The sequence below is a fragment of the Molothrus ater genome, chromosome 14, assembly GCF_012460135.2.
Source record: "Molothrus ater isolate BHLD 08-10-18 breed brown headed cowbird chromosome 14, BPBGC_Mater_1.1, whole genome shotgun sequence".
Classification (NCBI taxonomy): Eukaryota; Metazoa; Chordata; class Aves; order Passeriformes; family Icteridae; genus Molothrus; species Molothrus ater.
Genome location: NC_050491.2, coordinates 11,863,860 through 12,008,038, shown reverse-complemented (window position 1 = coordinate 12,008,038; position 144,179 = coordinate 11,863,860). Strand labels below are relative to the sequence as shown.

The 144,179-nt window shown below is 41.9% G+C and overlaps 1 protein-coding gene across 4 annotated transcripts; it reads right to left on the bottom strand.

Moving 5' to 3' along the window:
- Nucleotides 1-60,493: 60,493 nt before the first annotated feature.
- KLHL13 (kelch like family member 13) lies at nucleotides 60,494-141,159 on the bottom strand. 4 transcript variants are annotated; one of them, XM_036401890.2, is made up of 9 exons: nucleotides 141,124-141,159; nucleotides 130,959-131,023; nucleotides 123,261-123,319; nucleotides 84,312-84,453; nucleotides 82,978-83,110; nucleotides 82,493-82,689; nucleotides 75,702-76,497; nucleotides 68,460-68,573; nucleotides 60,494-66,902 (listed from the first exon to the last, which is right to left on the bottom strand). In XM_036401890.2, exons 3-9 carry the CDS (start codon nucleotides 123,278-123,280, stop codon nucleotides 66,415-66,417), a joined length of 1,890 nt encoding a protein of 629 aa, XP_036257783.1. In that variant the 5' UTR covers nucleotides 123,281-123,319; nucleotides 130,959-131,023; nucleotides 141,124-141,159; the 3' UTR covers nucleotides 60,494-66,414. The 4 variants fall into 4 exon arrangements, with proteins under 4 accessions (XP_036257783.1, XP_036257781.1, XP_036257784.1 ...); XM_036401888.2 differs by lacking the exons at nucleotides 123,261-123,319; nucleotides 130,959-131,023; nucleotides 141,124-141,159 and adding exons at nucleotides 97,804-97,916; nucleotides 98,398-98,839; XM_036401891.2 differs by lacking the exons at nucleotides 123,261-123,319; nucleotides 130,959-131,023; nucleotides 141,124-141,159 and adding an exon at nucleotides 98,398-98,840.
- Nucleotides 141,160-144,179: the final 3,020 nt, after the last annotated feature.

Here is a 144,179-nt window from a genome sequence, read left to right as displayed (position 1 = left end):
TCAACCTTGGGAAATACAAATGTGTTTGTGCAGAATGGACCTATTAGCTAAACCTCTGCTGCAGGGCACAGCTCAGGTGATCCACTGAATTTTATCTGCATCCCCTCAAAAGCCTCTGGGAAGCCTCAGGAAGCTTAAATAATGTAAGGGCACCAAGAACTGAACCCAGTCCCTTGATGCTTTGAGTTCAACCACTTTGCTTTTAGCCCCATCACTGGTGAAGAGGAGGGAAGTGGTGCTGGAAAAGTTGCCTTGCAGTGGGGTGAGAGCACAGAAGGGTAGGGGAGGGGGTGCAGGGGAACACTCCAGTGCCTGAACACTCCTCAGCAACATCCCTGTTGTTCTTGTGGCTCCTCAGGAGCCCTGCCAGGTCTGGGAGTGAGGTGAGGTTTGTACAGAGCCCTGCAGAGAGCAAGAGCTCTGTCAGGGCAAACCCCAGGAGAGAGCCAGGGAGGAGGGGATTTGGGGCATCCAGGGGATCTGGGATGTAGCTTTGCTTCCCTACCCTTGCTGGAATAAAGATACAGTAAAGATGGAGTAACTGTGAGTATCAGTGGAGAAGAAAACCATGGCAACAGAAACTTAGCTCCTGTGTTAATTTATTGCCATCGAGATATTTGCCAAGTGCCAGCTCCCTGGGAAAAATGCATTTTTCATCAGTACTGCACAGAAATTAGCATCAGAAGAATTAATGCACTTAATAACTGACAAAGAGCACTGAAAAATGTGCATGAGATATGAAGACAACTGTATTTATGTGTCCCTTCAACCTATAGCAAACACCAGCTAACTGGATAAATTTCACTGCAAGTTTGAATCATGGTGTCATTTTAAATTCAAGTGAAGCAAGGATTTTCTTTATTTAGCTAACACTGGAAGTGACATAATGAATAAAGGGCACAAGCTTCTTGTTTGTGTTGCAAATCTTTCAGCCTTTAACCTAGAAAAAGGTGAAGGCATTTCCAAAACAGGTCAGGTCATAGGCTAATCTGCTGGTTTGTACCCAGAGGAGATGTGCAGCAGACATGGGACCTCTCAGACCCTTTAGGCCATGGGGGCTTGGGCCATCTCCTCCTCCTCACTGTTCCTGCCCCAGGAGGAAAACCAGGAGAGTCTGCAGCCCCTGGCCTTGCTGTGCAAGAGCCCCCTGGAGCACATTCAGCCAGAGCTCTGCTGTTCCACAGAGCAGCAGCACAGAAAATCTGTGCCTGCCTGTTGGAAATCCAGGGGTTTGTGTGCTGGGCTGAGTGCCTCCAAGCCCACTCCAACACTCTGGTCCTCTGCTTATCTCCAAGGTTATCTCCTGCTACCCCACACTCCCAACAGCACAACTTCTCCACAAGGCTTTGGTTCTTCCCCTCCTTCCATATCACAGCCTGCTGATCTGAATGCTAGGCAACAAGCAGCCAGCTTGCCAGAGCATCTCTGGGTTTTCATCAAGAGAGTCCACTTCTTTGTTTTGGCCCAAAAAAAAGAGAAGAACCTTTTTTCCCAGCTCTAATTCATGAAATACACAACACACAGGCCACAATTAAGATGACTGCAAATAGCATCATTACATTTCTATGAATATTTTTGAAGTAATATCAACCTCTGCAGTGGTTTTTTTTTTAAATATACTGGTCACTGACAGACAGGACTGTCTACTCTCAGATATGCACTGCAGAACTAAGTCCTGCGTTTGCTTTCAGGACCTCCAGAGACTTCAGGAAACTTGAGGGGTGATGGGCTTGTTTTTCTCTCTGAAGCAACAGCTCGTTCATATGTTTCTAGAAGATGGTTTTTCCAGACCTGCCCCCAGACTTTCCCCTCCAAATGATGAAGCACTGTTTGCTTACACTGAAGGCAGTAGAGCTGATATGCACTCTCTCTCAGCCTGTAACCTTGTAACAAGCTGACCACTTTATTCAGCCTCTCGATTTTAACAGGGAACATTATTTAGTACCACATGCAAATTGGCATCTTAACTGTGAGAAAAATAGAGACTGATTCATTGTTCAGCTGATGGGAGGAATTACCTCCATCACTGTGTGATTCATCTTGATTCATCCCACACCAGGAATCATGAAGGAATAATTTAAAGCCAACTCAATATATTGTAAGCTCTAAGTGGGAAAGCCTGTGCTTAGCACACATTGCTGATGGACAAAAGCAAAGTGTGGGGCTATCCTGTTGCAGGGCAGAAATTCTGCAAAGATGGAAGCGCAGTTACAGAAATAGATGATTTTTCCCCCACCCCTGGTTCACTGTGGAAAGCTGACTCTCACAGGACAAGGTGGAAAAAGAAACAAGGTAGAGAAAAGGCATAAAAAATTTATTGTAGGCAAAGCAAGATCTGTGCAGGGAAAGAGTGACAAAAATTGAACTGCTACATGTTCTGATGAGACAAATAGGACAGGACATGGCAGAGCATCCTAAACCAGTGCAAAGCCTGGTGCTTGCCTGCTTGCACATGAGACAAACAGAGGACAGATGAAAATGAGGGAAAGCACACAAACTGGAAGAAAATGTGGGGGAAGAGGAGTTAGGAAAGCAGCAACACAAAGCAGATAGTCTAGGACTCAGTAACACTGAAAGAGAGGGATAATGAGAAACACAGCCAGGAAAATAACCCAAAGATCAGAAGGATTCAGGTTCCCTGATGGGGTGGGGTAGTAGGGGTGACCTTGTAGACAAATTGCAGAGTATTTACCTGCCACAAAACACTGTTTCTTTCAGGATCCTGCTAAGGCACAAACAAAGGGCTGCATGAGACAAAAAGACAGTGGATATTGTTCCCATGGCACAGCTTTAGCATGTCCAGAAGCAGGATGGTTTGTAACCCTGACCTAGCACAGATTAGAAAGCCCTGCTGTGGCGTTGGGGGAACACAGGCAGGGCAGCCCTGCAGAGCAGGACCAGGTTATGGATTTACTAAATGAACACTCTGAAACACTGTAATTGCCATCTGGGCTCCATTAGTGCAATATGGGGGTTTTAATGGAGAGTTAAGAGCAGTGCTGACCTTTAAATACCTTAAGTATTTTAAAGCTGTACTAGAAGATTTTGCACCAATTATTTATTAGCATTATAAGTAAATGAGTTATTATCATTCATGAATTCTGTAACAGTCAATTTGTTTCTCTGCCCAGAGCCTTGAAGTGCCTATTTCACAATTTCTTAGAGATGTAACCATAGGAACTAAGTGGTTGCCAACATAAACCCTCACAATTAATGACAATAAGCTTTCACCCTATTGAGTGATAGTGAAATGTATACAGAGCTGATGAAATGCACCTCAAGGGCCATGGGACCCTGAAGGCAGAGGCACATCCACTGGCTGTGCAGCACTCTCATGCTGCCTCAGTGAGTGCATTGGCTCAGCTGTGCCTTTTTGAAACTTTCACACAGAGAATTCTGCTGTGAAATGGAAGACCAAGAAGGCAGATTTTCTGCCCTGGAAAGCAGAAATCCCTCTGAGCTGTAATAGAGAGCAAGGACAGTGCCCTTGACCCACTCCCTGAGCATCACAAAGGGATGGGAAATGGCAATGGAGAGGAGCCACAGCACCCCAGGGACACCAGGAGAGCTGCAGCACTGGGGGGCTCTGCTCCTGCAGTGCAGCACCCACCTGGCATCAGGGGTTCAGCTGTGATGCTTCCTGCAGTTAAACTTCTTCTGTGGAGATCCTTCCTGTCCCTTTCACATTGGGATGAATATTTTGCCTCTGTTCCCCTCTGAAGACGTGGGTTTGTTTTGTTCCCTAGCATCTATTGCTGGAGGACAGACAGCTCCACTGCAGATGATCATCCTGACGTGGGTGTGTGATTTCCAAGCAATAACATGGCTTTTCCCAAGAAAGATTCACAAATACTCCATCTCTGGAGGTGATAATTTCATATGCTTAAATACCATGCCAAGGACAAATGCTTTTGCAGTTGCTTGCCTGTGACCAGAAAGGCACAAGACCTTCTTGCAGGGGAAAATGTTCAGTAACACCTGAAAGCAAACTGCTTTCTTGCCAGGGAGGGGAAATTCATCAGGAGTTTGTGACATTTATGGTAACAGGCTCAGAGGACATCTTGAAAGACATCTCCATTTACTGCTTCAAGAGAAATATCCAGATGACTTTTCCCACAGCATGTTATGGTAGAAATTAGAATATGGAAATTAGAGGCATCCTTGCAAATGGTTTTGAGCTTCATGAGGTGGCTCTATCAGAAAGAAATACAAGACTTCCCTGTTTCTGAGTTTCTTCCCAGAGTGATGCTGTGGAGGAAGATTGTGAGTGGGCTCCAGCTCCAGAGAAGGAAACAGTTCTTTGCCCACAAGGTGGTGGAGAACACAAGAAGAGTCACCTGGGGCCTGAGCAGAAGGGAACAGAGCCCTTTGGCTGCCAGGAGATGTTTAAGGAGAAGGGAAATGTGAGCAGCACGCGAGGGGCTGCAAGTACATCTCCAATCTGGCAGCATAGAGGGACTGAGGAGCTGCCAGAGCCAGTGGGATCAACCCTGAAAAGGATCAGAACTCAGAGTTTGCCATTTAAACCTTTGTGAATGAAAACAGCTGAAAAGGGGCACAGAAATAGCTTCCTTTTTTCTTTGGGCAGCGCTGCTAGAGAAAAGTGAAGTGCTTCAAGAAGGGTAGCACAGGCAGGGCACAGTTCTGAACACACACATCCATTTCTATCTGAGCTTTCTGCATGCAAATCCTTGCATTAAGTGATGCCATACTGATTTTTGCCTTTTTTCTTTTTATATATTCTCTGTATTCTTTACACAAATATTTGTAGCTCTGTAGCCTATTATTGCATTCAGAGCTAGTTTTCCCAGTACTTTTCCCCACCCTGATAGGCAGAAAGACGAAACACATTCCAAAGCCCCATCCTATCTTGGTTCTCCCTGGGACCCAAGACCAAAAAACAGCTCTTAGAGACACATTTTCATCAACAGCTTCAGTTTCCATCTGAGGGGGGAAGCCTTAGCAGGAGCTTGAACTGGAGGGGAATTGCATCACCACCTGTGCTCCCAGTTGGTGATTTTTGTCAATTAAGATAATTTAATAAACTTACAAGACTGTATGCACCCCTGTGGTGGGTGGGCTTTTGTGTATCTGTCCCTGGAGGCCTCCAATAAAGACCAGGCTTTATATTACCACCTGTACTAATATTACATTGAAAGTGTGTGTTGTTTCATTTCTAGGTTTCTTAAGGCATCATAAGAAGCCCCATTTGGCTTCTGCAGTGCAATAATCCTACCAATAAAGAAGCCCATTTGAATATTTGATGCCATTAAGTAAACTGTACTGAACACTTAGGTTTTTGGTTATCTCAGCCATCAGAAGCACTCAGAATTCTCTGTGTTTAAATGTATCTGTCTTCAGCTCAGTACAGATACACAGTTCCTGGCAGATAACACTGTCACACCAGATAATAAGCTCCTGCTGCTAGATAAAGCACTTGGAGGAAGATGCACATTTGAATTTCTATTCCCTTGGCTTTAATGAGATGCCATCAGCTCAAGTTTGGCCCCATATTTAAATGTCATTAAGAGAAGTTCTATGCAATCATAACAACAATTTAAAAAAAATAATTTTAGCATGATTTCTACTGGAAATGGGATTTCCTTGCAAACCCCCATTTCTTTGCAGTCTTCATGCAGAATTATGTTGGCAGATAAGAAATCACACCCAGCAAGGATGGGACTGAGAGCTCTCACAGGGTGACCCAGGACTTGGTCACCCCAGAGGGGCCAGGTGTCCACCCAGGCAGGGATGTGACACGTGGCAGCAGTGTCCCCACCCAAAGGACTGCTGCCAGCATGGCACAGCACTGAGCAGGTTTGTCTGACACTGACACACTGGTGTGGCCACCAAGCCACACAGGCAGAGGAGCTTTGGAGACTCAGAGGTTCCATTTCCAGAGGTTTGAGCTCCTCCATGCCCAGCACACGGCCACCACCCATTGCCCCCAACAGCAGCTTCTCCCACAGAGGCAAAAGGCTCAGACCAATCAGATTTGGTGTTTTTTCCTCTCTTTCTCTGCTTCATATGCTGCTGACTTCCAGTGTGCCACATCCTAATCTTGATGAAAATCTTGGTGACCTCTGGGGGTTTTAAGATCTCAAAAACTCATTTTCTCCTTCATATTCCAGCAGGAATAGCTTGGAAAATAATAATTTGGCCATATATATATATATTTCTATCCGATCATATTATATTCCAAATAACTGCCTTGGGGTAGGAGAAACCACATTAAAATGCATGCAAACTGAGTTAACAAATGTCAGCCAGAGGTCCCAAATACAAAGTGTGCTTCTCAGACCCCAGGCTAAAAGTCTGAATAAACAGATGTTCTTTGCACTGTGCCCTGAAGGTTAAACTTAACCTTTGTTAGACAAACAAGGGACACTGATACTCTTTGTTAAATAAGAAAGGTCGATGGCATGTATAATCAATAATATTAGACCATTTGACATATTTTAGGTTAGGGGTTTTAGCAGAAGAAGAGAAGTTATAATATTTCTAGGAGAGGAGAAGCAGACAGACTGTGCACAATAAATCACAAGATTAAGAGTTCAGAGGCACCCACAGAGAAGCAGCAGCTCTCTCCCTGTTTCCACACCTACTTTATTTGCAGTTTGGGCTCCACCCCAGATGGAGGGATGGTCTCCAAGCCACACCAAGGAACGGCTCCTCTCTGACACCCTGGTCCTGGTAGGTTTGCAGGTCCACTCACAACAAGACCCAGGTTTTACTCCTTCTTATCAGTGAGTTAGGACTTGAGATCTGGATGTGAGTAATTCTACCAGAGATAAATTTTGTCAGAAGCACTCTTATCCATAACTCCATATCCATGCTCACAAAGAGACTTAAACAAAAAGTCCAGAAAAACCTAGAAGAAAAACTGTGAAACAATTTCCTGTCATCATAAAAACAGAAGAGAAAGTTAGGGTAAATCCTAGTCACTGTGTTGTTTTTTCCCTGGAAATAGAAAAACTAAATATACCAAAAGACTCTTTGTTTCCTCGTGGGTTGGTCAGCAGGGTTTTTACTTTTTCTTGTGCTCTTTTTGGGCTTTGCACTATGAAATCAAGGCACGTGTTCATCTTTGCTTTTTTTGCAATCTCCATTGATTTATATTCCTCTAGGCTGCTTTTTCCTGCCTGTGCTTCTATTCTGCTCTAACCTACCCTGCATGCCTTAATCTGTAGAATTTTTCATTATCTCCTAACTCATGTAGATATCCATCTTTCTAGCTCAGCAAAAACCAACTTGAATATGAATGGTCTGTGTTCTACTATATGGTGCTGTGTGTGGCAGGAGCTGCCTCCCACATCTGATTGCTCTGATTTACCCATTTGATTTCTCTTCATATAACAAAGTGAATCCTTTCTCTACCCAGGCCATGCTTGCTGACCATGGAGATTATTTTTAATGTGGTTCCATCCCACAGGAGCAAGGACTGCCAGGGTTATGTTCCTTCCTGCTCTGCTGAGTTACACATCACTAACTAATCTAGAATGACTCTCAAGGACCCCTGTTACTCAACAGAGCACAATCAACAGAATTGCTTCATGTTTGGCCATGTTGTTTCAGGAATAATGGGTTCAGATGAGGTGACAATGCTTTGTAAACTGTCTGCAATGAGATATGTTTTATTAGGAAAGTACAGAACTACAACTGTTGATCATCTAATTAAATTTCAGGCTAAGTTTGCTGCAATTTGATTTACTCATGTGCTCTGAGTGAGTCACAAGCATTTTGAAATAAGGGGCTGGTATGACAACTGTGCACAATGATACAGAAAATAAAGGCCTTTTCCATGCCAATTGGAAATAAATCCACATTTATTTAAATAAAGATATGAATTATTTATGGCACTTCTGTAACACAAAGATGCTGATGAAGATACTATCATAACAGAGAATATAAAAGCAGAAACTAAACATGTGTCTTTACCTGCCAATAATCCTGCAAGTCTTCTAAAGAAATAGAACCTTGTTTACTGTAGTGGGCTGCTCCTCCCAACACACAGTGGATGTGAGTTTTCCCATGTTTCATCTCTAAGACAACTAGAATACCTTCATGCTAAATACTTACACTCCAAAGCTGAATCTTTATTATTGTTATTATAGAGAAAATATCTGTTGATTACATCCAGACAGATATGCCCATTTCCATCATAAGCTGTGCAACAGTTTTATTGCCTCTCACTGAAAAGTCAGCATTTTGCAAGATTTAAAGAAAAAAAAGATAAAAAAAAGAAGAAGTTGAAAACAATTAAACAACACAAGTTTCATAGCCATTTTCCATGGGAACAAAATCTTCTGTAGTCAGGGCAATTATTCCTTTTAAAGTATAGCTTCCAATGTTCTGTTGTGAGTTGCATTTAAATAGGGAACAAACTCATCATCTCACTGTTTAACCATCTGTAAATAGTCTAAACACAGGGCATTAGATCTGGATAAGAAATCTCTGCAAAAATGTTCATTGGTATTTAGTGCAAATTAGAGCAAACTCCATTTTGTAGAGGACACCAGAACTCTTTTTTCCTCACAAACTGTCTGGAAGAGTTGATATTTCTGCCAAATATGGCATTTTGGCTGCCTTGAGTGAAAGTTGAGGGAGCACGGCTGAGGCAAAGAGTACTTAAATTCTGGCTAAATCAGCATCCAGGCCATCTAGGCCATGGCAGAGTCACACCAGAATCCATGGGAAAGGCTGTGAACCTCCCAGCCCAGCCTCAGAGACCCACTGCTAGGGTTGTATCATCTCAATTATAACCTGCCCAGCAGCCATTAATAAAATAAATAAAATTATATCCTAGAGATGTAGCACTTGCTGCATTTCTAGCATTAATGATGATTTCATCCCATCTTATCCCATCTGTAGCAGGGCATAATTTCACTAAAACCCTTTTAAAACACAACTAGACTCTACTCCCAAGGGAGGGACTCAGGCAACTGGTGCCCACATGAAGACAGAGCTGTTGTTCAGGAGCACAGCTGCCAAACATCATTTCCAGAGGAGCCCTTAATTGACTGCACTTGTGAAAGATGCATCAAAATGTCCCAAAATGAGCACATTGTCGCTTTCATAATTTGCTGACAGTTTGCCCCCAGGTAAACCTCCAGCACACTAATAGTTTTTCTTGGCCAGCACAACCAATATAGACTTAATATCTTTCTTTGCTAAATAAGAGGAACATTTACAATAGCTGCTGGGTAGAAAATTAACCAAGTGAACTCTTCAATTTGTCTGTCCCTGTCTGTCTCTCTCATTAATTTTTTATGGAAATCAAAGACTAATTCTGTCTCTCTGCTTGTAATCACATTCAAAACATGCTCATGACTCAGTAATCTGCTTATGAACGTTGCTGTTCTCTGCAGCAACTCTGCAGACACCCACATTTGGGGCGGTCTGAATGTTCACACAGCTTGCAGTTGCCAACACAATTTCTATTCCTTGCTGTTTTTGTCATTTTAGAATCTCCCTTCCATTTTGAAAGCTATCAGGGTGAACAGAAACTCATCAAGCCAAAGTCAGAAGTCACAAGAAGCTATTCACCACACTGCAAAACCCTGGTAAGCAATTTCTGTTGGCTTTAGTAAAAAAAAAAAAAAAAAAAATTACTGATGATGCTTTTTTTTTAAAACACGCCCAGCCTGAAAGGCCAGATGTGAAATCCCACACTTATTATCCCAATACAAGGGAAGTCTGATCCAAATTTGTTATTTTGGCTCGAGCCAACGCTATTTGCTCAGTTCCTCTGCATACAGAACGTAATGAGAGTGAGGTTTTATTTCAAATTTCAACTAGTTGCCAAGATGTTAACTTTCCTAGCTGTGTTCAGCATCATAATTACCTGCTTCAACCAGTAATTGGTCGCCTTCATACAGCAGCAACAATCCAGTTATTATTCCTCATTCTGCCCCAGTCAAAAAGGCCCTGGGGAGGCTCAGTGAGCAGGTATCCATGTCACCTTCCCAGCAGCTCCTGGAATAAAAAGTGGCCAAAGAGAATTTCCACGGAATGGCAATACCATAATTGATGTGCTCCTCGATGAGGAGAGACAAAAGGCAGTGATGAAGGAAGGAGCAGGAGCAGCTCTGTGGGAGCACGAGGGGCACAGCTGGCCTCATCATTGTTTTCCTCTCAGCTGCATTTTGATGGCTTAGCAACACAGCTAATTTTACCTAAGAGGGAAATGGTGAAGCAAAGTGATAATACTTCTTTATTAAGCAAATGCACTCTTATTTATAGCCAGATTTTAGATCACAAAAATAAAAGAGATGAACACAGAGCTTCCTTACTATTTTTTTTTGTGTGCATGCATAATTAGTACAAATGTTTTTCCACATTCAAATCATGTAGCAAAATCAACTATCTTCCAGCATATAAATGTTTTTCTGACTGTATGGACAGCACAAACATAATGTCAGGAGAGTTTGTAGCAAAATGGTTTGAACACTTCTATTTAAAACTCTGTTCTATACATGAAAAACACATGTATGTATTGCAGAGATCTGGTGATGTATTCAAATATTCTCTCGTGTTTCCTGTGATCAGTCCCCAGAGCATAATATTTTGGAAGAAGCTAATTTGTTACATAATCTAAAGCAAACAGTCACAGGCTTCCCAGCTCTGCTCACACAACAAATATAAAACCAAAAAGGATTTCTTTATTCTTAAAGAATGAGCCATGAGTTGCCTAAAATAAGCTTTCATAAGCACATAAAAATAAACACCACAAATAAGAGTGAGAGAGAATTCTAAATGAGACATTTATTAGGCTTGGGATGGCAAAAGAATAATGAAGTAATGTGTGAAAACGAATTCTCTTTGATTTGACATGTTGATTTTTGTATGTTTACAGCTAGGCAGGGATTTGCTGAAGAGAGGTGTCCATGAGGATGTGCAAGTGGGTCAGAATGACAAGTTTCTTCAAGCTGAATTGCACCATTTTTTAAAAATTACCTTCTGGACAAAAACACACCTCTGCTAGCTAAGCAAAAGTCTCCTAAAAGTTCTTGTGCAGAATGTACTCTACTTCTGATTATTTACCACTTCTTTGTTTTATGTTGCCAACTACAGTATTTCCATATCAATCTAGAGCATGCTCATTTTAGGCCTTAAAACTGGGTCAACACACCCTGGAAATTCACACCAAACTGCAGTTCCTGAGCACAGATAGGCAGAGTTGTCAAAATATTCTCATCACTGAGTAAATTTGTGCTTAGAGCAAAACCAACAGCCTGGAAAACACAAGTGCCCTGCAAGCTATCAATTAAGCCTTACATCAGGATAAACTTGTGTCAAGAGGAAATTATTTCCATTTTACCTGGAGAGATCCAGCTCTGCTCTGACATACAGACAAGGACAGCTCAGGGAAGAGTCCACTTGCCTAAAGAAAGGGCAAATCCTTGCTGTGCTGTTTGATAAGGTGCTACAGGGAGCTCCTGTACCCTCAGTGGGGTATGATTTAACCTGAGCATTTTCTGAGATTTCAAAGCATTCCCATTCCTCATCAAAATGAAAGAAAAATGCTTTCAGGATGTGCTTTTGCTAAAGCCACAAAGTGTCCCCAGAGGAACCCAACACTTCATGACTGGGGCAGAAATTTGGTGGCTGGACTCTGCACACAAAGCCCTGGTGTCAGGGAGGTGCAGAGGGGAGATAAAGCAGCTCTCCACAACAACCAGCCAAATGAGGCAGGAGAAATCAAGATCCACCTCCTTTTTCCCATCCAAGCACCTTGTGAGTGTTTTGGTCCTAAGAGGAGTCTGAACTAACAGACATGAAATTTGCTAAAATGTATTTTTCCCAGACTGGTCCTAATTAAGTGTTATTGTACATGGCCTCCACTCCCCAAACAGCCCTGGCACACATTTCAAGTTGAAACTCACACTGCTCTGTCTTGGACTCCAGTGGGATTTAATGAACAGGGAAATGCTCCTTTTGAAACACCCCATGGCTCTCAGGCTACTGAATGGCGTAAATGTAAATTGGATCTGAAGATTATATGATTTTTAAAAAAACACAATAGATGAACCTAATTTCCAGCCAGATTTTCTAATAAGACACATCTTTCCCTTCCAGTTCTGGTACTGCCAATATTGTGCTGCATCTCACAGTATGGCAGCACACAGGGTGGATGGGTCAGAAGAGTTCAGTCTTGAATTTGTAGGAAAAATGATGCTGTACATATTTTCCATCTCTTGTCAGTGCTAAACTCTCCATCTTGAGACATGCAACATTTACCAGCTTACACATTTTACATTTCCCTCTTTGAATGCCCATTCACCTTCTGCTTTGAACTGTTTCAGGGTCTGTTAATAAGGGAAGATAGAGCTGCTCAGAAAAATAAATTACTTTTTAAAAAAATATCACAGTAGTGCAGGAACGTTTCTGAGTAACTGGGTTGAGAAAGGGGACAACAACTGCAAACCATGTCCTTAAAAGTACCTGGACAAATTGACTTTGCATTACAAATTGGGCCTATGCTATTCAAAGGCATCAATTTGTATTGTGTTAGTAGTCAATTCAAGTAGTAGTTAATAATATTCCATTACAGTTAGTAATTAATTCAATAACAAAATGAAATAAATATTAAATATTATACATCAATATTATTTTAAATTATTATTTAATACAAATATTAAATAATCAAATTCAATAATAGTTAATGGTTAATTCAAATCACTTATTTAATGCCTAAAGGACCTATGTAAAGAGAACTTACTTTCAAGACTACAGTATCAATGAGCTATTGTAGCATCATTTTTTAGCTGCCCAAAGAGTGATTTCAAAAGTTAAAACTAAATTTTTGACCTTACACTGTTACCCAGAGGCAACCTTCTGTTGCCCACTAATCTGATTTCCAGGAAACATTCAGCTTTAATTCCTCTTGTCATCAGTAAAGGAAATGAGCTGGCCCATGCTCTGCCTTTACAGCTGTTAGTGATGAGGCTGGCAGGATAATTCAGGCTGAGTCCTCTCTCCCCAAACCTCAGAGCAGCCTGGTGTGTCTGTGCTCCAGAAATCCCTGCCCCAACCTGCCCTGGGGTGGGGCAGGGCTGTCTCAGGTGATGGGTGACCCTTCCCCACCTCCTCTCCAAATCCCTGTCAGGTGAAACCCACCTGCACAGACTCTCTCCCTGCCCCAAGTGCTCATCAGGCTCCTGTCTCTTGTACATGGTTCTGCAACAAACAAACAGAGAGACAGAAGCTGCCTCCTGCCAAAGGAAAAAATTGCAAGAAGGAGGAGATTAATGTGGAACAGCTGTGCTGTGGATTTTTTGAATGATTTGCTGAAAATAAACTTTAATGGCAAATTAAGAACAGAGATTAGCTCTGCAGTTCTGTGTTCTCAGAGGGTAACTTGCTTGCACAAAAGCAAAGCCAGAGCTTGGCACCAGGAGCAGCTCAGCTGGCAGTGCCTCCCCAGGGCCAGGCAGGGATGGGAGCAGGGCTGGCAGGGAGCGCTCCCCTCACCCTGCCCAGATCTGAGCTGCTCCCCTCACCCTGCCCAGATCTGAGCTGCTCCCCACACCCTGCTCATCTTTGGGCTGCTCCCCTCACCCTGCCCAGATCTGAGCTGCTCCCCTCACCCTGCCCAGATCTGAGCTGCTCCCCACACCCTGCTCAGCCCTGGGCAGGCTCCTGCTTTTGGGAGCTCACTCAGGAGGAAGAGGAGGGGACAGCCCAGTGGATCAGCCTGGCTGCTCCTGTCCCCTGTGCCTGGCTCTGAGAGGTGACCCAAGAGGTTCTGGGCAGGGTTGAACACCACTGCCCATGGCAGGGAAGTCACCGCCTCTGCCAGCTCAGGTTCTCTCTCCTGGATGTGTCTGTTTTTCAGCAGTTCAGAGGCCCAGATGAACCAAAACCAGACCTTTCAGGTCTCTCCACAGGAGCTGACAACAAGCAGGCAGCCTGGACCCCCCTGGCCTATTGGAATGTGTTTTCTGGGCTCACCAAGAACTCAGGTCCTTCAGTCTGCATCTCCCAAATTCTCAGCCACTCTCCCCTCTGCTCCCCACTCCTAGAGCAGCTCTCATCCCCTCTCCCAGCAGCAGGAAGGGGAGCTCAGAGGTTTGACAGCCCCTTCCAAGCAGTGATGGGATACAAGGCAAGGGACACTCTCATGGAATGTCTGCTGCCTCCAGCAGGGTCTATTTCTAGGACCATTCCTGGTTCAGCTTGCCCAAAAACACCTTCCTTGTGGAGCCCCCAATCCTGAGCACAGATCTGTCAATGCAGAGTGTGTGAGCTCCCCTCCTGCTCCCCCTGAGTGCTGCAGTGGTGCCTCTGCAGGGACTGCTTGGGTTCCTGGCTGGGAGGCACAGGGAGGCTCCTCCTGAGGGAGATGGGGGGGAGCTTTCCCTGCTGCATCCTGTGATCTGTGAATTAAACACCCTGGCTCCATCATCAGTTTCTCCTGTAATGACTGGGCACTGACAGAGAGGGATGAAAACACCAAGTCATTCCTCCTCCTCTGAAAGGATAAAGGCCAATAAAAGATGGATGTTGGCAGGCTGGCATGAATTACCATGCAGGCTGATGTTCTGAAAAGTCCCAGCTCTGCCAGCCTGCCTGACTGCTCCATGGACATTGAGTTACATGACCCCAAACATGACAGAAACTACTCGTGTCTGCAGAAATGATGTCAATTCATTTTGAAGTTAATTCATCCAGCTCTGATCACTGCTTTTGCTTCAGCTGAGAAAAGACATTAATCTGTTTAATTTCTCCCTCTGTTTCAGATCAGACAATCCATTTACTGAATGTGATTGATAAATGAATTAACTGTGCAACATTCATTCCTTTCACTAGTTCAGAACACACAAACTGAAAATAAGTCACTACAAACCTCTATATATGAAAGATAAACTGCAGATCTTTCAGGATATTGTAGAGTTCAGTACCAGAGGAGGATTGAAAGATTGTTTAACCTTGTCCAGTCCAATTCTTCCTCACCTTGCACCCTCAGCAGCCATAAGAGATCACCAGCATTGCATGGTCAAACACAAAGGTCTGTTGGGATGGATATATTGCATCTGGCAGGAGAATTTTCCCTACATGCTTTTCTGATTTGTTCTCTTACTCCAACAAGCACAATTCCTTTTTTTTTAACTATCTTTGACACACAACTATATCCTACCAGAATGTAAAATAAAGCATTTTCAGTAATAAATATTTGCCAGTTTAATGTTTGCTTGCTTGCTGTAAGAGAAAATTTGAAGAATTGCATGGTTTGTGAGAGAAGAGACCATGGCTTGAAGGGGGCAGTGGTGGAAAGTTCCCAGCAGCAGATCCAGGCTCACAAAAAGTGGCACTTGCTCCTTTTCCTACCCACACAGACATGTGGGGCAGGTTGCAGCTGAGACACCCTGATTAATGGAAAATTGTTTCTTAACACTGATGAACCACCCATCAGGAAACACAAAGCACATCCAGTTCCTTCCAAACGTGAAGACATTTACTATCTGCTCTATAAGCTTTATTACAGTATTTCCTACAAGTTTTATGTATGCAATCAAAGCATCTACATCAAGTTCTGCACATTTTAAACACCTCCATAAAGCAGAGTAATGACCTTCCCCCCCCAAAAAAAAAGGTTAATAAACCAATAATATTCAAGTTTTACATCAGTGAGGCACAAATAATAAGTGTATGCAAATTGCACTGATAAATCTGGAATGAGCATGTAGCATCCAGCACTTTGCATAGTCACTGGAGACTCTGGAGCATCAGGAGATTCTGATGGCCAGTCCTGCCAGACAAGACCTCTCGAGTGAGGAAACCAATGCAAACATGTTCATAGTCTTTGGAAATGAAAGGGGTGAAGCAGTAATTCAAATGCCACCTAATCTTTACTAGTTCAACAGCAAAACAAAAGCCCTTTCCCAGGGTTGGTTAAAACCCCTCTAATATCACATGATTGGGAGAGGCACTTAATCAGTGCCACCCCTGCCTGCCTTGGGCTGGCTGGCACCTCTGTGCAGGCCCCTGCCAGCTGAGAGCCACGAGCAGCCAGGGGATACAGAAGGGACACCAGGGAGAGGAGAGCATGGTACATCCAGCAGAGCTGCCTCTGGCCCTCTGCATGCTCCCACTGCCAGCCCAAGCCATCTGCCAAGGGTGGGAAAGCCACCAAAGTGTTCCTTTTTTTAACTGAGTGATCATATAAAGATGTACAGGTAATCCCACAGCTCCCCCCCAACAGAAAGGGTTGATATGTGACTGTATTTGCTGTCTGCCTGCCACTGCCCAGCAAAGGACCTGCATGCTCATGTCTCCATGGATTTAATGCACTGTGCATCTCACAGCAAATGTTGGCTGCTTTTCTTTGCATTGCACTGCAAGCTCATCAACAGAGCAACAAGGTCAGCTTCTTTGTAAGTACAGAGAAAGCAAAATGGAAAAAACAGTCATTGCATTATTATCCCCTTGTTCATCCCTGCTCCTGCTCCCTTCTCCAAGGACACAGAACCTCAGGGGTTACCCATGCTGCCAGTCTGGCCCAATAATTACATTTCAAAATAAAGTTACCTGCCAAGATGAAGTCTGCTTTCCTGATGATGATGATCTCTTCTTTTTGTACTGCAAAATAATACAAACAGAATGAGAGCATGTTTGGTGGGGGTTTTTTTCCCATATTTTTTTCCCTTTTAGGCTGTATAATTTTAACCTCCAAACTAGGCCAGCTCAGAGAAGGAGCATTTAATCTGTTACAGTGATTAACAAAGCAGTTATATTGTTAAAGATTACATGTGAAGTGTTTACCAAATACCATCCACTTTGTGCAAATGCTTCCTAGAGGGTGCTAAGGAAAAGCATGCAGAATGCAGAGAAAGACCAAAGAAAAGAGCCTGACTGAAACCCACCAGTCTGAAGCTCTGACATTTTGGGCAGCCCCACTTCCTGGGATATGAAATGATGTTACCCATCCATTAAGTCAGCACATTCCACAGCACACATAAATCTGTGATGAGTCAGGGGTGAGGAAAGCCTTGTAGACTCCAAGATTAAATACAGCATGTCTCATACCTTCTGTTGCTAACTTACATCTTTTCAAAATTAATCAGGAAATGGAGCATACAGCCCTTTAGCATAAATAAAATGGGGAGCAAACCTCTCTTCTCCCTCCATCTCCTCCTGGCATTTGTGCCGCCTGAAAACACAACCTCCATGGTGAGTTTTGAGGGTGTTTGTGAACAAGTCCTGGCATCTTTATTTTGCCTATAGCCTCAAGCCTTCTCCTCTGGTTGGAGGCATTTAAACAGGCTTGGAATCCTGGCCAGGGCAGGAGGTTTCCCACCAGGAGAGCCCCACCCACCGCTGTAATTTCACTTTGGTATCCCTTCATTTTGATTTGACAGCCCTTGCTCTATGGGCTTTCAGACCTTTTTTTTTTTTTTTTTTTTAGGACACTCCCTATCCCACCTGTGGTCCTGAAGGGCCAGGCACAGACCCAGCTATTGGATGTGACCCCTTCCTGCAGCCCAGGGAGCTGCCCTGGACCGGGGCACGCTCCTGTGGGCTGCCTCCTTGATGGAGCTATGATGATGGAGAAACATTGAATTTCTGCTTTATTACCTTTGTTAGGAGTCTCAGCAAGGCAGGTGAACATTCCTATGAAAACTCTGCTATTGTGCCCAAGTCAGGCAAACACTTGGTTGAGTAGAACCCCACCTGCCCATGCTGCAGTATTTGCTGTCTTGTCTCATTTGCTCTTCTGGCTCTCCTCTTTGCTTCAGCACAGCTGATAGGCTGGAATAAAAAATAAAAGCATGCTGGGGAAAGCCTGGAGCCCAGCCTGGCTTCCTGTGAAACACACAAGGCCATGGGAAAAGGAGCTGACCTTTAAATCTTGTGTTGCATTGGGCTTGGAATAACTCAGAGCTCTTTCTCTATGAAGATTTTCAAGAATATTGGTAATATACAACAATTTATGGAGGCTCTGTGTTAGTTCACTGCTTTCTTACTTCCCCAACTCCCCAGCAAATGACCTCTGCCACATCTGGTGGTGTCTGGAGCACAGGTGCTCTTCAGGTGCTGTGCTCATTTCTTGCCAGGGAGTGGGGGATATTTTACACCTCTCAGTGAGGGATTTTGTTACCTTTGTGGAGATGTTCTGCAAAAGCTTCAGCTCCTTTTAGAACTAAAATTAAGCCTCTCTCACTGTGTGTTTAATTAACTTTTATTTGCTTGACATTTCATTTTTTATTATTTTTAAGCAGCCTGAGGTTCTTGGCATTAACATCACATGTAAACTAATTCAACTGATAGATTATCTTCACAAAAGACATTTTTTTTCTATTATCACACCACTAGGAATATTTTTCTGAGGAAAGAAAGTGGCTGCAAAAATTCCCCTTGATTACCTCAGTACAATGGATGCTTTGCAAGGCAATAACAAGGGGAGAAAGTATCTGCAGAGAACATGTTAACACTAAATCAGGCACTTTATGCTTCTGGTTGAGCTCCTCCAGGTACCAGTAAGGGAGAGGAGGGGCTACAGAATATTTATTTTATTGGGAAAAAAAACCCCATTTATTTCCTCAGTGGTTTAAAGCCTGATTTTAACCAGACTGAAGAAGAAAATAACCCCTGCACTCCTCCACCTGGTTACTGCCAGGCTTCTCCTCCCTTCCCTTCTGTTTTGGGCATATTTTGGAAAGGCTCTGGTGTCTCTGAGATGTGAAGCCTCTTCTGCCTGAGTGGCCATCAGAGGCCACAGAGGAGCAGGAACAGGAGCAATGTAATCAACATGAAGAGTGAAACTAAGGGGAGCACAAAATCCTCTGCTTTGGACAATAATTTTATGTATACACACACACACACAAACATACCTAAAAGCAGATGAAGATTTTAGGAGAAATGTTGCCTATCCCTCCCCCCCAAAAATTGAATCAATTAATATACTGAGCATTACCAAGACACCAGCTTGATGAAGTGCCCTCAGGAGAGGCAAGAAAAAAAATTCTATTTTTGCATTTACAGAACATCTCTACCCACAATGTTCCACCTATCCTTTTCAAAGCATTCATAATTCACCAAAGAGAGAAAACCTGGCACTTACTGCATATGAAATATGTTTACAGTGGCACAGTTGGTATATTGATTACATTACTTCATTTTAAATATTTTAACACAGTCTTTGGCTAATGGAGTATTTAATTAAAGAGAAATAAACATTAGTTTTCAATTTATGGGAAAGGAATGCCCTTACAGTATGGACTGCAGGATATGATCCTCCCTGTCTTTGCAGATTTATCACTTTCTCCAGACACCGAGGATATAAATAACATCAGCCTTAGACTGGTGGCTCTCAGTAACTCTTCAACACTTCATAATATTCTGCTGAAAAATCAGCGTTCTCTGAAATTCTAGTCCTGAATTGCCAGCAATGTCTTCTCAGCTGCAATCAAAAACTGTTAGGAGATATGCAGTGGGGGTACAGTAGTCAATATTAGGTTTACAGACACCATAATCTGTTTGGCTGATAATAAAGTCAACATGCTGGTTTTGAGAATAGAAAATAATGTTAAATAAGCATCATGTTTGCAAACACCCATTCTATTCCCTTTTTAAAATTAATTTTTCCTTCCATTTCCTACAATCTGATTGATTCAAAGACAAAAATTTAATTTTGCTAATTCTACCCCCTTACTGAAAAAAACAGTATTTCAATCTGTGTGGATGTGGAAAAGAACAATTCAAAGAGTTTCCTGCAGAAAAATGGGCTCTCTGGAGTATTTTTTGCCATCATCTCCCTAATTTGTTCCTAATATCTGATCTAAACCAACCATCCTTGAGCTTGAAAGCATTGCCCCCTGTCCTGTCACTGCATGCCCTGGTGACAACCCCTGTGGTCATTCACCAAATGGCAGCAGCAGATTTATCTCCCCAAGGCACCCTTAAACTTTGGGCCTCCTGTTTAGCAGTGCCACTGTAACATTTTGAGGGCTGTCACCTGTCCCATGATTTGCAATGTGATATTTCTACTTCTGCATTTTGTGACATGGCTTTTACCCAGTCTGCAAATGCCCTGGAGCTCTGTGCCTGCTGCTCTCCTCCTCGTGCAGCACCTTCAATGGTCACCACTGATTTTCAAAGCTTCCAGGGCAGCATTAACCAGGAGCTGCTCTTTCTAAGGGTTTTCTGCTGGCTGTTTTTCTTCTCCTTCCCTTTATTTTTCTCCCCTCAGACAAGTCTCTGGAGGAGAGTGCCTCAGCACAGAATTACTTTGTTTGGGTGCCAAATCCTCCTCGCAGTGGGGTGTAGTCAGGAGGCTTGCATCCCCCTGCCAGAAAAACTCTGCTTTTCAGTAGCTCTCAACCTCCAGCATCCCTCTGGCAGCCAAGGCAGAAAAGAACAACCTTATTCCCAACCCAAAGCATTTATTTTTTTTCTCTCTCCTCTGCAGTCTTCATCTCCACCAGTCACAGCTGTGCTCTGGTCCAGGTCTCTCCCCACACTGTCTTCACACAACTGGCCTCCAATTTGCTGCTCTGGCTCCAAATGGAGCTTTCAAAATCGAAAGGAAAGCCAAGCATGGAGGGAGAAGGAGCAAGCCAGCTCTCAATACGAGCTAGCCCAGCCAGCCTGCCCAGTCCTGGGCTCCAAATCCACAGACAGGGCTCCCCCCACCCTGCTGGCTCACACCCTGCTTCAGAGCAGAGCAGGAATCCAAAAACAGAAGAGACTTTTTATTTGCTGCTTCTCTGGAGACCTCTTGAGCTGCTCTCTGAGCAGTTATCATTTAAGAGCTGGCATGGCAGCCCATTTGATTTCTTTTTAAGCACTTGGTGGTGGAAGCAATTTTAGAAAAGGAGTGTAATTCTTGTAAGAGCAACTTCTGCCCGGGCAAATGCTGCTGTCAGCAGTGGCACAAATGAAAATGGGAAAAGAAAATTCTGCCTCTTAAGTGGGATGGGAAGAGCAAAGGCTGCAGCACTGCTCCAGGGCTTTGATGTCCCAGGGACCACAGCACTGCTCTCAGGGCCAGTGAGCTCCCCTGAGCCATGGAGGTGGCATCTCACCCAACAAACCCCACTGAATGCCCCACAAGTCTTTCCTGTCTCATAAAGCAAATAGATTATTTGCCTTTCTTTTCAGCCTGCCTTTCTTGACATTTCTTCCCCGATTCTTTTCCTTCCTCAGATCCATCCCTATCCCATCACCTCTTGACAGCTTCTAGTTATTACTGATTTCAGCAGGTAAAAGGGGGCAGACATCTCCCTCCCCAGTCCAAGAGCCTGACTTTTAAAAATATGTGCAATGAGATGAATAAACCTCAATACATCACATACCTGATCTGGGCTGTGGTGGAAGAGACCTCTGCCAATTGTAGTTTCTCCTAATAAACTTTTGTAATGGTGCATTTTCAGGAAAAATATATCAAACCCCAGGAAAGCACTAAAACTGCTTAAGTGGCTGAGTCTCAAACACCCACATTTACAAGGTTAATAGCTGTGAAGAACAGAGCATGCTGCACCATAGAGCAGAAAAAAATGCCCCACTCATGAAGCCAACAACAAAAACCAGTAAGCAATTTCCCTTTCCAAAGGGATTTGGAGATCACACTCTGCAGAAAGCTAGGAAAAAAAAAACATTTAAGAGCCTTTCTTTCCCTTGAAATGCATGCCTTAGGGAATCTGATGGCACCTGGGCCCATCCACCAACAGCAGCCATGTGAACCCAACAGAGACATGAGCATGCAGTGGTGGCTCTGGACACTTGTTTGGCATGTTTTGCTTGTGGAGATCTTCCCCTCGTCCCCAGGCCCCTGAATTTAGCAGATATACTCCTAAAACCACACTGGAGAATTGGAGTTTGCATTATATTTCCTCTCCCAGATGCCTCTGGGAACAAGGAGTCCTTTGGCAGGAGTTTGGGAGAGGTTTTGCCTCTGCTTAGTGCCCACATTCAGCTTATCAATGAGTCCAGGAAAGATCTGGTGTTTGCTTCAATCCCTCCCTCAATGCCTGGAGCCATGGGGTTGGCAACTCACACCAGGTTTGCACCAGGCTCTGCCAAGCTCTACTACTGGTGGAATTTAAAAAAAAATACACTTGCTTCTATCTGCCACATTTCTCTGCTGGCAAAATACAATAGCAGAGACACACAGTGCCAGCATGAATTCCATTTGCTAACTGAGCCTATTCTGCTCACTAAAACAGCTTTGGAACTGTGTTTGTGTTGTGCTACAGTGGCCAAATTTCTCAGCACAGACCAAGCTGAATTCCCAGCTCCCAGTACTGCCAGGGATGGGCTCTGCCTCTGCAGCCCCTGGAGCAGCCCGGGAGCCTCTCCCTCTCCTGTCTCTGGCATGATTCCTTTGTTCCCTGGCTTTCCAGAGGGGAGAACTGACCTCAGATGGGTCAATTCAAGAGAAGACTTTTCACACCAAAGGCTTCATCTCGCACTTCGTGTCAGCGAAGTGTTGCCTTTCTTCCAATTTTACTAATTAAAATATTACCTAGCAAACCCCAAACATGACTCTCTGTTTAATACAACCTAGATGCAGTATCTTTTTAAGGAAGGCTCCAAAGTAAAGGTGTATTTTATTTAGAGCAGCAAGGACAGGTTTAATCAGTGTTGAACAATTGAGTTTCTCCCCTAGCCCTTGATTAATGAGCATGAAATACAATCTACCTTATAACTGCTCCCAAACACTCAAGTATGTTAAACAGACTTTTGATTGTCTCCAGCTTCTTGAGTGTGTAGGGAGCTGCAGCTGAATCCAATTTGTACCATCAGCAACAGGAGTTATTCTGCATTTGTCACTGGCACTACATTTGGCATTACACTTCTCCAGCCACAGTGAGGTGGCACTGAATGATAGAACTCTTTATACTGCATTAACACTGTGATCACCCAGCTGTTTGGAATCTGTTAGGGACCTTGAGCCACATGTCTGCCAGGACAGAAAGGTAGGAGTGTTTCCAAGGAATTTTGACTGGGCAAATTGAATCACAATTGAAGTCAGAAGTGGCTCTCCTGCACCTCCCCTGCAGTGTGTCCTTTGAGGGACTTGCTAAAACATCTCAATTAAATCTCATCTATCATGGAAAAACAACAGCTTTCGTCCAGAGGCACCCAGGCCTAGTAAAGCCCTGCACTCTGGGGGTGGCTGAAGACACCTCCCTGTCAAACTGAGGATCCTGGGGCTTCCTGAAGGTGTGGGGTGAATCCTTGCTAAACCCCACAGATGGATGCCCTGACCAAAACAGCACCTGCAGGACAGAGGCAGAATGAAACAGTGAACAGAGATGAACATCTGCATGAACCTCTGGCCACCAGCACAGCACATGATGCCTATCAAAGGTGGAAGGGGCCATTTTTAAAATTTCTGCCACAAAGGGAATCTGTGCTGTCCTCCTACTGAGAGGAGAATATTCATGATAAAGCCTGAACTGAAAGAACTACTAAATATTTTAACCAACTCAGTCCTCCTATGGAAAAGAAGTAATTTTTCCCTCTCAGGGCTGCATGGATGGGTGCACACTTGCTGCCTGATGGAGCAGTGATCATTTATTTAGGCTGCTTTAGCTTAACAGCTAAAATTCAGCTCTTTGACTTCCTGTGCTTAGGAAAGAAATGGATATACATTTTTTAAACCTTGAAATAGACAGAAGCCAGTAAAACCCAAAAAGAGGGGAGGAAAAAGGGAGCATTCAGAACAAATCAGCCTAGGGTAATCCAGAACAGGTTTAAGCATGTTTTCCCTCATATTGCCTACTTCCTTCTGGACAGTTTTTACTGTCTTGTTGTGCACCTTTCACCCTGTGGACTTTTCATATTCCTACAGGGTCAAATGCAACCTCTTCCACAGTCCTTAACTCACAGCAACTCAGGGAATGCTGCTCCTTGCCACCCCAGGTATTTTCCCCTATAAATAAAAACATTAGAACTGCTTCCCTTGTTTTTTACAACTCTTATCCAGCTTTCTAGCTTTCTTTAATCTGTACATATATTTTCTAATAATTCCAATGTGCACACAGTGTCAGCTCCCCTTAAAAAGCTTTAATCTTTCTGTTAATCTAACTTGAGGTTTTTGGTTGTCATCTGCCTCTCTATTCCCCATCCATTGCCAAGCAGGAACCTGCCACCCATTAATTAATCTGGACAGCAGAGCACCTGAAAACAGTCAGTCCAAATGCAAACTCCAGAACACATCATTGTCATCATCTTTCAGGAAAACCACATTTGATTCTTAATGATAAATCTTTAATATTAAATCTATAAAACTAGTTCAGCAATAAATGAATGAGGGAAAGCAGAGGTAAGAGGGGGAAAGATATAATTTCAGATTATAAACATAAAGAGACATAAAATATTCCCAACTTTGGGCTGCTCTCAGAGCTTATATGTGTGGTGAAGCCATTTCAGTCCAGCTACTGCCCTGCTGCCCCACTAACTCCAGTGACACCCCATCACACTGCAGAAACAGCTGGCACCAGTATTCCCCAGTTCAAGGAACTGATTAAATGACTGTTCACTACTGGAAACAGCACCATGGAAAATTAGCTGTTTGTCTCAGGAGAGGGTCTCCCTTTCATCTTAAAGACCCACATCAGACTTTACATTGTACTTGGAAGGTCCCTGTGCTGGCTCTGGGGGGCTCCATGGGGCCGAGGTTGGCTCAGGGTCCCTGTGCTGGCTCTGAGGGGTTCAGCCAGCAGTCCATGAGAGGCTGCTCAGTCTGTGGGGCTGAGCAAACTGAGCAAAAAGCTTAAGGGCTGTGTCTATAACTGGAGGTTTCCCTGGCAACATGGAGAACGTGGCACATCTCATGATTTGCTGTGTGCACAGACTTTCTCACCAGAGCTGCAGCCCAGGGAGTGCAGGGCTGGAAGCAGGAAAGCCTCCAGCTGCCCAAGCATCCAACCTCCTCCATCCCAGCACAGGCCAAGGCTCATTGCTGTGCACTGAACAGCTTTTGGGGGGCACAGCCTCCTGTGATGCCTTGTGATGACCACACAAAACCCATTGGACTTGTAATGTCCTTCATCCCAGCACACAGCAATGCCATAAAATGAAGAAAACATAGCTTGAAGCATTACTTAAATTAATTTCTTTTTAAAAAAAATTGTATGTAGCTTTACTTCAAGGGTTCTGAAACCACCTAGCAACTTGTAATTTAGTAGAGCAAAGCCTGTGAGAAACCCAGATCCCAAATCCTAAAACTATATAAATAGAAAACTCAGGCATATCATCACTAGGAAATTAGTCCCAATTCCCATAGCACAGCTGGAAGTGAAACAACAACTCCTGATCCAAGGCAAATTACACAGAGGCCTTGACCTCTGATAATGAGTCCTGGCTCCCCAAGCTGTTGTGTCAGTGGTGGTAAATGTGTGTTTGGAGTCAGTGTTTGTAGAGGAAAAATCACATCATGCAACCCAAGTAATCAGAAAACACAGGAACTGACACCATGATAGGCAAGAAATGAACAAGAAGGAATCCAAACTCATCTCCTGTGCTGCTTCCCACTGAAGGTGTTTTAGCATATTGTTCTCCAATACAATTCAAACTATCAGCTGATAGAACAATTATCTAACTAAAAGATTTAACTGTGATTAAAGTCTAAACAAGCTGCTGAACAAACACCTACTCAGCCTCACTTGAGCTTCATTTCAATTCCCTGCACGTTGAGTGCTTCAGTTACTGATTTTTCATTTACTGATGATCAGGCTGGCAGGGTTCTAGGCAGCATCTCTTACCTGCTCACCCACCATTTATAGTCCAACCCTCCTACCAAGGCAGGGTCAACTGGAGGGGGTGACACAGAAACGCTTCCAGGTGGGTTTGGAAGGTCTCCATGGAGGGAGACTGCATGACCTTCTTGTTCCAGGGCTCTGCCACCTTCAATATAAAGTTCTTTGTTGTGTTGAGGTGAAATTTCTTGTGTTTTAGTTTATGGGCATTGCTCCTTGTCCAGTCACTGGACATCACTGTAAAGAGTCTGTCACCAACCTCTGGTACCCACCTTTGAGACGTTTATGTGCATTAATGAGATCCTCAATCAATCTTCTCTTCTCCAGATTAAATCCTGTGCTAAGGGGCTGTCAGAATGGTATTTCCAGCAGTCTGAGGGAAATCTGGAAAACTTCTTGAAGCTCCCATTGTAAACCACACACCTGAGCTAGATCCAGGTAGTCACTGGTACGTGGGCACCAGCAGGTCCCACAGAGCCCATGTGCAGGTGTCCCCATGTGCCATTTCCAGTGCAGTATCTGACCTTAGGCATCCCATTCCTATTTTCAGTTTAAAATCTCTGGAATTATAAAGGAGAACAGGACACAGGTAAGTGCAGGGACTTCCCCAGGCACTTCCAGGGCCAGTTGCAGCTGGGAAGAATCCCTGCATTCAGGTGAGTGCAGCACAGGAGGTTAAGGCAAGACTGGCCATGCAACAAGTCTTTCAAATGCCTTTCCACACCATGAGAATGAGAATGACAATTCTGTTCAGACAGCAACAGAACTGGAATGTGACAGTGCCAGAGCAGCTGCACTCCCCAGCAAAGCCACAAGGCTGGAGCCAGAGCTGCCAGTGGCACACAGGGCACCCAGCTTGGTCATCACAGCTGAAATGATGCACAGATGTCCCCAGATGTCACAGCCAGGGTGACAATGTTCTACCCATAGAGAGCCTGCAATGTCCCCTCTGTCCCAGTTAAAGACCCTGTGGCAGACCCTGTTCCCCAGGACCCTTTTCCAGGAGTCCTGCAGAGCTCTGTGGATCCCTTTGGGAAGGACAGATGCCTTTAACAGACAATTCTGCAGAAAGGACCAGTCTGCCCAGGCCTGAAGCACAAGATCATTTCATACCCTTGTGCAATGAACAGCACTCCAGGGAGTGCTGGCAGGAGGAGGAGAGCCAGCACTCCCCTCACCACACCCCAGCGAGGCAGCCACGTCTCCCTGATCTTTCCATGGACAATGCAATTGATCTGTGACAAATGGCAGAATGCATCAAATGAAGAGTTTTACAGCAGGGAAATGGCAAAATGCCAGCGGGCACTGGTGGGTTTCTGTGTCACCAAACAGCATGTCCACATCCAGGGAATGTCACTGTCCTGTGGCAAGAGCCACAGGGGGCTATTTAGGGACCAGAGCCACTCTCATCATTTCCTGCCACCGCACACAGCTCAGCCAGGAAACACCAGCAAGGAGCAGGGTCATCCATTCCTGAGGCCAGCAAGAAATACAAACACAGCCTGGGCTTGCTCCACCTCCTGGGCTAACTCTGGAGCATTTGAGAAGATGCTCAAGTGCTCATATCAACACAGTATTGTGCCATGGGTGCATCAGCTGAGAACAGAGGAGATTAAAGTGACAGTCTGTATCCTGATTTATGACATAAATATGGCAGGATCTTTACTCATTGGGCTTGAAAAATAGTTATGCTGCTTGACTTTTTAATTAAATTGTGAAGACTACTTATTATATGACCATAAATTGTTTGTATAAATACTTATGATTTTGAGGGATCTCAGTGCAAAGGACAAATAAAATAAAAACTAATAAAAATGTATTTTTTACCATTAAATCAATAGTAATTTAGGCATGCCAAGGGTCACAATTCTATTTGAGAAAGATTGATCATCCCACAGGAAGAATTTTTAACTATTTGGCTGGTTCCTTGCACTTTCCTTGAATCAGTTTCTCTTGGGAAACCAACAGCAAAATGTTAAAACCCGTTGATTTTAAATGGCTGAGCTTTTGAAAATCACCCACATTTCATTTGCACTTCTCTGGCAAGTGATGAATAATAGATATCTAAACAAAACTGCCCACAAGCTTGCTAAGAAGAGTGGAACACACCACAGTGGCAATAAAAGTAATCTGTAATACCTATTTCCCCATATATGAATTCCTTAACAGGTATTAAAAATTAATGCATCATAGAAGAGGATCTACAGGCACAATTATAGATCTGAATTTGTACCACTGGTATAAAAAAAAAAATCTGTTAACCTACAATAATGTTAAGGTACTTTCAATCCCATTTGGATGACAGAAAACTGTAAGGAAAAACTACAGCTGAAAGAAGCTAATTATGGAAAATTCTGTACAAAATATGGCTGAACACAGAAGTGAGTACAGCTCCCACTCTTTTGTGCATTGCAGATGTACAGATTGGCTTAGGTAAATATCCCTGAACAGTAAAGAGAAATTTGAGCATAAAAATAATAAATTTTGGTAGAGAGAATAAGAAACAGCAAGCTAACACTGGCTGGGAATTCCTCCCTTTCCTTCAGTGCATCTTCACACACACACAGGGGGATCTTCCCCACAAGGACCATGTCTTGGCAGATACTACAGGTTCAATATAATTCCTTATTTAAGTGCACCAGTAAATAGAAAGGGCTTGAGAAAACTTCACATCTTACCAAATATTAGATATGCAAGTCTAGGGAGTGGAGCTTGCAGGGTGTCAGCTCATTTAGTCCCTAGCAGGAGCACAGGAATCATTACCACACATCATGCCCTGGAAGCTGTTATTTATGGGCACTGTGTTTGAAAGCAAACCAGCCCAGGCCCTCACCTTTCCCTGGAGCCCATTTCTGGGCTTTGTCTAATACTTCCTATTAGAAATTATGCCTGTCACCTATTTTTGAGAAGGTCTCACACCTCTGCCACTTGCTGCCAGACACTGAAATTTAGTGGGGAGAGAAGCCCCCAGCGAAACAAGCTCTTTTTCTTCAGCTCATTCTGTTTGGGGCTGCTCATGTTCCTTCTGCTCCTGGTGCCAGCAGCAATATTTTTTTGCAGCCTGTCAAAACTGTGATTAAATCCAAGGCTGCAATCTAAAGCAGCCCCAGCAGCCCCAGAGAGCTGCAGCAGAGGCAGATCCTCCTGTGCCAAAGGTTCCACTGGCACCTTGCACAGGCAGGGATGGGAGGGATGAGGGGATGGAGACCAGAGGCACATCCCAGCCTTGGGTGGATTATCCTGCAGCAGTAACAAAGCCACCTGAGGATCTCACTGCTGCATAAACACTGAACCAGCAACCCTTTGCACCTGAGCCTCACCTCTGCTGCACACCCCTGTAGGGATTCCTGCCTGATCCAGACTGCAGCAGAGGAGCCCCAGCCATGCACAGGCAGATTTCCCAGCCATGCACAGGCAGATTTCCCAGCCATGCACAGGCAGATTTCATAGCCATGCACAGGCAGATTTCCCAGCCCTACACAGGCAGATTTCCCAGGCATGCACAAGCAGATTTCCCAGCCATACACAGGCAGATTTCCCAGCCATGCACAGGCAGATTTCCCAGCCATACACAGGCAGATTTCCCAGCCATGCACAGGCAGATTTCCCAGCCCTACACAGGCAGATTTCCCAGCCATACACAGGCAGATTTCCCAGCCATGCACAGGCAGATTTCCCAGCCATGCACAGGCAGATTTCCCAGCTATGCACAGGCAGATTTCCCAGGCATACACAGGCAGATTTTCCAGCCATGCACAGGCAGATTTCCCAGCCATGCACAGGCAGATTTCCCAGCTCACCCTCTGCAGGAGGGTGTCTGAGATGTGAAGAGGGGTGGCAGCAAATGCAGCATCCCCAGGGGGATGAGGGAAGGAATACATCTGCCAGATAAACCTTTTTCAGAGAGAGATAGAAGATGCTGGAATGGTCTGCCTGGGGAGGTGGTGGAGTCCCCATCCCTGGGTGTGTTTAACAAAGCCTGGATGTGGCACTGGGTGCCAGGGTTTACTTGAGGTGTCAGGGAATGGGTTGGACTCGATGATCTTGAAAGTCTCTTCCAACCTTGTGATTGTTTGATGCTGTTGGTAGCTTGTGGGGGCCTGAACAACAAGGCAGTGCAGGGGGAGAAGCACTCAGAGAAATGTTGATTTACCAAGAGGCAGTGGCAAAACCTGCTACTACAGAGCAATGATTACCTCTGGATGAACAGGAGGGTCTGGAGCTTGTAAATCCCAGAGTACACCTCAGCAGCCTCTCAGGACATGCCATTCATGGCAGATTATTTGCCAAGAGTCCCAGTGCCTGTTGCAGCCCATCCCTGGGTGCTGAGCACCCCCTGATTCCTTTTGGCTTGTGCATGAGCTCTGCACTGCTGCTCTTGTGCCAAGATGCATTTGAAAACAAATCATCTGAAGCAGGCTCCTTTCTAGGCTGCAACACTCAAAAACCCAGGTGCACTCACTGTCTCTCCGAGGTGCCATCACATAAAAAAAACTAAGCATTAGTATAGAAAATATTAATAAAAATATAATTACGTTAATACAAATAGAAAGATAATATATAGTAAACTATGTTAAAACATTGGAAAACATGGACTTCTACAAAGTTGAAAAAACAGAAAGGGGCGCTCTGACTTCCTGAACTTTGCTAATGTTTGTGATTCCTCCTGCAGTACTTGGTGAGAAAGCAAAGATTTTGCACTATGCAAGTCACATTCTTTCACTAATATTTCTATTCAGAGGCAAATTGATGCTCTTCTAAATATCATGAAGCTATCTCTATATTCACACTTGTTTTATGGTGTATCCTTCTCCTCCTTTAAAAACTTAATAATGCCAATTAAATTTAAAAAGCTGTGTAGGCTGGATTGGTGAGGCTTAAAAATGTTTTGGCTGATTAAGTTTGGAAAGATGCCTTGATTTGAAAACATTTTCTTCGTCCCTGTGCCTAGAGCCAAAGGTGACTCCACTTTGCAGCATATTCCAGCTAAACTCCAGAGAAGTGGTTGACAGCACAACAGGAGCCCCTGGAGAAGATACACATCCAGCCATCCTTTATCTCTCCTCCCTTGCAGCCCCCACTTTGCATTCCTTACACTGGCTAAGTCATATTTGTCTATGCACAAAGGCCCACAGGGGGAATTTTCAGCACCAGGTTTACAGAATTTGCCCTTTACCACCTCCTACAGATATCTAAAAGGATACATGCAAGCCAGGGCTCCAAGGGAAGTGGGTGTAGAAACCCAGGACTCTCAGCATCATGACAACTGGAATAGCAATAAGGAAGTCACATGTCTTGGCCAAAGTTCTGTGAAACCTTTCATTTTCAATGAATTGCCATTTTTCAAAGGGGAAAATGCATCATTGCAGTATTTTTCTTCAGAACTCATACAAAGATACACCACAATAATTTGCTTTGCAACAAATCCCTCCATAAAAAGTGCTGAGCTTGCAGAGCTGTCTGCCTGAGAGTTATATGGAAGATTTGTAGGAGTACAATCAAAGATGAAATGACATGTTAACTTCTGGATTATAAATAATCCCTCTGGAAATAATCATTTATTCAATCAACAAAATAAAATCAGTTACATTAACCTTGAAAGATCTACTAACAGCTACTCTCCAAGCTTCACATACACAGATTATGATGTTTAGCACTGACAGTTCCCACTATCTGATTTTTCACTCTGTTTTTGTCATAAAACAGTGAAAGATATCCTCAGGACTTTTCACTGTTGCACTTACAGAGAATGAAATTATATGGAAGGTAATTTTCTTCTCACATGCCCCAGCCTCTCTAACTGGGCCAGCAGCATTTCCATCTCCAGAGCCATCAGAGATGGGCTCTGTTGGACATCATGGAAGCTTCCAGCAGCTTCTCACAGACACCACCTCTGTGACTTCCCCCCCACTACCAAAAACCAGGCTGTGCTGAACCAGCCCACCCTGTCATGCATGATTTCATTGCACCATCCAGCCTGGTGTGTTTTTGTCTCAAATCCGGTTCTGGCTGGAGACAACTTCCTGTGGCAAATGTCACTCTGTGGTGTCCTCTGATTCCTGGTGTGTTGCTGCTCAGTGCAGGTGATGCTGTGCCTTCCACACTGCACCAAACACCTGCAAAATGAGAGGATTTACAGCAATCCCCAGCTCAGCATGGCCATTGCTGGAGTGCAGCCATCCCCAGCACTGGAGCACTCCATGAGGCCTGAAAGGATGAGCTCTGAGACCTTGGATCCAGCCCATCTTCACAGGAGCAGCACACACAGCTCTGGGAGCCAGGCAGAGGAAAAGGCAGGAGCATTCCCCCAGGCATCTCCTGTTTCTGGATTTTTTTTCCTCAGGAGGGAAATTCAGAACAAATGAAATGGAAAAGGTGATTCAGATGCACTGGCAGGCAAACAAACTACAGGAGCACCTTAGCTTTTTGCAAAGTCAGGTCTGTCACTGCTAAAGCTTCAGGAGTCCTCCAGAGGAAAAGACTGACAACAGAAAGTGCTGAGAAAAGGATGGTTCTGGAAGAATCAAGAGCCAGCTGGAAGGCAGCACGAGGCTGGGTGTACTGCAGTCAGCCTTGAGCCACACTCACAAACTGCAGCACTGCTCCGTTTACACTGCTCAGCACTGCTGTAAAGCTGTAAATTCAGAGGTCCCAGGATGGCAGTTTCCTGGAATTACCTGAGGAATGGTCACCAAAGTCCAGACCCACAGCAGGATTTGGGTGCTGACTGCAACACAAGCTGACACCTGGGGAGAGCAGGGGGCCACAGGATGGTTTCTACAACAGATGGTGGTTACACACAGGAGCTGCCTGCAAGAACCTGAAAGAAAAGCAGACACCTCCTGTTAGCCAAGACTTGGCCACAGCATTCACATGTCCAGGTGCAAGCTGTAAAAATTGAAAAATGTTGTATCTCCAGCCCCTGGAGACACACAGCAGCCTGAGCAGGAGCTGGATGTCAGCACTGAAGTCCAAGCCCAAAGGCTCAGCTCCTGGATGCTCAATCCTGCTCTGACTGAAGCCAAAAGGAAATCTGCAATGCACTAAAAAAAAGCCAAGTTTACTGGTGTTTATGTTTATAAATATATAATTAATGTTTGTGAAAAATTCATTCTGGGAGCCATGGAGAGCAGCAACATCAGAGGAAAGCAGACTTGAAAAGAGAAGGGAGAGGTTGAGTCAACAACAGAGCATCTTTATGATCCATATATTTAACAACTGCACCTTTCTGTGCTGTTTTTAAAAATCACTCTTATTTGTTATCTGTGCATTTGTGCAACACCTTTACCCTGCAATCCTTCAGGAAAATTATTAAATTTAATAGAATCCACCCACGTTTTAAAGCTGAGATGGAAAGTACTCATATTTAATAAAAAGTACATTTTCTAAATGGTTATGGTATTTAATTTGCATTCTCTTAGCTATTTTAACTGCAGCTTTATTAGAACAGCATTGTTGGCTGCAGTGTTTATTTTTCACCACCATTGTCATGATAAGAAAAACATGGAAAGCAGATGAAAAACAGGGAAAATATAAAAAAACACAGCATGAGCAGAGTAGGCTGAAATGTGTGTTTTGGGGAAAAATATCTCAGATCTCTGCAAAGCTCAAATCCCCAGTCACCCTCCCTATGAGCTTCCAGGAAGAGAAAAGAAGATGTAGGATGTTGCTGGCTTATTTCCATACCAATTAAACATACTTTTGCTTTGGCAGAGAGGCACAGACAGTCAGCAGGTGAAAACTCAGCCCTCCAGCCAGCTGTGCCCATTGGCACTGGTGGAGGAGACCTCTCCCAGCCTCTGATTCCTCCATCCTTAGATGGTGGGCACAGAAACTCCCTTTCCTTCCTGTGCTGTCTCCATCTCAGGATGCAGTGAGCTCTGTGGGGTGGATCTGGTGCCAGATGTCTGAGTGTGCCCAGGTCAAATCCCCAAGCAGAAGATTAGACACGTCTGCACCAAGAGGATCATCCCCAGTCTCTGTTAATGAAATCACAGAGATCAGGAGGAGAGGCTGTAATGATGGCCCTGGAGAGGTGGAACATGAACTGGCAGCAAGGGAGAGCCAGGGAATGGGGTGGGTGAGCCAGGGAATGGGGTGGGTAAGGCAGGGAATGGGGTGAGTGAGACAGGGAATGGGGTGGGTGACACAGGGAATGGGAATGGGTGACACAAGGAATGGGATGGGTGAGGCAGGGAATGGGATGGGTGAGCCAGGGAATGGGGTGAGAGACACAAGGAATGGGGTGAGTGACACAAGGAATGGGGTGGGTGACACAGGGAATGGGGTGGGTGACACAGGGAATGGGGTGAGTGACACAAGGAATGGGGTGGATAAGGCAGGGAATGGGGTGAGAGACACAAGGAATGGGGTGAGTGACACAAGGAATGGGGTGGGTGACACAGGGAATGGGGTGGGTGACACAAGGAATGGGGTGGGTGACACAGGGAATGGGATGGGTGAGCCAGCTCTGCGTGGGTGCCCAAAGCCCTCCTGTGTGGTGGCATTCACAGGGGTCCCAGGACGAGGGAAGAGATGAGAATCTTGACTCCATGTTTCAGAAAGGTGATTTATTATTTTATGATATAGATTATGTTAAAAGAAAATTATATATTAAAACTATACTAAAAGAATAGAAGAAATGATTTCATCAGAAAGCTAGCAAGGAATGGAAAGGATTGATAATAAAATCTTGTGACTGCTCACAGCCTCGACACAGGTGGCTGTCATTGGTCATCAAGTAAAAACAATTTCACATGCTGGGTAAATAATTCTCCAAATCACATTCCAAAGCAGCAAAACATGGAGAAGCTGAAGCTTCTCAGCTTCTCAGGAGAAAAGATCCTGGCAAAAGGATTTTTCATAAAATATGTCTGTGACACTCCTGAATCCACAGCCCTGCTCCAGCCCCTCCAGCCTCAGGCACAGGGATTATCAAGAGTCAGAGGGCAAATTGCAGAGGGAGAAAGGTGAGTAGAAACAGCAGCTTGATCACAGGCCCCAGTAATCACTTTCTGAGCTGGAATCAATAGGATTTCACCACTGGGGAGGTAAACAATCATATGGGTGAAAATGATGCAGTGGAAGAGTGCTGCAGGCTCAGCACCTACATTCCCCACTGTCACCAGCTCAGTACCACCCCACAGACCCCATTTAGAGAGCCCTGTCTGCTCCCCTGTCTGCTCCCCAGCCTGTTTTCCTCCCCAGTTGCAGATGCAGCTCTGCCTGCTCCTGGCAGCACAGCCCCAGCCCTGGGCAATGCCTGTGGAGCTGCCAGGGGAGGAACATGGATCAGTGACCTTCCCAGAAACCAGCACAACTCAGTGCTGAGGGAAGGGCCATCACTGCTCAGCATCCTCCCAGCCTGAACCAGGCAGAGAGCAAGGAATGGCCTCAAAGAGGGGAGGTGGAAAGGCTCCAGAACACCACAGCACAAGGCACTGGGAACTCTGAGCCAGAGCTCCCCAAGGGCATTGACAGCTCAGCCATGCAGGATCATCCATGTGCAGGCAGCCAAAAAAATGGTCCCTGTCCCAAACCCCAGTAAAAGAACCTAGGTAAAAAAGGAGGGAGACGAGAGGAAGCATTCTGGAATTACTCAGCTCTTGGAGTCTGAAGGAAATGTGATACCCCACAGTGAAAAAACTCATATAGGAGACTATATCTCTGCTAATTCTGAAAATTCTGTATCTCTGCTGATTCTGAAAAATTAGGCATTAAATTTTCCTTTGACTTTGTCCATTATAGGGATTTGCTTGGATTCATCATCTTTGTTGCTTGCTGGATGGAACAAGGAGCAGCAACTCACCTTTCTACAGATGTCACTGAGTTTATGGCCCCATGTGCTAAGAAGGCAAGGCACACAAAGGAAATATTATGCCTCCATTTGCTAAGAAGTCAGATTCACACTAAAATGAAATAAAAGTATTATGATTTGTTTACTGCTTCTCTTTTTAATAGAAAAAAAAAGTTACTTTAGTGAACTATTTAAGCTGGTTTTGATGTATAACAGACTTTTTGGGAGAATTGTGTGTCCACTGATTAGATTTTGAGAGAAAGGACATGGGTTTTTATGTTAACGGGTCCTTTTGCTCACTGCTGTCATGAGTTTAGACAGATCCCCACCAAAAATCAAACTTTGATCTAAAATAACACTCACCAAACGTGGAGCAGAGCCAAGAATGCCTGCAATTACAGGGCAGCACTATTCATCTGTCCTGGGGTTCCTGTGCTGCAATACACACAAAACACTTCAGATGGAGTAATTCAGATAATATTTCAGATAGAATAGCTAATAACAATTGTTTTAATTAGCCCTTGTCAAACATTACAGAACAAAGCCCTGTAACACCAAGACTGGTGCAGATGTTTTAAGATTTTCTTAAACAGGTTCAATAAACAGCTTTGTCCTGGCAGGAAATTCAAAGAGGAGAGGATAACTAGAACATTTATGCAGAGACACGTGAGCTTGCAGCTATTAAATACAAACCTACCAAAGAGCTTACTCAAAGGGGCACCACAGATTCATACCAGAATTATTGCCAACTGAAAACAGCTCCTCAATAGTTTCTCTGTGCCTACTGAATGTCTGCCTTTAGCCCTTCTCTAAATATATTCCATGTCATCCTGGGAGAAATACTAGAAAGGCAAAAAGATCTTCAGTACTTGTACTCTTTCTTGTGAAAGGGCTGCTACCACCTCCAGCCTCCCTTTTAGATCTGCCACACAAAGTGGCCCTGCTGAGGGGCTTTGCATAGCAAAACTTCTTAAGATGATGATGCCAGAGCATGAGTGCAGTGGGCTCACCCCTGGCCTTTGCTTGGCAGCAAGAGAAAACAAGGTGCCTTCAGCTTTTGAAGTCTCCTTTTAAGCAGGTTGGTTCATCTGATCAGAGGCTGGCTGGCTACTCAGAAGTAGATTTTACAGGCAATTAAAATGGCAGAGAAATAAAATGCAAATATCACATTTAAGTTTAATTAATGGTTTTGCAATTATGCAGGGTGTTTCATGCACAGGATGGCACAGAGGGTGCCTTGGCAGACCAGGGACAGACATGTGTGACCTCAGCAGTGCCCACACCAACCCAGTCAGCCCCAGGGACTCAGCTGGGATCCAGTCCTGAAGAACACAAATCTCAGAATGCAGAAGGCTTCAAATCCTCAGTGTGGCTCCTTCCCATCTCACAGTCTGACCACAGGCTGCTCACAAGGGCTGTGCTGGGCAGGTCAGCTCCTGCAGTCAGCTCTGGCTTCACGCAATGCACAAAATCCCTGGCCTGGCACGGATGGCTGGGTCAGCTCAGGGGTGCCACCTGTGAAGGTGATGCCTGGAAGGTACCTTGGATCCACCAGAGGTGCTACAGTGCAAAAAGGCCCCATTCCATGGCACACCACTGCCCCAGCCCTGGGGATCAGGGCTGCACCCACCTGGCTCCTTTGCTCTTCCCCTTTGTGCTCCCTTCAAGGTGAGCTCTTCCCCCAGGTTTAATTGGATGTGTCAGTGTGTTTCTGTGCTCATGTTAAAGTGGAGCTAATTTTACATGGCAATATGCCAGTTCAGGAAACCAATACGCAAATTCATAATTATTCATGCATAATTCAGGGATAATTTGCATACAGTAAACAGGCCATCATCCTGATGAAGTGTCAAATGACATAAAGTGCTAATGAAAGAAAAGAGAATAGACAAGAAGAGATCATGAGATCAAGAGGGAGAGAAGTAGGCGTGGAATATATCCTCTAATGAACTTTCAGAAGTCTCCCTAAACTGTTGTGCATGACAAGAGGCACTAAAACACCTTTAAACACAGCCCCAAGAGCCATCTTCTCTCCCACATTTCACTCCAAAATTTTCCATCAAGCAAAGCCACATTTTCCATCAAGCAAAGTCACATTTACACCCAGATAAACCCAGGGTTTATCTGGGTGTAAATCAGATCATTCCAATCAAAGCAGGAATCAGTTCTCCCAGTAATCCAAAATTGGCCCATCATTGTCAGAGGTGCAATGTTTCATTATTAAAGGGCTCCTATTCCAGGAGGGTACCTACACTTTCATTATGTATTATGTATGGTGAGATTATTTTAATCATTTCAACACAAGAACAAACATTTCCCAGCCTCATTCAAGTCTCTCTCTCACTCTTATCCTGGGGTCTATGAGGGTGACAGAGTCCTCACCTCCAGCAACTGCAAAAATATTCTACATTACTGAGAGTGCTTGTCAGCAACATGATATTCACTGAGGAAGAAAGGGAGAAATGGATTCACATGCTGATACTCCAGCACTGGATTCATTCCATCATTTCACAGTGAGGGTTGCATCCACTGGAGAGACACAACTCTTACTGAAAGCATTCTCTTTGCAAGGAAAAACAATCAAAGGTTTGCTGAGAGTAAATTCTTTATTTTTAAATATGCAGGCTTCAATTACTATTACTTTGAGCTTTAAAATGTAAATATTTCAGAAAAGGGTTTCTAGCTTTCAAGATTCACAAAAAATGTGGTTTTTAATGTGTTATATGTAAATAATATTTCTACCAAACCACAGGTGTTGGTAGTTACTATATACATATTAAAAAAACCTCTGAGAAAAACTACAAAAGCTCTTGTAAAAATATGCATTTAAAAGTTTTTTCAACATTTGATTTTAAAAACTTGACTTAGCTGCTAATGAAAAACTTGAGCATGGAATAGTGCAAACACAAATGACAAAGGATAGTTCCTATCCTGATTTACAGTGTATTACCCTGTTGCTTTGTGCACATTACAATTGGCATAGAAGGAAATAAAGTGATGATGGTACACTCCTGGTAGTAACTCCTGCTAGAGTGAAGCCCAGCCAGGCTGGTCTAGGGGGCTACTGGAGTTTCTAGTCCTTTTTGCACACATGTTATTGTGTGGTTTGCCATTGATTTGGTCATAAAAGCCCTGACTTTGCCATCTGCTTCCACTGAAGTGGAAATCAGTGGGATCTCCCCAGACTTGCTGTGGATTTATTATACTTTCACTGAACTGCAACCACACCTATTGCTCGTGGAGGGGCAGTCACATTCTCACAAAATACAAGCACCAAAACATTCATTATTTTGATTATTCTGTGGTTTGCTCCTTTCTGCTGTCACACCAAGAGCAGCAAGGTGGCTTTCAGAGGACAAAAGGAGAGACAGGCTTTCTTTGTGTACATTCCTGTTTGTTTGCTTGCTTCTTCAGCAGATAATATTGCCTCTCCACAAAATCTATTTATAATCAAGGCCTCAGTCTTGCTTTCCTCTTGGGTTTATTTGGGGAGGGTGGGGGTTGCTGGGTTTTTTCCCCATGAATGGACTGCCAGGGGGAGCTGAGCCTGGGAGATAAATATATCAGCTGCAGTAACTCTTGAGCAGAGCTGAGGCTTGGCACAGTGCTCTCTTTCACACTGCTCTATGCATGATAAAAAGGATTTTTTTTTTTTCTGGTGAAGATGCTTTAGGAGAAAATGTTCTAAGCATGGTGTACAGTGGAGAGAAAGGGAGGGAGACAAAGTCTGGGAAAGAAGGCAGGAGCACTTTGCGCCATAAGAAAAGATTTAAGCTTGTCAGAATGAAAGACAAGCATTTTCAAAGTGCATAATATCCTGAGAATTACATGGGATGTGGGTGGCTTCAAGGCTACAGCTCCTGCTCTGCCACATATAGGTTTCAAGGTCAGAGTCTAATTTTATCCTGTGATATAACAGCCTGTGCTGGAAGCTGCTGAGACGAGTCTGAGCGCGCCCCAAGTGATTCGTGCTTGCTTTCCTTGTTTCTCTGAAGCTGAGGACGGTGAGAATGGGGCAATTTGGGATCACTCCATGACTTCCACATCCACAAGTGACACAGGGGCAGCCACAAACACTGCTCCAAGCCACAGCACAGCTTCCACTGCCAGCTTTTAAGGTGAGCTGAAGGTGCTGGAGGGGAAGGAATGAAAGCAGAAATTCCTGCGGTGGGCACCAGCTGTGGAAGATGCTGGTTTCTTTTTCCAGTTATCCCACAGAAGCCTCAGCTTGAAAATTAATGACTTCAGGGCAGGAACCAGAAGTGCAAGGCAAGGAGGGAACATGGCAAGGCAAGGCAAGGCAAGGCAGCAGCGATTCTGTGCTCATGAATTCAAGGGTTCATCTCAGATGAGCTTGGCAGGAGCCCGAGAGAAGCACTGGGATGAAATCTGACTTCAAGCAAACAACCAAAAAAAGGAAAGGATGGAAAATGGAAATTAAAAGTCGGTGAGACAGACCTTGAGAAACCAGATAAGGATTAACACTTCTGATGCCTGTTTCTCATAGAGGAAAGGAGGGTATGGCAGGATCACAGGGCTAAATAGTTGTGACCTCTGGAAATTGGTCCACCAGAGCTCCTGGGATGGGCTCCTGAGTTGAGGGCAGACAGAAATCTACACCTAAGTGGTTCCTGCCTTGGAGCAAGCACAGGGCAAAATGACTTTCTGCATTATCTGCCAGTCCTGCTATTCAATCATTTCACAAATTCTCCCTAATGCATCTGCAATGCATCCCAAAGAGGGAGGGAGGGAAGGAAGGAAGGAAAGCAGGAAGGAAGGAAGGCTTCTTCCTTTGTTACTTTTCCTATAAACAACAGAGCCACCTGCCAAAAATGAACACAATTTTTGTGGGTTTGGGGTTTTTTCCCCCCCACAAACATATGCCAACAGATCACAGAAAATGTTGGAGAGTCAAACACATCTCTACAGCCGAGGGCCACGGCTCTGCCATTATCATACAGAAAATGTCAGGTTTTGCAGTCACCACAATGTTCCAGGGCTGGCTGAAATAAATCATGGATGAAGAGAAAGGCAAATTCTGGCCAGTGGCCCCTTCCCAGTGAAGTGCAGCCCCTCAGGAGAGATCTGCAGTGAGCACTCACAGCTGCTGCTCAGTCTCCTGCTTGCAGCAGAAAAACACAGGGTTTTTCATACAGTGAAAAACTCTCCTGTGAGAGTTTCTCTCCTGTGAGCTCACCTGTAGCACTATTTAAGCTGTCCCCTAATGACAGTCTCAGAGACAGATTTTTCCTTGCCTAAGCAAGAGCTCTGCCAATTCCACCCATTAGAAGTATTGACTGCCACAGGGTGATGTGTGGAGCAGTGAGAACACAGAGCTGCAAATTGTAAAAGACAAATTAAGTCCCCACTGACAGTTCTGAGCACCAGCACGAAGAGAGCTGTTCCTGCCAGCAGAAGGATTTTTAAGACTTTGCTAGATAGAAAACAAAAACAACACATGGTGACAGTGACCTTTGGGCTGAGGAAGAGCCAAGGATGAAATTCTTGCATCTGTAAGGGCCACAGGAGGTGCAGGATGATGCTGGGGGAGCACCAGGAGCTGTTCAGCCACCTCTCACTTCTGCAGCACAGATGACAGAGAACAGTTCAGTTTTCTGGCTTTCACTGAGCAGACACCAGACCCCCAAGTCAGACACCCAGGGCCATTGCAAACACTAAAGCATCTGGTAACTGTAAATCATAAATTTTCCTCTGAAGCATTCTGTTAAAGCAACAAATTCACTATCTTTCCCACACAGCCTACATTTATTTTGCCTTGTACCTTGCCTTGTATTTAGCTGCATTAAAATCAGCTTATTCTACACCAGTCCAGTGCTGACTACAAAGCATACTGCTGATGATTATAAATTCTTCATGATGTTATTTTCAAAGTAGGAAAGATCTGCAAGGCTGGGAGAGACTCTCCTTCAATCCTTTTACCTTAATCAATCACGTCTGCTATAAACCTGTTACAAGCTTGTTATGAAGTAAACAATCAGAAAACCAGTATCAAATTTGTCTGACAAGGTCATCTTGCCCTCCTTTAATACTTTATTCTTTATGAAGTAGGATTTAAAATAATGATGCCCTCAAGGTACTTTCACCCCTAGCAGATGGCAGAAGTCACAAGGCAAGAGCTGTAATGAGAAAATCAATGGTGGTCTCATCATCTACATCAGTGCTGGAGATAAAAAGAGGGGGGTCTGTTTGTTGGTGCTGAGGGTACCCATTTTCCAGTCTGATGCTCCTTGTCCCTGGCCTCCAGAGAATGGTAACTTCCCACTTGAGTTGTTTTGGAAGTCTCCAAAGGGCTCAGTTGTTTCCAGGACCAAGCAAAGGGGAAATGTGTCACTTTGCCTGCTAAGGAGTCCCCAGCTGCTTTTCTTTAGTGCCTTTGGAGCTGATCCATGAAATCGGCAGGGAAAGGGCACTGACAGAGGAATTGTGCCTTTTGCACCCCCCTGATAAGTTACCAGGCTCAGCCTAGGATTTCTTTATCACCAAGAGGAGTGGGTGCAGAGACCCTGCACTCCAACAAATGCTCTGTGTGCATATGGGTCACACCAATTTTAATTACATGATTTTGTTTTTCTCTCAGATTCCCAGACTTCTGCAGGACATGCTGCAGAGCTGGTTCATGACTTACACACTTAGAAGGAGCTCTAGTCATAAATCATAAGGTTCATGCTCCAGGCCTGCTTCCTAGAGTATCCAATCTTTAGTAGCAACACAGAAAGCTCAGGAATGAGCAGCACCTTGCCAAGCTTTTCAGCCAGGGCCCAGAGCAGCTGGCCTGGCTCAAAAAGGGTGCAGAAGTACCCAGAGCAGCAGCTGCACTCTGGCTGCAGCTGCCCCCAGCCACAGGCTCCAGCATCTCCTCTTTGTGCAGGCTGTGGGCAGGACCTCAGTGCCCTGAGGGCTGGAGGGGTGAGAAACCAGCCCAGAAAAGGGGCACCAGTAGCACAGGGAGCATCCTGTGAGTAACAGGGCAAATGGTGCAGGGGTCCAGGCAGCATTCATCCAGGAGCTATTCTGGAAACATCCCACAGAGTAGATAATGCAAGGGAAAAGCATTTTCCTTTAATGGCCCCTTCATTTCTCTTTTATTGCATCTGAATATGCAGTAAAAGGAAGAACATTAGAAGCCACAAACAACCACAAAGAAACAGCCTGGCATCTCCTGAAATACACTGCAGGATGGAAAACAGGCAATTTTAGGGTGGTGGCACAAAGGAAGAGCATTGATGATCCCATGCTGGGGGAAATCTCATCCTCCTGTGGGGTGTCTGAATGAAGATCCCACACTGCACTCCTCATCACTTGTTCTGCTCTGGGAGACTTTCCTGCTGGCTCCACGGGCAGCAGGGATCATGGTGTTCCTGGGGGAGGCAGGGGTGGTGGACAGACACAGGGACACTCCTGCAGCAGCACCACGTGTTGCAGGTCCTGGAGATGTGCTGAGGAGACGAGCCAAGACAAGGCTTGTGGCACTGCACTGCAGCACAAGGAATCCCACCAGCAGAATTCCACCCCATGGACAGTAACAATGCAGAAATGTCAGAGCACCTCCAACTCAGCTGCGCCCCACTGGCAAAATTTTGGCCCTATATCTGAAATACCAAGGAAAATGATCTTTTTTTTAGGAACTAATAAGGTACCAAACCCCCACAGCATGCAGGATGATACAGAGCCCACTCACAGTAGAAGAGAGAACCCCATGGTGGTGGTGGCAGTGAATTCCCCCACTGCTTCTCCCCTCCATAGTGAGAGAGATGGGAGCTGTGCCCAGCCCCTTCCCCAGCCCAGTTCTTGAGGTATCTCTGCCCCACCAAGAGAAACCCCTCAGTGAGAGTAGCCAGGTGCACCCTTCCCCTGATCCACTGCAACTCCTTGGGTCTCTCTCAAGTTCCAGTCATGATTGTCTCTTAGCAACAGATGGGAGAAAATTCCCTGAGAGAAAGGAGGAAAGGAGCAATCCTGAGCTCCAGGACAGCCACACATATGCAAACAATGCTGCTTTCCTGGAAAGTTTGTAGAAAGATGTTAAGTAACACCTAATGCTGGTTTTAATTTAGCTGGATGCTGTAAAATAATGCCAAAATAGGGAAAAAACCCACAAAATCCCAAACAATCCAAAATACCTATTTCCAGTGCCCAAGAGTCAGTAACCAAGGACATGAAACAGGTTAATTATAACATTCAGTGTAGATGTGCATTACACCACTGCCTGTCCAGCCAGCAACACCTAATTGAACTCAAATTATTCACTCTGCATATGTAATTAGAAGGCACAGTCTCAAGGCTGTGATGCAATCAGTCACTCAGCATTAGGCTTTGATGAGAGACACAGCTGATGACACTCACTGGTGCAGGGCATGGAGGAAATGCCATTGCTGGACCCACAGCTCTGGTTTGCAGCAGATATTACTGTTTATGATGGCCTTGATCTTTTTTGTTGTATATTTATAGACCCTACTGCTGTGCACAGACATCCCACACTAAATCTATCAGAAAACATTACCCACTACAGCTCTTGGCAGCACCAACTCTGCTGTGTCAACCAGCCAAAACAGGGCTCTAAATGAGGAGAACAACTCAGATCATATGTTTTGCTAATTATGCAGAAGAAGAAGATGTAAACAAGCTCTATTAAGATTATTATGCATGAGTTCATGTTTTTGCACAATTCACAAATTACCTATAACTGCTTTTCTCAGATAAATAAGGTTGGAACGACTCAGCTGACATTTTTTGCCAAAGTCTATGACTTCACTGCAGCTTTCAGAGAAATTACTCTGAGATTTACAGTCTTATTAACCCACGGCCCTGATATTGTCTGATGAGACTTGATTATCATCCCAGTCTGGTGGCTGAAAGAGTCCTTTTCTTGAACCAGAAGACTCAGAGCAGAAGCAATGTGCCTCTGAACTGAATCTGAGTCTGAAAGAAACTGTCCCAGCTGTGTGTGAGCAGGGATAGCCCTGTTCTGCCCAGGAGGAAAGCTGGGTCAATAGGATGAACACATAGGATGTCTTTATTTTCTGATTCAAGTCAATCTTATACAAACTGGGAATGCTAAAACAGACACAGTTACTAGAAGGCATTGATACATAATTCCCTGATCACACCAAGTTCACCATGCTCCTGCAGAGAGATGCATGGAGAGTCTGGGGGATCAGGACAAAAAAATTGGGTTTCCTGCAGGCATCAGGATCTCCACATCCTGAACAAACACAGCTCCAAATGCATAAAGCCATGGCCTCTCCCTAGGTCTCAGATGACAATGAACACCTTGCTTGGCAATACCATTCCCTGTTTAAAGCTCTCCATCCCCCAGCACTCCTGGCTTCACTCCTCACTGCCTGCACACTTGGGATTTCCTGTGGAAAAATGCTGGGAATCAACTGCACTCGATTTCTCAGTCCCTTTTTACTTTTTAACATAATAATCAGATCAGGGCAGACTTGTGACTTTTTAAATTAAACATATTATTATGATTCTCTTTTCTTCTGCATCATTAGACAACAGGAATGCCTTTCTAACCCCATGTCACTCTGCCAATTGCTTCAGTTGTACCTGCTGAGCACTGTCCAACACTGGAAAGAACAGATGTGTTATGAAGGGATTGTCTGCTTTTCTGTAGTATTTCCTGGCAGAAATAGAATGAGATGAGAGGAAGGTGGACTAGTCCCACATTCCTCTCTGAGATGAGAGAAGGTGGGACAAGTCCATGGTTTCAGCCAGTGCTGCAGACAGCTTTGCTGGAGGAAAGCAGTGATCAGCTTCTTCCCTTGACCAGGCTGTACACAAGCAGAAAGTCTTACCTAACATTTCTGAGATTTATAAATCCCTGAATGACCTTCATGGATCTCTTTAAAATAGTTTTGAAGCACTGCCAGGTTCACTAACCTTGCAGCATTTCCAAAAGGATGCTGAGAGCCTTTGCTTAAATCAGTGGTGGGGTAAGAGCACCTTGTCTCTTCACACCTGAAGGGCTTAAAAAAGGTAATTTAAGGATTTCTGCAGAAATCTCATCCATCTTCCAAAAGTGGCCATTCTGAAGGACAGAACTCCTGTAACACTGAGGGCCCAGTGGACTGGAGGGCAGAGCAAAAGTCTAGAGGAACCCAACAAGACCTGGGTTTTAACCGAAAATTAACCCACATGTCCATGAGCTGCTGCTACCTTTGAGTCAGAGCAGGAATGTGTTTTCCTAGGGATGTGTTCAGGCATTCAGCTTCCAAATCCAGCTTGCTCAGGGGCTCTTGCTTGTGCAAAACTGTGCCCAGACCACAAATTAAGGTTTGCCAGTGGCATTGTGTTCTCCTTGACTGACATTCATAGCTTTAACTACAGGTATTTAGAATTATATTAATGTCTCCTATATTATGTAAGGAAGATTAGAGTTCTGTTCCATTTAATCTTGCTCATCCATCATTTATTTAACTTTGCATATTGTCATTCAAGACAAGTATTTTGAAATCAAAGCTCCATTAAACCTATTCAATTATCTGTTGTTCTGGGTAACTGTTATCACTGGGTGCAATAGCTTTTATTAACTGAAATAGAACATTAAGAAAATGAAAAATATGTGATTGTTAACCTTGGAGCATCCCCAGGTCCTCATTTTAAAGCAGCTCAGGCATTAATCCTACAACTTATAAATAAATGATTATTAAAAAAAGACTAGGAAAAGTTGTAGAAACAGACAACTAAGCAATGTCTTCCATCACTGATTCTGCTTTTTTAAGCAGGTAGATCTTTCTTTCCATGCAGCACACAGAAAGGCTTTGATGTTTTATGTAATGCTGTTGCTCACTGAAAGGCAACTTGAAGTTCAGTATAAAATTCAGACTGCACAAAGAGCCCAACTCCACAGCTCTTGCTCTCCTATTTTTGAAATGCTTTATATTTAAGAGTATTTGTACTGCTTCAAAACTATGTTCAGAAGAGACATATTGTGGTGAATCTGTCTTAATCACTTTGTAATTAGATATACATTTAGTAACTTCAAAGTAAGAGGAAATATTGGTCTATTTCTGTACTATTCTTACTCCATGTCATGCTTGTAAAAACTTCAAAGTGTCTAAAGAACCAGCCTGATTTCATGCATAATTAGGTGTGGAACTGATACTTCCACAACAGCAGCCTAAGACAATAGCAACCCACTTTCCAGCCCTTGGCAAGAGACAAATTGAGACCGAGGCAACAGCAAGAATGGCTGATACCTGAAATCACCTCCCTGCTTTCTGGACTGAGAAAGCTTGGGATCAGACAACCCACGTGGTCTGTGGATCATCAAACTTCTCTTTTGTGCCAGGAAGTTATCTAGGAAATCTTACAGACTGAAATGTATGAACTGGTCAGAGAGAGGTGGCTAGATCCAGAACATGCTTGAAACAGGGAGCTGCAGACAAGTAACAGGCTCTAAGGGAAGATGCCCAACTCTCCAGAGGCCAAAAATACCTGATACAGGATCACAGAAAGCAGCCAGTAACAAGGCAAAATGGCACTGTGAAATTCCACTATGCTTGGGTACAGTTGTTAGCTTCATCCTGGGGGAAGTTTAATCCAGGCTTCCTTGTAGCCTTTTCCTATTGCTGACCAACGCCACCTCCCCAAACAGCCCAAACCACTCTTCATGGACAGCAGTGCTTGCACAGCACAGCCTGCCATCCCCCCAGAGTTCTCTGGTGCAGGAATCAATGCAATCTCCTATTAAGGCATAACTTTTTCTGTTGTTCCTCTGCCACAGTGCAGAGAACCAAAAAATACCCTTGAAGAGATGCACATATGAGATTAGATGATTTACAGCCAGCATTAACAACAGATGTATGTGGGTATTGACTACCTTTCTTGCTCCAAGTAATTACTGCAGGCTGCAGTGAAGAAGCTGCAATCTCCCAAACACCTTCAGTCACATCTCATTGGTCTCCAGCCAGATCATCCCACAAGAATCTTTTCAATCACACAATCCTATAACAACCAATTTGGTTTCATGACGGTGATGAATCTGTCCTCTGACTAACCTTATTATTTGCCTTGCTTGCTTTGTGAAGAGCCAGATCAGACAGCTTCAGATATATCCATACATTTTCAGTGTTTTGTTAATCACCCTATTGGTTTATTGATGTTCCCACATCGGACAATCCCCTTCATCTGAAGAACACTTGCTAATTGTCAATACTGGGGAGGCTGTACATTTGTGATAAGTCTGGTTAGCAGAACAACATTTCTTTGTTCTGCTAACAGAATTTGTCAGAATTTAATCATCAGCTGTAAAACAATGGGATAAAAACAAGTGGCAAACAAAATAAAATGCTATGTGTTTTCATCCATGGGAAATCATGCCTGACCAATAGCACATAATTCCTTATAAGAGAGCTTCCTTGTTAGACTGGGGAAACACACTTGTCCTCACCTACCCAGAGAGTGGCAGTCACTGCAATCTCCCTAAGTGAGTTATTGTTTGAAGATGGAGCAGATGGGAATTAAGAGCAGGAACCAGCTCCATTGGGATTACCAGCAGGCTGTGCTGAAATGAGACTTCTGAGAGCAAGGGCATTATCAGTGGTGACAATCCAGTCCATGGTTGTCATCAAGGATCCTGGTCCATGAAGCAGCTGTGGTGCTCAAGGAACACGCCAGGCTCATGTTCAAGGCAGGAGCTGCCTTACAGAGGGAGACAGAACATCAAACCTGTGTAAGACTGCCCTGTATTACCAGGCTTTTCTTTTCCTAAAACCTTGAAATGGTCAGAGGCTGAGAGTCAGAGAAAAGGTGACATCAGAGGGACTGGTAGAGATAAAACAGAGAATGCCTTGCAAAGAGGCACAGCTTGACTCAGCTCTGCTCTACATCGAGCAGGTGATCACTGACACAGGCCCATGTGAAAAGGAAGAATAGAAAATGTACTTCAGCTCCTGAAGACTCAAGATCTAGGGAAAAAGAAAAGCAATCAACAGTGCAATTTGTTTCGAATTCCCAAACATTTGAAGTCTGCTGCAGTGAAAGAGTTCATAATGAAGCAATTTCTGCCACCACGCTGAAGAGGAGAGATGTATGGGCCAGGAACAAATCAAAAGCCACTCTACCAGAACCATCACTCTTGAAGAGCCATCAGAATTGCTGCTGAAGTGTCTTCAGTGCACAGAATTCAATCCCTGCCCAGGCTGATGCCTGGCTAAACCAGCCCTCTGCAGGTCAGTTTATTGCTGCTTTGGAGCTGAGCCTGGGGCCCAGGTGACTTTTGAGCTTCTCTGTGCAGGACAAGGAGTATGAGATACTCTCATTTGCCTCCCAGAAGCACTTCACCTCTAAATTATCAAGCAGTGAAGTAAAAAAGGGTTTTATAATGCCAGATGCTGCAGCTTATGTCTTCAAGGCTGTCTCTCACAGGGTGCACCAGAAAGGCTCAGATGGGACAAAGGGTTCAGTCACACAGGGTTCACAGGCCAGGAGGTCCTGCAGTGACCTGCCTGTGGTCACCAAACCCTTGGGAGTTTGCAGGATTTCCTCAGCTCAGCTGGGACAGGGGTGAGCAGGAGCAGCAGCACAGCCAGGACAGGCACCTGGGGCTGAGGCAGGTCCTGCCCCAGGGCCAGGAAAGCTCAGCCAGGGCAGATTCTGGACCAGAGCACCACAGTCAGACAAGCTTAGCATCACCCCAATGAGCTACAGGAACAAACCCTGTTAACTTTAATGCTCTCCCATTTATGCTGGAGTCACTGTGCTCCCACACTCCCTTCCCCTGGCAGGGAGGGACAAGGAGCTGCTCATTCCTGAAGCTGCAGCTCCTCTGTACCCCTGAGCCTGGGCTGGGGGACCAAAGCTCAGACATGAGCTCCCAGATGCAGCGTGGGGGATGCAGACACCTTGCTCACTGCCACTGCAGGACTGCCCCAGAGCAGGATTAGTGCCTGGCTGAGGGGAGGTGATGGTTTTGTCTCCAAACCTTCCCAAAACCTTCTCCAAAACCTTCCCAATCCCTCTGCAGCTTCGAGGTGAGCTGAGGGACCTCAGCAGGATCCCAAATGGCGGCAATCCGGGCCACAGAGACTCCTGAGCTCAAAAAAGTACAAGACAGGGCATAAACAGAAATTAATATAAGTATTTCCACGGGATTTTTTAAGCATGAAAACCTTTTTATAAGCATCTATGGAAAGATTACTGCTATTTTGGATCAACTGTAGAGTCAGCATCGAGTGACAGATTTTGCTGAGCATCCGCTCCTCTGGAAACATTTCCCAGGATAGAAAGCAAAACACCCAGAACTTCTCAGCACACTCAATTTGCTAATTTTGTCCAAGGAAATCTGTCCTCCAAACTGATCCCTTCATGTCTTAGACAGAGCAGTCCCAAGGAAGAGCAGCAGCAGTGCAGACACTGGTCACCATCAGCCCTTTGTACAACACACTGCACACACAACCCAGAGCCTTCCCCTTGCCAAATACACATTTTTATCCATTTTAATGCTGATCCTCCCTGCAGTAATGAGTGGCTGAAACACAGGCAGGGAGGCAGCAACAAAGCCAATCTTAAGGTGTTGGGGAGGACTGAACCTCCCTGAGGGCACTGGTGGGACTGAACTCCTCCTTGGAACAAGAGTGGAGACAAATTCAGGGAACATCCTCCTGCTGTCCAGATGTGTTCAGCATAGCAGGCAGCTGTGCTGAACTGGGGATGTCCAGAAGAAAATCCATCAGACAGCAAGGAGAACAAGACCCTGGAGAGAGGGTGGAACAAACTGTATAGCCATGGATGCTGACTAATGATCACAGATTCATTATCTTACTAATGTTCCACAGTGTTAAAGCACAGAGTGATACTCTGGTATCACTTAAAACCCCATTTGATTAAGGCTTATACAAGCATACTTTTATTTTTTGTATTTTTGCCAAAATTAACTCTGTAAAGTGTCAATGCTACAGCAGAGCACTGCAAATCAGGGTATTTGTAAGGCCGTTTTAAAGATTTTAAAAATTGGGAAAGTGAGTTTAAAAAGGGAGCTTCAGATGAAAATTTGAAAGCCAGTTTTCAGCTAAATAGTACAAGGAGAAAAAGAAAAATTAAAAATAAAGTTATCAGACTTTTAATGCTACATTTACCAGACAAACTAAATATAGCAGCATTAGACTAAAGCATTGTCTTTTGCAGGCTTAAGTTTCAACAATTCATTTGCTGATTAGCATCAACACGAAATCACTCAGCACCTTGATTTTTGGAAAAAAAAAAAAAAGACAAATAGTGAATTTTTACCTGTTTAAAGAAACCCAAACCACAGTGGGCTAAACATAGAAAAGGAGAGCGATAACAGAGAATGATGTAAAACCTAATTAAAGACCTCTGGCTGCCGCAGAATTGAAAACCAATTAAAAACCTCTTTTTGCCTAGAAAGGTCCCAGAAGAAATTCCTAAATCTTAATTTGCTTCTGTCCTTATCTGCACTGTGGCAGGTCTCTGAGGGCTCCCAGGCAGACAAAGGGCAGCGAGCAGAGGCACCGGGGCTCTGCCTCCCCCTCCCCAGGCACAGCCACGGGACCCAGGTCTTTAATTACAGAGCACAGTCGGGGGCTCCTGCAGAGAAAGGACTTTGAAAGCCCCATTTAGAACTTGATAGCCAGCCTCAATACCCCACAGCCCTGGAGGAGGAGGAAGGATGGTGCTCAGCCCAGGCCATGCTGTGGGAACCCAGGAAATCCCTCCGGCTGCCCTGGAGGGCTCCAGCCCCTGCCCAGGGGGCTCAGAGACCTTGGCACAGAGCCCAAGACCCCTGGGCCTTTGGTTTAGCCCTTGGAATAAACAATTGCCAACCTTATACAAAGAATTACATGCCACAAAAGTTTAAGTAGAACGGTAGTGAATTTATCACAGGTGAAAAAAATAGATTTTTTGGGGGTTTTTAGAATGGGGGTTCAGGGGACAAGATGGAGGGATCTGGGTGTGTCCAGCCTTTCTCCTTCTTCTTCTTCTTAGCCTCCATCTTCTGCTGTGATGTTGGCACTTTTAGATTGGTTTGGAGTAGAAGCTCACTGTCTAACATAGGTGATAGGTATCGGAGAGTAATTGTAAATATTGCACACGTAGTTTTTAGTATAAAAAGATAACACCACCCCAGGGAGGCAGAGTCCCTCTGACTGTCCTGCTGAGTGGACCTTGGCTGAGCAGGAGAAAAAATTTCATAGATAAGAAACAATAAACAACAAAACAACTTGAGACTGAGAAATGAAGAGCTCTGACTCCTTCTTTGACTGCCAGGCAGGGAAAAGAGACTTTATAACACATCTGGGGTCCCTGTGACCAGCAAGAGAACCTGAGACCCTACCTTGAGCCCTCCTGCTCCTGTCAGCACCTCCTGTGCTCCCAGCTCAGGCTGTGTCCTGTCCTGCTGCACAGGGGCAGTGCCTTGATGCTCTGCCAGACACTTGATACCATTTTGTTTTATTGCTCTAGGGAATTATCAATGGCAGAAGCTGGGAACACTCAGAAGGACTTTTTACAGGTTTATACTTAATTTAAAAATCTAATTTAAATCCCTAGTAGCCTTTCCTTTTTGTAAAATTAACATTTAATTCCTCCCTTGCTACTTGAATGGATTCATATCTGTGGTCAGCCAGAGAAGATGAAATTGGCAATTACAATTCTGGGGTGTCATACTGCATATGAGTGATTAGAACCATGGATTTTGACATTGATTTATTTTCTTTACTACCACTTTTTGTTGCCTATGTCAATATCACTGTGACCTGGCATTTGAGGTTCACACCCATGGCAAGTGCAGAGACCAGGGGCCACAGAAGGATCAGCTTTGCTCCCAGTTCCAGCACTGGGAAGGTGCAGCCTGCCCACAGTGGGTGTCCTCCATGTCCTAGAGGACAACACAACCCAGATCAGCAATCCCAGACCACTGAGGCTCTGCAAAGCATGATTTGGGAGCTGGCCCATGCCAGAGGGCATGCTGCCTGGTGTGTCCATCACCTGAGACATTCTTGGAAAGATATCAAAGAACCTTTTCTCCTGCACATCTTTCCCTTTTGTTGCATGCCCCCTTTATCCTGTTACTGCTCTCCTTTTCCCTTCACGTTTTTAGATTTCAAACATGTTTTTTCCTTCCCACCAAGGCAGGCTCAGTCTTGCCTCCCCCTGCAGAGCTGGGTGAGCTCTCCCTGCTCATCCCTCTCACGAGCTCTGCTCTTCTCACCTGAAGAAGGAGAATTAAAATCATCTTAGCAAGACCCTGCACAGTGATGGATGACTGATCATGGCTCTTTCTCCCCAGAGATCCCACAGTCATTGCTTGAGCTGGCAGCTTGCTGGGATTTTCATGATTTAATGTTTACCCATGAGCTCCCTGAAGAGCAGCTTGGGCAGTGCAGGCCCTTTCATCACTTTTCCTGCTGAAGTCCCAGGCTCCATCCAAGTCATCATCTGCAGAGGAGCAGCCTATGCCTGTGCAGACACAGAAAAAGTCATAGCACTGGTATTTACCAATTGATTAGCAAGGACAAGTGCATCCACCTTAAGCAAAAGGACCACCAGAGCCCCAGAGCAATTACATTAAGCAAACTCTCACCTTGAGAACATATTGACGTTATTTAAAACCCATGCTCCCAGTGACTTTGTTCCCTTTGCTTGTGTCCCTCTTGATGGCAGCAGTGGTGGATTGCTGCCTTGAGGCTGCCATGCCAGTGATCCTCATATTCCACTGTCCCCAGGGCTGGGGCTTGCTCTCCATGGACAGGATGGGTGCTTTAACTGCAGCCTCTGCCCCCAGGGCTGCTGGGATCCTGAGGCCTCACCCTCTGGAATGCCAGGCCATGGAGCTCAGGGCTTGGTGATCCTTTGCTCTAGGCAGGTGCTCTCATCACTACTGAGCACTTGCAGGCAGCCCTCAAGGATCATTTCCATGACCAAGGGCCATTAGTCATCTGATCAGCTTGCTCACCACAAGCAAGTTCTGCTGCTGCATTCCCTACATAAAAAGGCAGCTTTAGTTTGGGGGAGGCAGCTTTAAGCCTGCTGGAGGAGCAAAGCCAAGGGGAGTTCATTGAGGGCAGTTTGATGGGAGCTCTGTGTGTCGGCTCTCACGCCAGCAGACACTGAGTGAGAAGCAATTCCAATAGGGAATTAACCCATTTTGCAGTTACTGCTAAACCTCTAGGTTTAATTATTTTTAAGAAAGTATTTTAATCCCCATTCCTAGGGTTTTTTCCCCAGAGGTCTCTTGGCCTTAAAGCAGGTTCATTTGTACAATGGCAGCTTCAGAACCTTGTCTGAGGCAGGTTGGATCCTGAGTTCAGGGGCTCCAGGCCATCAGACACATCCAGGTATTCCAAAACCATCAGCTCAAGGGCTCTTCTACACACAAAAATAGCCCTTAAATTTGCCCCTCCCTCCCGCACTGGTACAGCTAAATTTTATTTTCCTTTATGCCAAGCCTTTATTCCTGCACAGCAGACTGCCAGGGAGGAGGATCAAGAGGAGCTGTCCAGAGGTTTGTGCATTGTAAGGTCACAGCAGGCCTCTCCTGACGTAAGCCACTAATAGCATGGCTAGACACACTAAATGACATAAAAGTCAAGAGTGGACAATTAAATATAATTTCAAAGTGATAGTTATCCTACTTGGGAAGGCCACTGGATTTACAATGTCTAATCCTTTGCAAAATGTCTGTATATTAAATAGAAATAGTTAATTCAACCACATATCCTCTCTGTGACCTCATTAGTCTATCCCCTTGCTAAAAATACTCTTAGTTTGTCCCTGGGAATACAGTGATTCTCATTAGCAAATCATGGTTACTCTTACTCAGAACAACAGCACAGACTGCTATACATGAAAAATACATCAAAGAAACTAAACAATGTCTTTCTGCCTTTTTGAGGGGTAAAACCAGTCAGAACAATCAGTTATTTTCTCGTGAGAATACAAAAGAACCACCAGACCACTGCATGCAGAACCCAGCAATAATCTTGTGCAGGTATAAATTAGCCCCTACCCCTCCCTGTGCTCAGACCATGCATTGTACCCACAGCTCCACTCTTTTATTCCTTTATGGCACATCCTGGAGGTCCTTGGCAGGAGCTGCACTGACCTGTCAGGGCTGTGTCACCTGCACACCTGCCACCTCTGTCAGCTCAGTTCCTGTAGAAGTCACAGCTTTCCAAAAGATGCTGGCCCTGAATTACAGGCAGAGTCTTGTTGAATTTTTCCAGCCTGTCACATCACTCCTGCTGTGAGATGCAGCATGAGCCCTGCCTTGTCCCTGCACACAAAGGCTAAATTTGCTAAAAAAATATGTTAAAGTGTTAAAGCGTTAAAGCAAACAACTGGAAATTCTTCAGACTGTACAAAGCATTTCCTGTGAGCGTGCTGGTCACAGGGCTGGTCAGGATCTCCCTTTCTCCCTCTGTGTCCATCACCCAACCCAAAAGCAGAGCTCAGTGAGGTAACACCAGAGGCAACCCCAAACTGGTGACTCCAGCCCTGCCACAGCTGGAAGCAGAGCCTGCAGGGACGCTCCCCTGCCTGGAGGCAGCTGCCCAGAGGGGGAGGAAGCTCTCAGGTGCCAGCAGCTTTGCCAGAGGGCATTTAAAGACCTGAGTGCTTCTCTGGCCTTCACCATCCTCAAGCAGCAAAACCCTAAGATCCTTCCAAACAGTATTTTTCCTAACACTTCTTCAAAAATCACTGTAAGCTTTCATAAAACTCATTTTCCCTGTAATTTTATCAAATTGTTTTGGTGAAAACTGTTCACTCCCTACTTGGTGATGGCCACAACCAAAATTTGTTCATATGCCTATAGTAATACTGGGAACATGCTCCAGATTTGCTTTCTAAGCCTAAAATTATTTGAAATAACTTTACATCGAGACCTGTAAATCTGATCTGTGACCCACACACAAACATTCCACCTGGTTCCACACCATTCACTGGATCTGGAAGGAAAATGGACCGTAAATGAACATAAACCATAGCATCTGAGTATTTACCACTGCATCTTCAAAACAGTTCCTCTGTTACATCCTTCCTGTTCATCACTTTTTTCAGCTGAGAACACACAATATTTGGTGATAGAAATTCTAAGTAAAGAAAATTAGTTCTAACTAGTAACCAAAGTACTTTTATTGAATAAACAAACTGTAAATCTTTCCTCTGTGCCTGAAGGAGATATTCTCTCTATATTGTCTGTGATCATATTACCAGAGTCCTGCTACTGGGCAAACCTGGTAAATGAAGCCCAGAAGTATCAGACATTCTGCAAGGTGTGAGCAGGGCAAATGCTGCTGGTGGTGCTTGGTGGAGTTGTATTGTTTGCAAGAAAAAGTTGCTGCTAAACTGCTGCAGCCCTTTCCAGGGTCTTAATGGTGGAAAAATGGTAAAGCACCTGCTACAGGCCATGAGCAGGAGAAGGGCTGAAACTGCTTTAGATTTGCCACCATGGTGCACATCTTTACAACCAAATGTTCATGTGTAAACCATCATCCATCAGCTATGGTAAAACAAGCACTAAAAATAATTTTAAAAGGGACATTTGGCTGCTATTTACCCCTTATTTTTTTAGCCATTCATGGTTTGATTTTTTTGTCCCTTTTTTAAAACAATTCATCCCACTCCACCTTGACATCTTGTTTACAATTTGTTTCTAGGCACAGAGAGCTGACAGATGTGATGTGATTAGCAAGACAAGACAGCCTAAATACAGAGCAGACAGCAGAGCAGACAACACACAAGGGGCCTGTGAGCTCCTCTGCAGCTCCATCATCCCCACCAGCCCTGGAAGCTCCATCTGACACTGAGGATGGGCATTAACCCCTGCAAGTCCACACAAGGATTGGTTTCAAAACAGGCTGTACTTAGGAGTAAACACAGTTTCTGTTGAATTATAGAGAAAAAAGTGTCTTTCTGCAGCCCAGCTCTTTCAGACAGGAACATTTCCAGCTCAGTTCCACTGTCATTAGCAGAGTTATTAAAATTATTTCTGAAGATCAGCTTGTGTGCTGTGGCCTTGTCCTTGGTGCCACCTCAGCAGTACTGTGGGAGCAGGAACAGAGCCCCAGAGCTGCTCTGAGCTGCAGGAGCAGAGCTGCCCGTGGGGAACCCTCCCCTTCAGTACTCAGAGCTGGCACACATGGAGTCATCTGTGTGGTTTCCAAAAGGGGTCAGGACTGGCAGTGCAAAGAGAAACTGAGGAACTGTCTAACAAACCCAAATGAGCATTTCTGGTGTTGGCAAATTGGCAAATTCAGATACCTGGGGTCTTTCTTGCCAGGGTCTTTACATTACAATGCTTTGGCTTTTTAAACACCCCCCAGCTCAAGCAACAGGTAACACATCCAGAGAAGAAGCTTCTTTACAGTCATTTGATGGGGGCTTTCCAAAATATTACTGCCCTGTTTTGAAAGGCACACGAGGCCATCCAATACCCACCCCTCAGTACCACACATCTGAGAAGGTGCTGTCCAGGATCTGCAGACAACGGGGTCACAAACCTCAGCACGTGGCTTTACTTTCCACTCTGGTGAAGTGTTTTCACTGCAGGCTCTCAAATCACATGGATAGGGTCCACAGTAAGAGAATAGAAACAAGAAGTTGAAAAAGGGGCATCCCACCTTCAGCAAGAACAGCACAGGGGGGTTCAGGGGCTGATGGTTCCCATCACAGCAGCCATGCACAGCATTTTGCAGAGGCATTAACCAGGAGGGGCAGCCTGCCTAGATACTTGATCCCAGCAGACTAACCTTATTCAGTTACTTGTGGCAATTCAAGAGCTGTTTTCATAAAATCACCAGTGGTCATGAGGTTCTCCTGTGCCTTCTGTGGGTGGCCAACATATTGGCCACTTGACAGCCCAGCCTTTGCTCTTGACATCAAAAATGTCACCTGACCCTCCCCATCCTCCTTCAGGTAGATCACAAGATGTTAGAGCTTTTGAGAAAAAAACAAAAAGTAACACCAATAAACAGCTGGAGAAAACAAGCCTTTCAAACCTTAGCTGATAACCAGCTTCAGAAGAGTGTAATAAATCTTTGTTCCCATTTTATGTGTAAGGGAATACAGGCTTCCCAGGTGGCTTAGAAAAGAACCAGGGAAGAGCAAGGTCTTCCTCCAGCAGATGGATCTAGGAAAATAAGGATGTATCATCCTCTGACCAAGACCCAGCCCCTGGGTGCCCCTCTCTGATCCTGGCCCTGCTCTCTCCTCATCCCCATCCAGAGCCTGGACAAATGGCAGTGCTGGGAAGCTACTGGGAAGTTACTGGAAGTTACTGGGAAGCTGAGGAGCCAGCCTGCTGGACAGGAGCTCTCCCTGGAGGCTCATGGCACTCCTCTCTCATTGGTTTTGCCCAGCAGCTGCAGCATTCAGGGCTTCCTCAGCAGGGCCCTCCCTCCTCTCCAGCACTGAGCCCATGGCATTTGGCAACACAGAGGTTTCACTTGCCTGTTAGCCTTCATACTTGCATCACACACACTGAGATTCCTCTGCTTAATCCTGACCCATTTCCAGTGGCCAAGCAGCGACAATGAGCACAGGGTGCAATGGTTTGATGCTGCAAAGTCAGCTCTGTGTGGGGTGTAGGGAGAGGGCTCAGAGCAGAGGCTTCTGTAAAAAGAAACTCCAGTAATTTTTAGTTTGTTTGCTAATTGACAAGCTGATTTTAGACTGCATGAAAGACTAATTGCTATTCCTTTCAGCCAGTGAACTGTTAATGAAGCTGGAATTTGTCCTAAAGACCATATGGCACATGTCATCTCTATCAAGTTATCTAAATTCCAGAAAGTCCACATTTATAAGTGTATAAATATGGAAGAGGAAAATGAAATGTGATTCTGTAAGAAGTGTAGTTTCTGCTGTAACCCTGAGTTCCAAGCTGCAGCTGTTTATTGAATGGCATTGGTCCCTCATGCCACATGATGTTAAGACAAAAAAATTCATCTTAATTTTTAAAAGGCAGCAAAAATGAAGAGTGAGATGAAGAATGTGAGGCATCTTTTAAAATTCCCAATCTGATGTCTGGTCTGATGAAAATGCTGGTTTACAATGGGAATGGGTTCTCTTTGGGGAGGAAGTAAGGACAGGGAGAGCAAACAAGGTCACAGCTTTTTTCCTATCAGCATCCCTAAGTACAGGACACATGCCTGGTGACATGCAGAGGTCTCAGACATGTCCCCAACCACTTAAACCTCTGCACAGCCCAGCCTGTGGAATCAGACACAAAATGTCTGAGAAATATTTAGGGCTTTGGCAGAAAACTGGGGATGGGGTGGGGAGAAATCCCCACTCTCTCCAAAATCAGTGGCTGATGAGTGCTAGAACTGGAGGAGATCACTCAGACAGGCTCTTAGTGACCTCCATGTGCAATGATTGCAGCTCAGATTTGTCCTATGCTTTGGAGAGCCAAGATTCAAAGTATTCTGATGAACAATCAAAGATAAAAGAGAAAATCCTTTCTCCATGCATGGATGAAGGTATTTTTCTGGCTCTGCTGTCCACATTGGAGCCCTGCTAGTCCCTGCTCAGAGGCCACAGCAGCCCCTGCCTTCCCAAAGCCACTCTCCATCCATCCCTTCATCCTCCCAGAGCCATGGGATGCAGCCCAGCTGGGGCAGGGGTGGCCACAGGTGTCCCCTGGCTCTGGCAGCTCAGCCACAGCAGGGACTGGAGCCACCCCTGACAGGAGCAGGGCTGGGATCTGAGGCTGCAGTGCCTCTGGGCAGGGGAGTACCCATTGCTACTCCATGGGGTAAGACACAAGGCACAGAGCAGGGAATAATGCAGAGATGTTTGGTTTTTCCTTTCCCAGCACTGTGTCACTGCAGGCCAAATGGAAACCTCCTGGGTTATTACACAAGATAAATTTGACAGGATTGTAAATCATAAAATTGTCCGAAATAGCAGAGCTGCTGACAGCAGACACTCTCATTCAGTTGCACCTGATGTTTCCTTTTCTTTGTTTCTTCTTGCCATTCCCTCCTTAAAACTCCATAAAGTAAAAAGGAGAAGCAGAAACTCCAAAAAGACCTGAGTGATGAACCAAAACCTGACATTTCTTGTTTCCTGGGTTTAACTAAATGCAGTAATGCTGAAATTACAAGATACATACAATCTCTTTTAAAAAGGCTTAGGAAATAAAACCAGAAAAGTGTATCCTCTAATATTCTATGTAATTTTAAAACATTATTCAGAATTGACTAGATAGAAAACATTGTGACTAATGGGAACTAGGGCATCACTTATGTGATATGAGCACTTGAGACATCCCATATACACACAAAGTCAAATATTAATAGTGTGGTATATCAACAGAAGCAATCTCTCTGTTTTGGGGACAGATGTAGGGATTTATTTTATTGTCTTCATTTACAGCAACAATCCTTTCATTGCTAATATCCTCAACTCCTGACAAAACATGCCTAAGGGACAGCAGCTCTCTCTCCCCCTTTCTGGAAACTTGGGCTGTGCTTTAACTGCAATTAGGAAACTGCTTTGATTTTCCTTCCAAGTTCACTGCTCCTGACCCTGGCAGAGGCTCTTTAGTCACAAGGCTGTTCCCCTGAAGATGGAAGAACATCACTCCCAAAGAGTCCTTCTGGGTAGGAAGGGAACCTGGCAGGCAGGGCCCAAGGAAACCTCAGCACCCAGTGCCTCCCCCAGGGGTGAGCAGGGAACACACACTCTATAAACACTGCACTGTAAGCACCCAATGCAGTTACTTATCTGAAAGAGACAAATATTCAAAACTAAAGTTAACATGCACAGGCCAAAACAATCTGCATTTAAATGTATTAAACAGGGCAGGAGGTTCTTCAAAGCAATTTTTTTTTTCCAGAAGTGATTAAGAAAGAGATGACCCCTCTTTATCCCAATGCAGCACCCATCAGCAGGAATTTTATGGCTCTGTGATGGTATTTATTGACAGCTGTCAAACATTTGGGTAAAAATATGGAAAGATACACTGGCAGGCACTGAGTAAAAAACATGGGGAGGGAACTCAGGTGATCAGTGGTGTGTTTATTTTGGTGCATAAAACATGTAAGGAAAATTATTTCCACATTTCTAAGAAAAGGTTACAAGCAATGAAAAACAAATGGAAAAGAAACCAAGCAATTTTTTTTTACAGTAACGTGTAACAAGGGAGGTAAAGGCAAAGTTGTTAATTCAACAGAAGCCAAGTATTTTGGAACAATCCTGGTTATGAGGAACACAGGTTAAAACAGACTAATTCTTCCTTTATTAATGAACACTGTTCTGTGAAACAATGTTTAAAATCTATAATGTTCCTACTGTTCTCTTTCCTGCTGTGTTGTGCAGACAGAGGAGAATAAACAAACTTGCTCTCTCCTGAGAGCTGGAAAGTGTGACCCAACCCTGACCTGCCCTCCCACCACCTCCACCTGGGCACAGAAGAAAGAGCAGAACCAAAGGCCAATAAAAGGTTTGGTTACCCAAGGAGTTCCTGCCCCTCCCAGAGTCCTCAGCAGCTCATGTGCAAACTCTGCTTGCAGAGGTGACAAGGACACTCTGGTGCTCTTTAGACGCCCAGGTTACTGAAATTTTCAGCCTGAGATTTGCCTCATGCACACAGATTTGGGCTGGGTTTGAGAACTTCTTGCAAAGCAATGAGGGGCTGGTGGGGAATTAAATGTCAAAGCCATTGCCCTCAATCCACAGCTCCACATGGTCTTTAGTTCCACAGGTACTTTGGATGTAAGAACCCAAGCTCAGATTGATTTTGGAACTCAATCAACAGGCAGCAGGGAGGACAGGAGGTGCCCTTACACGAGGAAACAGATGCCAGACAGCACAGAATGCTGTGGTCTGAGGGAGAATACAGCAACAGGGCAGCCAAGAGCGCAAGCAGGTACAAATAACTGAGCTTTGACTCACTTAAGCCAACTATAAGTTATTTAAAAAAAATAAAATATATATCACTCCCTATTCAGTCTGTGAGCTGAAAGTCCAAACTAACTTCTAAGCCATGACCAAAAATATCTAAAACAATATGCATTTTTGTTCCAGTCCTAAACATGTTTTCATCTGAGATCTTTTCACATTGCAAAATGATTTCTCCTAAACACTTAGGAAACAGAGCTCCAAATGGAAAGGGTTTAATAACCATGTGGACAGCCTGAGAGCATGCAGCTCTGAAAGAGCCACCTGAACCTTTTGCTCCCACCGCAGACTCACAGAGGCATTACTCATTTCATGAATAAAAAGTTAAAAACTCAAAGAGCAGCAATAAATACTCCCAAAGATGGGGGGAAAACCAGCACTCGAGCCAAAGTAACACAAAGAGTAGGAGAGCATCCCCTCAGGAATGTCAGCCACTTGTGGCTCCTGCTGTAGCACCACTCCCAGGTCCCCTGGGCTGCATCTCTACACAATTACCAGGTCATTAAAGAGCAAACACATCCCACCACGTCTTCACCAGAGTGGGTAAGCAGCAGCTCCAACAGAGCTGGACACCAAATTTGGAGCCTTTTGACCGAGAAAAGAACTTCACGTAATGACCTGTGAAAGACTGGCAAGAAGAACCAGGTGTGACCTGGTGACAGGATTTCCTAGCTGCCTCTCAAACTGCAATCACCTTCTCACAGCTGAACGGGTCCTGCGATACTCATGGGACAAAAAACTTTATCAATTAAGCAAAGTATAACTCTGCCCTTTAAGACCATTTTTCTGACCACATTTGCACACAAAGAATCATTATTCACATTTAAAATATAAAAGAAAGAATACCTGCTAAGCTACATATGGTGTGCAAGGAAAGAACACTTTCACAGAGCATGGAAAGCATAAAGTGCCACATGAGAGCTTGACTCTCCCTCCAGATCTCTGGGTCACCACTCCACACCACCCTCCACACACCACAAAAGGTGCAAGCCAGGAGGAAAGGGGACACACATTACTCCTGCAACATGCACATACCTTTCACTAGCTTAAAACTGCTTTTCTATTTCCAAGATGCACAAGCTGAATTACAAATACATTTATTCACAGTGGGCTATTTTCTCTCTTGATGTAAGTGCCACTAAAAAGCCTCTGCCTTATCTGTTCTGACCATGAGCAGAGGAAGTTACAGAGACGTCAGCTACCAAGGTCATCAAGTCAAACCAAAGATTAAAAAAAGTGACCAGCAGAGTCAGACACCAGTGTAAAGGTGAGGCAATCACCAGCTGGAGGGCAAATGAAGAAGGAACAATAATTCTGGTAGGCAGAATGAACTTTGCAAAGAAAAGTGCTATGATCCTTTCTGATCAGATCATCCTCAATTCTTTGGTTAGAAACTTCTCCAGATATTTGTACTGCACTTGTTGCTGTGGTATCAAATTATTTTTTCATGTCCAACCAGCCCATCAGATTAACACTGCAAGCCTTTAGGTAGAACTTTATTTATCTGCATGCAAACTGCTCTAATCCATGACTGCCACTATTCCACTAAAGGACCAGACTACTGGTTTGAGCTTCTGACTGTCACTAAAATGCTCCTCCTTAAAGATCCCTTAGAAACAGAATTGCAATTTAAAAATAGCATTGTTTATAAGAAAACAGCTCACTTTTGTCCTGAGAACAGGGGAAGTGATTCTTCCACCCAAGGGGCCTGTAGAGCCACAGCCAGGCTGTTCTGCTGCACCAGTGCTCATCCCTTCAGTTCAACTCCTTTATCCCAAGAAGCCACAAGACTGGCTGGAGCCTTGCAGGAATTGCTTTCCCTGGACCAGGTTTTTGGACTTTACAACTTTCTTAGGGGAGGGGAATCACAGAAAAATGGGTATCTGCAGATGATGAACTCTCTGATGTAAACAAGGCAAAGAAATTTTATGTAACCTGAATTTTCCCAGGTCTTCTGCCCCATTGTTCTTGTCCTGTCTCAAAACACAGAACAAGGGAAATGTCATCTCATGTCTGGAGTCAGAATGCTGGGTTCTGCAGGGATATCAGATGGGCCTTTGGGCAAACTCTATATGAAGTGAGGCCTTTTGGCATTTTTTGCTAATTGGGCACCATAAAGCAAAGTCTGAATGAATTTTGCAGTGTGTGTCTGCATCCCTGGGAGAGGGCAGACAGCTCCTGTGGCTCTCCCAGCTGGCACACCATGCAACCCTAATTTCATTCAAATCAAATAGCTATAATTGCTTTTCATCCAGATGCTTTTCTGATTCAGGTACTACAACTGCAACATGAGAGAAGCCAAGACTGATGAAGAGGCAGCCTGACTGGAAATGGAAATTTGGTGTATCCTAATTTGTACGTGTGTTCCTACAGCTGTGGGTTCAGAGATGGAAAGGGGTTCTTATGCTATGGTTAAGAAAGACTCAATGAGCATCAAGTCATTTTATACTACATTACAGAAGAAACCAGTTTGCAGTTTTGGGCAAGTCTTTGATGTTTGCTTTTCAATCCTTGTGAGTAAATATTAACTAATGTAATTATAAACACTTTAATCCAGAGGGAGATTAAAAAAAAAAACCCAAACAAAACAAAAAACCCCAAAGATTAATTTGATTGAAGCACTACATTTAATCCACTGATGACAAAACATTCAAAAATAATTCTTCCATTTTACGTATAACAAATAATGAGTCAAAAAATCCAAAACAAAACCAAAAAATAAAACAAAAACAAAACAAAAAACCCACAAACAAAAAAATCTCAACATTGTGGCCATATACCAGCTCCTGGCTAGACGAGGCTCAGACACAAAACTGACATCCTGGCTTTAAACCACCTCAGAATGATCAGAACTCATGTTAAGCTTCTTCCAAACAGAGAATACCAGTGAAGATACCCACTTTCAAACACTGTGTCCCTCATCCCCAGCATACAAAGAGCAGGACATATGTACATTATCCTAAAGGAATTGCAACTCCTTCAAGTACTTTTCAGTTTAATTAATAAAAGAGACACTGAATATGGATTTCAGGGGATTTAAACTCAAGCAGGATCTAAAATCTGGTCTTTGAGCTGGAAAAAAAAAATTAGTAGCATGGGACACTTAAATGATTGAAAAATCCTTAAACAACAGAGCAACATTTTTTTACCCAGTGCTTTGCACAGCATAAGAAGAGTATTCTAAGGGTGATGAATCAATTTATCTTCACTGGCCAGTTTCCAGGAGTATCCACTGGTGCCACTATTCCACCTGCAATAATCTTGCACAGCCACATGGAATTGAGACTTCAATTTTTTTTAAAGAGGAAGAATTGATTTTGATTTTCACCAAAACAATTATGAAACCTAAAGCTTACATGTAGATTTTTGTAGTGACCATTACTAGTAAACTGCACAAAGAATAAATATCAGTATGTCCAAATCTGACAACACAGTAATCCTGCTGCTTGACTGCATCAAGCAGGGACAAAACACAAATAGCAAAATCCCAATAAAAGTCGATTAAGCTTTACTTGGTTATTATTAATAGGTAACACAATAAGCTGGTTTAAACATTTTCCCCCAGAGGATGCCCCCGTGACTGTGTTCATTAGCAAAATGAATTGTAACATGATGGGAAGTTCAGAACAACCACAGTGGCATAATCAGAGCTGCAGTTTTTCAGCAGGGCACTGTATTTTGGAGCAGGTAAAGATTCCTGTGAATTTGCAGGGCTGCACACATAAGCAGTTCTCCAAGGAAAAAACATTAAGACTGGTTTTTCATCAGTCCCTAACAATAAAATGAACACATCAGACCAAAATAGCTTCTTAAAAGTAGGTCAAAAATACCCATTCATGATCACTTGTGCATTGGTTTCCTGCAGGTTCACCTACCCACATGGATATACGTCACACGTATCCTGGAGACAGTGAGGCAGAGGAAAAAACCAAATACATTAATGAGGTAGCTTAGACTGGGTAACTGCAGTTAAAAGTTTTATTGAACAAAAGAAGGTAAAATGTGGTAGTCCAGGTTCACTGAGCAAAAGCAGCTCTCTCACTGAAGCTGCACTTTGTGCTAAATAACCTTATTAACTGAGACTATACAGAGGACACATTATGCAAGTTATCTCAACAACAAAGGAGAAAAGGTAGATTAAATTTGATCGGATGGAACCATTTGGTCAAATTCAGTGGCTTAAGTTACTGATTCTAGCCCTTAACTACCCATATTCAGTACAGCCATAGCACAGAATACACAACTGCACTGAATTCCCATTTGTTAATAGTATGTGCTCCCATGCAAGAGGAAGCCAATTCCTGAACAAAAAGAACAAATTAAAAAACACAAATATGTTTAGAATGTTTTGTTTGAAGCATCATTCAACTGACTCAGGAAAAACACTTGATGTATGTTATAAAAAACTCCCGACCCCTACAAGGTCCGCTCCTGTACAGTGCTAATATTTTAAAATTATTTTATTTCTTCCCTCTGCCTAAGAAACTTCATATGCTCTGAAAGCACCCACAAAGTCAGGTGGGTAAACAGATATGTCAAAAATACTCTGTGTAAAGAGGGAGGTAGCTCAGGCCCCTTGGCAACCTTCAGAGAGTTCACATTGATGTGGTCTACCTACCCTTGTGATCTGCAGTCAAAAATGAAAGGAAAAAGGATTTCAACATGAAATTCAGTGACATGTTCAATACAAATTTGACTCACTGGGCTCCCAAATGTAAGCTACAAAGTACCTCACACCCAACATACAACATTAATAACGTACCTAGTTCATACATTTTATAGACAATACCCTCTCATTTGTTAAACATTTGGCTCGGGCGAGTACATCTTTTTTTGTCAACCACTTGAGAGACATTCTAGGCCAAACAAACAGCAGAAATAATGTCAAAGTCCTTTTTTTTTTTCCAGTAATTGTATGAAATGCTGTAGGCTAAGCCTAACAGAAACTACTGAAGAAAAATGAGAGACCCCATGATGCAGTGCAGAGGTGTTACTACAATGGTGAGCCAAGGGATGGGTCTAAGGTGCTGACAGAGGAGACTCCCTGGACGGTGACCCTGTGTTGTCCTCCGGAGGGAAAACTGTGAGAGTGCAGGCTCGAATGCCACCAAGGGATTCTGGAAGGTCAAATACTTTATGCCACTCATCTTTTTCTGGATCATACTTCTGAACTATTTCCACCATGCACCGGTTATTCCAAGAATATCCTCCAACAACATAGATCTTATTTTCAAAGACAGCAACCCCGACATCACTTTGCCCACGTAACATGGCGGCAATTGGAGTCCACTGGTCTAGAGTTGGTGAGTAATATTCACAGCTTAGAACATCATCATAATCACTTGTTCCTCTAAAGTGATTGCCACCAATAACATACAGCTTGTCTCCTACAGTACACATGCAATGCAGACCTCTGACTGTCGTCATGGGAGCTTTCTGAGTCCATTTGTCTGTGTCAGGGTCAAAGCACATGAGTTCCTTTTGGAAAGTATCGTGGGTGATTCCCCCTAAAGAAACAAGACACATGTTAGAGGAGTGCTCACCCTAATAAGCATTAAATAACAAAAAATACATTTTACTGAAAGAATTCCATCTTCCTTATAACTTCTTCACTCTAGTACTATCACAAAAGTACTCAATTTCAAATGACACTTGCTCCTTTAAATGGGAATATGGACAGAAGCCATGTCTCACACTGCACCTCATTACACAATTTATACTGGCAGATTAAAAGAACAAAAAACTGTTACCTATGCTTCTACTTTGCAAATTTATTTCTTTGCCTGTGTTCATTCAGTTTGCTGGTTATGTTTCTCACCAACAAGAATCCATTTCCCTTTCAAATTTTGATACTATGCCACTGTGTTTTAAGTATCACATAGTAGAATTTTCATCAAAAATCTTTTTTCATCAACTTCAAGTGAATAGAGAGGACACACATTTCAAACAGTCTTCAGTTAATAGTTACCTAGGGTTCCCTCTACATTTACCTTCTCCATAGCTCCCTGCAAAAGCACTTGGAGAGGCTCCAGGACAAAAGGAAAAGAAAAATCTGTGGGATCTACATGAAAAAACCACAGCAGACAGCATATGTATGTGCCACCTGCAGTAAAACAAGCAAAATGGGCAAAACACAACTGACAGCAGCACAGCAATTAGGAGCTCAATGGACTTGCTCACATCAAAATAAGCACCTGTACCTCACAGTAAATTCTAAAGCAAATTCCTCCTTGCCTACTGGCACAAAAGCCCCTAAATGAAGCAGCTCCAGCACATCCCCCACCAGTTCTTGTCAGCTAAGCAACCTTGTCCCACCTCCTGCTCTGAGAGGACATCCTTTAAAATTTCAGTAGGAGAATACAGGGCAGTGATCCCTGCAATGGTCACTGACAGACAGATTGAATCTTCGTAAAAAATTAAGCTAATAGCAGATTTTCAGACAATGCATTTGGAAAAAAAATGTAATGAAAGTACAACCTCAGTGACACACAGGACAAGCATATTTCAAATAAAAAAACAGTGAAAGTACAGATATCACTTATATTTTATGATTAACACAAGAACTTAGCCCTTTCCAGTACCTCAATGAAGACAAATGTTGTTTAAAGTTATAAAATTTCCAATGCGTTCCAAAGTTTACTGGGAGGGTGTGTTTAATTGCTATATTATATAATAATATATAATTATTTAATACTGTTATACACAATTATAATTATATATTATAACAATATTATGTTTAATTATATTGCTATATATAATATATAAATTATATATTACAATTTATATATGCAGCTACAGAAAACTTTATTCTGATCAGTAAAGTGAGCAACTGCTTTGGAATTCAGAGCTATTCATTTACTAAGCATAATATTATCTACAATAATTTTGTCAGAGCCAGCAGTGTATGTGCTGTTTCACTGGCTTCATAGGAAACTGCATCACAACTGATACCATGGCAATCCTGCTGCAACTACAGACTAATCTGTACTGTCTGCTGCTGAAACAGAAAAAGTTAGAGAAGGAATTGTTTCACAGAGATGATGTCACAGGCGTGATTTATTTACCTGAAATGTACATTAACCCCCCATAGACTGTTCCAGCGTGACCATAGTGGGGCTCGTTCATTTTTGCCACGTAGCTCCACTCGTTCATTCTGGGGTTGTAACACTCCACAGTGGCTGTTGGAGACAAAGGACAGCACAGAAGTGGTGAAAGCAGCAGGGCAGTTTGGTGCTCAGCTCAGTGCAGTGGCAGAAACATCCACAGAGGAAGTGCCAACAAGTAACACTTCAGCTGAGGGAGTCTCAAGGGAATTATTGAAATTATTATCACAGAAACAGACAGCAGATGGGGTTGGAAAGGGCCTCTGGAAATCATCTACTCCACCTCATCCAACTCCTCTGCTAAAGAAGGGTCACCAAGAACAGGCTGCATAGGATTGTGTCCAGGTGGGTTGTACCACCAGCACACTTGCTCAGAGAACACTCTGTGTTCTAATCTTCTACTCTGTGTGCTAATTTTCTATTGTATTGCACTGTTTTATTAAGGATTTGCACAGCAACATACAGCACAGCATATGCAAGTCACTACAGCAATTTACAAAAGCCAAGCTTAAAAGAAAAAAGATGAAACATCCCTGAATCTGGCAAGGAGATAAGCAGTGCCTGTGTTGATGCATAACTCCATTTGTGCAGTTTTCTCTGAGTTGGAATGTTAGAATGATCAAGGGTTTTATCAATCAGAAATCACAGAGGGCAGTACCCAGCAGTACCCAGGAGTGCAGAATGGATTCCTGAGGAGGAAACCTCTCTCCAGTGTAAGATGGGAGAGATGCAGGCTGCAGGAAAAGGGCTGCAATAATCACAGGGAACACAAATAGAAGGCAGATTCAAAAATGGAGCAAGTTCTAGGTCTGGCAGCTTGAACATTACAGTATGATCAGAGGGGCACAAGGTCCTCAAAACCCCCATAATATAGTGACTTTATGATGCACAGAGAAATTGTCAATAATTAAGTTATGTTAAAGACAAATTAGATCTCATTTTAAATGATTAAAGACTGCTTAATCTTTGTTGGATGTTTATGAACTATACATAGAAAAATTGAATCTGTCTTTAAAAGTGGCATTTTACTTGCTCTAGAACAAGGTTTTTATTGAATCAAGAGTAGAAAATCTGAGTCAGCTCTATGGAATCAGTGATGGTGACTTAACAGTGCAGGATTACACATCAATCAAGAGAGAAAATACCCTTAGAATGTGAGAAACTTGTCATTATAAAGGCAGAATCCAGTTAGTTTTAGTTCAAGCCTAATTACAGAATTATAGAGCCAGTAGAGAACATCAGACAGTAACACATAGTGAATATAAAGCACCTCACCCTAACTCCAAAGCTGTTTTAAAAAGATCCTCTGGATCATTTTAGAAGAGTATAGCTATGGTCTCAGACTACAAAAAAAAATCCCTAGTCATGAAAAAATTAGTATAGAGCACATTAGAGTGACCTTCTGAATTCTCTTTTAGTTGCTGCATAACCTCTTTATTGTTGCAAAACGGGATGATAATACATAAATCCATGCAATTAGTGTCTCAAGTACATGCACTGAAAATAGAAGCTTCCAGTTCCAATGTCAGAAATACTGTTTGACAGCCAGTTCAGTATCATCTAAGGCTAGAAGTGAAAAATAAAAAATCTGTTTTGCACATAAGAATTGTTAAATTGTTACAGCACACTGGGTTTGCTTCAGCTTTTCCCCACCCAGGAGCTGAACTTTAAATTCATGAAATGCAGAAAAGTGCCAGTCCAGAACACTGGCACTTTTTAAGTATAATGAACTTTTTAAGTTCATTATACAAGGCAAAACACACTAAATATCTGGTCTTTTTCTAAACAAATTATATATATTGATTTGCATGTATAAAATGATTAATTTAATATTCTTGAAACTGCTTCAAAATAGTAATGAAATCTTGAAATGCATCTGGTTCTGTGCAAGTGGCTTGAACAAGGACTCCCAGTTCTGCCAGCTCAGGGATGTGTAAGATGGACAAAAAAATAACAAACCAATACAAAGGAGCTGAAGTCAGGTGTGCCTGCAGTACTGGTGATGTACCAAATTTTTCATTTAAAAAATCTGCCCAATATATGGGCAAGTTCCCAAGTTTAATCTAAGAGATCTCCCTTGGTTGTTTGGGCTTTCTTAATAAAGACAGAAATCTCCTTTTTAAAAAAAATTGTATTATTTTCCATTTGATACACTGTAGGCCTTCTGTATCCCATCACAGACTTAGCCACAAATCGAAGGAATGCTGGAGACACTCTCTTGCCCAAAGAAAGGTATAGGCACAAAGAACTGATTCCACAAATGACACAAAATTAAATCTGTGAGTTGTGTTTCTCTGCAGTGCCACCTTGACATCACCAGCAGTTTTTGCCCAATCCCCAAATAAACCCATGCTCGCTCTTGTAAACACATTCATCCATTCCAAAATGCTTCTTTTATAAGGAAAGCTCCTTTCCCCTCTGCTCTGTTTAGCAATAAGAAGCAAAGATGTGCAGAAATTTCAAAACCAGAAGGAAACAGATTTGATGTGCAAGTAATTACAGCTGTCCCAGTCCCACCCCCAGGGCAGCCCCTTCCAACCCGTGCTGGCTGCTCCTCTGTGCTGAAACATCGCTGCTGCTTCCACACAAACTGCATCCCTTCCCAAAGTGCTCCCACTCTGCACCAAGGTGAGGAACTCGTGTTTCTGACACACTCCAAGGACAGGGAGAGCAGAGGACGTGCAAAGGAAGAGCAGAGGAGCAGCACACAGATGAATGTGACATTCAGTGCTGGACAGTTTTATCTCACTCTGCACTACAAACTGCATTGAAGAGAGAAGCCAAAATATCCCTTTAGCTAGAGAAGACAAAACATGTAGAATTGGTACCCATTCCACCATCACTATCAGCATGTTGTAAAGACATTATTTATTTGAGAAAGGATGGTGCTGAGTCCAAGACCCATCACTTTGTGATGTGGCTTCAAAACTGTCTCTAACATTCCTAGTACAGTCTGACACTATTTCAGACAAACTATTCCAACCCAAATCTCACATCCACTGTGCTCTAAAACAAAGCTAATCACTTTACAGCTGAAAACCCTACTCTGCTGTTAGATTGATCTGTATAATGGTTTCCCTGTTACCTTGCAAGGTCATTCAACTTCTATCTTTTTGCAAGATATTCCTCTGTACTGAAAAGAAAAAAATATTCAAAATTCCAGCTATTAAAGGTGCCCATAAATTAAGAGAGACAAATTCTTCTTTAGAAAATCTCCAGACAGAGCAGAGTTCACAAAACACTCTAAAACTGCTACTTTATTGCACCTAAGTGAGAGTGATGGATTCATTCTTCCAACACCATGAATGATTCAGACCAGGCTCTATTTATGTTTAACAGTAGAACTTCTGATGTGTTCATTACCATAATCCAGGCAAGACAGGCCTCATTTTAAGAGAATTAAGCAATCTCAAAAAGACAAAGTTTTGGCAGTCCCAAGGGATGTTCAGCCTGCACTCATTTTATAGTGCCATCTGTGATGCTATTTGAGGAGGATGCAGATATTTAACACTTCTCTGTCAGTAGCTTCTAAAGTGTCTTGAGGTCTGTTACAGCAGCACTTGGCAACTCTGTGATGTCCCAAAACCCAGGCTCTTAATTTTGTTATACTGTTTCTATAATACAGCTTATTCACGTAAAACTCTAAGCTGACTTAGTTAAATAGTCCTGACTAATTTTGTCCTAACATAGCAAGGAGCCACTCCAAAATAAGCCTCTGCACAAGAGATCCTCTAGTTCACACTCTGGCCTGATATTCTGATATCACAATACTACTCTGATATTCACAATACTACTCTGACAGTGAAAAGCCTCACTGGATACTGGTGCATATCAATCAACAACATTTAAAATATATTAGCTGTATCTTTACATACATACATATATATGTACACACAAACACTCTCACAGGGGAAGATTTTACATAAACAAGGAGGGTTCAACATCATAGAGGGCATCTGGAAAATAAATATCTTCCAACTTGATGGGCAGAGGGTCAAAAGAACTGGCCTGGCAGTTTTCTCCTTCTGTCTTTATTGCAGCATGATGAATGAATCTGTGGTTTAGTCACAACCCAACGTCCCCTAAAGTGCTGAGGAAAAGCCCATATATAAAAACCCCAAACTCTACTCCCAGCTATCAACAGGAGAGCCTGAAGTATCTGGACAATACTAATGAACAAGTTTTCTAGTGCATTAGACACACACAGCTTCTGCCATCATCAAGCACAACTGAGCTCTTACAATGAGCTACAAAAATCTTCTTGTCAGAAGAGAAAACAGTCTCCAGTGTCCAGCTGGAATCTGCTGATGTGCTGTGCTTCACAGGTATCTTTGGGAGCCACACCTGCTTTTCTCTTTGTCTCTTTCCCCAAAAAGTCTTTTTTTGCCCACCTGCCCTCTCCAGGCTGGGCTGCTCCATGCCCAAGGGCAGCTCTCCTGCCTCCTGGGAATGAATACCTCTGGCAGGTGCCTGCCTTGACATTTAAAGGGAACTAACCAGAATTATCTACAATCCTTCCAGGAGGGATGCTTAATTCTGCACAGCCCTAAGCTGTCACAGGGTTGAAAAAAATCTAAATTATAATGTCATAATTCAGGACATTTAAAGGATACATTTACCACATTCCAGCACATGTACCACATACATGGAAACTCACTCATCCTGTCCAGTGAACCAAACTTTTCCAGTGGCATGCACTGGTAGAAAAGCAGCTCATTATTACACTAAAGCAAGTATTACAAATGTAGAATGTGGCATTTACAAAATTCTCAGAAGAAGAAACATCTGAAAACTGTTTTCAGAATGTTTGATAGAAAGCCTCAAAAAGTATAATTTTTATTCCCATGAATGTCAAGGGAAAAAAATTTGTTTTAGTAACTTTAATCCTTTGGCCCTTTTCCATAAGAGCCCATTTTCCAGAAAGCTCAATTCAGGTTTTGGGAATTTTTCCTCTCTAACAACAGACTGAAATTAGTTTGAACCCAAGGGCAACTTCTTTAATATCTGTCCAACACAGATTTGACCTTCTCTCTTTGAAAAGCCTTAGAGCTTTTCTCTTCTGAACAGAATGGGAAGGTTAAACTGGATTGCATCTTCCAGTTGTCAAGGTTTATGAAAGAAATATGAAAATGAAAAGTGACTCACCTCACAATTAACAAGGAAAGAACCTGAAGCCTCAAATCAAAGCATCAGACAGCTACAATATTTAGCATTTAGAGTGCTCTTCCCACAGAATGATCCAGTGGCATTTTTCAGGTCCGTGTGGAAATTGCTACAGTATTTTAATGATATCTTTACAAAAGAATTTTAGATAGGTGATAAATTTTGTATTTTAATTAAAGAAAGCAGAAGAGTTGAGGTCAGCAGAATAATACTGATCTAATTTAAGGTAACACTGCACTCAAAGCCACCCTCACACACAGGTTGCACTGGCTTAGTGACAATATTATTTCATATTGATTTTGTCAGACTTGCAACTTTTTCACTGACATTTTTATAACCCTCCTCTGTTCAGATTGTACAGTGCACAAGGTCAGCAATCTGATTATCTGCTATTAATTCATACTGTTAAAAATAGCTCACTGAAGCTATATATCAGGTTTTCTGATACTCAGAGGTCAATACATATTATTTTGTACATCTAGTATTTCAGAGGATATTGAGATTGTTTAGGATGTATTTTCAGGTAAGTAGTGATAATAGTAAAAAATTCTGAAATCCTCAGGATCTGCATCAGAAATGGCTGTCTAGGGAAAACAACTTATTGCTAAGCAGTTTCCCATCTTTTTGGAACAGGAGGCATTTTTAAATGTCGCATTTCATCAAACATTGGAATATAATTAAAACTTCTAGCAAAGCCAGGCCATTTTTTTCCTGATGGAAGCAGTGTACTGTATGTTTCCTATGAAAACTTGCAACATGACAATGAATTAAACCTGTCTATGTGAATAACCAAGATGCAGTAATTCTAAGAAGTCACAGATCCTGCAGTAGAAATCAAGTTTTGCATTGTTTCAATTAAATATGTTTCTCACTGCACTTACAGATATCTGTGCATTTCTGAAAAGCAGATCTTGGTAGCAAGAGGTAGAAGCCACAAAGGGACATGGGACAGTTGAGTATTAGGCTGAAAGCAGCAAACTAAATAATGAGGTGTTACATCTGGTTTAGATATAACATTATGCTAAACTTCCAAGCATAATCTCTGTGACATTTCAATTTTAAAGCACAGACAAGTTTACAGTTGAGTCTCCTATCCCAGACTTGACCAAATATTAACCACTATGGCTTTGCACAATGCAGTGGATTAATAGGGGTCACGGTCTGCATATTTTTGTTAAATTTAAACTTAACATGTATTTAATATTTGTTTCTATCTTGTTCTCTGGAAACTGATATGGGGTTTTTTCTTCTGTTTTTGTTTGTTTCTTTTTTGGTGTTTTTGTTTTGTTTGTTTGGGTTGGCTGGTTGGGTTTTTTTTGTCAAGCTAAATTAAATATCCTTTGCAAGGGGAGAAAAGAAGAGGCACCAAGTAATTCAGTCATTTGTACAAAGAAGATCATAGGTGAAACATAACATTTTTAATAATTAAAAAGTCCAGAACATCAGAATATCTGAATGTCACTAATCTGTGAGTGAAACAAATCACAGTCATAAGACTAAAATAAAAAAAACCCAAAAAGCTAAAAACAAACAAACAAAACAAAACAAAAAAAAAAACCAAAGAAAAAGAAAAAAAATATCAAAAAAACCCTTGGCATTTCCAATACTATTCCAGAAAAGTTTTGTCTTTTAAAATGTAATGTTGATTCAAGAGTGAGTTTCAGCTAGAGTCATGTATCCCTTAGGAATGGATTTTGTTTCTCAGCTGAAGTAATGATTAATTTTTCTTTTTAAAACTGCGTTTATATTCCACCACACTTACACAGGCCGACATAGATGCTTGCTTCATGTTTCCTGATAAAGGATAATATACATCAAACTGGATAATATGCATCAATACACATGACATACGTATCTGGAATTGTTTTGTGGGATTCCTTCTAAAATTAACTTCTAAGAGTATCCAGAAAAAATTCTGTATTTGCAGTATTCCCAGAAAGCAGCAGCACTCCAATGACCTCAGCTTGTTTCTCTCCACCCTCTCCCTGGGCAGAGGGCATTTCCAGGCCCAGCACAAGGCAAGGCTCCAGGAGGACTCACCTAGCTCGCCCGCCGCGTTCCGACCTCCGACTGCATACAAATGTCCTTTGAGGGCACTTAGGTGGAAGAAGGTCCGTTTCTCGTTTAAAGATGCCACTTGCATCCACTTGTTGTAGCGCGGATCAAACCTGAAGACCGTGTCCACCGCCGTCTTGCCCTTGGTGTCGTAGTTGCTCTGGCCGCCCACCACGTAGAGGAAGTTGCCGATGACGGCGATGCCGTGCTGGTAGCGCGGCGCGTCCATGGGCGCCAGGGACTTCCACTCGTGGGCCTTCTCGTCGTACATGCGCAGCTCCTTGCTGACCACCAGCTGCTGCCTGAGCACCCCCCCCAGCGTCACCAGGTGCGTGCTGTCCGAGCGGATCGCCGTCCGCTCCGACTGCATCACCGGCTGCATGTACGGCATCATCTGGTAGTTGCTGGCCTCCAGCAGCAAGTTGACGCAGGTGTTGTCAGTCCTCATGAAGTCCACCGTCTGAACGTAGTTGATAAGATCCTGGGGTGTCATCAGGGGAAACCTGATGTTCTTCATGAGCTTGGCGGCGTACTCCATGCGGGGCTCCTCGTAGCGCAGCCAGCGACACGCCGCCTTGAAGAGCTCCAGCTCAGTGCAGTGCTTAAGGCTATTACTTGAAAGCACGAAGGCAAGACGTTCAAAGGGGAGTTTCACAAATTCACCAGTACTTAATAATGCAGGGAAGTTCTTCAGGATGAAATTATTAACATATTTATCTACTTCTGTGAGATTGTATGTGTTGGCAATTCGCCCAACCTCAACACAGTTTTCCAATGAAACCTATTAAGTAAACAGAAAAAGGAATCAAAACGCTTTCTTAATTTGGTGTCTAAACGATAATGTAAAATTTAATGAATACTGTAGAATCAGCAATATTTCAGCATTTTGCAGTGCTCAAGGTGATTTACACATGAGCAAATATTCAATGCAGTGTATCTATTCATGACTGCAAAGGGAGACCCCATTTATTCCTTATTTTGAAGAAAGAACTGAGACAAGTAACAAGCAGATGGCATGTATTATGTCAAATACCTTATACAATGATGAGGCATAGCAGCTATATAGCACTTCATCTTTGAAAAGTTCTGAAAACATCTTTGTAAGAAAGACATGTGGAAAATAAAGTTAGGGGACAGGTGATCACCCAAGGTTACAGAGAGCAAAACAAAAGTCTCACCAGTAGATTTTTTCTGACTATACTAAAACTGTATTGGCATAATAAAACCAAAGTGAATGGCACAGCTAACCCCTGCATGCCACATATTTCAGACAACTAATATTTACAGTGTTCAATCTCATGAATACATTCCTTCAAAACAAACAAAAATGGATCTTTAATAAATCAAGGCAGTGTTCTGACAGACTCTGTTCAAAATTAAATACACCTCCAAAATAAGACAAAGGTAGTGATTTTAGTTTATACACAATTTTTAAAAAAGAATGAACCTAGGAGGATTTCCCCTAAAAATACCCAGCTCATTAAATGCTTTAGCAGTATGGATCACACCCTAATTTAACTCGGCACTTGAGTGACTTGGTAATCATATGTTTTACACTGTAGCTGCATCTATCTTTTTATATCTTTGGCTCCTGAATTTCTAAGGTCACTTGGGATCCAAGGCACAGGAAGGAAGAAACATGCCAGGAATGGGGCAAACTTCTGGGTGGGTTTTCAGTGAACCCAGCCAGTTCCTTTCAGGAAGCTCTCTGGTACATGCGCCCAGCAAGTCAATCAAATGCTTCTTGCTGAGAATTGCAGCTTTTTTGCATTCAAACCTTATTCCAGACCAAGCTTCATTTACACATGTTCTCGTCTCTGCGCATGTCAGTCCTACTCAGTGTCAACCATTTCCACAACTTTGTGATTCTCATTACATTCCTAATGCCAGAAGAATTTAAGCTCACAAATCTCACAGTTATTTTAAAAAAGATTATAAAGATTGAGGACTGGACCTGACTGGAGCCTAAGAATTCAAAAACCTTCAAATGACTTCTGGTCATGACAGAGATTAGAAGATTTTAATACTGTATAACTCAATCTGATCATTGTCCTTTAATACCAGACAATTCAAATGTCTAAGAGTACAGGATAGGAGATTTTCTTAATTCACTAGAAACTGATCTAACTTGCCCTAGAGTTAAGATCTACAGTCATCCAAAGTCTTCATTCACGCATCTTGAAACATCTACTAATCCTCTAATCAGGTCCTATCTATAAAATGAATGTGCAGCAGACTGTCAGGAGTTCTAGTATGAAAATATTTGTGCTTTATATACATGGAAATAATTTTTGTATTACATGACAGACCACATAGATTGTATCAAAATATAATCACACCAACTAGCAACAGCCTATAAAATATTCTCTGACTGGTTTTGAGGATCAACATTGATTGCCCAGAGAAGCTGTGGCTGCTCCATTGCTAAGTGTCCAAGGCCAGGCTGGATGGGGTTCTGAGCAACCTGGTCTGGTGGAATTTCTCCCAAAATTTCTTCCAAGTTGTATTACAAAATAAAGCAATGAAAAAATCACCCCTTAACAAACAGCTGACTTGCAGTATGCCACAAATCTTAACTCTCACTATATAGTTACTGTAGTTAAAAATCACTTTGGAATACATTGTCTGGCACCAAACTAGAGAGATGCAGCACTTCCTCCACATCAAAGTAGGCAGGCAGAAATTATTGCATACGGGAAAGGCACACTTGAACTTAAAAGATCAAAGCAAAAGCTGTACAGGTTCTGTACCACTGGCACATGCCCAGGATGCAATGAAGTATTTGGAACTGTTGCTGGCTGCCACTTATCAAGAGCCCAGAGTGCACTGAGTTCTGTATTACCATAATTATGTTACACTGCAAATCCATGCAGCTGAGCATATTCCTGGACTTCTAACATTTGAAAAATTTATTGACACATTACATACTGTTAATGACTGATGAACATGACATCAGCAGCTTCCAGTCAACCCCTGATTCTTGGAAAATTTACTTTATACTGCCTTTATTAATCCACTGGGACTGTACTGCACTCAGGGGTGGGTTTTTTTTTAAATATATGATTCCAAGTACTTCCCATTATGCTTATGAAATTATCCACTATGTTTGACTCACCAACAAATTCCACCACTCACCTCAAGCATGGTGCCATATTAAATATTGTCTTAAATGCTACTCTTCTTGCAAAATTGCTGTTACCCTCTTTTCTGTACTCTAAGATGACAATCAGTGTACCAGCCTAAATTATATTGCAAAGACTTAAAAGTCATAAAAATACATATCTTAGATTCTTAAATCCTGAGCCAAAAAATAATCCTTCAACAGAAAGAAATGCTATAGCTACTTCTACTTGAATATTCAAAACTGGACAGAGTTCAGCACAATAATGTTATTTAAATAACTACTTCAGTTACCCAAACCTTAGGGTTTTTTGGTTTTTTTAGAAGTTTGACTTATGCTAGGGTTCTGTGTGGAAGTCAGTCAACCAGGAGCTCTTCAATGAAGAGAAGGAACTGCTACTCTGGAAATCCCACTGAAGTGAACAGGAGGAATGGAAATACCAGGTGAAAATATATACTCTGTACAGTGTATCCAATAACAAGTAAAAATACTCACAAGGAAAGAGTTTAAAGCCATAGACATTCAAACAGCTAAGCAGCTCCACAAGGAGTTGAGAATTGCAGTTAAATAAATCCTATTTTACATGGACTTTGACTACTGAGCAGAGCTGCTCACTCACATTACTCATTGTAATTGCTCATTACAAAACAGAAGTTGCAGAAAATACTAAAAAGCTTTTCAAAAAAGAAAGGTCAAGCACAGCACCATGTTACAACAGCCTGAAAAACCCAAAGCAAAAGCCAAAGTACTTTCTTGAGAAAGCAGTTCACTTAATTCTTTGAAATTTTGGTAGCAAACTACTTCCCAAGCTCTCATAAAAATTTAACTGACTATAAAATACTACAGAACTGGACACAGCAAAATGATTGCAAGTATGAGAGCCTTGGAGAACAGCTCAGGAAAAGCAGCACACACAAAAAAATCCAGCCCTCAAACGCAGCAGCACAAAACAATCAGGTGTCTGACTTCATTTTATGTCAATGGCTGTCAGACACTGAAGCACTTAATGCAGTGCTTCAAAGGGCCAAAGTTTAAATGAGCAAACACACCCCTGAAACCCTCAATTTTCCTATGGGCTCCCATTGACAGAAGCCCAGAAAAAACAGCACAGAAATTTGACCAGCTCAGAAAACAGAATCCATTGTACCCCTACAGTACAAAGTCAAATTTCTGGTGGCTGTCAGAGCTGGTCCCAGGGTTAAACCCCACATTCCCACAAAACTTGCTTCATCCTCAGATAACCAAGTTTTTTTGACAAGACACGACTTCCAAGTATTAAGCCCTCAATATTTGACTATTTTCTAGTAGTTGCAAAAGTGTAAATTATAGATAGAATAAAATTTTTTTGCAGGTACATCCAAGACATTAATTTTCAATGTTTGGGAATGTTTTCTTTAATTACAGTGTAACTACCCTTTCCCCATTACCCTGTAATTTTCCTAAGTGCTGTAATTCACTTGGGCAAGTTTCTCATCTTTCTCCATTTTGTACACTGCTGCTACTTTTGCAAGATCAGTGTTGTGTCTAGAACTCACTACTCTGAAAACATTTCCACGGCATTTTTACGAATTTTATTTACATTACAGCTCAGTTAGATGTGAACATGAGAGCAGTCCTAGTCTATTGCACAGCTATAATTATTGAAAACCAAGAGTAACAGTAAAACTGAAAACATCTTGGGAAGTATTCCACTGTTTTCTCTGAGAGTTTGTCTGGTTGCAGAGCAAAGATAATCAGAGCAATGGGATACTTGACAGGAAGGGTGTAAATGCAGAGCAAATAAAAAAAAACACTTTCAAGTCAGCTACACCAGATATTGTTCTTTGAAGGTCTCGTTATTTTTGTTACATAAATTAAGCTGTTACCTTAAGCTTTGGTTTTTCTTTGTAAATATTTCCAATACTCTCTTATGAAGTACACAATTACATTATGCCTTACATAAACTGACTTCTATAATCTCTTTAATAATGGACTCCCCTGACAATTCAAAGACAATTAAGCATTTGTCTGGGAATGGTTACCTCAGCTCTCAAGCCAGCTAACGTCAGTAGAAATAAGCTCAATACTTGCTCAGAATATTCATTTAAATTATAGAAATGCTCCTTCAAAAAGAAGCTCATTTGCTCAACAACTCTTGTTTCAACAAAATTAGAAGTAAGGTCATTCAAAAATTCTTTCTATAAGGCTGCTAAGAACCTAACTAGGCTAACAGAACAACTTCAGTTTTGTACTTCCTCTCCAGCTATACCATGAATGAGATTATGTTCCCTCAGACATCAGTCTAAATGAAAGTATTCCCCAAAAAAACCCAATAAAATTAAGAGAATTAACAAAGTCTTCCTCATTCTTTGAAAATGAAATGCAGTATCAAACAAGATATTTCTTATTTGAACAAAAACAGTGACTGAGTCAACATCACAAGTGAACATACTTTCAGAGAATGAGCATTTTAAACAATAACACGATTCAATATGAAAAAGGTTCTTTCCTTAAATAAGCAAAATAAACAAGGAGCTGCCCTACCCAGAAAGGGGAAAGGCCACCACAGTGTCCCCAGGGTTCAGCTCCCATCAGAAGGAGTCCTTTTCAAATACCTGATTCAAAACACTACCAAGACCTTTTCCCAGGCTGGTATTTATAGTAATGTCAAACCTGGAGAGGGATCATTTTGGAGGTAAAAAAAACCACTGAGCAAGATAAAATAGGTGGGGTAGGATTGAAGAGCATAAGCTTAATGAAACATTATCACAACATTATCAGACAGGTCAGTTATAAAATGTCTCCAAATGAAAAGCAAAATGGCATTATCAAGCCTGAATATCTCTAACACATCATAGCAAACAAATTGCTGTTATTACCAGCTTAGAGTCCTCTGGTTTGCATAAATCCTGGTACGTATGTTCAGTCAGGGAGGTCACATTTCTAAGCCTCTACTCTGCAGAGCAACAGGAATACCTGCTTCTTTATTTCTCATTACAGAATCGAAAAGCTGATTTCCAAATAATTCTGTAATTTGTGTGGAATACACCTGCTAAAGTCAGAGTTCTAGTGAGATATATAAGCATTTAACATCAACACTAGAAAACCTCCAGTGAACATTAAAAATAACTGCAGAGTGTCTCTCCAGGCAGAACTGCTCTTGCACCACTGCTGTTCTACAGCCCCACAGAGCAGGAGCTCCTCACTGCTGGCAGGGGAGGAGGGATCCTCTGAGGGATCCTCTCTAGGTATTGCTGTTATCCTTGTTAGAGTCAGAAAACAGGTAACTGCACCCCATTGAGATGGAGGGGCTGTAAATACAGGAATAAAGTGACTGTAACTGAAGCACACCTAATGAATGCAGCAAGCAGGTAATGCCAGAGTGAGTGCAGTCATGCAGGGAGACCCTGAAACATCTCAAATCAGACATGAAGGGAAGAATTTCAATGTGGTGAAACATTTGTATCAAACTCATGCTTGAATGCAATATTCAGAAGAAAACCAAGTTTTTCAAGGAAACTATAAAGCAAATTTGTTCTCTGTAATCTAAGCTGTGAATAATGGCAAGTTTTAGACATAACTTTGATTATTACATAAGTCAGTGTCATTATAGAAGAAAAAACAAAACTGCGTGCCAAGGCCTTAAACACTGTAAATAGGAAACAAATAGTCTTACCCCAGAGATAAGAAATACTTTACAGAAGTCCAAAACAGGTAAAATCTGCAAAAAACTGGCAGCTTCCAGAGTGTCCTGAAGGTTGTCCATGTTAAGGGAAAGTTTTGCAGTATAGATGAAATCAATGATCTTCTTTAGGCCTATTTTGTTCACACCATGAAGCTTAATGCACATTAAATCTTGTTCCTTCATTCCTCCTGAAACAGACATGCAGGTAAATGTAAATGATCATTTCAATGGGGTTGAAATTATTTCATAAATTTAGAGATAATTAAAATATAATTTTAAAATTTAATTTAAAAATCCCATATGCAATAGTAGAGATAGATGTTTAGTCCACAGTGTTGTTTGCAGTCCTGGACTGATTCACAAAAAAAAAAAAAATCAGTGAACTCAGCACTGAACTTGTGTCTGAGTGTCTGAATTAGAGCAATTTGGAGCAGCAATTTGGAGATAGCAGTACATGGCTTTAATAAAAACACCACCTGTGAACATGGCCTTGAAGTAATCACTTGCAGAAGCCATCATTGCTCTGTGCACAGGGAACACCTCATCACCATCTCCAGGAACGAGCGTCACGTCACAGAGCAAACCTTCCACTCGCAGCTGGTCAAAGCCCTGCAGGAAGAGCACAATGCAAAGCAGCCCTTGGATTTGGGAGGAGAGCAGCAATCTCTTATTTCCCTTATGTAAATATTTATTTAATTTCATGTACATGTGCAGCGTAGGTCCAAAAAAGTGACAAAGAAATAATTTGTCATCTTAAAACCATTATCTGTAATATATTCAATGATTAGTATTCATTGAAGACGAGCAGAATAATCATTATTTTCCAGATACAGCTGATGAATGCCAAGTACACCAGGCCATGGAAAGTAGTTTTATTCAAATAATTAAGTTATTTCCAGGAAGGAGTTTATTTTGTAAGCTTTCACAATAGCAGTTTTTTCAGGTAGGGACTGCTATCTTTTTTGGACCTATCCCTTCTGGTCACATATGCCTTCTAGATTTAATTCTGTTCCACAGCAATTTAAGGGGTTTGCAGCCTAACAGGCTGCAAAAGTCTGTGACCTGAAAGGAAAGTAGTTACCAGTTCTATGATTATCAAATTTGTTACCAAAGCTGACATGCTAAAAACTCCAAAATAAGCTCCCATTATACATCTGGTCTCTGAATTACTTATAACATCTAACTGTAATAAAAAATAAAATCATCTACAGTGGCATCCTAGAGCAAGATTTCTTCCAAAGATGTGCCTGGTTGTGTATACTGGAGGATGGATGAAATACTCTCTTCATTCACTGTGGAACAGAAACTCAAACATAAACCATTTTCCTATTATTTTCTAGTATTTTTCTAATACTAGCAAGAATGTAAATATTGTCAGTATAGATGTCCTACCACACAGTAGTGCCATAGTCAGACCCAGCACAGGGCATTACACCAAACCTGGCAGGGCTCTGCCATGTAAGGGACATGCCTAATGTAATTAAATAATGGTATTTAATTGAGCTTCTTTGATACAGCTCTCATGTCAGAGTTGAAATGTTGTTACCTCTAAGAACTTGAGAGTGAACTGGGACATGACTCCAGGAAAAGGCCAGGTTTTTTTAAGCTGCTGCTGAAGGTTGAGCCTCTGTCTCAGAGGAAAGCAAGTCCCAAGCCATGCTTGCTTGTGGGCATTGACGGCACAAGAATATGAGAGTTTTTGAGGCTTTACAGGAATTACTAGACTAATAAAATCTATTGAGTGGACACATTGTTTAGAGCAGCCAAAAATCTCAGTACAGCTCAATAGAGGATGAGAATATTTAATTACCTGTAACACCACAGAACTGTGAGTATTGCTGGTGAAAAATCTGGTGGTTCCTGTCTTCGAAGACTGCAGGTGGGCAGAGACGCCCATATCGCTGCTGCCAAGAGACACTTTCATATGAGGATCCTCCTCTTCCACCAGGGATCTACGGGAATGGGAACAGAGAAACCTCAAGACCAAAGTCATTTTCATTCAGTGATCTTTTGTTTTAAACCCACAGTCTTCTGGGATGAAATGTAACAGCACAGGGGCTACAGGAAAAAAAAATCAGCAGGCAACAGAATCAGTCCTTAGTGGTTCCCTTCAGCTAATTCAAGAAAGTGAAGGGTTAACAGTCTCTAAAAAGGCATAACTGCTTTTTTGATTGTAAGTTTTTCCTTTTTCTTCCATCCCCAGCTCCCTGATTTAGACAACTGAACACTGTTACTTCTACAATCCAGTATTGTAGGATGTTTATAGAGGTTTCATCTGGTTCCCAAAATTAAGCATCTTAGCTTTTCCTTGCCAAACTGGTGAAACATTGAAACTCTAAGTGTAATATTTAAAAAAAGTATTTTCATTCTTATAGCTTGCATTGCCTCATCCATGCATGACTATTCATAATAGAAAATATACATCATGGAGTTTCAGGCTGCAGTTGCAGTTTTTAACCTGCTTTTAGAAACACACAATTAGAACTCCTTCAGAATATGATATCCAGTATTCTGCTACTGTCCAGGCAAACACTTCATAATTTTAATTTAAGATGTGATTCCAAGCAATTACTGTCCAAATCTAGACAGGACAAGCTAATTTTAGGTAGAGTTGTTAAAGAATTACTGCAGTATTATTAGCCTACTATTTTAATCTTCAGATATAAATTAGGTTACATCTGAGAGCCTAACTAGGCTAACCTGTAACTATTATACAATGTTAATAAAATTCTTCCACAGAAATATTAACACCAACTAGTTTCTGTAACTTCTGTGATTTAATGTTCTACCTATGAGCCTGTATAGAGGTCTAATGAATATGTACACAATTTTAATTAGCAAACATAAGCTATAAATCCACAGAAGAGGGCATCTCCATTTTTAATCAAGTATTTCCATATCTCAAAAAAGATTTATAGCTGTTTGACAGAATTGATGCAAATTTCAGATACAGAAAGTTTTCCAAATTTTAAACATGCAGGTTAAAACATTGGCCTTCAAACCAGTTTCAGAAATTACTTTAAGTAACAAGAATGTGCTTAAATCCCCCTCCTTTTCCCCAGTTTTGATTATGATCACTATGTAAAGACAAATTTGGAATTTGTGGAAGAAAAATAATTTTCATAATTTCCTTTTTAAAAGAAAAAAACATTTACCCCCACCTTCTTTGGGTACAAAGACCACATAGAGCACTTTCTGAAACTCACATATTATCCTCATAGCATTGATGTGCCTTGTTCAAAGCCATGAGTACAAAAGGTCAGCTACAAAAACATATTCAAAACAAATTCACCATTCAACAGCGTACATGGGTTTGAAACATGGGTGAGATTTTATGCACACAGACATAACATTGTAGGAACAAGGGTACATCTGAGCAGCTGTGACTTCTAATGTACTCAGCTGAATAAACTAATGTGGATCAACTGCAGCATGCAAGATTTGTGCTATTTTTGAAACACAATTATCTCTATTTTATAAAACAAATCCAGAGTCATTTAAACAAAGTTTACAGGGTATACCTTAAAAAAGGGCTCTCCAGACTATCTCTGCATCCAACAAACACAATATGCAACAGAGCAGCAAGCAGTTGCTGGCTCACAACCCAAAATATCTTTGTTCACTCAGTTCTACGGTGTTTTGGGTTTGGTGAGTTCTATTTATTTCAGTTTTCATACAATTGCATGGAGGCGAGAGTCTTACATAATTTCAAAGGACATCCACTCTCTAAATTTGTACATGTCTTCCTGAGAAGAAATACAAAATAATGTGGGGAGACTTGCAAGCGTGGGCGTGAAGAACAACAGATTCAACAAGCATGAATCTGACTCTTTGCTCTTGAAGCATCTTCCCAAAATGTCAGATCAGATAGATGTTACATGAAGGAGTATTTAAAATACTTTCTCTGAACTCAGAAGAAAACAGAAAATGAACACATCGTTTAAAATCATTCTGAAAAGAAACAGACAAGTAAACCAACTTCCTTGGCTGTTTGGAGTGGGCTTTTTACCATGTTTGCCACATCACTGCTTGACTTCCTGACAGACAGCATAATTCATAAGTTTTACAAATGAAGGCAAAGACCTTGAGCATGATTCATTTATTCCAAGGACAGCTGGGATAATGGAAGCATTTTTCTGAACATGACACACAACTTCCCATAGCTCTGTTCTCTACAGGTTATCTTCCATAGAACACAATGACACAATGCCTTGTTAAAACTGCACAGTCAACAGAGAGGATATAATAAATATTAAAATACTTTCAATACCTAAAAGTAGACATTTGACATGCCTGGTGTGGCTATAAGCAGTTCTCTATCTGATTTTCAATATATAATGAGCAGTTCTCTATCACACACACAAGCTCAGCTGCTCACCACCTGAAGCTCTTCTGCAGAAAAGATTTTCACTATTTCTCTTCCACATTTTCTGTTATGTATGGACAGAAACTTGCACATGTGAATGAAGCATTAAAAACTGCAAACTCCACACTAGAAAAATTCACCAGAGTATAACTTTACAATTCTAGTCCCAAACATTAACTTGGCTGATTCCATGTGAATAAAGACAAGTAGTTTATATTAATCCTGTATGGGGTTTGGCTTATATCTAAACAACTATGACCAAAAAAAATTGTGATGTGGGTTTTTTGTTTCTTTGTGGGGCCTTGAGGATTTTTGTTTGATTTGTTGCTTTTAAATACACCGCCACAGTTCAACAGTTCTGGAGGGCTGAGCACCCTCTCCTTTCTGCAGGAAGTGACATTCAGGAGCTGGGTTTGGCAGAAGTTCCAAAGCAAGTCAGCAATAACAGCTGGCAGTAAGGCACTGGTCCCCTGAATTCCAGCCCTGTGACATTCACCAAGAGGGAAAGATCACTCGCAGAGTGACCACAAATTCTGCCTTTGTCATTGGCTTGGCAGCAGCTCAGCATTTATCTCCACACACCACCAAGAACCTGGCTTTGGAAGACAAAGTGAAACTACAACAGTGCTTAAGCTCTGTGTAAACCGCAATACACAAAAAGCAAAACCTGATTATTCCATCACATACCCGGCAACAAAATCTTGAAGTATTCAGAATGTAGCTTCTGTGCAGGGGCTGTAACATTAAGATTCAGAAATAACTCTGCCATTCACACCCAGAACAGATGGGAAATGAGCTGAATGTCCAACTGACTTCCCAACAAAACCCCAGTAAGTACATCTGTCCTGTTTGGACACTTACCAAAGGCATTATTTACATTTATTAACATAGGTCTACTAAGCACTATCATTAACTCAACAGTAATGAAGGTAAATGTATTGATTTTTTTTTTTTTTACTTTAAGTACAGTATATCACAATTAAGCATACTACCAAAGGAGAAAGTTAATTCACTTTCTAATTAATTCTATTGTTCTGATCAATAGAAATCATTAAACAAGAAGTACAGCAGTACTATTTTTAACCAGTTTTAAAAAGTTAGGAAACAAAAGAAATTAAAACTACAGCAGCATGTAGTGAGAATTCACAAGCTGCTCTAAATGTGGATGTTAAAATCACCTTCAACACACACACTTGGTCTGGAGAGGGTTGAACATTACAGTAGTTAGCCAAGAGAACGTTGGAGTTGAATGTGAAATGAATATTAACACTGCAAGAGGAAGGCACAGGAGCTGCCTGACTTTCTGCAACCTCTGGGAAGCAGTGGCTTGCAGCTCAGAGAAAGGTGCCAGAGGTTAATTAGTTGCTATCACAAAGTAGGTTGAATCAGAATTTTCTTTCTAACCACATGTTGATTCTTTCAAGTACAGCACAGTTTTTTCCTAGAGGCTACAACCAAATGTGCTTTTCTCATGACTCCAAGTTAATCCTCCAAGTACTTCCAACAGATATTTTTGGAGTGATGAAATACAGAGTGTTCATTATATGGATATTAACATGCTTTAACTTTCCAGCAAATACTGACAGATTTCACTGGCTGGAGTTACAATATGACTCACAGAGGCAAATTGCATTCTAAACCACTTAGCAAGTATTAACCTGTTAAAACAGTTCAGAGGCATCCAGGTGATGATAAGCAAAGATCCTTGAAAATTGTGATAGATTTTATTCTCAAATAGAATATTCAAATCATGCAGTTGCCATTTTGTAAAGCTTAGTGGCACAAATGAAATAAACCAATATTCTGTTATGATGTTTTCTTCAGAAGTAGTTGAGTTTATTCTGATGCAACAGGAACAAGGCAACTAAGAATATTATTAAGGATTTTTTCATTTTCATTTCCATCAGTAATCCATTCATCTATTTCTCAGACTATTGTAGAAACTCTTTGAAAACAAAGTAAGGAGATCAGCCTACAGCTACAGATATTTTAGAGTGCATGTTCTCCAATTTATTTAAAACCCAGTCTTACATAACTCAGTAAAAGCTTTGCCAAAGCCAGATCTGCCAGAGAGTGAGTTCTTAATTTGGTGAAGCTCAATAACTCATTTTTGAAAGGACTATAACCTTATTTTCTCTGTCAAATTACTGTTCAATGAACCATGGCCACAAGTGTTCTGGTCACTGGTAAAATGGCTTCTGCTGCAATCACCCCTGGTATGTGCCAGGACTCTGGTATTTATCAGGTAACAAGGACAGAGATTTCAATTTTATATTAGGTTATTCTTATTGCAGGACAAATCTTTATCATTTTATGACCTATCCAAAAAATCCCCCCGGTACATCCCAGGGCTATCCTATGCATGCACCTATGCACGTCATTTGCTAATGAACCTAATCATTAAAAGGCCAGTAAAATACAATAATTTTTTACTTTGTATGCATAATCTGCTAAAGAGTATTTAAGTAGGCTTAGTCTCCAAAAAAACCAAAAATTATTGTCTATGTTGCTGTCCTCCCATTATGAACAGGTGTTCCAACTTCCTGAGTAATGAATTTAGGAATTCAACAAAGTACCTGGCCACCTTGGAGCCCAGTAAGCAGAACTGATAGGGCAGCATTGTATTAAAGAAAATCTTATCAGATTTTTTAAGAAATTCAAATATTAACATAATGTAGATGAAAAATTTATGCAATCGTGGTATTTCACATTTCCATTCCATATCTTCTACTCATACTATTTCAAGAAATCCTTTATTCAGGCAAAGAAGTTACTTTTATACTTGTCCCCCCCAAAATAACATCTCTTCATTTTACTACTACTTTTTATCAAGAATTTCTAATTCAGCAACCCAGTAAAACTAACCAGCTTTTATCAACTGCTAATGTTTACTCATTACAAAAAAGTTTCTATTGGAAATGCAAGTTCACCTTTTAAAACACAGATGACTCCAGCTAGGAGAGAAAAGGAAGAGAAAAGGTCATTTTTGTGCCAATGGGTTGACATAGCAAGTTAACTCCTCTCCACAGCCCAAGGAGCAGGTTCAAACTCCAGTTCTGGCTTTGGGGCACACAGGAGCTGCCACTGCTGCTGCTCAAGAGCCAAATGGAGCATGAACACAAGAACAGCACTGGAAGGCAGGACCTAAATTGCTTTGCATGGATCACCTCTGTGACACACACAGTGCATTAGGAGAGGGAATCATGCCTTTTTTTCCTTTATCACTTTCACCAGCTGTCCTACACTACTGGCTTCAGATGTCACTTTTTACTGGACTGTTTAAAGACCAAATTTTTATTAGATGAACTTGAGGCTGCCACTGAAACTAAAAACACCTTGTATTTGTCAGGCTACTGACTTTCTTTAAAATGCTATTTAATTAGGTTCACTTGAAAGGGGCCACCACAACCAGAAGTTCTGCCTCAAGTGAATTATCAATGCACTGTAACTACTGTTAATGCAATCTCCTAAAACAGTAATGGCAGCTAGTGCCAAATACTGCTCACTTTGGACAATGCTCTGATGTTTATATTTTAATATTTCACTTTTTACACCTTATCTTTTTCATACATTAGATGGGCAGCAGTAACAGCTGAACATTTAAAAATACTTGCTTAGTAACTTCATACTGAGCTCTTTTAAATCTCCACTCCAGGAGGAAGTCACAAAGTAAAACTTACTGTTTCTTAAATTAAAAAGCAAATAGATGTCCCATTTTCCACCTTTCCTCTAAAGTGAGGGTGCTCTGTAAAAGAGAACATAAAAACAGGCTCTATACAATAGACCAAAGCAGTGAGAAGTGGGTTTTTACTTTGACAAAGCTCTGGCCAAGGGAAGCAGGAGATGAAGATACAGCACCTGCAAACCCCCCAAATCCAGCAGAAAGGAAGAAGGTCATTTGTGGGCACACCCTGATGGGCAGAGGCAGGCAGTGCTCCAGCTTCACCTGCTGCTCTGACACTCTCACAGCACAGGATGCTCACTGCAGTGACCAGCTGAAGAAGGTGAAGGCAAAGTCAGTACAGGAGCAGCAGAGCCTGAGCTGCTCTGCCAGCACCATCAGCAGAGGCAGCAAGGGCAACAACAACCACGACCTCACCTGAGGGACAGGGACAATGACATGTGCTTAACCACAGTCAGGCTCCAGGTGAAGCTATTTCTAGAAGAAAAGTTTTGGAGATTAGTACTTAAATGTCAAGCCTTAACCTTTCCTTCCTTTTTTCCCCCCCCCCTTTTTTTTTTCCTAGTACAGTCAAGTCTCTTAGGACTTCAACACACAATCACCATATTGTGTCCAAGCACACAAGCCCACATCAACAGAAATGATGAGAGCTACTACAAACACTCAGGTGATTGAAGACAGTCTCACTGCTCCCAGCACCAGTGGATCTCAATGGCAAGTTGGAGAACACAGAAACAAAAATACTCCCAACATAACTTAAACCTTTCGTATCACTTTCTAGTAAGGCCACACTGTGACCAAAGCCAGCAGAAGACCAGTTGCCACAAACACAGCAAAGAGGACTGAGCAACATCAACTGTTTAGGTATGACTTCCCAAGAATATGCACACAGAAAATATTCTCTTCAAAACTCCTTCTTAAACAACTAAACAATCACAGGTCTCAAGCTGTTAGCAGCATAATTACAGCCCGCTGGTTAATTCAAATTTGTTTTCCACAGAAACAAAGCAATATTTGGCTCAGTCACTGCTATAAAGCTTTTGTTCCTAACAGCATTTAATCTCTCTGGGAGCCTTAGCATCACATCCACATTTATCTGTTTGACAAAGGGTTTGCATTCATTGAGCCATTCGTAGCTTAAATCTGCACACTTGCATTGTTTAATGATGCTAAATTAGAAACAGTTCACTAATGACTTTTTGCCATAGTTGGAGTTTGTCTGTTGATTCCTCCTATTAGAAACAGAAAAAGCAAGGAAATACACATTTTTTGACTTTTCAACATAAGGAGAAATATTTTATTCCCTTAATGTTGAAAAAGGTAAAATAGGAGAGTCAGAGGTTTCACAGTTCAGGCTGGACTAACACTGCATGTATTTTCTGCTCTTTTTAATTGGTCTTAAGTACCCAAGAGTTAAATAAGAATTTTGACCAGGCAGCTGAATACTTCCTGTGTATTACAAAACACAAAAACCATTCTGCACGCCCCAGCAGATGACAGTTGTACCTCATGTGTCCTCAGTTTCCACACACAGAAATTAGTAAATTAAAATTAGTAAATTAACAGAATGGCTCCTCAGAGACAAATTTAAGGCTAAGGAGGCACCTGCACATTCAATATTTGGTCATAGACCACACATCCCACTGTATTCCTGTAACCAAATTAGGAACTACTCCTCCCAAGAGTGTTGGAGGCTTTTTCCCTATATACTGGTCAGAATAATTCTGACACCTTAAAAGTCAGTAAGATTCTGACTTTAGAGTTTGGGTCCTTATCTACCATTCCTCTTGTTCTGTCACTTCTCACAGATGTCTCAGCACTCCTTTATTGCAGTCTGCCAGAGAGGATGTAGAGGGGCATTAATTACTTTCAATTGTAAAATACTTTTCCCCTATGTGATAAAGCATTTAGATCTATGCATGCCAGAAAAGAGGGGCATGTGACTTGTTCATCCCAAGAAAAACCACAATTGCAATTGAGACATTGATACAATCTTTGTATCAATGAAACAATGGACAGCAGCAACATAGATGCCCACTTCCACTTTAGTGTGATAGCTACACATTATTACACTACAATTCCCATTATTATCATTTAGAACAAGCAACTACTATTTTAAAACTCAAATATTCACCAATCATTTTTTGAAAATCCATAGGTAGCCCCATCCAAATGTCAACAGAAAATACCACTTAACATTAGAAAAGTCAATGATAGAATGTGACTGGAGAACAAGATTTTTTCACCTTAACAAAGAAATAATGGCAAAAATAACAAACAGGCAGAACTGACATGCTGGCAGGACAGGCTAAGTAACATATTCTAGATAATTCAATAAAAATGCTTTACCATGTCACAATACAATGTCAATATTACAACATCCTGCTGTATAGGGATAAGTGTGTCATTTTGGGGACCTGCAGGCCACATCATCCCCTATAAAGTCTCCCCAGAAAAAATAGTAGCCCCGGGAGACTTCATGATAAACAAGTTGGAGGTTTTTTTCTCATTTTTCTCAGTTTATTAGAGCAATGAAATTTCACATTTCAAACTTAGAATAATCTATTGAAATACCTATTATATAAAGAGCAGAAGAAATACCAACAGGCACAAAGGAGAACTCTATACACAAAATTTCTGGGATTAAAAGGAGTCTCCTACTAGTATGATGCAAACCCCTTCTACTCCCCACTCATCCAATTCATCTTTTTGCATGTATTGTCAGATCAGTTTAAAACTTATTTGAGGTGAGCTGCATATTGACTTCCAACAGGTTGAAGTTTGAAATGTCTACGAAGCAATGTCATAAAATGGAAATGTTGCCAAAGACAGGAGCGTGTGAATATTGTGTAGCCTGTCAAATGCTCAGGAGCCCAACAAAAGGGTTCATTTCCTGAAAATGGCCATTGAAGGCAGCAGACACACACACAGGGTGGTCTCACCAAAGAGAACTAATACAGGTGGTCTGATGAATTACACACACACCTTTTCCCATTTAAATATATATAACTGTATAGCACAAATTCAAAAAGCTCATTGTAGAGCAAAGCAGATTGTTGGAAAAAGACACAAAAGCATTAACCTGTATAACCAATATAAGCAGCTAAAACTAATGCTGCATACTCCAGGGTATTAAGAATTTATTCTACCTTTCTGCAAAGCAACTGATTTCCATTAGAGCAAAGCATTTCCTATCAGACAAATTTCATAACCACATGACTCAGGATTGACTGTGTAGTAAACCCTTTGATAACAATACATTTGGAATACTACATCTGTTTATTTCTCCTAATATTAGTCAGTTATTTATGAAAACACATGCAAAGGATAGTTTCCATTTAATACTATTCCATGTGAAAGGATAGAAGGCACTAAGATTACAAGTGGATTATTCTGAAATAAGAATCCTTTTATTTTACTTATCTTTAAAATTGGCATGCAGGTGACTAAAACCACTTAATCGAACATTTAACTTTCTAAAAACCAGCTAAGAATATTCTTGCATGACATAACCTTAGCAGAACAATCCTCTTAGTATTTTTGCAAATAGTATCCTTAGTATCCTCCAAAGTATTTTTGCAAATAGTATTTTTGCATTATTGAATTCTTTGTAGATGTTAATCATAGCACTTTAATCTCCTGAGTTTCCAAAAACATCTATTCCATTTGTATTAATGGAAGATGTGCACAATTTAAAAAAAAAAGACATTACTGGTGGGAATAAGAAAGAATTCTCTTAGTTCTTAATGCATGAGATGCCATGCACCATGAACAATAAGTGGGATCCACGCTCCTTTATGCCTCAAAGCTGTTAAATATAATTCAGGACTGCTCCTCACCCTCACTGTAGTGGTGCTTTAATTCTTAACCTCTGCTTATATCAGTCACTGTTGCTTTTTTGTTTTTAAACATTTGGCAGTCATGTTAAATAACAGCCATGATGCCATGGGACATCACTTTTTCCAGTGTTATTCAGGGTCTGTGCTATTCACTTTCTCCTTTTCTCTTATCCCCTTGCTGAAACTGTCCACCTAATATATGAAGTCACGTAGGTCTCTCTGCACGTAGTCAACACAACCACAAGTATGAATATGATTTGACTAGTGGTGCATAAACTTGCTGTAACAGCTTTCACAATGTTTGACAAACAGCATCTATATTCTAAACCCCAGCAAAATAAGTGCCACAAAAGAAAATGCAGCCTGACAAAGGCATGTGCACGTACCCACAGCTGCATTCCTAACTCATGCACTCAGCCAGCTGCACTACACCTACAAATATTGGCACATGCCAGTCTTCCAAGTCTAATAGTGCCTAATTTTCCCTAAGCAATGTCACTGGATCTCTCCAGCCTGGGAAAGTTCAAGCTACCCTGGATCAGTTTCAGCAGCAGTCCGAGAATTAGAAGAGTTACCTCTTTGCAGTCAGGATGTCCTGAAAATATCCCTAATAAATAACTGGTGGTATAGAAATCCACCAGCCAAGAGGCAGCAAGCCCCTGCTGCTCCTTCCCATTGCCAGGAAAGGGGGAACCAGCTCCTGCAAATGAAGCAGGCTTCCCAGCGACAGAACCTCATCCTCACCTACAAACTGATCACACCTCAGCTTCTGCAGGTCCTTCATGTCAGCTTGTGCCCAGCCACAGGTTCCCCACAGCACAGAACTCTGCCAGACAAGCTCCTCACACTCATATTCCCCATCAGCAACTACCACCAACTTCCCAAGCAGACACTGAGCTAAGCCTGCTCAGCTGCAGGACAGCCAACATTTTGCAGTGGCACTTTGTACACTGGTGCTTCATGCAAGAAGCCAAACCTGCTCACAGCCACCAGTCTCAGCATTTTGAGACAGGGAAACCAAGGCAGAGTTCAGCTATCAGGTACACAGACCAAAAAAACTCTAATAAAATCTATGCATCCTGATCATCAGTTTAATCTCTAGATATGTTGCTTGTAAATCATAAACAGGATGAAGTTTTTAAAGCTAAGGTCAACTTCATTAGAGGAACCTGAAAAACTGGAATTTCATTTTAAATACAAGGGAAAAAAGCCAAACAAAACACTTTTAAGACCTTCCTACTTTGTATTCCAAACTACACTAAACCCCTTATTTTGTAAGATTTCGATGTCAAGTATCAAAGGGATTAAAAGCTCAATCATACCTTTGTATACCCTAGATCCAAAATATGAACAAAGTGTTCATCTGTGAATTATAGAGCTGTATGGCCATTTATTTTACATCAATACATGTTCCATTTCACACACCACTTATTCCTCAGCCCGTTACTCAAAACATAAGCTCTTTGCCAGTGTGCAGAGTACTACTTACAACAGAAGTTTTAAATATGAATATGAAAAACATCAGATTATATAAAACAGTATCAAATTTACTGTTATCTCTACAATGAAAGTAATGAATCTTATCACCTACTTTACTGGCCAACCCAAGATTTTTAATTAGTTGATTTATATTGTCTAATCAAATAGGTGCCATTTTGTAATGTTTCTCAGTCTTTATAATAAAATATATGAATAATTTTAGTGTTAGATATACGAGTCCTCCTAATTCCAGGCCTGTGTGCCAATAAAGAAATGTCTCCATAAACATTGAGATACATTGACTCATTATCAAGAGATGATTAAGGCTGCTGATCACATATTTCTCATGCTCCAAATAATCTCAGCATCATATAGTTTAAACATGATCACTAAACCTGCTCGTACTTTCAACACACTGAGATAATCAGCCACACGATCCCCATCACGAAGGCTGGAGCATTCTCAGGGCTAAGATTAGCACTTTAAAGGCAACACACAAAAGAAATGCTCCCTTTCAGCAGCAGAGACATCAGACTGGGCTAGTTCTGATTTTTCTTGCATTTAAGACCACTACAGTTTAAAAACAACAGCATAAGATAAAACACTAATGACACTGTTTCCCTGAAACAGGTTCAAATGTCTCACAACTCTTATCATCTTGATACTTTCCTTATATTTAAGTCCTATTTTTTTAACAACTCAGAATAGGTAGCAATTTATTGGAAACAGCTTCCCTTTTGGTAGCCTTAAGTATATTTGATGCTCCCCATAAAAGGACTGAAGCACATCCACACCTTGTCATAGATGAATTAATCTCAAAAGCAGAGGTTTTGCACAGGCAGGTTTGCTCCCCACCTTTCTGTTCCTGAGAACAATAGTGACCCTGCACATGGCGCTGCATCCTTTCAGCCCCACCATAACAGTGCCACGCTCAGCAACAATTAAAAAAGCATTTAGAGGACCTGTGCACCTCTCTCTTACAGCTTGTACCTACTGTAGCTGAAGCAAAAGCCTATCTGTAAGCAGGCAATACAAGCTTAAAAGTACTAATATCGTAGGTATTAGGCTGGAATTCTGTTGGAATGTAGGAGCCTTTACGGCAATTTCCAGATAGAAAAGTCACCTACACTGCTACCTGTGCATTTTAAAGCAACTCTTCCTCTGTTTGGAAGAGCTGCTTCCTTAAATAAAGGCAGAAGGAATTCAGTACCCTGAGTAGTTTTATTTCAGAGAAAGAAAAAAAAAGCCACCTGTATATGCTAACACAGAACTCACAGCAACAAAAGGTGAACAAAAGCTGCATCAGGATTTGGCAAGACAAAGGCACATTGTGAAGCTACTTTACACTGACAACCTGTATAACTACATAAGTATTCAGATATGAATGATTCAAATTTATGTTATAAGCTTTTATTGTAACTTTTTATGAAGACATTCAATTTGTATTAAGGCTAAGACTTTAAAGAATAAAACAAGACCAAAGCAGGATGATTTCACCTCTACAAGAACTCACACGAACAAAAGTGCAATACAATACAGCAGGTGATTTCAAGCTCAATTTCCAAATTAAATAGTCAGGAGAAGGAAACATTCACATATTCACTATATAGAAAGCCTGCCAGCCTCAAAGCTTAACTTGTCATTTCAAGATTAGCTCTACAAATTAACACCACCACAAACTTTTCAAATGAACATACACAGTATCATTATGAATAGAGCTTAATCTGCACAATTTCTCTACGTTTCAACAAAAAGGGAAAGACTTGACACGACATCCATCATGAAACATCCAGGATAAAATCGGGAGGGGGGTCTACATAGCAAACAAGATAAAATTCTGAGTGCCAATGTCATTTAATATGTATCAGGGAATTTTGCCACAGGGTAGTCTCACAAAAAGAATTCCCACCTTATTATCCTCATTTCTCTCACTTACATGTATGCTGGAGAAAGTGGCGATGACCTGGATGTTTTAAGCACAGGAACTGGGAATTTCCAGATAGCAGGAGAGCTCGTTTTCCATTTCAATGGCATGTTGTCACCACGGTACTACAATAACAGTAAACAGCGTTTCCATAACAGACTACCAACTAGGACTTCCATTCCACACGCTACTGACACAGCAGTGGCTGCTGCGAAGAACAAGGAAATGATTCTGCCAATGCCCTTAAACCGATGCTTCCAATCTGTAAAACAGGGCTGTAAGGCATCTCCTTTTAAATCCTGCTGTCCCCTAAAGCAATATGATGATTCTATCCTTCTAACTCAACAATAGTGCCACCTCGTTAGGGAAGCACTGACTGCAGTATATGTTAAGAAAAAAAAAGAAAAGACTGCACTCTGCACATCAGCATAATGCAGCTTTATTTAATAAAAGCAGCTAATTTTTAAAGTACTGTTTCTGATGCTATTGTTCTACCTTAACAGGGACACTGCAGCACTGTACTATATTCTCTTCCTATTAACCTCATTTCTGACCAATGGAAGCAGAAAAAAAAAATGGGTTTCATATGAAAATGAAACAACATACCTACTCAGAATACACTTGTCATCCTCTGAACATTCTTCTTTTGAGCTGCAACAATACAAATGGGATATAAATCTCAGCATAGCCTTAGGCCACGGCTAATAGAGATCAGTGACTAAATTCAGCAGCCTGTTTTCCTCCTGTGCAAGCTCTGACCAAACAATACAAGAATGCCATTATGGAAAAAGCCCATTGCAAAAATCAGTCCTTCTAATCCATAGCTAGGAAGACAAATAAGCAGAAATCGCTGCAGGTTTCTGCATGCTCTTCTAATAGCTTCTGGTTCAGGATGCTCTCATTTTCCTATTCTCATTTCCAAGGAGGAAGAGCAAAATCTCATGCATTTTACAACATGATATGGGAACACAAATATCACTCTGTCTTCTGCAGTAGAGAAGCAGAGACTAGCAGGCTGTTAATAGCAGTCTTTGTAGGAACGCTATCAACAATCTAATTCTCAACGCCCCCCAGCAGCTCCCAAATTGCCTCCAGAGCTGACGAAGCAGATGGGGCCACGCCGGTCCCCAGCAGGGACGGCTCCGCAGCTCGGGGCTCTGCCTGGTGAACTCCCGGGGCTGACGACAGCGGGGAGCAGGGCAGGGAAGCTATTAAAAAGGGACTGGGGAATTTAATAGCATCCTATGCAGGAGCAGAGCATGTTTCTAGGGAAGAGAAGGCAGAGATTCCGCTATACTGATTACCTTACAGGGAAAAAATACATCACCTCTAATGTATCGCCAGAGCAGACCAAATCAACGCTAAGATATTTAGTCTGCAGATTTCAGAATAGTCTCTGTACAGCATGACAATTTTTCTATTCATCAGGACAGCTTAATCCTCTCATTAAAAAGCCAACACCCTGTCACGCTACTTAGCAATAAAGAATTGAACCAGGAGCTATTTCTATAAATGTCTATAAATTTCTTCATTCTAGTGACATTTAACAACACTCTGATAGGGTTCTGTAACAGTGAAACATTTTAAGTTGATGAAATCACCAGGGAATAATTGCTGCTCCTGATCACCATTATTGAAACTAGTTTGGGGCAGGCTGTTACCAAATCCAAAGGCAAGGAATTAAAAAAACACAGGACAACCTCGCTCAAAACCAGATGCACCCCTTGGACAAACAATTGAGGGCCTCTCCCTCTCCTCTGAAGTTCTAAATTACAAATGAGCAGCATTAACCCAGGCAAAAAATTTCACAGGAACTGGGGTGCTGAAGAGACACCACTGGGTATGACAATAGTGCTTATATGCTGTGACTATTAAGAAACAAAGTCCTGCAAAAACATCTATGCAGTTTTAGCACAGTCATACTTTTAGCAAAAGAATTCAAGTATTTACATGCCAACAGGCAGGCCTGGCTACACACTTGGTCAATACTGTGTCCAGGCTCACAAACACACACAACACCAGACTGCTACATCGTGCCAGCTCTGCACTGAAGGTCGAGAAATCAGGTTGAAAGATGATAGATACACCTATTATAATCACAAAGTAAAAAAAAATCATTACTTTGCATTCATATACTCAGCTTTGCTTTTGCATTCACCATTACACAGAAAGTGTCTTAAAATACAAAAAGCAAACACAGTTACTCCCTTGCTCACACAGAGTGCAGCCAGCTGGTAACTGCTTGTAAAGCCTCTGCCTCCACTGCTCTACCACCCTCAAGGAGATCTTCACATGTTTTATTTATTAAGAGCAGCATGACTAATTAAAAAAAAAGAATGAAGTTAGAGACAATCAATGGACCCCTTTTTCAGAAGTAACTCCTGAAATACTCTTTTGATCAGTAAAATAAAATCCAACTCAAGCCATAAAGTCATTCCCAAGCATTGACTGACATTGAAGTCAATCAAGACAGGCACAGAAATCAGTTACTTCTCACTTTTGACCACAACAAGATCGTTCACCCTAGAGGGCAACATGAGTCCTCAAATACCTGCTCTCCTTTGTGTCCTACTTACTTTTCCACTTACTCAACAAACAACATAAATAAAATCTTAGCAGAAAAAACAGTAAACAATTTTTTTAAAGTACAGGAATTCCAAGCACTGCCAACCAAATCCCCTCCCAAAGTCCAGCATAAATTACTCCACCAAACAGTCCATGTATAAAATCCAAAATTGAAGAAAGCAGCAGTGCCAGGTACTCTAAAAATAGGGAAATACTTGTCACTTGCTAAAGAACAACCATGTGAGAAATGAATCACCTATCCACACATAAGGAGAAAAAAAATAAATCAAATCCCATTTTCTTCCTGACAGTCACAGATTGGTTGCATATTCACAAGGAAAATACTATTATTATGTATTTTATGCTTTGCATCAACTATTCCTAACTCAACAGAACATCTCAGAATATAATTCTGATATTTTAATTAAGACTTCAAAATAACATTTTAGCTGCACATTTAAATATATGGGGAAAGTAATCTGATCTCCTTTAGTGTGTTGTACCACTGAATACACATTTTTCTGTTCTCATATTACATAACTTTGCCACTCATCCTCAAATGAAGGATTCTGAGGGCCAAAAGCAGCATTACACCTCTGTGCAGAATACTCCTTGCTGAGAAAATATTTCCCAGTGAAGTGCTCTGAAAACATATCAGCTTGGTACACAAATTGGAGATATGCTTTAAATTTAAAACTCCTAAGTGCTGAAAATCCCATGATAACTGCACAGATTAAACATAATTTCAGGAGCATTTGAGGGGCTTTTCTGTAATTTTCTCACAAGCATGTTCACATTCAAAATTAAAAGCATCTACTATTTATAACTTGCTTGAAGTTACATTCTACTTATTATCCAAGTCTGCCACACATCCTTAATTCTGTGTACAAAAGATGAGAAAGTGTTTGGGGTTTAGGCAACTATTTCCATGTTCATGCTTCCAAAGCTGCACTGAGCACAGACAAGTAACTGACAGAGTATCACGAATTTCTGCACAGAACTCAGCCATAAAGGAAAGGAACAGGTGGCATAAGAAGAACAAAAGTAAACAATGGCACCAAAGGCAAGATCCCAAGATGCCACTTTACAGAGCTGAGACATTAAGAGAGGCCAGAAGCTCCTGGCTGGGGCTGAACAGCAGTGCAGCTCTGATCTCACAGAGAGAGGACTGAAAAGTGCTTGTGATTAGAGAGGAAAGCATTTCCTCACCCTCTCCCTCCATCCCTGCACCTACATCTGCTTCACTATTGACCAACAAGCAAAGTGGGGCCCCAAATGAGAAGAGCAGGCACACAGCATCACTCAGCAAGCACATGACCAAATGACACACAGAGTTCCCCTGCCAGGGCACTGATCACAGCATCTTTTCTTCTGAAAGCTCTCCCTGATTTTCAGAGCAGGAACACAGCTAAAACCACATCCCTTGTGACTCTCTTCCTTTTCTGGGGATATCCTCTTCCTTCCTTTGAATGCTAAGCTGCTGCCACGTTGTGTCACACACAGCAACTGTCAACACATTGTCCTCTTACAGCCCACTGTGTTCACAGTTCTGGGGCATCTGTGCATCCAACAAAACTTTTAAACCATCTCTGCATTTCCCATAAGACTTCCCTTCACAGTTGTTCAAAAAGAAGAAAAAGGCACAGCAGAAAGCTGTACCAGAGCCCAGGCAATATAAAACTGTTCTAGTCTGAAAATATTTATTCTGAGCCTTTGAATGCCACCTGAATTTTTGTATGAAAACCAAGCAGAATAAAAGTTAACTTCTAGAGATGTGCTGGATTTTTATCAATTTGCACAGATAATGAGTTGAGCCTTTTTTCTTCAGTTCTTAAACTGTTAAAAACAAAACTGAAAAAAATACTTGCTCAGTCAAGTGATTTGCCGTGTTTAAAAAATTGCTGTTCCACTTTAACGGGCTACTTACCTCTCTCTCTTTCTTTCTTTTATTCATCTCTTAGGTGTCAGAGGAACTGAAAGCACTAGGTGCAAAGTAGGGTTATGCTACATCACAACTTTCTCAAGTCTTCCAAACCCTTCCTAGCATGACCTGAAAAGTCTTCTCACTTCCAGAACCTCGGGCTTCTTGAGCTTTCCAGAAAGAAAAACAGCCAAAGCTAAGTGACAGTGGGATGTACATCTCCCATTTTCAGCTAGAAATGCAGACAACAGAAAGGTCTTAATATTTGTGTCACTAACTATTTCCTACTGATATAGTGTTTATATAAGAGAAGATGCCAGACTCAACAACAAGAAAAACACCTTAAAATGGTAGCGGTTAGACCAGTAAATATATTCAAAGCTCTGAGATTCTTTTCCCCCACACCTGTGTTCTGAAAACTCATTGATACAAAAGCATGTGTCCATTTTAAAATGCACATTTGTTATGTGATAAAATCCCTGGTTTATGATATTAGCAGCAGCAGAGCTCACTCCAAACTGAAGGCAGAAAATCATTTTAACATAGGGAGGAATTGCTCTCATCATTTTTATATCTTCAGACCACCAGCCTGCTGAGCTGATGCCTCCTACACCACACAAGAGCATTTTGATATAGAAGAAAATAAAGCAGAACCCTCCAAAATCCAGCAAAATATTCCCAAAGGCATGGAGCTCAAATGCAGTAATCATTTCAATATCCAAATCATTTCAGCAATTTAAATATGGCTGCAAAGGCACAAGTCTCGAAACTGAAGAGGAGCAAACAAGGATGTGTAACATTTCTCTACAGGTACCCAAAAAGAAACCTGACTGTGTGATAATTTAATTGGCTTTCTTACTCAGCTCTTTCCACTTCATATGGGTGCTTCTCATGTCTCTACCTCTGGCTTTTTAGACTATTAAACTGCAGCTGTTCCAATTACTGGAAGAGAATAATTAAAAGATGGTGTTGACAGTACTGCCCTATATATGAGTCAGTTAATTAATACAATTTCTTTGACCATATATCTCAAAATATTCATACCAAAATTGATATGAACAGAAAACAAATCTTTGCCTAAGGAGGAATCCAAAGGAAACCACTGCAGTCACATCTGCAGTCCTCTCACAGCAGCACTGAAACATTCCCCAAATACTGAAGTACAGAAAAAGATTGGCCATATGCACCTGGCAATGCTTTTACTGAAATGGCAACTTTTCTAGAAACATCAGAAGTCTTACTTAGAAATCTTACTAAATCTTACAAAGAAACAGTCTTTGAATTTTTTTTTATTTCATTTAAAACTGCTGAAGACAGTTCTGACAATAACACCTGTACTTTGACTTACCTGCTATACTGTCTCAATTTTTTTTTTTTACAACTGGGAATAAAAAAGTCCTCAGACATCAGATGTAAGTTACAGCAGCTTTTAGAAGCAGTTGTACTGTAGACATCAAGGTGCATATGATGGACAATAAATGGATCCATCCATAATCTCATCTCATAAATGGATCAGAGATGCTTACAAAGTAGTTACTAACAAATAAATTTGATTCTTTTAAACTGGGATGACTGCTCATGGAACAAGGAACAATTATAAAGAAGTGAGATAAACTGGGTTTGCAGCCAACCCCTCCTGCTGTCAAAATGCTGTAAGTAGTGCAGGTTCCTGTCTCTACAGCAATATGTGGGGCCCTTTCTCAAATAGAAAAAAAAAATCCCCAAATCTTTAAATATTAAGTTAAGCAGTCAGGGCATGTCCTATGTGTTAACAAGAAGTCCTACAGTCCTTTAACAAGAAGTCCTACAGTTTTCTATCCACTCACTCAACATTTTTTTTATCTGTATAAATGAGGAAAATGCTGCAGTAACATTTTAGGATGCATCAATTCAGTGAAAATTATTATACATAAATATACATATGCATACTATATATATGGGATTGTGTATATAGCATGTGTGTGCATATATATATATATATATATATATATATATATATATACACACACATACACAAACACACTATATATAGACATAGATTATTTCTATATATATTTGACAAATACACATTACCCTGCATCTGACACAGCCACTTCCCCTTCCCTTCCACACACCTCAGATGGGAGAGACTCAAATTCTCACATAATTTTGAGACTACCAAAGTAAGTATATGTTCTTCAACAAACCAAAGATGCTGAGAAGGAATCATGTTGGGAAATTAGTTTCTCCATTTCACACATAAATCAAATGTCCATAACCCTTGTCTTTGCATCATTCATAAATGAAAAAAAACAAACTTATAGTCCAAGTCTGAAACTTCTGAAATTATTCAGCAACAGCAAACATTCAAAAAAACTCATGCCATTTCCTATAAGGTCACAATCCACTATTTTAAAAACTATTTAAGTAAAATCATTTTGCTCAAATTTTAAGTCAGGGTCCCAAAAACTTACAGGAAAAGGAAGACAAGAAATGCACAAATTCAGTCCCTGCAGTATTCACATTTTAAATATTTGGAAGTATTCAGTTATTAAAATATTAAAGCCTGTCTCAGGTATATTTGGTAACTACACAAAGTTTCAGAAATATTTCAAATATTCTGAAGTGTGTGTTTTTTACCATGAAAGTGGGTTTTATTTTATGCCACTAATAGATGTCTTGCATTTTCTTGTGTGTATTCTTGAAGAGAGATTTTTCTAAAACTGAGGTAAGATTTGTCAAGATGCACTGTTAACTTAATTACAAGAAACAGCTTATAATATTAAAAAAACCAGCTTTACTTGGGTAAATTACTGTTATGTAAAATTTATTAGGTAAAATAAGGTCTTGAAACACTTGGTAGGAGGTAAAACCAAAGTGAGCTAATGAAGGTTTCCAATTTTTGATCTAAGTCCATGTACTCTACTGAGAGCACACCACTAAGAAGAAATGCTTTTGAATTAGCACCAATTTATTCAGAGAACCTGGCTCATCTTCCCCATGTGATTATATTTAATAAATCAACACAGAAAACTGAATGCACAGTCACAGCAGCCAGACTGACCCTGCTGAAGATAATTGTCTGAAGCAACAGTTATTTTTATTAGGTCAAACTGTGAACTACAAAGAATTTATTTCTAAACAACTTCTCCACAGCTGTTATAGTCTGCTGGCTGCTCAATTTATTTTAGTAAAGTATGCCTAAACACATTTACACATCAGACTCAAATGCTGCAAATATATTAAACAATTTAGTAATGGAACAGAAGCCAGGACTGAGCACCAGCCATGAACAACTTCAGTATTTTCTGCACCACAGACAGCAAACTGCAAACTACAGGTGTCATGTGTTGGGTAATGTTTTTTGGAAATATTCTTAGAGTGGAAGTTTGTGGGCTTTTTCTTTCATTCTTGCATTATTTATATGGAATCTCTTAGTCTTCTTGCATTCTCTAAATCCTACCATCTTTATCCACTGGAGTGTGTTTTTGTGGTCCTGCACACCTACAGAAAGTAGCCCTGAGGAAAAGAGAAGAGCAGGTGTGGGGAAGCAAGAACAAAGCCTTGATCACTGCTCTTTGTGTGCTTCTGTAAGGACTCAGTTTCATTAAAAGCCAAAAATACAAATCTTTCCATAACACAGGAATTCCTACTGCACTGTCACCTCTGATGTCCCCACTGTGGACACTCCTGACACCTCTATCCAAAGGCCAGAATCCCTCAGGAGGACTGACAGAGAATGAGATTGAAAAGGTTTCAAAAAAGATGCTGATGCTTCAAGTCCAGGTTGTCAGAAATCATTGTGTGCAGCCTGGGAGCCATAAAAACTGCAGCATGCATCTTCCAGGATGCCATGGCCACTGCACTGCAGCTGGCTGGATCCCTTCAAGGAGCCACAAAAGGTGCCATCAATTTAATTACCTGCCTTCAGATACTCTGAAGCATATTAGAGACAAAATTTTCCTAAATACTTAAAGTTCAGCTTGCCTTCACACGGGAACATGTGAAAGTCTTAAGCAGCAAAAAGTTCCATTTTAAATTTGTCACTAATGTTGTTTATGGCTAGTGTTAATTTCTCACATTCAGTGAGTGAAAAATAGTATAATTTCTCTACACTAGAAAAGGAGTTTCAGGACCACAGACTATTTCAAATAAATACCATGAGAACAGGTGAAATTAGTACCAAAACCAGAACAGCTAATAGGCAGTGTGGGAAAAGGAGAGTTTTGTACTAAATTTTCATTGTACAATCAATGAGTGTATTCATGACACAGAATTAGCCCCATCCTAGGGGTCATCAACATTTAAAAAACACTTGCAACTTTCAAAATGCATACCTTGCTTACATTTAGATTTTTCCAGAATACAAAAATACACAATCACAAAAACGATTCTTCATATGAACTCATTCCATTTCTCTGAAATACACCACTATGTTCTACTTCTAAATCACTAAATGTTGAAACTCCTGTGTAATAATTAAATTATAGACAGAAAATTACAAACTGCTTTCATCTTTAGCAGCTCTGAGAACATAAATTTAAGGAAAATTCCACATTTCTTAGGCAAAGTTTTGAAAAACGCCAGTCACTTATTTCAAATATATTGTGGTGGGCAAACATACAAGCTATTAATTCATTTCCAAAAGCAGATTTAAAGTTTTAAAATATTCACTTAGCAGACTGGAAAAACTCTGCAATACCCCTATTTAGTGGCAATCTGGATAATTTAGGATCAAATGAGGACACGCTGCTTTGCATAAAATAATTGTACATAGCAAGAAAAGTACAAGCTGATTTTAGAAAGGCCCATGGAAGAATGGCAGTCTTACTTGTATTTTTAAAAACTATGAACTATTTAAATGAAATACTTTCAATACTTATGATTACAAACCTTTTTTTATATAACTTCAGACATATGACTCCTGTTCAAAAGTGCAGTTCAGTGCATCTCACCAATGTCCATGTAGCAGCTTTTACAGGTCATTTTACCAGCAGTTCCCTACATCTTTATTGAGAAACGTGGCCACATCTCTTTACCTGGCAAAGTCCCCTTCAGAAACAGCCCCCTTAGAATTGAAAACAAATCAGTGAAGCTCAGAGGAGGAGAAGACTGCAGAGAGGTGGGTGGGAGGCTCAGCCCAGTGAAAGCCACCACCAGCACAGCTGCACCACTTCATCCCACCCACATCATCTGGTCAGGAAAAAAAGGGCCTAAATTCTGCAAATAACTCCAGGCTCCTATGCAAAACAGTCACATCCTTCTCATCTGTGCTGCTCTAGTGAATCACAGCAGGCTCAGGAGAGATCACATTGGAGAAAAAAAAAAAATCAATAGAAGTGCATGGTGTAGAGGTCCTTGGGGTGAAATAGCATTGCACAGCTGTGATGCATGAAGACACAGTGCAAGAGTCAGCTAAACCAAGAAATATCTGTATTTCAGCACCTTCTGCAGCTGCAGGAGTGTACTTTTCTACAGCTGAAGATATCTTTTTGAAGCATACATAGAGAACACCAAGCAACCATGATAACTTTGAGCTGGGACAAGCCCTTCACTGAAATAGTTCTAAGTAAGGCAGTTGTAATTCAGGGCTTTGTCTGCCAGAGGGAGCTGAAGGAAAGTGAAAAAAATCCCATGTATCTCATTCCTTCAAAAGTTTCAGGGTTGTCCTACACGTTACAATTAAGGATTCTAACAAAAAGAGGGTTTAATGTAAAATCCACCCCAGCTGTGCAGCTGTGTCTGCACAGGGCACCCCTGCACTGACACCCCACTACCAAAACCCTGCCCAGTGCCCTCACTCTAGGAGTGAGTCTCTCTACACTGAATGGAAACAATGCCTCCATTTAAACTTTGATGAACCCCACAGTGGAGATGACTGCTCCAGAGACAGACAAACAAGAAAGCATCAAATGAGATGGTATCTAACACCTTCTTACACCAGCTTGTCAATAAATGCAGGGCAACACTGCACAAAGACCGAGCTTCCAGTTAGAGCAAGACACATTATCTGAAAATAGATTGGCATTAAAAGGCTCATTGGTCCTTTTTGCACACTCTTTTCACATACTGGTGGTGGTACACCTAAAAATCTGCCTGTGGTTAGAGGTGCTACCACACAAAGCTATAATTTATATGTTACCATACCAATAACTTATTGTGTTGTAGCACTTGCTGAAGAGCTTAAAAGAAACAGGAATTGGTCTCATTTTGCAAATTGATAAAGCAAGCTATTCAAACAATGTGTTCATGGAAACTGGGATTCTGTAAAACAGTTCAGGGAAGAATTTCACTGCACACACACTGGAGAGCCCCTTTCTTCCCCCTGCATTTTCAGGTAAACTACTTCCACCTTCAAAAACTTGACCTATAAAACCCTGCACACAAGGGTTTCACAATTTGAAAAAAAAAAAAAAAAGGCAGATGGGTATACCTTTAAATAACTCTTTTAACTGCTAAGGTCTAAGCTGATGCAGCTATCCTTAGATCAAAATTCCACCAACAGCTTTAAAATCAGCGCAGTAGCATCGCGTGCTTTTCTTGCAATCAGAACACTTTTAGGAAAACCAGTTGTGCCACCTTCTGGTATTCACAAGAACTACACACCAAATATTTTAATAACTTCCCATTTTAAATGGGAAAAAAACCCCAGTACAAACAGAAAACTCACTTTATCTATGAAAACAATGAAAAATGCTACTTTTTTTATGCTTTGGTTGATCTGTGCAACATCACAGCCAGGACTAGCTAGATTGGACTAGTTTGTACCCAGCCTTGAAGTCCTAAGGCTGTACTACCCAGGAGATGGATTTGATGGTCCTTAGGGGGCACTTCCAAACAAGGATATTCTGTGACACCTTCTGACAAACACAGCACCCTTCCCACACATTACCTGGTCTGAGCCATGAGCTATTCTGCTCTTTGCCCCATCCTACCAGCTGCAGCAAAGAACTGGGAAAGGCAGAGAGTGAAAAGGATGAGAAAACCTGTGGAATGACTTCTGTACAAGAATCGACTTCCAGATTTGACTTAACAGCATGGAAAGCAGAGAGGAAAGAAGAAATACATTCAGAGTATGTAGTGTCACAAAAAGCATGGTAAATGTGGGGTCCTGATTCACCTGCTCTCCAACACAATAAAGAGAAAGCTTTACATGAAACTAGCAGGTGTTTGGTGGGGAAAAAAAATGAAATTGAGGAAATGTCTTCAAGAAACATACTGCAGCTATCCCACCAGCAGCAGCTCTTCAATAACTGTTTATTACAACACAGAGTCACTGAAGCAAAGTGAGAAAAACAGTTTAAACCAGAAGTGGTTGTACCCAGGGCCCCAGAGGTGACTCCAGCACTCACATACAAGGCCAGCAAGCAAACTTCACCTTTCCTCTTACTACCAAAACATCCCTAATACTGCAGTGGGACACACACATGGCTATGTAAAAACAACTGTAAATCCCCTTCCTCCTGTATTACACCTGGATCTATAATTAACTCTGGACTGATAAAAATACAGGGAAGATGTGTTTAAGCTATGACCTCAAGACATTTTTGATCACTTCCAATCTATGCCTTCAATACAAAACTGTTTCTAGATGTCAAATTGCCACCAACAGGTTCTGGAGCAGAAAAAGCTTCAGTGAAGGAAGAATGAAGGCATAGAATTAGGTATGAAATAACATTAACAAATTAACTGAACAACTGACTCCAAAGTGTATCAACTGCTACCTCACAACCCCTCTCAAGACAAACATTTAGTGATTCTCCAATCTTAGACAATCTCTGACCAGAAAGTAGGTATTTCTGACTGTAATTTTCTGCTGTAACTTGGAACTACAAAATTTAACTATATGAATTTAAAATAGAATTTGGAAGTTTGGTGCAGGAATCAAACCCAAGGCCATGCTCAGTCACTAATGTACCAACAGCAGAAACAAGGTAAGACAGCTGAAACACAAGGACATCTATTTGCATGCTGACAAACTTCTGCAAACCTCTGTATATTCTTTCAGCCATATTTACTCAGCTCTCTGCAGTATGTGTCCCATGGTATAATCATTTTCTGGATCTCTAAACAAAGCAAAACTTACATTAATCAAAGCTTTGCTTTGACATGTTCTTCCTAGTGCAGGATATTTTACTTCTTCTGAAGTTTGGCATTTTCATTTTCTGGAGATGCTGAAATTACAATTTTGCCCACACAAGACAGAATGATAATACACAGGAGGGTATACAACACCATGAGAAATACAAAACATGATTCTCATCATAAGCAACACCATAAATCATGCTGCAAATAATATCTTACTTGTCTGAAAGATTTTACAAGAACCTCTGGGATAACTAATATAATAGCAGAGTTGCCCAGTAATACTTCAGGAGAATCATGAGAGTAACTCAGACCAGGGAGAATGTGACTGCAACCCCCTGAACAAAGCCTTGCTGCATATTGCACAAAGTGTTGCCAGGAAAATGCAATGCCAAAATCCCACATAACTAACTGTTCAAATACTTTTTTTTAAAAATCATGCATTAACATCAGTCATGTCTGAGCTTCTCCTGCCTCCCTGTGTATCTACAGATATTTAGAACTGGAACTGAGTAGATTCCTTCAATTTACTAAAGCATTTCTTCACTCACTTGGAACACTGATTCTAAATTTCAAACCCTATAGTGAAAGCAGCATTGGTGTCTAGAGATTCAAAGGCAATCTCAAAGGAGCTCAGTACTTTCATGACAGTAAAATCCTTGAGAGCTGAAGCTTTGGAGGCCTTTGAACAGCCTATACTGAAAACATGAAAAGAAGGGAAGATTAATTCTGGGGACACATGGGAAATCTCTGCTGAGACAAACACACATTACTCCAAAAGCACAGGATACAGTGGTCAGATTAGGAAGGGAGGAAGGCAGGAAGGGAGGGCAGTAAACCAGATATTTATTCAATAGGATCAGTACTGAACTCAAAGCAAAATGCAGTTGGTAGCTTAAGATAAGATGAACATTTGCCACAGGAGTTTCTGTAACACTGAAATCAAAACTGTTCAGTGAATAATAAACCTCTGCAGGGAAACCAAGAGTTACAGCAACTGTGAACCCAGGAGTTTTACATAAACACTGCTACAGAAGACTGTTCTTTCTTTAGTGCTTCTCATCAGATTTCTGTGAACTTGTGTTCTGGCTCATATCCTGAATCAAGCAACAACATGCACAAACATACCTTCTTCTGTTTGAGTCTTTCACTAAAGTAGAAATATAAGCAAACTACCGACACCTTGCTATCTAAAAAGCAGCTGCTGGGGAGAAGTTTCTAAAACATGACAAAGTTTTGCTGGATCTTGAAATGAATGTCCATTCAGGGACATTTTTTTGCTGTGCGAAAGGGGATGTGCAGATGGCACTAATCAAAGACTGATTTATTTAAAAGAAAAGGCCTATTTGAAGACTACCAAGTATTTTAAATAATTACATTCAATAAATAGTTAAGAAGATTTTCAGAATTTTCAGTCATTCTATCAGGCACCTGTGTGTAAATAACTAAATACAGGATTTGCAGATAAGCAGCCTATTTATAATTGTCTTTTATCAACACCCTAGAACAACTCACAAGGCCCAGTGTGACTAAGCTTTTACTTCAGGGCTCTAATCTGATGAAAGTCTACAAAATCCAAAGGGCAAAAGTAAAATTAACTAAAATTATTGAGCCTTAGCCTTCTGGTGTTGAATGTACAAATTCTTTTTCACAGCAAATTCCAGCAATGTGATTCAGTTCATTTACCCTCCTCCCGAGTTCTGCATCAGTCTCTAACCCAGTTCACTGGCTGGAGAACAAGGCCATTGCTGTTCTCCAGCAGAGCTGCTCATTACTCCTGGAGCATGAACAGCAGAGCCATGGCTGCTCCCACTGCACAGCAAGCCAGCAGCATCACACAATTACTCCTCATAGCCCAAGCCTCTGCCACACCCCAGTGCAGAGCAGCAATGAAAAGGATTTCTGGCTGCCAATGACAGACCAGGGATGTCCTGGCCAAGGCCCTGAGCAAAGCCCAACACAGACAAGCATGTACTTTGCTGGATGGGCCAAGCTCTAATTATCTGAAAACAGAACTGAGCAGAGTCACATTGGTGCTCTAATTACCAGGAGACAGAACAAGAGAGGAGAAAACCTGGCTGTGGGAGCACACAGGAACCCAGACAAGGGCAAAGATGCTGCTCCAGCCAGAGAGAGCAGCTTGACAAAGCCTGCAAACTCCTCTGCTGCAGCTCCGGTGTTCTGCTGCACTCCCACATTGCTCTGACTCACCCCAGTCACATCAATTTCAGCAACAGCAAACAGGGCTTTGCTCCTTGTCCAGCTGGGCTTCTGAGGGACCTGCTGACTTGTTGATACATGACCTCTGTGCTCTCTGGGACAACAGAAGCAAAATGAGATTTAACATTCTCCCTAAATTAAGTTTCCTCCTGGATCCTTGGTTGATCCACCTCCACCTACGTGGCTGTCAGCTTAGATTCAGCCACCCTGAAACAGGTGAGCTGGAGCAGAAGAATGAAAGCAGAATTCAGGAATTTGGAAGAGGGTGGCTGCATGCTGAAAATGTTTGGAATCCAACATGATGGAGCTGGATGTGAAAACATAGCTTGGGAAAATGGAAGGAGATTAGCAAGATGCTCAAGTTTCAGCAATGCCATAGGAAGGTCAGGCATAAATATACACACAATATTGTGACAAGGCAGAAGAGCAGTAGTTATAGCTGGCAGTTTTCCATGAGAGACATGGACATTTAAACAGTGAATTGTCATGTTCTGTTGTTTAATTTGCTATTATCTGCAGCAATCATACTGATGTCTGGATTTCAGTGTTTATTTACAGGATTGGAAGTCACCAGGCTGTAGAACACGCTTTTAAAAACTGAGCTGTTTCCCTGAAGAGCCTTCACTGGTCCTGCAGGATACCTGTATAATCCCTCTGAAGATCACATGAAAACTTAGTAGTTGCTTCAACTTTCATTCTCCAGGACTGGACATTAATGCAAATATAACCCAACACTTCTCATTATTACAAGATGTCCTTAACAACATTAGTAAGCTTAAGGTGCAGCTCATTAAAACAGATCAGGTTCAGATGCAAAACTGATCCCTCCATACAACGAGCACAAGCAAGACTGTTTTTCCAGCACAGTCTCCACCACTGTGTGATTATTTTCCAAGATATGACTGATTTTGCATCCAAGTGAACTGCAACCCGAATCAGAGACATCCCAGATGTCCAATGACAATGGAATAATGGGAAATGTATTATTACCAAGCTGCACACAGGAATATACACAGGCAGAACACCTCTAGCATTAAAAAAGAGTGGAAAGACTAATTTTTGAAACAACAGGAGTAATTTTTGAATGTTTTGTACATTATCAGTTTAAGAACTATGCCAGTCTGTACCCAAAAGTGATACACACAATTTAAATATGAGGTCACAATCAATAAATTACATCCAGACAAAAAAAAATATCATACTCTCTCTCAAAGGGACAATGCTATACACACAATGGGAGTAGATTATTTTAGATTTAGGACTTTAAAGCACCTTATCATAAGCACAAAGTTACTTTGGTTAAAGCCCTTCTTTTTAACTTGATGCATTCAAATAAACAGCAAACAGAGCAGGGAAACAATTACTCATAACCTACAACCACCACTCATCAGGAGAACAACTACAATCAGCAGACACCCACCCACCCAAGTGACAGAAGACAAAGAGAGGAAACAAAAGGGAAAGTGACAATCAGCATGAGATTACACTGCACTGCTAACAGGTGTCATCAGATGGAGAACTTTCCAAAGTCAGCTTTCCAGAAAAAACCTGCTTACAGTGTGCTGAACATCCTACAAGCCAGCCAGACCTTCCAAGCAGCCAGGGCAGTTTGCAAGCTCACCTATCCCAGTAAAAGCAGCAGCTGACCTCCTTTGAATGAAATATGAACTATTTTAGATCCACACCTCTCTGCCTCCCACATGAAGTTCAAGTTGCAAACAGTTCATGTGCAAAAGGCACTGGCTCACAAACCATGCACTAAAGCTGCCCTTGGACAGATGGCAGGACCCACAGCCATGTCTAGAGGAAACTGAACTGCATTTAACCCAGAAACATACCCAAACCACAACCCAGCTTTTAAATATGAAAGAGGATGTTTCTGCTTTGAGCCACTGGTCTTTCTTCATGAAAAAAAGAAAAAACAGGAATACACTTGTGTCATGTTTCAATAAATTCATTAAGCCTGGATGTTAATTTCTAGTCACAGAAGAGGAACTTGGGCATTTTTATCAAATATTCCATCACAAAGAAAATATTACTTTTACGTAGTCAACCTTGAAAAAAATTACAGATACTTTCTTTTAATACAAGTCAACACTAAAGCTGCAAGTATTCACTCTACCAATTCCTAGGTCATTTTAGTGGTTGGTTGAAAACAAAGATTATTTGGAGAGCTAAAAGCATTTACAGGAGAAAAATTTTTTACTGAAGAGGTTCATTCTTCCACTGAGATTAAGAAACCTTTACCCCTTAACAAGCATAAACACTGTCACACACACCATACTGAGACCGGATGCTACAAAAACCAGTGCCCAATAAATACAGTAAGAAGTTTGTCATTGCCTTAAAAAATATTCACTGAATTTTTTCTAGTTCTTTATCTTCTAATTTTAATTCTTACATGAATATATTTTAAAAGGCTTCACATCACAATGCCAACATTCACATTTTGAATGGCAATGGACTTCTAAAGGACTCTAAGTGCACATGCCTGGGAACAAAGGACAAAATCATGAACCTAGTGAGGACTGAAAGCACTTATCACTGCTATGAACACAGAGATGTGTTCATCTGCTAAATAAAATGAAGTACAAAAGAGTAACTTGAAGGAAATGGGATTGAGTAGGTACTGGTTGGGATTACTAGAGACTGGAAGCTTTCAGAGATGGAGAGAACACATACATAAGAACTCTGATCTAAGGAAAGCTTTTATAACTCTTTTTCTTCAGAGTTTCACAGAATTATTCATTAAAGAGCCATTTTCCACATGAAGCAGAAACGTGACTGACCAAAACACTGCTAAGAGGTTGTGTGCACTCAGAGTGCAAGAATGAAAAGTGAAACTTGAGACTGAATATGCTCAAATCACCATAAATGCATCCAGCAGACAAAAGGCACTTGTGTGCCTGTTTTGGGAAAAAAAAAAAAAAGGCAGAAAATATATTGCTTCTATTCCAAGATCAAACCTATAAGGAAAAATCCCCCCGGAAGCAGCGAGCAGCATACCGATGAGTTTGGTCATTCTTCAAGACTGATTCAGCTGCTGCCAAAACATAACTTTAGTAATTTCAACTGTTGTCCTATGAATTCTCTATTTAGACTGAGACAAAAGTACACTAAATCAGTCAATGAAACTACAGAATCTATTAGGATTTCTTCACTCCAAACTTGCTAAAAGAAGATTGCTTAATGTCAATACGTGCCTTGGAACAGAAATAATGCAGCATTTATTCTTAAGATGAATGCTCAAAACAGTTTTATTAATCTAGTTAAATGAAAGGTTTAAAATGCCATTAGCATTCCAAAGGAAAAAAAGTGGAAGTCTTAGATAGCATTAACAGAAAATTCTAGTCATGAATGATGCCTCTTGCTGCAGCAATAGTTTCAATCACCTATAAAGGAAAATAAATCCTACCAACATACTGAAACACTCATAGCCAGGCTGTTACATTTCATACAGTGGTGAGGAAAGGCACATGATGGATCCCTGTCACTTTCTCAGACAAACACTAAATCAAAAGTATCACTCCTGACAGGATGTCAGGATATAAAGTTCCTTTACAAAGTAGTGTCAGAAACTGTTGTGCCAGCAGCACATTTCATCATAAACTTATGACCCCCTAATCTCACCTTTTCCATGTAAGTATGATGTCCCTATTCAATTGCAAAATTCATGAAAACTAATAAAGATGTTCATATTTGAGCATGCAGCTAAAAAATTGTATACAGAAACATCCTGCACTACAAAAATATTTCTTTTTCTTGTTTCTTTGAAAAAATGAACCCAGTAACTCCAACATAAATTAACCACATCAGCCAAACTACCATTATGGGTGTGCAAAGTACAGCACAAGATAATATAAACAATGCTATAGCTTCTATGTCCATATTATAAAAGAACAATTATGTTTTAAGTGAGGATTTAATTTCTAGAAAAGACACTGAAATAAGGTTGCTGGAATTTCTGTTGAGTTAAGGCAATCAACTCTGCATTAAATGACTACTGAAGATCTGTGGAGTCCATCTCCTGTTTACCATAAGAAATTAAGACTTGTGGTTTCAAAAAAGCATCATAGACAGCCACAAAACAGATGAGACATTCTAAAATACAGAATCACATCGAATCACGAGTTTCCAATATCTAAAATGTTGAGAAGATGGGAACTGTTCCCTTCACAAGGATACATTTGTCTCATTTTTCCATCAAAAATCTCTCTTGAAAACATATTAAGAACCAAATTATTATCCAATTAAAATCAATATGAAGTCATTTTTGTCACCATAAAGCATTCCAGACAATGAAAATATTCTGTATTACAAAAAAAGGGGGGGGGGGGAACCTACTAAACTTTACTCATTTTTCTCTTGCCAACAAAGCATCAAGAATTAAAATTCAAAAGCTGAACCAGGTTTTCAGACATTTTAATATTATAAAGCCTTGGGTGAAAGTGACAGTATTTATATCAAAATAATCTTCTCATTTCTCTTCTGCCCACATGCTACCTCGAGTTTTGGGCAGATCTTTATTTATGCCTTTTATCTTGCCTGCAGCAGTACATCACTAGGGACGTGCAGTTTTGCCTGACTGGTAATTTGCTTGCTGGGAGCACTAAAGAAAGAGTGTTTTGTTTGCAGGATCCTGTCCCTTGGCATGAAACTGAAGACATAGGAAACATGAAGGGTGCTGTTTCTCTAAAATACTTACACATTCAGAACAGCAAGGGCCTTAAATAAATGCAGTTATATTGCTATTTTTTTTTTCAGTTTATGTCATCGGTTAGGATAAACTGGGTAAAAGCCATCTGCTAGAAGTGTATGCTGCAGGTATAAAGAGTTACTGGCAAATAGACAACCATTTTTCCAGAACTTTTTCTACAACATCTTCAAGATGCAGTCTTTTCTGCCTTGTTATCTAGGCAGGTAAAATCCATCTTTCACAAAATTAAATTGTTCTGGCTTCTGACAAGCCCCACATTTCCTAATCTTGGAAACTACTCAAGTGTCTTCCTGCCTTGTCTCTTCAGCCACATTAATTTACTACAGCACATCCATCCAAAACTCCTGCTTCTCTCACTACATCCAGCATGAAAAGCTGCTTTCTGATGACCTACAGGGCTCAGCTTTGCTGGTTTTGCAGCAATTTTCCCCCTCAATTAGATCAACCTTTGGCAATGCAGCCAACAAACACTTCTGTGTTCTCTTCCATGGGACCCCTGACACACAAAGGCGCCAGAAAAGAAGAAGCAACAATAATTTCTCCTTCAAAACAACACCAAGCTGGCAATGGCACTCAGCAGTCAGAGTGATGATATATGGCAACTATCACTTCTTAGGCACTAGAGTAGGGTTTGCACAGATCCCCAGACAGCCCACAAGCTCTTACAGCAAGAATTGGGAGCTCCAGGCTGGCACAGCACAGGCACAGCTTTAGAAGTGCAATTAAGCAGCAATTGTTAAGGTAACACTTTGCATCTTGAAATCCCATTACAAAAACTTGGTAATCTCTGATCAAAAGCCACCAAAACTAACCATGACTGAGGGGTGCAAGCTGACTGCAGAGCACTCTGCTAGCACAGCACCAGCAGAGACTCAGCCTTCCCATCACAGGATATTCTGATCCAGCTAAAAACACCCACATGCAACATCTGTTGAGTCAGGGCTGCTTAGGAGCAAGGATTACAGAGGGCATCAGACAACATTTTAAAAAATATTCCCCATGGAGTTTTCTCTTTAACTGAAAATACTACAACACTGTTCCTTCTTACAAAAAGAAAAAAAAGATCAACAACAAAACTATTCAGTTTGGCTCCCTGAAGCAAAAGCAGTTTTTAATAAATTGTGCAAAACTGTCCAAAGACTAAATTTTAAGGAAGCTTTGTTAATAAAAAAAACAAACACACTTCATCTTGCACTGAAGAGTTCATCAAAATTCAGCTGTAGGCAAAGTCAGCATGTGTTGGATCAGTTCAGACTTCCTGAAATGCCATTTACAAGCAGTGAATTTCAGGTAAGCCACATACACAAAAAAGGAAGTGAGACTAATGGAACAGGATTCACTACAATGAACTCCAGAATACAAAACCATATTTTTAAATCAGTGCAAGTAATTCTTGTTTTATGTAAACCATTCTACTGCAAAATCAGCTTGTACAGCACACAGAACACTGCTAAAGCAGCATAAACACCTGCCTTGTGAAAAATACACCCTGGCAAGCAGGAGGCAACCCAGCAAAGGACACATTACCAATGTGCAGAGAGTAAAGCTCCAAAAGATCTATTGCTTTGCCCTCACCATCCTAAAACACCTCTCAAAATAACTCAGAAGGACACCTGTACCAAATCAAAATACAAACTGCTTCACTGCACAGCCACTTTAATAAGGCATTGTACAGCAGCAAAATAAAACTCTTGTGCTGTTACTTGGAGAAAGGAAAACCCTTCTACAGTCTTAATGAAATCTAATCTATCATCTCAAAACCATTGAGCAATTTCAATCCCTGCATAACATTTGCAGGAACACAACTGTGCTTCTGTGCTCCCAAGCTGCACAGGATTATTTCACTGCCTAAGTACACTGGCATCTTGGCTCTCATGTCAATCCCTGTCTTGGCAGTTAGGGGCCAATTCCTACATTGAGCTCCAAGAGGGACAAGTCTGACAATACCAGAGTCTTTGTAAAATTTCAAAGCAAACAGGGTTGCATTTTACAGAAAGATTTATGTAACTTACGTTTCAAAGCAAATCTGTTAATACATTCAGGGAGCTATAGGACAAAACATAGCTGGAACACATTTTACAGAAATTTTAATCCACTATCTCATGTCTGCCACAAGTCATCTGAGACTCCTCCTCTCTTTGTACATTACTTCTAAAGTTTATCTGCTCCAAATGAGCTTTTCTGTCCATTTTCATGGCCTAGAAGATGGGACTGCTTCTACTCTCTGCCTTGTGTCTAAGGGAACAGAGCTCAGCCTGCTGCAGCCTCAGACAGAGCAGGGACAGAAACTCTTCCCACCAACACCTCACCTTAAATGGGGCAGGCACAGAAACCCCCATTTCTATGGCCAGCACATGACCTCAGTCAGGGCTCCACTGCACTGAACAGAAAGCAGCAAAAACCAGAATTTTTACAATGCTGAGGTATGTGTATTAAAATAGTGTCTTAAATGAAATATTCTTCTGAATTTTAAGTCAGATGATCAACTTTTTCATGCCTGGATTTGCATAATGAACCAAATTTAAACTCACATATCTATGGTGAAATTAATCAAATTATTATTAGTTGGCCCAAAAGCATCTAATCAATTTATAAGTGCTCTTAAAATGTGAACTTAGAGATTTCCCATCTCTTCAGTATTCTGTAAAGGACTTTCATCTGCACTTTCCAACCCTCATAAAGCCTTTCCCTGATATAAGTCACCTGTGGCTACAACTTATTAAAGCTCATTCATCATCACCTACACTTAATAAACCCACAGTGATGAAATAAACTCTGCTGACAAAAGGTTGATTAGATAAGCATTGCATGTAAGAAAAAAACTGTACATAAGAAATCCAGCAAAGTGAAAGAAAAACCTGCATTGTCTCCACAAAGACAACAAGACCATGACATTTGGATCCCACCTTTTCCTCACTACCAAGAGAAAAAAATCCTATGAATTTCAAGCTATGAAACCAGCTGCTGACTGTCAATTATTTTAAGAGCATAAAGCTTTATGTGGTTACAGAGAGGAAAGGCCAACAGAACACATTAATCAAGCCATTCATGAGGAAACAGAATAGCTTAGATACAGCATGTCCCTTCAGTGCCCAGCCTGTCACATATAGTCCCTGGTCTACTGACTACCAAGGGCACAGCTCAAGCACCTTCTGCTGTTGCACAACTTAGACTCTCTCAGACATGGGCAGAAGTCAAGCAGAACAAGGCACCCTCATTCAGCCTGTCCAGAAATAATCAGCATTGGGAATGCTGTGCATCTCTGCATTTTGGTTGAACTTCATGTTAAATATTATCCACTTAAGAATTCCACTCAAGAATTGATACTTCTGAAGTTTATTAATTTATGAATGAATATTACATAGAAAATGAAAAAGCTTTTATTGGACATTTGTTCTTCATTAGCTAAGTTACTTTTTAACTTAACGGACTAAGTTGCAGTGTATATTTCAAGCCCTTTAAAACCTTAGAGCATTCAAAAGGTGAAATGTTTTTCAATTTTCCACCAGAAATTCTACACATCAAGTACACAGTAATAACCACAAAAAGAACAATGGTAACAGGAAAAAAAACCAATTTCCTTTATATAGTACACAATACTTCTCAAGACAGTACAGCATAAAGGTTAAAGCCAAGGTTATGATCACACAGAACTGGCAAAGGAACCAGTTCCTTCAGCTCCCTCCTGCACCAAAAGTTAAATTAAATTCTCAACTTATCTCATTATATTTTACACACATTCACCCTTGCAATAATGCCATAAGACCTAATGGAACTGTCCACAAAGATATTACCTGTATTGCAGCTACCAATGCTGACACACAGTATTAATGTAGGGAAATCCCAAAACACCCTTCATGGTGGGTGCCATTGGCTGTGAGCCTCATCCACTCAAGCATCAGAGCACAACCTGACCCAGCCCAGTGCTGAAGACCATGAAAAGCTGACTGCTGTGCAGCTGAAAGGTCCTTAACAGCAACCAACTGTACAAATTAAATATTAGCCCCACAAAATAACTGCGGCCTATTTTACAGAAAGTCTTTTCTGAAAATGACCTTCCCTGAAAATATAGTCAACATCTGTAAATAAGCTCCAGGAAAAATTTATGTATTATCAAATTACTGTAGCATCACCATAAGAACACTTCAAGGTATAAAGACTGATACTTGGAACATTTATACCTAAATTTCTTGTTTAATTTAAAAAAATCAAGTTCCAATTTTATTAAGCAGATAATATTAAAGAGATTCTTTTAAAATAATGAAGTAATGAAGAATATTGCATATTATCATTGCTACTCAGCCAAGTGCAGCTAAAACTTCACAGACTTTGCCCACAAGAGATCTCAACATAACAGAGTAAATCGAATCAACACTATGTCCTGGGTAAGTCAGCTGGATCAGGACAAGGGTTTCTCCTGCTGCTTCATAAAGAATCCAGCATCTGGCCAGGAGAATGTTATTAAAAAATCCTCACACAGCCTTCCTGAACCAGCAAGCAGAGCCTGGAAGAAGACAAGGGAAAGATGACTACAAGCCAACATTATCTTTAAGCTGATTTTTTCTTCAGTTGAAAGCAAGACAGGCTTTCAGATCAGGCACTATTTGCAGATGCCAAACCAGAATGAGGACATTAAGCAATAGTGACTTTTTTAATTAGTTACTTAACAAATCACAAAACCGTATCTAAGATAATATCCAAAAGTCTCCAGGAAGAGGGAAGTTCTAAAAACCATTTAACACTTCTCTTAGATCCAGGTAACAAGAAAGGCAAGTCATGTGTAGGAACCCAGACTGGTTCCTACCTAGGAGTTGAAGCAATTACTAGTCTGTTGTAATAAAAGGATTTTTCTTCAAGAAAAGAACAAAGAAAAATTTCACTGTGTAGCTTTAATGATATAAACATAGGAAAACTTAGAAATCAAGGTGCCTGAGGTAAGAGCAGTTCTTCTAACTCGAGCTCTTCCTTGCCAAGAAAAGCCCTGAAGTTGTCCACAAAGGCACTATTCTCCTAGATAATTATCATTAGAACAAAGCAGCAGCTCCAGAGTATCAAAGTTTATGGTTTAAAAGAAAGCACTCAAGAACACATTACTCATATTATACTTACACACAAAAAAAAAGAAGCACAAAGGCTATCACGGAAAATCCTAAAATAACATGCTGCTTTAATTCACAACTGTTACTGGAAATCTGGCAAAAAAAAGGAAACACTGGGACTAATTACTCCAAAGGAATGCTGGCTGAGGAGCCTATAGCACTAAAAGCACAGCATTTTTATGGAATCCATCTGAAAAATAAGACATTGCATCACCTAATTGTGCTCTCTAAAAACGACTTTGTCTCCACAAAAGCAAATCCTTTAAGTACTTCTTTAGGTACAGTTATATTCCACCATGGAGGTTCTTTCTTTCTGTAATACTTTAGCAGTGTGGTTTAGCTGCTTGATCTCAGAATATTGTTGTTTATTCCAGCAGAAAAGAACTGAAAACTTTAAGGAAAGCTTCTACTGACTGCTGTTATTCCCATCATCTTTACAGCAGATATAGAAGATATGCAATCCAAAACTGGACAAGGACAATAAAATGTCAAGAACCTGCCATGCAGAATAAACTTCTACAAGAAACAAGTAAACCCTGCTAAAGGATCCCCATGCCCACCATGTCAGGGGTTTTACTGCAGTCTAGAGCACTTTGAGCAGCCAATAGTAAAAGCCTTTGGTAGACTGATCACTTCAGACAAGTGAAGCATTGTGGTTAATCCCTTATGAAACCACAAATGGCTTTGTCCTCCAGCTCTTTCCTTCAACAATGAGCTTTATCATGGTTCCCGTGAAGGGCTCTACACTCACAGCTTCCCAGACCCAAATGAAACTTTTAGACAAATGGCACAGTTACTCTAAGTTAGAGAATTAAAAAAAAACATAAAATAATTCCCACGTTAGCATTTTGGGCTTTTTAGAAAACACACATCAGTTACTCACAAAGAGTCTCTCCACATCATCTCTGACAAGCGGAAATATCTCCTCTGTTCTTCATGCACCTGTAGTCAAACAGAAAAGAACTGAAGCAGAGTCACAGACAGACATCCCCAAATAGCACCTGGCTCTCTGATCCCATGGATTTTCACAAAATGAACCAAGATTTGTTCCAAACATGCACAATCTGTTTCCCCACTTCACTTACTTTCTCTGGTAATATTACAGAGATGAAGGAGCACAAAAGCAAGAAAAGTGCTTCCTGTGTGCATGCATTAGGCTGCTCTTTGCTGTGCAAACAAGGATGAATTATGAAAACTAATCAAGTGAACAGAGAGCACATGCCCTAGATTTTTCAAATAATCTCTTGGTTTAACCCAGTTGTTCCTGAGCCTGCCTATCCCATGAACAATTTACTAAAATGGAAGCTGTGACTCATTAAAGCCACCTTTTAAGGGAGAGAGAAATGGCTCAAATTATTTATAAGCAAGACGTAATCACATTAATTTGTACAGAAGAGGCCAAAATCTTAATGACTTCCATTTCTAAGATCTAATACAGCTGATAAACAAACTCCTAGTTCTTTTTTTTTTTTTTTTATGTCTCAGGAGTATGGTATCTTACAGCCTTTAACCAAAATGAAAGAAAAATGAAAGACTACAGACTATATTCTGGCTTGTGAAATCATACCTCCACTTGAAGGGACAGTGAAAAAGTTGTAACATTTCTATTTGCTGACATTTATTATTAGCAAACATTGAAAAATATAAACTAGGCAATACTTCTGAAGAGACACTCTTCAGCTTTTCAGTCTGTTATATATTTTACATTTATAAACATAACTGAATTATAAAAAATTAGTAGCTCTATGCACTGGGTATTTCTTTAAAGCAATTTGCTATTAATTAACAGCCCAAATAAGAAATTCACTTTCTTAGTCAATACTTTAAAGATACAGAAGCAAATTTTTTTAGATAAGGTCACAGTGGCAGCTTATATATAACAGAAAATAAAAGCTTCTGCAAATCATCCTCTCCCCTTCAAGTGCTCTGTACCATGACAAATAAAATTTTGACTTCAGAGAGTAGACACAAGCTCTCCTAATTTAAGAGCCTGTCTAAAATCTTATTTTGCTAAAGCAGACTTAGACATTTTATGGAAGGAAATAGCACACAGTATTTGTAAGCATGAATTATAAATTCAGTGTATGCTTTGCAATACTTTAAACATGCCACAACTGAGACAGCATCAAACAGAATTGTTTAATAGCAGCTAACTTGCCCACTCCCTCCCACTGACACTACAGCAGCTGGCAGAATAAAGTGGTTCTTAACTCTTGATGTTGTTACACCTCAGGACATCCTCTTGTTTCAAATAAACTTTAGGTTCTTCTCTTTTAAAGAAGTCTGCTGAGTGAATGGGATGGATTTTATCCATCCTCCATCACAAAACTAGCACTCAAAAAGTGCCACATCACCTGAGCTGCTTTGCTACCATCATTACTCCATTATTTGTGAAGTCCTGTGTGATGTGTAGTGTGGTTCCTGCAATTGGGAATGGTGCTTAAGTCTCAGTCCTTGTTTTACCAACCTGTGGACACTACACAGGCTTCTCTAATGAGACCAATACATTACACAACAGTATGAAGGGATCAAAAAAATTCCATGTTGAAATAGAATTTTTCATACTCAGAAAAATTTTTGTCAACTTTCATCTTTAGCAATAGAGCTTCTATCATCCTCAGTGTTGATTCTACATTCCCAGCATGCAAATATCAGAAATTCACACCTCTGCTTATACCTCTGCCACAGGATGGACAAATCTGATCACCAGCACAAACTTGCATGCCCCTGTCAGGAGCTGAATTTCTCACTAGTGTGCAAGGTCCTGAGGTCTCTGTTTTGCACTTGTAGCTGCTGTTATATTTTTACATCATTCTTTCAGAATTGCCAAAAATAGTACATTTATTAATGAATAAGGATTCATTTCCTATATAAACCATTACATTTGCTCCAACCATCTTCAGCCTGAATACAGGAATACAAGAATACAATTTAAAAGAGGTGTGGTTGAGACCCATGTAAAATTGTTGAGCGTTCCTGAGAAGTTAAACTACTTCTACTTCCAACTCCACAAGGCAAACACACTATATGCATTGTCAGATGCCACTGAATGCAGCTCACATGGTGGATACCCTGTGAAACTTATTTTTATGCCTGTAATTCATCTGTCAGGAAGCTCTAGATTATTCAGGGTTGATAGTGCACACTGCTTATGTAGGTTACTTGTATCAGTTACAGCCAGCTCTTCAGAAACAACAGCAAATGAGTGACACGAGGCATGCCAAGGAGTGACAAAGTGTGCAGGAAGCCATTGAATGAACAAGCCCACACATCCTCAAGGGCAAACGTGAGCATCCAGGGAATGTGAGAAACACCTGTCAGGTCAGAGGCCAGACCTCACAAACATCACTCCTACAGCAGCCAAGTTGGGTTTAAATGAGTCTCAGAAATCACACAGCAGATGCTGGGACTGAGCCTGACCCACAGTGGTAACACAGCAGACAACCTTCCTCCAGCACAGCAAACAACCTGAATCACAGCTAACAAAACACAACTGCTGAAAAGCAGAGTGCTGGTGAAATGCACGGGAGCAAGAGGCTGAATTCTCCCTTGGGAACACCACAGCCCCACCTCCTTGGTTTCACCCAACCACCCCTTGCCTACCTTGTGCTGGACCCAGCTGCAGAAACCACCAGCAAGCAGCTGTGAGGGACAAGCAGAGCCAGCACAGCCAGTGCTGTCCCACCAGAGGGACAGGGAGATGCTGCTCTCCAGGGCAGCTGCAAATCCCCAGCACCCACTGGGCAAAGAGAGAAGGAAGAAGCACTGTCCCCTCCAGCAGCAACTGATTCAATCTGACATTGAACTGTGCTCTTAAAAGAATGGTTTTAATCTCTATATAAGTGCAGTAAGAGAATCTCTCTCTAAACACAGAGAAGATATACCTAAAAAAGTATTATCATCTTAGAGGTCAGATGCAGACTATCCTGATGTAGGCAGTTTTCAGCATGGACTTCGTACACATTTCTGGAGAATAGCACAGCCTCCCAGTTTTTATAACAGGCATCAGAGCAGCATTACCCAAGAGCAGCATTACCCTATATCAACTATCACCTGATAATCATTACCAAGTAGAATAATTTACTGACTTCCACCCATAAACCAGAAGTATATAAGTACTTAAACATTTTCTATAAAAATCGAGTCCAGACACAAAAGTAACCCATAATTATAGACTGTAGAAAATATAACTGAAGCTACCAATTAGCTTCAGTCAGACAAAGTGCTGTATTTTGAAAAACTCAGTGTCATAAATGAAGCCAACAGTCAAAATACAACTCTAGGTAGCAGAACAGATCTTATCCTAATGGAAATTTTGCAATTGTGAAGAAGTCTTGCCCACCAAAAGCAGTGCTACCATGCTTTACAACGGCAGTTACAGAATGGCCTTCAATAATGTATTTTAAAAATGTTTGATAAAAATTTTATTCAACATATTCTAGAAACACAAAATAAAACAAGCTTCAGCACGCTCACACAAGCTTAGAAGTCTTCAGTAATACTTCAAGTATTAAAAAACCCCAAGCTTCTTGGTATAGTATTTCACTCACACAGAAAGAGAAAACAGTTCCCTGAAGCAGATAGAGTCATTAATACACCACATATAAATCACACCTAAGTAAAACACCTGCAGTGTAAAATGGCACCAAAGGCAAGAAGAAAATGCTGGGTTTATATTGAATAGCTGTGCTAAGCCTGACAGACCTAGGTTGGATGCCCTTATATTACACTCTCAACACTGGGAGCTTCAGCAATTACAGCACAGCATCATCCAGTCCCAAGGAATGAATGGACTTCTCCTCCATTCCCTTGAGCCCTAACGAGATCATCTTCCCACACAGCAATCCCAGCCTGGGAGAGGGGGACAAGGAACAGGCTGCAGATGACACACTGCAGTGACAGTGAGTCTAAGATGCCAGCACAGGGAGGGGACAAGGATGCAGCAGGGAGCAGTGCCCCAAAACACAGGAAAGCAAGAGTGAGACAAGCCAGCTCCTGCAAGAGCCACAATGACCTGACAGGTTAGTGACTCACCCGGGTTCAGCTCTGCTCCTGGACAGCAGCACTGCTCTGTCTCTTCTGCCCTTGCCTCAAACATCTGCACCCTCTTGTCATCCCCAGCTGCAGGTCCAAGCATTGTTCAGAGCTGTGCACAGCACCCAGATGATCTATCAGTGGCAGCTGCCCAAAATGCTGTTGTCCTCCCACTGCTGCTCCTACAGCCACAATGCAGAGCAGGCCCCTACCAGTGGCAATGCCCACAACTCCTGCTGTCTGCCATGTCCAGACAACAAAGCAGCTTCCATGCCACCCCTCTCCTAAAGGTAACGTGAGCTTCTGCCTCCATGCTCATGACTGGAGGAAGGTTTTCAATCATTATCTCCCAAGAGTGCTGACAGTACAAAGTTAGGAGTCTTACCTCCCATGGATTGCTTCCTTTCTCCAGGAGCTCCATTCTGGACAGTCTGTGTCACAGATTTAGAGGCACCAACTGGCACCAACTACTCTGGAAGTGTTAATGAAAAGGCCAGTTCACACCAGACTGGAAACAAGTGATGAAAACAAGAAGTAAAAGCCTGTGAAACCTCCTGGTAAAACAATGCACACACACTTCAGCAGACTGAAATCTTCCAGCCTTCACAAGCAACTCCCAGATAGCCAGTATACATTACCTGGCAATAAAAGCAAAGAAAGTTCAGAACAATAAAGTCCATTTTCCCATTCTCTGCTGTAAACCTTTTGGCACCCTCTCCTACATCACATACCAGAGTATCAGAACCACCTGCATCACTGAGAAATTGAATCCTTGGTATTTCCTAATTGCTACCATTCAAGTATCCTTATGGCAAGGCACCTTGGAATCACTTTCCAGCCTTCCCTCCTGCTGTTACTTCCATCAACAATGTCCTTTACCTGGAGGCTTCTCCTAATCTACAAATGCAAATAAAGGCCTCAGAAGAATGCTCCTAGGTGAAGTTAGTCGGTATGATCTCCAACAGCAGGCGTCCCAATTGAGCAGTGCTGTTATGGGCAAAGGTGGGAGCTCAGGGAACACCCGGCTGCAATAACTTAGAGGCATCCATGGTCCTGTGGTGTCCTTGTGAGGCTGCTCTGAGCAGACCCGGAAATGGCACCAGCACTGAAATGACTCGCGCACACCCGCGCACACCGGCGAACACTCTGGCACACCCGCTCACACTCGTGCACACCCGCTCGCACCCGCTCACACTCTTGCACCCCTGCTCACACTCTCGCACACCCGCTCACACCTGCGCACACCCATGCACACCCGCTCACACTCATGCACACCCGCTCGCACCCTTGCACACCTGCTCACACTCATGCACACCCACACACACCCGCTCACACTCTTGCACACCCGCTCACACCCGCGCACACCCGCGCACACCCGCTCACACTTGTGCACACCCGCTCACACACTTGCACACTCACGCACACTCCTGCACACCTGCTCACACTCCTGCACACCTGCTCACACTCTTGCACACTCACTCACACTCTTGCACACTCATGCACACCTGCTCACACTCCTGCACACTCACTGCCTTACCCTAAGCCTCACAAATGACACGAGAGCTGAGTAGGATGCACGTCCCATGTTGGTCATTCAGCTTCAGTTAGTGGCACATGGATGTTTTCTAACACAACAGCTTTAAAAGCAAAATGAGATTTGGATTTCTGATGATATTTGTGCTAGAAATGGACATTAAGAAAGTCCCAAACTCAAGGACCTTGAACACCAGTACAACAACAGTCCAGCATTTTTGGCTCAAATAACCACGTTGAAGGAAAGACCAGTAGAGAAGCCACAGAACCTTTAGATAACTGATTAGAAGGTAAAAAAAAAACCCAGGATCATTCTAGATGTCCCAACCTCTCAAACAGTCAATTTGCTAAATCAGACAGTTCAAAACGAAGCAATGCTTTACCTCTGAGCAGCACAGCTTAAATTGTTAGCTCAGTCAATCTACAATCAGAAAAAGTAAACTGAAGCTTTAGCTGCATTCTGGAAAAATTTCAAAGCTATTTAATATTCTACAAATATATACGTTTATTTTTTTCAGGTAAGCTGAACAAACTTCTCAGAAAGCCAAAAGTAATCAGCCTTAGCAGAATCTGCTGGAGTGACATACCCTACTTTGTACAAAGCACTAAGCTTCCTGTGTCTTTATCAGCTCTACTAATAAAGAACTTAAAGGCTCTGTGATTTGATTTACAAGAATTGAACAATTATAGTTTGTTCATCAAATGAGAGTCCTGATATTTTCAAGATATTCACAGTGCCTAACATCTCAAGGATATAAACCAGCTTTTGAAAACCCTTGGGAAAAAACTGCTCCCATGGAAGAATTAAACATGACATGGTCAGAGTCCTACAAAAGAAAATAAAATATGTTTTCATTTTAACATTTGCATGTTAAGTATTTACAGTGCTGTGAAGAGTTTAGATTGCAGGAGTTTTCAAGAGATGTACATTTTCAATGGACTAGATCCAAATTATTATATGTAACAATACAAAAGCCTTCTAATTTCTGTCCCAGTGAAGGCTGACAAATTGTGTAGGTTTTCTGCAGACACTGTTGATACTTTGCAAATATATTATTCACCCACACAGTCTCTCAAGTAATCTATTTTGTACCAGGAAAATTAATTAGAATAATTTTCAATTAGTTAATTTAAGGATGTCTACTGCAACATCTGGAAAAGGCTATGTAAAGAATACAGAGCATGTACATACATGAATATTTACACATCCTTCAAGCTAGGAAGTATCAGGATACCAACAACACAAAAATATCTGAATATTTTGATCGCACTCAAGAATATCTTCAAAGCTATCTTGCTTTCTTGGTTACACAAACTGTTTAATCAACCTCTGTTACACACTAAGTTTCATATAAGAAAAGCACCACACAAAAGTGGGACAGGAAAGCTCAGAGTGGAGACCTAACCAGCCAGGCTACCTGTCCAACAGCATCAATTCGGGAGCAGTGGCAGTGAAAGGACACAGCCTCCTGGCAGCTTCCTCCCACAAACTGCATCTGGAATTCAGCCTTGAGCACTTCAAAATTCATTTTTTTTCCTTCCACTAATTTATCTAATCACATTTCAATCCAATTTGCACTCAAGGTATCCCATCACTATGGAGTCTTGATATAATTATACACTGGGTAACAATGGAGTCTCACAATATAATTACTCATTGCAGGAAAGCATCCTTCAGCTACCACCTCAATAATTTCTTAATGCACCACCCCTAGCAGCTTCCCACCTCCAATGCCATCCTGACTGCAGAGACCTCCCCACTTGATAATACTTTTTAGGCATATATTCTCTGTATTTAGAGTAATAATGCACAGCTTCCCAAAGAATGCTCCCCTGCTGGTCCACCCCTCTGACACACTCTGCTGCCTCTTCACTGCCTGGAAAGCTGGGAGCACCTCCACACCCAGCTGCACGATGTGTGCCTGGTTGTGTTAATTGAACAGGAATTGTCTCACTGGGGTTTAGTCACTAAAAGAAAATTATTTGCATACACAAAGTATCTCAGCTTTCTTACTGTTCATGGCAGGATCCCAGGGCTATGTTTCGCCATTCCCAAGCAGTCCAGGTTAATTTTGACATCTAGAACAAGGTGTGGGAAGAGAAAAAAATTGTCACACACGTTTGCACACTATTATCCACGGTAGATGTTATTTTAAAGAACTGCAGGGTAGAGCATCTCCAACAGAGTTAACTATTGGCTCCTGCAGCCCTTTGAGCTCTGTCTCTAGTGTGAGTGGAAAATTGGATAGCCCTGCTTCTTGCCTGAAGGGAAAGTTCACATAACTCACTAAAAATCTGTGGCATCCTGCTCTTTTCCACGTGTATGGAATATTTCATACAGAATCCCACAAGATCACAGCTCCACATAAAATTCTATTTCAACAGTAGCAGAGAAGAAAAAAAAGCCAGATCTAATTTTTGCCTTGAAGTTACTCAGGCAGACACTGTTTCAGAACCACAGCCACGACTTCATGTCAATCACAAAGTGCACACAAGCCACAGGAGGTACAGAAGTCCTAAAAGAAGTAATACCTTGCACCATGACCCCAAGCCAAGCCCCCTTCTCACAAATTCCCCCCAGCAGCTGCTACCACAGCAGGAAGCTGTGCTGGGCTTGCACAGAGAGCAGCAGTCACAGCAGAGCTGAAATAGCACAAAGTTACAGTGAAAAGTCATCTTACAGCCATGAACAATGGGATAGAGGGATTTAGGAGGAGACACTGCACTTCTTTTTAATGCTGAAAATACAGCACAACCAATTTGAAAGGAGAACAGCAGGCAGTTACCCCAAAACACAAGGAGCAATCAGCAGTGCTGTTATTTGCACTGGCATTAATTTTTTTTAATTAGTTCTAACATAAAGCAGAGTGAAGAAATGCTGGCAATAATGCTGCTGGGTTTCATTTCCTCTGCATTTCCTCTCAGAAAAGAAAAAAATAAAAACATTGCACTTGGCAACCCATATTCACACCATTAGCACCAGAAAGTGAAGGTCACTTCTATAATTCAATGAATGAACAGTATTTTTTTCAATTACAAGCCCTTGCCAATCAAATTATTTATCCAGTTAAAACAATAAAGCAATGCTAACAACAAAATCACTAGGAAAGTGCAAGTTAACCAATAACAATGGATCAGAAGTACTATTTAAAGTTTTGAACCAAAACAAAGGATTTACCTGAAGATATGGGGCTATGGCAGTCTCATTTTATGAAGCTTTTGATACTCCTCCTTAAAGTGTGTCACATTGTTTTGCTTTCATATATGCACAGCTATGGATAGCAGCAATCAGAATGACTCAAGTTCCAGAACTAAAATACCATTGTGTCAGAAATGGCACACACAATTCACCAGGAAGCCTCTCACACAGTTTGTTTTGGCAAAGAAGGCCAGAAAGACATGAAGGTAGAAAGTAGTTTTTGGTGGTTTCTTACTCCCTTTAAAACCAGGAGTAAGATGCAGCTCCCCCCATGCCCTATGAGGACATTTTGCCCAACCTGCAGGGTGGCAGAGCCGTGTCAGCTGCCCCAGTGACACACACGAGCATTACACTGCAGGGCCTGGTGAAAGGCTCTTAGTAATGAAAATCACAGACAATGGCAGACTTGTTAGACACATCTGGGATGGCACTGAAACAATAAAGTCAATACAAAGACAGCATTTTCTCCTCTGACCCATTCATTTTTTCCTCCTCTCATTTGTTTTTCTGCCATTATTTATTCCTGACTCCTTGTTTGAGACTGTGAAGTGTTGTCATGCAACCCCCTACCTCGCACATTCATGTTTTCCAGCCCAAGTCCCTCCTAGCATTAATTTTACTAAGGAATAAAGAATCTGGACTAGTAGTGGGAGCTGGTTACAACCAAAACATGGACTCTTCTGTACACAGGTGGGGAAGACAAGGCACTGCTGCACAGCAGCCCCACACCACGTGCCCTGGCACAAGGCAGCACCACCACAAGGGTGCCAGCACTGCCATCCCCTGCTTCCACATGAAATCTGTTTAAATTTAATCACTTCTTTCACTCCACACCAGCAGATCATTACAGCCTAACCAGAAAACACAGACATTCCCCATGAGGATGATGAAGTGGAATTTTCTTATTTCAGCTGTAATCACAGGGTTATTTGTAGGGAAAAACCACATTTCTGCCTCCAAGCAGCCCTTCAGCTTGTGAACCTCTGCCCTAGGTTTGGATCTCCTCCTCTAGGAACAGCTGTGCCATGGAAGAGCTCAGCACCCTTGGCTGCTTGTCCCTGCTCTCTGCCATAAGGCTCCAGCTGAGCTGCTCTTAAGTACTTTCTAACCTATTTACTCAGGATCAACCAATACAAAGAGTGATTATTTAGGCTGTTAAAGCCACTCCAGCTTATTTTGGTTGACATTCTGCAGAAGAGCTCACATAAATGTCTAAGCTGCCAGAGTTAAGGTTTACAACCCCCTTACTGAAGTATTTTCTGCTCCTACAAACTAGGAATGATATCCAACAGCAAGAGAAAGCCAGCAGCAGACAAGAAATCCCTGCTGTCATCCCAAAGAAGCCAGGGCATTTGGCACACTCATCATCACTGAAGAAATCAATTTTAAGAGGAGGACAAGTCCAGTGTACATCTGCTCAGCCCTTTCTCTCAGAAAAGACATAACTTGGAGCTCCATGAGCCAGGAGAGCCATGTAAGCACCTACAGTAACACTTACAAACCCCTGCCCTTAGAGGAAGGCAAGACATGCTGGTAAAAGTCCACCACATCACCTTAGGGCTACAAGAAAGAGAAAACTGTCACCACCACAGGCTGGACTACTCGCTTACTAAGGCGTTACCAACAGTTGTAACAGTTCCTATACACAGTCATACCCAACCCCACCCACTGCCACCAAACACCAGGAAAAAAAAACAGTGGAAGAAAGACTACATCAGCATAGCAAGATTTGGGAAGGGAACAGAAACTGCCTTTTTGTTCTGCACATGGGAGGTGCTATCATAATGAGGTGCATCACTGTGGCTCTCAATTATCATCAGGCAGGCACACCAGCTAGAACACCATGAAAAAAAAATAAGGAATTGCAGTAGGAACAAAAATCTCAAGAGTCCTTACCTTCTTGCTAAAGGGAAGGGCTAGGGGAGTTCTACCATGGTTCATTTTGAGTCTCACAGCAAACTCCTCCACATATCAAAATTTACATTAAGACAAGGTACTAAACCATTCCTGAAAAAGATTTGCAAAGGTACAGGCCAGGCTGTCTTGTAGCAAGTGATACCACCAACATCACTGAGATAAATGATGAGTTTGCAGCACTTCTACCAAGCCCAAGACAGGTGATAACATGATCATCTCATTACTCTTATCCTTTAAATAACAGAACTCTGTTTGGACATTAAGGACAAAATTCTCAGACGCAGGGGTAAAATATGGTACCAAGCCTCACTTGGATCACAAAACTCCCCACAAGAGTCCTTTTATCATTGCCCATGTCAGTGTTTGGTACTACCCAGTTTGGTACTAATAAGGAGCAGAGACAGTGAATGTTGGCACATTTACTTCCCCATGACAAAGGTGAGCAACCACAAGAGACTGGTCAGATTTGCAGAGCCACCAAGGGAGCAGCATAAGGCAGCTCAAGCAACCTGGTAAATTCAATATTGCTGACTTATCTAGATTTATCCTCCAATTCCTTTGTAGTTTAAGTGTTTAATTCCTAATTTCCAGCTTCAATGTGTAAGCTTGCAAAGTCTTTTGTTTGTATGTCTCATAGGACATACACCCTGGTGGAAATACCTTAATTCCACTGTATAAAAACAAGCTTTCCTCAGAACAACAAACACAAGAGCCCAGAATAAATTTCTAACTATAAAATCATTGCTATACTATAAGTTAACATTGAAGAGAGCAAAACTCATAACACTGTTCCTGTTAAAATCTTCCAACATAAAAAAGCAATAAAATATACTTATTAATAACTATCAGCAATACAACCTCATGTGTATTTTGTAACTTGTAGTTGCTACTACTTAAAAAGTTATAACACTGAGATGAAAGATGATGGGGGGGTGGTAGGCATAAAATATTAACACAAGTCTTCTACAATTCTGGCACCATGGTGGATAATCAGCTTCTAAAAAAAAAAATATATATATATATACAGAACACATGCCCACGTCTGTAGGATTCTAGTGCTGCTTGCAGCTTTCTTTAAATAACGGATGTGCTACTCACTTCCTCAATTCTATTCAAAAACTGTGGGCAGCCATACACTTGCCCAGAACCATGTGTTTTGTAACACTGAAACTGGTTGAGTGTCAGGCACTGAGAAGCCAAAAGTTGAAAAGGCAGAAGAGCAACCCATTTCTCCCTCTTGGCTCCCTTGAAGAGCCAGGTATCTGTCAGCAGGATGCAGGGCAGTGTTTGAATCCTCCAGAACTAAGAAAAAGTTTTCCCCCTTCCTTAGTGTAGTGTAGAATTTCTGCTTGAATATAAACATTTACCTGAAAACATGAATATAAGTGTTACATGGATCATTCAGCTTCCTCACAGATGGAAAGCTAATTGGAGAACAGCAATCCCAGGAAGGGTTCTTTAATGGCATCTGGAAACATGACAAGTTTGAAGTGGGAGCAATGCCCTGGTCCTGCTGAGCTGAGTTTGATGCTCCATTCCCAGCATCTGCTGGGAGAAGCTTTGCTGCTTTCCCTCCACTCACCTCCTGACATGATTCCTGCCTCCACCTGCAAGGTGTAGCCACAGGGTGAGTTAGCAAACTGATAAAAACATTTCTGAGTGGGTAAGTTTCCCATGAGCTAAGCAGCATGAAAGAAATCATCCTGCAATCACTGAAGCATGAGCTCTGCCAATGGAGCTGCCCCAGGAGATCAGGGCACAAGGCAGGACCACCCAGAGGCACATTTGATGAATTACCTGCAGCACCAAACTGTCTCCAAAGTCTCCAGCATCGGATTTTGCCATCTGAGTGTGAAACTTCTGCTTAATTTTCAATCCTAACAAGTCTATGAAGAAGTTTGAAATTTGAAAGAAATATTTTGCATTGTTTTCTTACAGAATTATTTTAAAATGTAAAAAACATACTGCAATCATATATGACAGAACCAGAGCTTCGACTTCAGAAATCCAATACAGTAAAAATGTGCTGGGTATTTCAGATCATCATCTTAACATACTGCTGGATACCTCCATTAGCATTATCAGATAAGGTCAGTTATTCAAAGGAATCAAAATACTCACAATACCAAATTAAACGCATGTGGAACACATTCAACTTAAACTAGAACACACCACTCACATGAAGATCCCAAAGAACAACCAGGAAAAAGGAACTGGGTTGAAATTCACATTTATCCTTGCTTTTTTCAGCCTATAAGATTCTCTCTAATATTTAATCATAATCACTCACACTCATTCTGCTGATTTTTTTTCATCACATGGCACCTCACCTTCCTCATAACAATTGGCACTTGACCAGATGGTTATGGTGTGAATTAAGCTCATTTACCATGCACCATGGTTTTCACTTGTCATCCTGGTCTGTGATTTCTGAATAACAGACTGATAAAATGAGTTTATTTTCACCACCAAGAAAAAAGGAACAAAGTTCTTCCCCCACTGCCCTGCAAAGATGGAAATTAACATTCATAACAGGACTCACATGATGAGTAGCTGAGCACTGCAATATTTGTTAGAACTCATACTTTAAGTCCTCTGAGCAAGGACAGGCACTCAAATCACCCCATCCCTAGTTTTAACCATGAGATCCATGCACCACATTCCCATAAGCTTTGTGCCAACTGCTTCTCTTCTTGCAAGGTGGAACAGCTTAGACAGGACCTCTGTCCTAAAGCAGCTTACACCTCCCACTTCAGGCAAATAAAGAGACTTCTGAGAGGCAGGACAAACTAGTCCATGTGCCAGGAGGCAGGAGGAGCCAAAGCCAGTGTCTGACATCACAGGTAAATGGTCCTGCTGCTTTGCCTACTGCAAGCAGGTCTGCTCTGGTCCCATCCTGCACAGAGCACAGCAGCAGATTTGCTCTGTCAGTTGCCTCTCATGTGCATCACTGTCTGGGCACCCTCCAGAGAAGGAGCTCTTGAAAAGGGAGAGCAAAATGTGCAATGTGATAACTCCAGCAGGCATGGGGCACCTGGTAAGACTGATGCTCTTTAACAGGGAAATGGAGAAAGGTCCGAAGTTTTCCCCAAAATTTAAGCAGCTACAAGTCAGGGCAAAAGCTCTAAGAACTTATTTAAAAGCAAAACTTCTGTTCACAAACCATTTTCATTTGTACTTTCTCCTGTACATAAGTTTGTTCATATTTGAAATATTTCACATTAAAGAAACCAAGCAGAATAGCTGGCATTGCCAAACAAATCTCACATTTCACAACTACAGAACACACCACCAAGCAGCTGCATCAGTCACAAAGAAGGTAAAACAAAAGCCCCAAGGAATCATATGACCATTGCCATTAGTATTAACAAAGCACTGTTTCCATAAAAAGAAATTGAATTACGTATTTCCTACAGCAAGTTTAAAGCAAAAACCTCAATAATACAAATCAATAACTGGGGCATTCTTCAAAAAGTAGTACAGCCAACTCACTTGAAACCAGCTTCTCAGAACAGGCATCGAAGACATCAAATTCATTACAGGACACTGAACATGGAAAATCACCCAAATTTTCTTAGTCTTCTGAAATACACAAGTCAATTAAAGGAGTCAGATTTAATTTTGTTGCAGGTTGAAAGCTCCTCCTGGGTTCAAACAGGTCCCTTTCTACCTCAAAATTCAAAAGATATCTTCAGGAACTCCACTTCTGAAACACTTCTGTCAGCAGTACCAAGTGACACACTCCAGCTGCCTGTATTTCCCTCCCCAATGCACTTACAGCCTGGTCAGAACCTCCTGTACAGGATTATTGGCTGCCTGCACTGCATGGCATAGGCACACCTTCACCCCAAAACACCTCCTACCCTGTAAAGGCCTGAGAGACAAAGCTTTATGGAAATAATTCATAATATTTCATAATCATGAATAATTTCATAATCATAATTCAGATAAAACTGGAAATTTTTTTCAATTCCCCTGAACGCCCACTGAAAGCGTGCCTGTGCACCAGAGGCTACAATTTAACATTGGTTAATTACTCTGTAGCTTTTCAAAGACACTTAGCTTAAGGAGAGCCAATATGCTAAGAAAAGTTTCTTCCACAGCAGTGGTTCTAATTTATCCACGAAGCTCTAATCTCACAATTTTAATAAATCTGTTGCATCACAAATAGTTAAAAAGAAAACCATAAAAATGTTTCCAGACAGTACTCTGACAATGCAATACAGCTGTGAGAATGAAAAAGACCTGAAAGTAGAGAACCTTGAAAGGAAAGCAGAACATATGTTGCCCCATCTATTTAAGCTTTTACCTCCCACTCACACTGACACCCATAAACACTATGCCAGATCTGTGATAAAAGCATCCATCCTTGTGAACCCAGCCCCAGGCTGTCAAAATCAACTCTGATAAGCTATTAAGAGTCATTAGAAAAGTTTTCCACTATTGATACAGTGAAACAGCCAAACACTGAATATGTTCTGAGGCTGCTACTCTTAAAACACTCCATAATTGTTCAATTTTTGCCATAGTGCAGTTTCACAGAAAGTTTTGCCAGCACAGATATATCATCTAAAATAGTAAAGGGAAAAAAAAAGAAAAGCCATATGCTAGGCATCACAACTATTTCCGCAACCTAACAACCATGAAAAACACGAGCATTTCTGACAGCTTTGCTCGTGGTGTTTGTGGAGGTGATAGAGTGGTGCTAGCAGAAACACTCCCAGCAGAACACACTGCAGATTCCTTTGGAATCGCTACCAACACTTTCTCTGTAGTGTTGATTAATGATCCCTCTCTAACAGCTAGACCACACCAAGAACACAGAGCCCTGGAGGTAACTTCAATGATACCCTTAGATCCAGACAACCTGGGCTTGATCACCATTGTCAAAGAAACCACAGAAGTACTGAATCACACTGAGATATATTCAACATGAGATAGCTTGTTGATTTTTTTTTTTCAAGAACTCCAGCATTTTTCTCAGCCCGTTGGAAAACAAAACAAAGGAAAAACCACACTTGAGACTAGAATTCATAGAACAATTTGGGTTGGTAGGGCCCTCAAGGATCACCTGATTCCAACCCCCCTGCCATGGGCAGGGACATCTCCCTCTGCACCAGGTTTCTCAATGCCCCATCCAACCTGGCCTGGAATTCAGGGGGAAAAGGCAAGGTCTTCCTTTGTATGCCCAACCCCACTGTGCCTCTAGACAGGTCATGTGCCAGCAGAAGAACCCTTCCTGCAGAGCTACATCTCACTTCCCCTCTGAGGCTCCCATACCAGCTGCATGTGCTCCCTTCCCTGCTTGGCCCCCTGGCTGCCTGAGAGAATCCCAGTGCTCAGCACTGCTCCATGGACACGCTCTGCTGGCATCTGGGGGACTCCACTGCAAACCAGACCAGGCAATCTGGGCCCTTTTCTTCTGGTTGGGTGCATCTGCTGATCTGCTTCATACATCACCAGAAGTTGTGCCAATGATGCCACGAATTGCAGAAGTCTCCAAGCCACAATTACTGCTACACATTAGGTACAGTTGAACTACAGCCTCAGATGACATTCAGCTTAGTGAATCTTTTACAGAAGAGCAGAAGAAATTATTTAAAGGAATAATAATAAAAAAAGCTGGCTGGGGCAAAGTCGCTTTAATTCATTTTTGACACCTAGAGTCACTGGCTCACAAAAAGCAGTCTTGCTTCTTTGAAGCAGAGCAGCATGCTAATTTGTGCTGGCACCTCACTACAATTTTTTGAACTTTAGAAGTGAAAGAAAATGTTTAGAAGCACAATTTTGAAAATCATAGAATCAAAGAGATCACAAGAAGTACGTTCAGGATAGCATTTAATCCAAGTTACTACACCGATTTTTCTTTTACTATCAACACTCTGCAGCATATTCTAGTATTAAACAGGACTGCAGAACAAGCTCTACCATGAAATCAGAGAAGTGGGAAGAGTGCCCTGAAGGTTATTCATTAGCATTATCTCCATGTGTAGCTCACTAGGGAAAGAATAAGGAAAACTCCTCTGTGGCATTCTATTCAAATGTATGAGGCATATTTAAATGAGCGAGGGAAGTATTTCTGATGCAGATTTCACAGCAGGTCTAAGACAGCATCAGTTTCATTAACACTCAGAACATCCAAGCTGAAGCGCCCTTTGCCATACAAAACTGACAAAGATGTGCACCTTGCGTCTCCTGAATCATACAAAGGAGGCGAGCCAAGACTCCTAGAGTTCTTAAGTTAACATCTCACTTTTCATACGGAGGCGAAAAGTCCTGAACAGTACCTACTAAAAACAGAGCTTGGCCTAAATTTTATGAGAACAGGGAGAAGAGGGAACTGACAAGTTAATTACAACCTACAGCTACGTCCCCCTTTTTAATGGCTGCATCCCAGAACTAATCCACAAAACTCCTTCCTGCACCCAGACCTCATCCAGCCCATTTAAGGACCAGGGAACAATAAACACTGACGAGCAGAACGGGCCGGGTGAAGGAAGAGAGCGATTACAATGGCTGCACAACAAAGCCTGCAAAAGGAGAGTTAAAGATACTTTCTGCGAGCGGCACAAGCTCCGCAGCCGCTCCGCACACGCCGCCAGCCGCGACCCCGGCCGGGACACTCCCGCTGTGTCCCCAGCGGTGACCCCCGTCCTGCCGGACCCCGTCCCTGCCCCGCCGGGCACGGCGCGCTCCGGCTGTGCCCCGCACCGAGCAGCCCTCGCCGGTCCCCGCTGGAACGGGGGGGACCCGGCGGGGACCGCACTGCCCCGCACCGCCCCCGGCACGGGGCTGACCGCCCGCCGACCCCCAAAGCGCACCCGGGACACGCCGGTGCCGTCCCGCCCGTAGGGAGCCCGCGCTGCCCCGCGGCCTCCGAGCGGCCCCGGTGAGCGGAGACCCCCGGTGCGGGGCAGCCCCTCCGGTGCGGGGCAGCCCCCCCGCGCCGCTCACCGAGCGCGGCCCCGCTCCCCCCGCGGCCGCAGAGGCCCCGCAGGACGTGGCGCCCGCCGGGCCCCCGAGCGGGACAGGACCGAGCCGGGTGCCCGCGCCTCGCCCTCACCTGCGGCTGCGGCCGCCCGGCCCGGCCGCGGTCCCGCTCCGGAGCGGCCCCGAAGTGCCGAGCGCGGCCCCGCTCCCCGCGCGCGCCCGGCCCGCCTCGCCCGGCCCCGCGTCACCGCACGGCCGCGCGCACTGCGCCTGCGCGGGGCGGGGCCGCGGGGAAGGGGGCGGGACCGGGATAAAGAGGCGGGGCCTCTGTGAGGGGAGGGACGGACGGACGGACGGCGAGACCGACAGAGGGAGGGATGGAGAGAAAGAGAGAGGGAGGGATGCAGAGAAAGAGAGAGGGAGGGATGGAGAGAAGGAGGGAGGAAAAGAGGGTAGAGGCCACGGCGCACAGCGGTCGCAGGTCTGCCAGCAGGGCTTGTCTCCAGCAGCTTGGTGTTTCAGGAGAGCCGCGGGAACAGCAGGGAGGACAGAAAGAGGCAGCAACAATCATAAAATCACAAAATGGTTTGGGTTGGAAGGGACTTCAAAGACCATCCTGTTCCAACCCCTTGACCAGGTTGCTCCAAGCCCCATCCAGCCTGGCCTTGGACATTTCCCAGAATGGGCATCCACAGCTTCTCTGTGCCAGTGCCTCAAACAAACCTCAAAGTAGATCATTTCATCCCAATGTTTAATCTAAACCTACTGTCCTCCAGTTTGAAGCCATTCCCCCCTGTCCTGTCACTACACTTCCCAATGAAGAGCCCCTCTCCATTTTCCTTGTCGTCCCCTCTCAGGCACTCACCAAGTCCTTGGTGACCCAGGGAATGTGAGTGATAGATACACAAAAACATCTCCTTGTGTTCTCCATTTGGGATCAGCAACACTACCAGGTGAAAGGCAAGCCACAAGCTGCTCCCCTGACCAGAGCGCTGGCTCCTGGAAAGCTCAGAATTGCTTCACCTGCTCCCATAATGCTGGAGGATGCTAACCCTGAATTTTCCTCACAGTCCTCTCCTCTTTTTCATGTGGCCACATCTTTGATTTGGGAACTGCTCTTCTTCTGCCGTTCTGCCTGTATTGTTTCCTGTAAACACACCTTTAATTACTGAACCCCCAACATTCAGCAAATTTTTGACTGCAGGTAATCTTAGGGCAAATAATGCCTTAGTTAAACCCAGCCAACCCTAATGAAGTTATAGGAATTTTAGCAATGCAATTGAGGGCAGAACTTGAAGCAAAACTAATTATGAAGCCATAGGTAACCTTCCAGCCAAGACTGCAACCAGCTCCTCATTCTTTTAACCCTGGAGGAAAAGCCGAACAGCCTATGAGACCATAACACGCCATTTGAGAGTTGTGTATGTCTGACAGCACTTGCTTTTGAAGCTGTTTTTTATCCAAACATTTTTTACATTGGCTTATCAAAGCCAGCGCAGCATCAATCTCAGAGTAAAAGCTATCCTGGTTGAGTAACTCTAACAGATTTTGCTGTGGGCAGTTTTGGGTTCCCTTCTGTTCTCCTCACATCAGTGAGAGCAACTGAAGCAAATTCAGGCACAAGGCACAACTCACCTCTGCTCTGAAGCTGACAAGAAAATCAGTATCTCAGTTGCAGAAAAAAGCAATTTTTGTGTATATATTTTGTGTATATTTTTTCAACTCCTGTCCTTGAAAATGACCTCTTGCATGAGCCAGTGCTCTCTTTGTAAAGATAAGTCTTGACTTATCTTTACAAACCTTTAGGAAGAATTCACCTCTGCTGGGAAGAGACATGGGCAGAGTGACACACTGGATATCACACCAATGTTCCCAAATAGAATAACTCCAGTATAGGAATGTGCTCAGTCACAATATTTTACAAAAAGAGGGTTGCAACAGTGAGTTCTTCACCTTTTTGCTTCTTTCTTTCCATTAGAAAAGAAAGGGAAATGTGCCATTTAGATGGACAGTAGTTATAAAACACGTGCCACTCCAGATATTGCCTTTTTTTTTCCTACTGCTCTTTTTTATCCCAAGGCAAGGTAATGTCTCCAGTGCACATGAAACACAGGCTCTTGCCCAAGTTCAAGCCCACACTTCCAACAGAACAGAAACTTTCTGATCGTCTTTGCTCATTTACCTAGCAAAAGGTGGTTTTTTACAGCCCAGGTTCCATCTCGTTTCACAATTGAATATTCCTTTCTTTCTTTCTTTCTTTTTTAAACTAAGGACTTAGCAAATGAATCGAGTGCTCATACTACTCCAGTGCTCTTCCAACAGTTCCACCCTGAAAACCAGGCAAGTTTTCCTGGTCTTTACCTGGGACCTCTCAGCACCAAATTCCAAGGTGCATCTGGAAGCCCCCAGGAGCCCAGATGTGCAGGGGAGGGCTGCAAAGCTCTGTTCAGCAGACCTAGGCTTTGTCACTAAGGAGTTCTTCTTAAAAATACATGTCCTAGGGTTCCTTATATATTATATTGGCATTTAAAAACTTGTTCTAAGTGTACTTTCCTACAAAGCTTTGATGCCTGTTATGTATTTCTCTGCAAGAAATCCACTTGAAATTTGCTGTAGACTCTCTGTCAAGCATCTCAAAGTATAAACACAAGACAAATACACAAAATTACTATTACAAAGCAATTTACATAGTAAGTTTTATACATGATTATAATATATATTACATATTATATTACAGCAAGACTGTATTCACAGACATTTCCTGTGTAAGTCTACTTACAGAACAGTTACTTTCAATACAGCATTCTCAGTATTTATGCTGACAAATCTGATACAATTTGATAATTATAGTGAACATAATTTAGTGTGATAATACATGTTTTCAGCATCTAAGAACAGTATAAAAATGAACAGCTACCAGTTCAGGCAGAGCAGGTTATATCTACCTCACAATCACTTTGCATTGATATTACAGATTAGAGAGAGCAATATCCATTAAGCAAGAGTATTTCCTGTTCAGAAATTATACAACTCGATTTTATCTCAAAAGAAACATGTACCCACCACCACCTGAGCTCAAAACAATTCTGAGCTTTTGCCATAAATTGTAACAGAATCTGTTACAAAGCAGAACACGGAACCTGGGTAGAGGAGAAATACGCTCTATTGAGTTTCAATTGCTTGTGGCAG

Coding starts and splice junctions, on each gene's coding strand:
- KLHL13 (XM_036401888.2), bottom strand. CDS start 97,901: ATGCCATTGAAATGGAAAACGAGCTCTCCTGCTATCTGGAAATTCCCA. Junction 76,498..82,492: donor AAGTATTTCTTATCTCTGGG/GTAAGACTATTT, acceptor TTTACTTAATAG/GTTTCATTGGAAAACTGTGT. Junction 68,574..75,701: donor GAACGCGGCGGGCGAGCTAG/GTGAGTCCTCCT, acceptor TGTCTCCAACAG/CCACTGTGGAGTGTTACAAC.